Source organism: Ptychodera flava, chromosome 12 (assembly GCF_041260155.1).
Source record: "Ptychodera flava strain L36383 chromosome 12, AS_Pfla_20210202, whole genome shotgun sequence".
Lineage (NCBI taxonomy): Eukaryota > Metazoa > Hemichordata > Enteropneusta > Ptychoderidae > Ptychodera > Ptychodera flava.
The window spans coordinates 312,385-456,563 of NC_091939.1; the positions used below are offsets into that span (position 1 = coordinate 312,385).

The 144,179-nt window shown below is 37.0% G+C and overlaps 4 protein-coding genes across 4 annotated transcripts; 1 reads left to right on the forward strand and 3 right to left on the reverse strand.

Annotated features, from left to right (window-relative positions):
• Positions 1 to 6,311: 6,311 nt before the first annotated feature.
• On the reverse strand, positions 6,312 to 58,934 carry LOC139144630 (uncharacterized). Its single transcript, XM_070715325.1, has 8 exons — positions 57,230 to 58,934; positions 56,211 to 56,366; positions 53,549 to 53,803; positions 52,414 to 52,499; positions 51,511 to 51,589; positions 47,697 to 48,245; positions 24,627 to 24,938; positions 6,312 to 10,474 (listed from the first exon to the last, which is right to left on the reverse strand). Exons 1-8 carry the CDS (start codon positions 58,932 to 58,934, stop codon positions 8,781 to 8,783), a joined length of 4,836 nt encoding a protein of 1,611 aa, XP_070571426.1. The 3' UTR covers positions 6,312 to 8,780.
• Positions 34,324 to 40,257, forward strand: LOC139144638 (uncharacterized). Its single transcript, XM_070715342.1, has 5 exons — positions 34,324 to 34,480; positions 35,808 to 36,651; positions 36,888 to 37,198; positions 37,991 to 38,159; positions 38,374 to 40,257. Exons 2-5 carry the CDS (start codon positions 36,355 to 36,357, stop codon positions 38,602 to 38,604), a joined length of 1,008 nt encoding a protein of 335 aa, XP_070571443.1. The 5' UTR covers positions 34,324 to 34,480; positions 35,808 to 36,354; the 3' UTR covers positions 38,605 to 40,257.
• Positions 40,345 to 46,916, reverse strand: LOC139145968 (uncharacterized). The gene is made up of 4 exons (XM_070717416.1): positions 46,638 to 46,916; positions 46,436 to 46,602; positions 45,726 to 46,090; positions 40,345 to 40,775 (listed from the first exon to the last, which is right to left on the reverse strand). The coding sequence occupies exons 1-4, from the start codon at positions 46,914 to 46,916 to the stop codon at positions 40,534 to 40,536; spliced, it is 1,053 nt and encodes a 350-aa protein (XP_070573517.1). The 3' UTR covers positions 40,345 to 40,533.
• LOC139145969 (uncharacterized) lies at positions 51,766 to 78,227 on the reverse strand. Its single transcript, XM_070717418.1, has 6 exons — positions 78,070 to 78,227; positions 57,230 to 59,117; positions 56,211 to 56,366; positions 53,325 to 53,803; positions 52,414 to 52,499; positions 51,766 to 51,826 (listed from the first exon to the last, which is right to left on the reverse strand). Exons 2-4 carry the CDS (start codon positions 58,932 to 58,934, stop codon positions 53,391 to 53,393), a joined length of 2,274 nt encoding a protein of 757 aa, XP_070573519.1. The 5' UTR covers positions 58,935 to 59,117; positions 78,070 to 78,227; the 3' UTR covers positions 51,766 to 51,826; positions 52,414 to 52,499; positions 53,325 to 53,390.
• Between the last annotated feature and the right edge of the window lie 65,952 nt (positions 78,228 to 144,179).

Sequence of the window (144,179 nt, forward strand, 5' to 3'; positions counted from 1 at the left end):
CATTACATGTATGGAAACGGCCGTTCCGAAGAGTTTAAGTGAACCTCCTGTGCCTGCTGGTGTGGAGTCCTTACCTAGAGTAACTACACAAGAGTGGAAAAAAACTACAGCAGATAGATCCAGAAATCGGACGGTTGTATTGGTATAGACAACAAATACATCCCCCCACCAAAGAAGAAAGAAAACAGGATCCAAGTGCTGTTATTGCAGGCCTGAGAGAGTGGAATAGATTGTGCTTCAAGGAAGGTGTTTTATACAGAAAACGCATGGGGCCTGATGGCAAGACACAGCATCAACTCGTGTTGCCCTCAGCATATCGGGGAACAGCTCTTGAAGGAGTACATGATGATGTTGGCCATCTAGGACAGGAAAGAACCTTGGAACTACTTCGAGCGAGATTCTATTGCCCTTCATGAGAAACGATGTGGAACAGAAGATCAAAACATGTGAGAGATGCACTCGACGTAAACTGCAGACTACGCTGCAAGCACGTGCCCCGCTGACTAATATCAAGACTACTCAACCATTGGAATTGCTGTGCATGGATTACCTTACTATCGAGGATGGAAAAGGTGATATTAGGCATATCCTTGTGATCACTGACCATTTCACCAGATATGCAGTAGCCATACCCACTCCAAATTAGAAGGCTAAAACGACAGCGGAACAGTTGTATAAACATTTCCTGCTTCATTATGGATTCCCGGGAAAACTCCATTCAGACCAAGGACGGGAGTTTGAATCCACAGTAATTAGACAACTTTGTGATCTAGTTGGAATACAGAAGAGTAGAACTACACCCTACCATCCACAAGGAAATGGACAGTGTGAACGGTTTAATAGGACACTTCTAGATATGATAGGGACTCTCCCAAGAGATAAAAAATCTGAGTGGAAGAAACACATTACATCACTAGTTCATGCCTATAATTGCACACGTAATGACAGCACTGGCTTTTCCCCATATTACCTAATGTATGGCAGGCATCCAAAGTTACCAATCGATATCTATCTGGGACTTCCACAGGATTCAAGTGGCAATGGATATGATAGTTATGTTGAAGACATGCGTAACAGATTGACAGAGGCGTACAAATTGGCTGCTGATAAATCTCAGGAGCAAGCAGAACACAACAAGCAAAGATATGATGAAAAAGTGAAAGAAGCTACATTAGAGCCAGGTGATGTGGTGTTGGTTAAGAATGTGAATATACGGGGAAAACACAAGATAGCAGACAGATGGGAAACACAACGCTACCGGGTTCTACGAAGAATCAACCCAGATATTCCAGTATATGTGATCAAGTCAGAGGGATCGGATGGAAGAGAAAGGACGTTACACAGAAATCTATTGCTGCCGTGTAGTTCCCTGCCAATACCATATCCAGAGCGACCAGTAAAACAAGTTCAGAGGGAGAAGAGCTTTGATGTGCGCAGACGTATAACTCGCGCACAAAGGAGGGAGAAGTATCAGGATGAAATGGATGAAACTGAGGACGAGGAAGAAGAAGAATTGTGGGAATTACAAGTTCCAAGACGAAGGCAGGATGTTAACTACCCCAAGAAATCGGAGGCAGAACAGGAATGTAAAAGGTCTCTACAGTCATCGAAGAACTCTCCCACAGCCATGGAAACTTCTAAAGATAGCATCACGGTCACTACCTCTACTCCACAGAACAGTTCTGAAATGGAGGGCAGTCAGCATGACAACAGGCAAATTGAGGGTAGACCTATGACAGTAGAGCAGCCAGTCACAGAAGGTGAACAAGGGGAGTCAATTGGGGATGGCAATGAGGAAATTATTCAGGAAAAAGATCATGGCAACTTGTTGGAAGATGTTGAGGAGAATGGGGAAGAAGAGACAGTCAATAATAGACCTCTACCAAGGCGTTCACAGAGAGTGCGAAAACCTCCTGATAGGTTCACCTTGGCTCATGTAACAGAGGTTCCAATGAACACAGATGCTGATAGTAATTTACTGCCACAATTTCTTAGGATAATGGAAACTATGTTCAAGGGACAGAGAGAAGTTATTGTCAGAAAGTCATAACGGACATATCTACCTAGGAATGTTGCAAAAGAATGGATGAAGTAACTGATTTCATAACCTTGGGACAATTTGGATGAGAAATTTTTTATATCATCATGTTACAGTCAGACGAGGTAAAGCTCTCGAAAGAAATGGGACAAGGCAAAGGTCGGGACGCTCTTTTATAAACCAGGGGAGGATGTAGCAGTTTGATATTGTCACACTGTGGCTAGCGAGGGCGCCAGATATGCAGGGTCATACAGAGTGACCACTGGCGGCGCTTAAACTGCCCCTTCTGTGTGGATTGGGAAACCCGCAACATTGAGAGTATAAAAAGGAAAACGGGTGTTGCTCAGGGGAGTGTACCATGAGGTCCGCACTGGATAGGAGCTGTGGAGACTGAGTTGCTGAGATGAATTGGAATTAGTGACTTTGTACAGTTTTTGGCCGCCTCAGAAGTAAGTGTGTCATCGTATTCGGACTATGCCAATTCAGGGAACATTTTTGAAGACTTGTTGGGGATAGAATATGTACCAAATGGAGTGACTTTTATCCAGAAAATTTGTGCATGCAGTTAGCTGGTATGGCGACGCCCATGAAGCTCTACAGTTGTAGTTGATACAGAGCTGTGCATGTACAAGTTGCAGTCTTCCTGTTACCAACCCAGAGTGATGTGGCGAGTCCTGTGTAGCAAGCCAAGGTGTGAGTAACTCTGTATATCCGTATTTCACTATTAGTAGCAAGATTCAAAGTGAGCAGACAGAATTGGAGGATAATTCTTGGTGTAGCTTGAATGACCAGTTCGTGTGTTGGCCATGTTGTTAGTGTGGGGAATTTCCACGTGTACACTGTGCTAGCAAGCTTCAATTCATTACCCAGCCTTGATGTGTGAGTGAATGGTTGAAGAAGTTTCTGTGCAATATCCCAGATATACTCGCATACCCGGAAGAGTGGTTGGAGACATTTCCTGCGTGATACCCCAGGTTCTACGCGCGTATTCTGAAATATGTACTCTAGCTTTGTCGCTAAATATCTACCCCTGAAGTATGTGCTGATAGCCGAGACGGAGATATCCCTTCATTGAATTAATTAGATAGGACTTTGTTTGTTAGTTACGTAATTATTCAACTATTACTTGGCTAATTAGTACTTTAAATACTTGTATACTATGTTGCTAAGTTTTGGATAATATAGTATTGTATAGGTTTGAATATATTATTCGATACTGGTTTTTCCCAATATTTATTCAAATTCATATATGTAAATGAATTGAATTGATTAATTGTATATGATTGAATAACGTAACTGTATATTACTTGAATAGTCGATACTTAGTTTGAATGGGGTGTTAATTACTAGTTACCCTTTTGTTGTGTAATTTTTCTGAACATTTGAATAATTGATAATGAGTTGAAGATATTATTCATCATTGGGTTTTGATTATGTGAATGTTTAAAATTTGATATTCAACTCTTGTAACATTTACCATTGATACGTGGTTGATTTTGTAAGTTACGACACAAACTCTTGCAATATTTACCAGAGGTTAGAATTTAACTTTACTAGTTGATACCCCATTTCTGGGATTAGTTATTGATTTTTCGTATTGAGAGTACTGTTATGAGTAATTAGATTATATTTGGATACATTGAATTTATTCATCGATTTTTAAATTATTGGAATATTCATTGGTTGTTATTATCAAAGGTACATTGAATTTATCAGCCTGTATGAGATATTTCTCTTGGTAATTAGACTGTATTTTTGTACACTTGGCAAATTATGCGTAGTCCATTTATACACTCTATTGCGTTATCGTACCTAATCACTCTAGAATCCATCTTTGATCAGTGCCACATTTATAGTCCATACGTATATTGAATTGACATCAGTCTGAATTGTCCTAGTCACAACGTTCGACTCCAGTGCGGGGCTCAATATTTGAGTTATATGCTAGTGTGTATTGACATGTTGTTGTAGGTACTTAACAAATTTTGGTGTATATTACAGTCTGTGGCAACAAATTTAGATTTACTCTACGGATAAATCTTTTCGCTAGTTAGAGTTGCATATAACGGCTGTAGTAATGTGTAGTAACTTGTAGTTGTTGAGACCTCCCTATAGTATTTGTATATGTCTTTAGAAATTTGTACATTGATTTGTATTGCGCAATTCCTTAATAGATTACTTTCCTATAATTTATATTTCTTGGTCTGTGTCTTCTGTTCTCACCCCTGTTCAGTCTCACTCTGTGGACATATAACCGGTATATATCAACAATTGAGTCCAAGACCATTTGCCCCAGAGAACGAAAAATTACTTCTTTATGTGATTCATGCTTGTGTCGAGTTAGTCTTACAAGAAATTGGTTACACTGGGGAAAGTTTTTTCCTCAATTATCTCTAAAGATTAAATGTATGGATAGATAAAAATTGTCCCCTGTTGGAAAACCAGGCAGGTTTTCGAAAGGGTTACAGTTGTGTTGACAATATGTTTATTTTGGATACAATTATTAACAGGTACTTCTCACTGAAAAGTCGTCTTTATTGTGTGTTTGTAGACTTTGAAAAGGCCTTTGACCGTATCAATCATTATTTGTTATTTTATAAGTTGATAAAATGTGGTCTTCATGGCAAGTTTTTTTAAAACACTCAAATCGATGTATACAAATATTAAGTCACGTGTACGCACGCCACATGGTATTACCCAATTATTTGATTGCTATTGTGGAGTTCAACAGGGTTCAATTTTATCCCCAATGCTTTTCGCCTTATTTTTGAATGACCTGGGTCAACAACTTGAGAATACGTTTGCTGGTGTATATGTAGGTATTCTGCGGTTATTTACTTGTTATTTGCTGATGACCTTATTTGTTTAGCTACAATGCAATTGGTTTACAGAGACTTTTAAATGACTTGTCTGTATATTCAGATAAATGGAAACTTAAAGTGAATGTAAGTAAAACGAAAGTAGTAGTTTTCAGAAAAGCTGGTGGCCTAAGGAACTATGAGAATTGGTTCTATAAAGGCGAAAAATTATCTGTTGTACCGTACTTTAGCTACCTTGGAATCATGTTCTCGTCCAGCGGACTTTGGTATATGGCCCAGAAAACTTTAGCAGAACAAGCGTGTAAAGCAATTTTTGCTCTAAAACAGTCATTGTCAAAATTTAAATCACTTGATGTCAAGATTTCAATGAAAATCTTTGACTGTAAAATTTACCAATTCTAATGTATGGCAGTGAATTATGGGGATTTCACAAGGCCGAGAATATAGAAAAGATACATCGTAAATTTTGTAAATATGTTCTTGGTCTCTATGACAGCACTTCGAATCCAGTCATTTATGGCGAACTTGGGAGAACCCCACTTTACTGTGTAAGATATATTCGTATCATCAAATACTGGTTAAAATATTGAAGATGAGTGAACATCGTTTTGTACAGCAGTGTTATAAATATCAATATAGTGAAGCAGAAAATAATCGAAAATGCTGGGCATTCAATGTTAAACAACTACTATCTTCATATGGTTTTGGCTATGTATGGCTAAACCAAGGTGTTGGTGATGAAACAGTATTTTTTCATATTTTTAAGGAGAGAATTCATGATAACTATGCCCAGTTGTGGTCCTCTGATCTTTCTCGTTATTCTAAACTCGACACATACAGAGAATTCAAGCTAACTTTCAAATATGAATCGTATCTTGATGTCATTGAAGATAATAAGTTCAGAAGGTCACTTTGTAAATTGAGATCATCTGCACACCAGCTAAGGATTGAAACTGATCGTCCAAAGGGCATCCCTAGACACAGTAGGCTTTGTAATTTTGTGATCTTCAAGCAGTAGAAGATGAGTTCCATTTTTGTCTGGTCTGCCCGCTTTACAATGATTTACGGCGGAAATATTTACCAACCTACTTTTATAGAGATAATACATATCAGAAATTTTGAGGCTTATGCAGTTGGATTCCCAAAGTGTGATTTATTTTGCAAAGTTTGTATTTTTTGCTTTCAAACGCAGAGAAAGGCGTAACCTTGAGTTGATTAACCAGGTTGATGTTTAGTTCAAGCTCTAAAGTATACTTTATCCTTATATGGAATATTTGTTTACTGTATATATCCCTCTTTTGTCCGTGTGTATTTTTCTACATAATTAGTGTATATTTGTACCATAGGCCGGTGGCCAAAGTACTGAATAAAATGAATGAATGAATTTACTTTGATGGACCTTTGAATTTTTTTAAATGTTGACATTGGGAGAAAAAAGCTACGAAATTGAGTGATTTGCATAAATTTAAACTTTATTTCTCTTCCAACTTACAACTGCTTGTCATTCAAACAGGTAAACCCAATCAACATTTTAATCTTTGCTTTATAAAAAATTAAAATTGAATTAGTCTTTGCAAAAAAGTTATTTTAAGCAAAATACACCATGTTATGCATGTGCAACACCATCCTTAATTTGAATATTTCATATTAAATAATACAAAAGATGTAAACAGCTGTCTTTGATCTGATGATGGTCATGGAAGTAGTTCATACTGAATTAGTTATGGCTGCATCCATGACAAAGTTATTTTATATGGGTAACTTTTACAAGCAGGTATGAATTATGAATATGTAAGTGTGTGACACTTCAAGTGAATTTGTACAACCTATGAAATACAAATGAGATATAATCCTTACTTTTATAGCTGGAGAAAGCAAACGTGAAAATATTTTTGTTTGATTTGTGACTCCTTCAAATCTGGTATATATTGTCCATATTCTCAAAATAAATCATCATTGTATGCCTCATATACTGTACATCACATATTCCATAGGAATCAATGGTACGTTGATGACACTGCAGGCTACAAAGTCATCACCTCACTGAAAGTGAGCAAGAACTATTTCACACTGACAACTTCTGGGAAAAGTAATGATTGAAATTATGCATAAATATATTGATAAACCATACAACAGTGATTTAAAATCATGCAGTTTGATGATGAAAATTGTCATGTTTAATGGGTTTTTTTGTTCACCATGGAAATGGCCATGAGATTGTCATTTTCAAAGAACTCCAAAATTTAGAGTCAAAACTATGTGGGAGAGGCCTGAACTGAAAACATTATCACCAAAACATGGAACAACATAGTCTCAAGTCAGGTGATCACTTACCCTCTTTATGTCAGGCAAATGATGACAAGCCTTTGGCAAATAATTCCGTGTTTGGGCTAAAATGTACTCTTCAGCTATAAAACTACTGATCATTAAACTTTTATTTTTATCTCAAGCAAATTCTTTCCTAAGAAACAGACTAGGTGACAAGAATTCATATCAAAATTTACCAAATTAAACAATTGAAAATGTAGCAGCATGACTGTACATAGACTGACACCTTAAAAATCTGCACTAAAAATATGGCTGCATTAATAAGCTTCAATCAAGGAAGAATTACAAAGCATTCAGAAGTTTAAACTTTAAAACCATGTCAAGTTTTGTAGACTTCACTGTGACTTACTTTCAGATTGTTCACTATATGACTTCTGTATTTGCTATCATCGGTGTCCACTCCACAGTTGATAGATGATAGCTGTTGACATATCATCGCCTTTTTGAGCAAAGTAACACTTTGGAGCTCTTTAGGGACCCGTCATTATTTACGGCCGGGGGGGGGGGGGGGGGGGAGGAATGTGAGGGGGTCACTCAAAAAATTGAAAGCTACAAGGAGATTGCTCAAAATGTGGAGAGAAAGAAGGGGGTCAGTCAAAATTTCTGTTGGGGGGTTACTCTAATTCGATAGGGTTGACAGGAGGGTTACTCGAAATTTTGACCCCCTAAGCCATAAATAATGATGCCTTATCTGGTTGGTCTTATTTTTTATCAGTCAAAACATGTTGGAATTTTTAAATGAACAATTCTGAAAACTCATGTCATTGGAACAAGTGAAGAATTAAAAAAAAATTAAAGACAATGCATAAATTGAACAATTAAAAAATACAAGTCATATTTTTGAAAACTGAGCTGATTGCAAGACAAATACTTATGAATTAATTCTTTCTTACAATAATCAAGATACTTAAAGAATGAGTTTTGTCATAACAAATAATCATGTTTTATTTTAGAAATGGATACTGCTTTGATAATTTTGGTGAAATTGATGAGTTAATATGCTGATATATGATATTACAATTTTAATGTACCGTACTGTTCACATGAATTATCCAACTATTTCATGTATAACAAGAAACTTGTTTTAATGAATGAAACATTGAATTTCTGGTGAAATCTTATTCTCAGGCAATGATATTATGCAATTTATTGTACATAAATAATGAAAGATGAAAATAAACTGTCTTGTGACTTAAAAACTGCAACAATAACAATCAAGATGTATAGAAATCACAAAGTGTGAGTACTTTAGTTCCATTTGTTGTTCAATATCAGTATCAATTATTATGCCAATAAAGCCTTAATCTTAGGCAACATTTAAATTCATGGCTGATGCTTTGTCACACTCTTACCTCTGTCAGTTTACACTGATATTAATAGTTGCCTTTCACTTGGTGTTGTTTCAATTGCAGGGTCAGAAACTTGAACATATACCGTTTTCATTCTGTTATCACAGCCAATAATAATTGAAATCTATGTCATTTATCACATTTTTCAAATATTTTTGTTCGATAGAAACACAGTATTCTGTACATGTCAAAGAAACCAGAACTCTCTACAATAACCTTTCATTTGTTCATTATGTTACATCACACTTATTGTTCGACCTGAGATTCACCAGCACTTGAATGTTCAATAATCTCGCGAAGTTTCATGCCAGTTTTTGTGAATGAATAGTTGTCAACATCACTGAATTCTTCATGGAATGTACGTGAAAGATTCTTAAACGTTTTATATATGTACTCCTTTTGATACAAACCGTGGTATTTCTGAACTTTTATTACAATGGCTGCCAAATCATCACTTTGTGCAATATTGTACTGTCGATGTTGCCGAAGTCGGCGGAAAAGGGCATTCAGCAAAGCCGAGAAATTACCATAGTGCCCTCCATGACATAGTATAGCTTCTTCATACTTGGCAGCTGCATCAGAATATTCCTTGTCGTACATCAAACAATCGCCATTCGTCCCTAGGTACACAGCATAGGTGTATTTATCTATGTCTCCTGTGTTCTTAATCTTTGCCAATATTTTGAATGCCTTCTCTAAGGCATCCCTATCCTCCAATTCATACTCAAACCATCGTTTTTGATTTTGACACAGACGGATTTGTAGTCTGGCCATCTGTAACAAAATCGTCGGGCTGTAATCCATCACCTCTAAACACAATTCAAAATCTGCCTCTGCTTTCCTAAGCAGTGTCTTGTCAGGTGCTCCACCTTGCTTCATTAGGCGTTGTGACTGTTCAACATACTGCTTCACATAGATATTTGCCCTCTGTTCATAAGCGTGCCAGTTGGACTTGTCAGGGTTCTTTGCAAGTGACTTCTCGATCACTTGTATTGCATTCTCATATTGCTTATCTTCGATAAGAAATTTGGCAAACTTGACCAGTTCCTTCCAACCGCCTTCATAACATCTATCAGCAACTTCAAAGCAAAGAGTGGGTCGCTCGTAATACTTGAAAAGATCCAGTTCCCTCAGTTTTTCATGATTTTCAGGATGTGATCTTGCATCCATCAAATGTCTCCCTTTAATCAACAACATACCAATGTAACACCAGCATTGAAATTTATAAAATCCATCACCACAGTTATCCAGGATATCTTTCAGAATCTGTAGAAGAGCAATCACTTCATTGGTGGCTTCTCTGTCTTCCCTTTCACTCTTGTTCCCAAGCTGCCAGTCTTTTGATAACTTGTTGTATCGAATGACCAACATACACATCTTCCATTTAAACCTCTCACCATCTACTGCAGCTACATTTTCAGATTCTTTTAGAACAAGTTTATACATAGAAATTGCCTCACCATATTTTGGTGGCATTCTTGTCTTCTCATCGTAACAGTCGAAAGCTAGGGAAAATGCTTGTTCTGCAACGCATCTAAGAAGTGCAGCGAGTCTATCTTCTCTGAATGTCCTTCCCTTATCTTCAAGTACTTCGGTAAGTTTATCCCTGTAATCCTTGGCTTTTCGCTTTCTGTTCATGCGTTCATAGACAGTTGTCAAATTAGACAGAGCATTCAAGTTGGTAGGATCTTTCTCAAAGATTTCTTTGAATGTTTGGCATGCCTTCACCGTTTCTCCTTTTTGGAATTCCAGCAAGCCCAGCATGTTCGACAAGCCATGGCAGAAATATCCAGTTTCATTCTCAAGTTGTTTGGTAAGGCTGTCATAACGAGCATTCAGGGATCGTTTGTCAATATCTTTGCTGAGGAGCAGCAATGGAAGATGAAAATGTCCACAGTCATCTGGAGAAGATGGCAGTCGTAAGTCTGGTTGACATGATGCTACAAGTGAACAAAATAATATTATTATTTTGTTAAAAGGCCATTTAATCACAATGTCACTAAGAAACAATATCCCAAAATTCCTGAGAAGAAACCTTTTAAGACTTTTTGGCCAAACATGGCACAAAATATTACATAAATACTATAAAACAGATTGTTCTAAAATTTACAAAATAGCGTCAATGACACTTTGCTCACATTTGGTTACATGTGGTAAGCCAGAGTGAGTGTATACATGATATTTTATACACTGTAACTTCTACAGACCTTAGCTTGTAGTATTCATAGTCAAGTCCATTTGCACTAATTATGATGCAGGTTGAAGTTAATGAATAGAGGATTGGCAACTGTTTCAACCACTGATCACACACACATTTACACAATACCACATTACGGGACAGTTGCATTTACAAACAGCGCATTTTTAGCCCCCTTTCTGCACTGACAATATGCAATCTTAAGTAGTTATATTAGATATCATCAGATATTAGGGGTTATTTCATGAAGTTTGGGCGATACCGCGTCGTATTCGAGTGATGCGTTCGTATTTTGACGAGTTGCGCAGCAACGAGTCAAAATACGGACACATCACGAGAAAACGACGCGGTATCGCCCTAACTTCGTGTAATAATCCCTTTATCATACATGCATGTTTGGTTATGACTGTTTTCCCACCGACGCTCTGAAATTAGCGACGAAATCAACTTGAAATCGACCTTCCTTCCTCCGGGCTGTACTTACAAAAGTTGGTTGCTAAGGAATGATGACAACCGTATCACTTCTTGATATTATTCCGCTATTGGGCCATTCCACTTCAAAGGAGGGTTTATGGAGCACTTTTAAAGCGAACAATTTAAATATTACGATGTCGACACAGGTTTTCACAATTTGAAGAAGATTTATTTTTAATTTAAAATGACAGTGGATGTAAAACATAGGCGGGAGTTCGTAAAATGGGTGTGTTTTCGTATTTTGATACATAATCTCATCCCTGCGTGAAAGTTATGAGGCCGCCAAAATCGGGTCAAAATACTCGCGCCACGCCAGCGTTCGATTTCAAACTCGATCGATTTCAAACTCGATCGAGTATGAACAGCTGAGAGCATGGAGCAAGCAGCTCTGCGACATCTATGAATGCACAGTGGATATAATACCCGTACCAGTCAGTTTATCTCGAAGAATTATACATGTCCCCAGACGTCAAATATGCCGAATTTACCTTCTTAGTAAGCGGATTAGGGAAAACATGAAGTGAGTACACTGTAAGCTGTAGTGTCGTAACTCGTTCGTGATTTTGTTGCTGTACGAATAAAACATTTCAAAGGTATTTCCGTCGTCTGCTCGTATATTTTCGTTCCTGGCTTGCCTAAATAGAGCTAAACTTCCTTTAACAACCTAAGCGAAAGTTTGACTTTCCCTAGATCTTACATTGTATCTGAAACCGCACCGCATTGGTGCCACCAGACACGATAATGACCTGTGAATCTCACTGACAAATCGGAAATATTATGTGCACCTTAAACCTTGTCTGTCGCGAGTATTTTCAGCCCGGTTGGATTTTTGTGGCTAATTTACGGTTGTAAACGATGTAATTCACCTACCAGATACTTAAGCTCATCAACAGGAAACTTGTCGTAAAGCGGTTCTATCATGATGCACTGTCAACCGATATCTTCAGCAGCGTAGACGACGGAAAACACTGCACCGCCACGGGACCGGCCGTGAACGATGACAGGTGTCCGCAAATGATACAAATTTTCAATACGTTTGTTTGTATGTTTTTGGTACAACTGTACTTGTGCCTAGTTGCAATGCCCATGAAGTGACTGCAAACAACAGAATTTTGACCATAATCATAATGACGTTTCTGATTGTCATTTGTCTTATTCTCTCAGCTGTTTGATAGGAACATATACCAACGAAGGTCATGCATACAGTGTCACGCGTACGCGTCGCTGTAAGTAGTTCGGTTACAGTGAAAATATAATCCGTATTTTCACTAGTTAAAATACGGGTTCATATCAGTACCGTCTGAACAATAGAAAAATGGCAATACAGGCATAGCATGTATGATAATACTAATTACACAATAGGTTGGCCGGTACTACTTTTGTATGAAGTAGCCTAAACTGCTTTCTTGCTTTTAATCATTGTGCTGTGCTTTGTATATATTTTCTGATGGATTATTAGAGAAATAGTTTACGGTCCTGGTGAATTCTTTACCCAAATGTACAACCAAATCTCCTCATCAAGGAATATTTGATGAATTTTGTCATGTTATCACAGTGACCAAGGTTACTCCACTCCATGGAATGAAACATCAGAGACTGTACAGAGAAATTCAAACTGAGATGTGTCTAATCCTCATAGTAATTTCTACTGAGTCTCATAATTTGAAATTACTTGGGGACTGCACATATCTTAATGATATTCTGATACAAATAGAGTTGACAACGGAGATAGCTTTGTTAATCTGTACAATTCATCTTCAAATTCTTCCCAAAACACACACACTCATTTTGAAACACAAAAACAAATGCTTTGACTTAAACTATTTCCAGAAATTTATCGCACTACCTGGATTTTAAATCAATTTATACAGTACCTGAGATATAGCACCTCAGATAATGCCTGAATAGTAAGTGAACTTGGCAATTCAGACAATACCTAAGATATGAAATAATTAAAAAAAAAGACTCAGTCTGTATCTGACTTAAGTAGTAAGTATTAGCAATATAGACAATACCTGAGATGAGTAATAATGGACAAAACAAACATAGCATTTTACATAATGCAAGCACAACAGCTAAGATAAGTATACTCTGTTCTGAAAGATTCAGCTCCAAATGTAATCCCAATGCACTGTAGATGACACAATTAATTGGCATCAATAACTGATTTAGCTGAAGATGATCACAAACTGTTGCTGCCAGGTGATCATCAAGAAATCCACTCTCTCATATACTTCTTGCAATGCTAGTCTTTGAAATATATTTTCACTTTCCTCTCAGCACGTTCTTCTTGGGATCATCTGATTCAACTGGAGACAAAATATGTAACAAGAAAAATGTCACTAACTGAAAAGGAAACATTTAGAAGCCATGAAAATTATACCTATGAACCTTTTGCTTTTCACAATATTTACCTTAAAAAAATAATTAATATATTGAAAACTATGACAGGTTTCCTAGACAAAGTCACAATAATACTGATTATGATAATTATTCCCATTAATGGTTTTAACTAAAATTACATGAAAACCTTGAAAAATTCGAGCTAATTCATGGTATGCCACTAAGGGCAGAGGCAGTTAATTATTCAGAGAACATATAGATATGCATGTCAAACGAACGGTCAAATTATTATATTTAAAAATATTTCTCACAAATATTAAATATGTCTACTCTTTTTACTTCTATGCGCCTGTTTACTGGACAAAAACAAAACTCTGCTCCCCGCTGTGCCAGCATCGAAAGGGAAGCGTACACACTGCATATTACTTTACGGCCGCAAAGTCATGATAATACGTTTTATGACATGAACAGAAACCATGCTACTGAGTGTCGTAAACATTCAGTTAAATCACACACAATTTTACGGTACCATGTTCTCATAAAGCACATCGAGAACAAAAAGCCTAACATTCTCATGCCCTTATAAATCCAAGCTTGCACAAGAATTTACTACTGAATATGTTTAAAATTGGGCTGAATTGCCGAGTCATTCAAATGCGACCACAGCAGTGCTGAGAAAAACAAACATGCAGCACCGGATTTCACTAAACCAAACAACTTACTTTGCTGTGCTTTTTTATCATTTCGAGAACAAAACAAGAATAAAACATTGTATATATCCCTCTTGTCTTACACTTTTAAACTATTTTGTGCTGGGAAATGTACTACTAGGAGATGAAACTAGCTGCTCTGACTTAATTACAGGCACGCCAATATCTGACGTCGCCACTGATTGACCTCTTTGAATGCCAAGGGTGAATGCCCTACGTGATTTTTGGGAAAACAAACATCCACCTATGTAGTGTAAAGCTAATTCTGTGCTCAAGCCATTTATCTGTTTTTTCTCCTGACATTAGAATTTGAAGATAGGGCCATGATACAAGTGGCAATACCTACATGTAGTTTGATGTGCTGACACATTCAACAACGCACGGTCACTCCACAAATAAATAGGCATTCAACTTTACTAACTGAACATGGTTACATATACGCTCCAGTTTACTCAGCAGAGATTTATACACATTCAAATGACAGTACAGTCGATAATTCCTTCACATTTTACTCCAACAAAATTTCGAGAAAATCCTGTATAAATCTTTGGGTATAGAAGAAAGCGTACTCACCTTCGATGATTTGACATTTCTGTTGAAATGGTCAAATTGAACAGCTTTGACCATCCTGGAAATGTAACTTTGCTTGGGTACTGTCATGGAGGTACAGTACCTCAATGATACCGTGTACTCAAACCGACTCTGGCTGTCGACCAACAGCCCACTTTGTCGATTCAATGTAACTTCCTTTTGTTTAGTGTAGAACCATGGAGGTAGAGAGAAGGAGTCACAACTAGGCGGAGATCAAAGGGACCATGTGTTTTGCCGCTGTTTGCCTTACAAACTACTCCATTAGCACCAACGGGACTTGCGAATCGCGTTTTCTCAGATTTAGGAAACAAGATTAAATTCGTTCGGGTCGTTCGGGTGTTTCGGCCGTCCCTCGGCAGTTGACAGATCTTCAAACATGGCGTCACGTGTCCAAGCGTCGCGTCGGGAAGTTCGAGTCGTTCCACTGATTTTGATGTACACGATGTTAAAGAGGTCGAGGAACAGATAATTGAGGAAGGGAGCTTTTGTATCTGCAAAGGCGCGGAGACTGAGTTGATGATAGCTTGCGATCACAAAAAAAATGCCATACATCGTAGAGCAGCATTGTTAACACGCCAACTTTTTCCAAATCTAGCTCTTGTTCTTGCCGTGTTTTATCATGTTGTACTGGCATTAATGATAAGGTTAAATAAGAAAGCATAGCTTTTAACTGCTACGTCCATGACTTTAATGAATGGTCGCGACATAAAAACAATTGAAACAAAGCGTCGCCTATGGCGTCGCGTCATAAACACCCGGGAAACGCTACAAGTTTAACCCACGCTCACGGCAGTGCTGCAGTCCGCTGCACCATACTCAGTACATGATTGAAAAGTTCGTGATCAGAACTTTCATTCTAACAAGGAAAGGTTCCTGCGATCGAATGTAAAGTATATTAAAAACGACGTTAAAATTACCAAGATTTTGAGAATGAAAAACTTCAATTCCTTGTAACTTCACTTTTCGTGGACGGAACGTGTCGGTTCTTACACTATCATGACGCACTTGACCCAAGCTACGCAAATACAGTCTTTGCGCAGGCGTTATGACATTGTGGAGAAAGGAAACTGAGTCGCATTAGCAAACCCAGGTTAATTTCACTCGGTTCGGTTGCGAAGGTACCGTCGGCAACGCAGATGGCGGGAAAGGGTGTTAAACAATGGACATAAATGGATTAAACCAATGGTGCACAATAGTAATAAACGTAATTATCTCAGTTGTGACTCCTTCTCTGATTACCTCCATGGTAGAACGCACCTCGGGGACAGACATTCGGACTCTCAAACTTTTACAATTCTCTTCTGATACACCACATGTGGGGGTTCATTTTAAAGCTCTTGGTGAAAGAACACTTTTCACCGGCAAAGTACCGGTAGCTCTTAAGTAAACATGGTCAATATCAAGGGGTGGAGCATTTGATATCGACGAGGGGGTCTAGAAGATTGATGAGATATAGCATTAGTTTTTTTACGTGATCCTTACTACATTATTTTTCCCCACTTTCCCATTTCTTGCCATCAGGCCAAAGTACCGGTAGCTCTTAAGTAAACATGGTCAATATCAAGGGGTGGAGCATTTGATATCGGAGGAGGGGGGTCTAGAAGATTGATGAGATATAGCATTAGTTTTTTTACGTGATCCTTACTACATTTATTTTTCCCCACTTTCCCATTTTTGCCATTGGGCCAAGTACCGGTAGCTCTTAATAAACATGGTCAATATCAAGGGGTGGAGCATTTGATATCGGAGGAGGGGGTCTAGAAGATTGATGAGATATAGCATTAGTTTTTTTACGTGATCCTTTCTACATTATTTTTTCCCCACTTTCCCACCTTTTCTTTTTGTCAAGCCTTCTCTGGCTAATTTTTCAATTGACATGTGCTTATGTATGTAGGATATACTTGTCCAATAGCTATAGAAGTTGATATGCATGCTCCTTTTTTTGTAAACGAGGCTGTCTCTACAGGTTCTGTTCCGCATTCTCTGTATACCGGTACTTTCATTGATTGACATAAGAACAACATGTGATGTCATCGTCAGACCAATTATTGTTATGAGACGTAGTGCTTTGTTCAGCAGAAATGACAAAGAGAAATTGAATGTCGATTGTTGTTTGTTATATGTTACAAATACCTGTGGCGTGAGGCTGTTTAAGACGCCTCTGAAGCAGATCAGTCTGGCCACACAGCCAGTTGTTGATAGAGTTAATCCCTATAGTCACTTTTCAATTCAAGGTTTTCGCATTAGTGGAGTTCTCCTAGCTCCCAGTCAAACACTTGCAGTACGATGTTTGATTAAACATTAATTACACAAACTGATCTCAACCTTTTGGTGCCTTTTTTTAATCCTCCAAACTGAGTCTATTAAGCGTTTGATTGACGGTTGGTTCAAATCGCCAACAGTCACGATTCCCCACCAACAACACTCAAATTTCCTAAAGAATCGTCTTCCAGTCACGTTAGAATTTGAATATAACCACTGAGTTCAATCGGCAGCAGCTTTACGCTGACCGCTTGGCAGTCTGTCTGTGTTTTTGCGGCCAGAAAAAACTAAAAAGTGGCATTTTCTGGAGCGTGTGCTTGCGTGTTGCCTGTTCGATGTCCATTTACACAATGAACGCCGCCATAGCTTCATGTCCGCTCAGAGAAAAGAGTTGTTCACGTGATCTGTCTGATCTCTGATCTGTGTATTTTGTACAACACGCTCAGGTCATTGTCGTTGTCAAGTGTAGCTACCATCACACAAATTATGAGTTTGTCTTGTCTTTTCGTTTCATTACCGGATCAGATCCTGATTTGTCAGTGACTTGAATTGGGCACAACAACGTTTCATGATCACCGCGATGCATCAAAGCGAGTTATTAGAACACGGACGCCATTATCGAATGACCTGTTGACCTGTGATGTCATGGCCTTGGTTTGCTAGCGTGGCGAGGCCATGATAAACTGGCATATTTATGTCTTGATAAAATAATTAAACTAATAATTTTTCAAAATAAAATGAGCACAGTGCGCTCGAGTACGGTATGGTATGAACTGAGTGCGAGTGACAACTTGGTCGTAAATAATATGACCTGACTTGACCTGTGATGTCATGCATCGATTTTGCTTGTGGAACGATTGTGCGATATCGAACTGAGTAACTGGCTGGACTTGCCTGAAGTTTATTGGTTTTACTGTAAATGTTACGTCTAAGTCATCTTTCAAAAAACTTCGCTGCCGGCCGTGGCAACAGCTTTCTTCTGAGGGTAAAATCACGGTCACTCCTTGTGGAGGGACAGTGGTTAAATATACACTGCGCAACAGATTACAACAAGACATCGTGAACATGGATTTTTTTCAAAAGAGCAGATTTTCAACATATCGATCTGCGCTAGGTGTAAACTCTGTGAGTAATAAAAATTTTTTTAACAGATCGTTTCTTGTCCGGCATGGCAAAATATGCATTTCTAGGAACACATATTACTCAGCGTATTCAGTCTGAGTAGGCCATGTACTCGGAGTATACAAGTGCGAGTAAGCAGTTTTACTCGGAGTATACAAGTCTGAGTAAGCAGTTTTACTCGGAGTATACAAGTCCGAGTAAGCAGTTTTACTCAGAGTATACAAGTCCGAGTAAGCAGTTTTACTCGGAGTATACAAGTCCGAGTAAGCAGTTTTACTCAGAGTATACAAGTCCGAGTAAGCAGTTTTACTCAGAGTATACAAGTCCGAGTAAGCACTTTTACTCGGAGTATGCAAGTCAGGGTACTTGGACTTGCAAGTCCGACTTGGTTTTGGAACTCGGAGTGTATGGTTTGAGATACTCCTACCTGGCCTGTGTGTGAACGGCACAAAAGTTCACACAAGTTCTAGCCATTCCCATGTCAACAATGCTGGTAACCTCCTCAGGTAACAAAGTTGTAAGACTAATAATGTTGCAACCTTGCAGCATAATCTTGTCACAACCTGGCAGCTTTTGTACAGGTGTAGACAATATTTGGTCTCTCTACAGTCCATGGTTGCACAAATGAAGACTTAAGTATATTTGGTCTCTCTACGGTCTATGGTTGCACAATTGAAGTATATTTGGTCTCTCTACGGTCCATGGTTGCACAGTTGAAAACTAAGATAACATGAAAAATAGTGACAATATCACTGTTCACTCCCATATAGTTATCAAAACAAGCCAACAACTGTATGAAACATGGACATACATACAGACAGACTGACATACACAGACTGGCACAAAGTGATGACACTGACCCCAAGTGTGCCTTGGCCCATGGAGAGTGATAAAGATATAACAAACAGCTGAATGTAATGATAAAATAGTTAAGTATAGGCCTACAGGCACTGAGGGTGAATATGTTACAGCAATTTGATTAGTTTTTTTTCCTTTTCTACTTCTTTGATAATGTTTAAGACAATCTGCAAGGCAGTTTATGTTTACACTGCATGGTAATAATTGTGCGAAAAAATCCATCGAGGGTGGACCATTTGATAGGAGGGGGTGTATGGAAGATTCAGTGATGAGGTACATTATCTTTTTTATCCGATCCATTGTACATTCTGATTTTCCCCACTTTCCCACCTTTTCTTTTTGTCAAACCTTCTCTTGCTGCAGGGAACCCCCCCCCCCCCTTCAATTTTAAACATTGAAAACATTTTCGAATATATTTGTTGGAAACCAAACTTGCAAAAATCACCTCAGCTATGTTTTATGATTTTTTACCGCATTTCAACACAAAATGCAGTTTACCATATCAAATGCTCACTAAATCACCAGATTATATACTCTTAGTTCCAGTAGGTATAAAATTATCAAAAAAAACTTAAAAATACAAAATGAAAGATATCCCAGTAAAATTGACAGTTTTGCAAAGATGCCACAAAAATTAAAAATTCCGGATTTCGACCTTATTTCAATACATTATATTAACAAAAACCCTAAGAACCAGTTTACTAAATATCCAAGCAATCAGACTGGTAAATTTTGAGAAACAAATTTTTTGACCAAAACTGAGAAAAATTGCCCCCAAAATACAAAATTGCAGATTTCATCCAAATTTCAATATATCTTATTAACATAAACTCTAGGAACCTGTACACTACATATCAAAGCTACCAAATCAGTAGTTTTAGGAGAAACATTTTTTGACCAAAAAAGGCAAAAATTGCCAAAAAATTAAAGAAATTGCCAGTTTAAACACAATTCATTTACATCGAGATTAATCTTAGATACCTGTATACCACATATCAAAGCTATCAAATCAGTAGTTTTTTTGCTAAAAAATTTTTTATCAAAAATTTAGAAAATTACCCCAAAATTACAAATATGACAATATCAATACAATTTGCACAAGCACGACTGAGGTCATCCTGAGGAACATGAATATTAACTTTCAGAGAAATCAGACAGCGATTTCAGAGAACAAGATTTTTTTACTAAAAACAGAAAAATACACTAAAAATACAAACATGTAAATTTCACCCAAATTTTTGCACAATTAATTTTGGAAACCTAAAGGAATCTGCATATGAAGTTTCAACCAAATATGACCAATGCTTACTGAGTTTTAGCCATTTGCAGGATTTTTCCTTTTTTCCCCCCTCATTTGCATATTTTTGGCACTGACATGTTCATTTGAACAAATTCATATCTCTTCCCCTAGGTGCACCTGAACACCAAATACTAAGACAGTAGGTGCTGCGGTTTAGGAGTTTTTGACGTGGATGGACATACATACATACATACATACGATATTTTGCCACCTTATAAGAATACCTTCTATTTGCATGTATACATATGCATATACGGTATGGGAGCTAATAATTGGCATTCTTTAGCGATTGAGGGAAGCAGGTGGAGGTTCCGTCTGGAGCACATATAATGAGTGCTAAAGGCGAAGTGATTCGTGGTGACCTGTGATGGTCCATGATCTCGGCCTTGGTCTCCATGTCCCTTCCCAACATTAACCATGACTATAGCAAAGCTCCATAATCACTCAATTGCTGACAGCAGAGCTACAAAGTTACATTCATTGGTATTGTTTTGATTTTTCACTTTCATTTGAAACACAAGTACATTTTCCCTTGTGATAACAGTGTATTTTTTACAACCAGATTTCAATAATTTCAATAATTTCAACGGTAGAGTCTATTGGCTCGGCAATGGCACACTACAATGTCTGACACCTTTCAGCTGTTGACTATTTCAGTTTTGGGGTCAATCATATTTTGATATATCAACATGAATGTATTGGTAATCACTTTCTTTCTTTCTTTCTTTCTTCCACAACCCCCCATGATGAATGAACAAGTCATCGTTTATGACACAGTCCCCGCTTGTCCATTTTTTTATAATCTTTGGTGTCTAGGTAGCTGTGGTCTAGGTCGCTGTGGAATGACATTGATGCAACGGGTGCATCAGCCTGTGACTTGCATAATAAGAAATCTGAGGAACGTTCAATAAATGACTCATCTCTGCCGGTAATGACCACTGAAGGAACTTTTGATTACATCACACATAACGATGCCCTCACTGCCTCTAGTGTCATGACGGCACATACTATACACATGGTTTGGTGGAATTTTCGAAATGCTATGGGATTGGGTATGTTGTTGTAATCAGCCATCAGCCATTTCGGATCATATAATGAAACAATTTAATGTGCACAAGAATGCAGCCATAGTATTTTATCTTCGTATCACGTTTGAACAAAATCAGTCCATCGAGGGACAGTGACCTATGTTTATGTTTCAAAGACATAAAAAAATCACACCAAAATTGAAATCAAATGGCTGTCTATTGACCATATGGATCATAGCACAAAATTAGTAGACATGCATATGTATGCCATAGTACTTTATCTTTGTATCAAGTCTCAACAACATTGGTTAAGGAATATTTGCATATGATTAAGCCTCAAAGACATGAAAAAATCCAAAAAAGACCATTGGGCAGAGATATTGGAAAAAATTTACAATCTGGCAGCCATATAGGAACATGTCACGAAGTAAATTGACATGTATGCCATAGTGCTTGATCTTTGTGCCAAGTTTGGACAAAATGGGTGTAATGACCTTTGAATTATGCTTCAAAGACATGCAAAATTCCAACAAAATGGCAGTTCTGCAGCATATTGGATCCTATCGCAAGTTAATTGATACATGCATATGCATGCCATAGTACGTGCTTTGCCTTTGTGCCAAGTTTGAACAAATCGGTTCAAGGATGTTTGAGTTACGGTTCAAAGACACAAAAAATCGCAAAAAAATGGCCACCTGTCAGCCATATTGGATCATTTCACAAAATAAATTGGTGTTCATATGAAGGGCATACTGTTTTGCTTTTGTGCCAAATTTGAACAGAATCGGTTCAAGAATGTCTGAGTTATGGTCCATAGACATGAAAAATAGCAACAAAATGGCCGCCTCACGCCCATATTGGATCGTATCGCAATATAATTTGACATGCATGTGTAGGCCATAGTGTTATGCCTTTGTGCCAAGTTTGAACAGAATCAGTTCGAGGATGTTTGAGTTATGGTTCAAAGACACGAAAAATCGCAAACAAAATGGCCGCCTCGCGACCATATTGGATTGTATCGCAAACTAATTTGACATGCACATGTAGGCCATAATGTTATGCCTTTATGCCAAGTTTGAACAGAATCTGTTCAAGGATGTCTGAGTTATGGTCCAAGAACATGAAAAATCGCAACAAAATGGCCGCCTCGCGCCCATATTGGATTACATCGCTAAATTATTTGATATGGATATGAAAGCCATAGTGTTATGCCTTTGTGCCAAGTTTGAACAGAATCTGCTCAAGGATGTCTGAGTTATGGTCCAAAGACATGAAAAATCGCAACAAAATGGCCGCCTCGCGGCCAAATTCGATCGTATCACAAAATAAATCGACGTGCATCTGTAGGTCATAGTGCTATGCCTTTGTGCCAAGTTTGAACGAAATTGGTTCAGCAGTGTCTGAGAAACTGTTGATGACGGACGGACTGACGGACGGACGGACGGACGGACGCACAGACGGGACCCAATCTATAAGTCCCCGCCGGACTTCGTCCGCGGGGGACTAAAAACAAGGCTGTCATCTCTTGTTAAACAAGCTTTCCTGCATAAAAATGGCAGTAGAAGGTACCAATACATTACCATCAAACATAGGTCAGGTTATTTTAGTAACAACATGGATACCAGCACAAATAAACATACGAAGAAATTATTAAAATGCTTAATTTCTTAATCGACAACATACATGTATTTGTTAAGTTTGGTGGTATGACCTTTCAACAATCTATCGGCATACCAATGGGTACAAATTGTGTACCACTTCTTGCAGACTTATTCTGTATTCTTATGAAGCAGAGTTCCTACAGTCTCTCTACAAAGCAGGGTCTAAAAAAGTTGCAAAGTACAGATATATCGATGATCTGATTAGTCTAGACGATCCAGACATGTCAAATTACTTATTTATCCTGTTTGGTTGGAAATTAAAGAAACAACCGAGGGTAAGAACTCAGCTTCATATCTTGATCTGTTCCTACAAGTGGGTACTAATGGGCTACACACTAAGCTGTACGACCAAAGGAAGGATTTTGATTTGAAATAATTATAAATTATCCCCACTTGTCAAGTAATATTCCACTGCACCTGCTTATGGTGTGTTCGTGTCTCAACTTCCCAGATATTGTAGGGCTTGTGATTCCTACGCTGATTTTCAACTGAGACACAGCTCATTGGCATCAAAATTAGTGAGACAGGGATACACAACAAAAAGACTCATTAGGACTTTCAAAAGATTCTACGGTCGATATGACGACATTGTGGCCAAATATAACACCTTGGTCACTCCAATGATTAGCGACAACATTCCAAGCTTTGACTTATTACAGTCATTCATATCCTGTATCATTTCATACAATATTAGACAATTTTTGGACCAATCCTAACGGGTGTAGCATGCTAGCAGGGTACGCTTATCTATTCCGGACACCTGGTACCACCTCTGACTATCAGTGGTTCAGGATGGTCCTACTTAAATTTGTAAATCACAAATGTCCCATGGACCTGGTAATTGTGTATTACCTTAGAATGGAAATTATTGGACCATTTTAAAGTCATATTATTTCAAAGCTAGACAACTCTATGGGATCAGCTAAACCACTAGTGTACATAGTGTACATAGTGTACATCGTGCATATATGCATTGGAATCTTCACTGAAGAAACAGAGTAGTCCAATGTAATGCATAGTGCAGAATGTTTTTCACTGGGACATCATATGCTTTGTTTTCTTTGTAATATTATCGCTTTTTAAAAATGGCGGAAATCAATATAATGGTCAAATTTAAATTTTCTTATCCAATTGTTTCGACAAAGAATTGTTTTGTAAAGTAGTAAAGGACTTTATTCTTTTAATGGGTATAATTTAAAGAAAGTCAGAGAAAATAGGAAGTCTGTTTTAGGTCTACAAATTTCAAGAGTTACAGCTAGTGGGGCTTTAATAACAGAGCCCTCCTACTCAGCACTGTACAGTTTGACTCTGTGCATACGTCAGACAATCTTTGATTTCATTGATCCAAAATGTTAATTATATTTATAGCTAAATTATCTGAACTTAAATAACTTCTAATAAATACATTCCTTATCATCAGTTGCCAATAATGAATTTCATTTTATCGACATGTCTACCATGGCTACATGTATGTTCTTATATGATACAAAACCACATGTTGCAAACGCCATTGAAATGAGCAGAACAAAATTAAAATATTTATTACCTTTTTGATGCTTTAATTTCATGGTGACCATGGCTGTCTGCATCTCACTTCCCTCCCTGCCAGTCATCTCAGGTTGTGTCGGTGTGGCTGTCTCCATCTCACTTCCCTCCCTGCCAGTCATCTCAGGTTGTGTTGGTGTGGCTGTCTCCATCTCACTTCTATCCCTGCCAGTCATCTCAGGTTGTGTTGGTGTTACTGTCTTCGCCTCACTTTCATCCGTGACAGTCTTCTCAGGTTGTTTTGGTATGGCTCTCTCCATCCCATTGTCTACCCCGTCAGTCATCTCAGGTTGTAATTCCCATTTTTCGATGTCTGTGAATTGAGTTTCGGCATGAACATCAGATGATATCTCAGCTGGCTCTTAATGCAAATGGCAAAATTTAAAATTTCTGAATGGGTTACTTGATAAAATACCAATACTAATGAAACATATCATTACCAATATTTTCTTGAAAAGTTCTTCTTTAACACAAAATGAACAAAATCAAATATATAGTATCAATGAAAGAGTAGTGGTATCCTCTTAACCCTTTGAGCGCCAAAGTCAATTTTTGTCGCCTTTTTTAAATATACCCCAGTCAAATTTTTCAGATTTTTGTCAAAATTTTGATAAAAAACTATAGCTAATGAACAGTAATGTCCATTGGCTCCAAAATTTTCACAAAAATTACAGAAAAATTCCTTAAAATCGGTAAAATGTTGTAGTAAAAATTTTGGTGGGAAAAATTAGAGCACTCAAAGGGTTAAACCATAACAGAAGCTTTGTATAACAAACATCATCACTTTCAAGGCTTTACCTCCCTACTTTCAACAAGTCATCGTTGATGACACAGTCCCCACTTGTTAATGGGTACTTTGATTACATGTCCTCAGAGAGGATAGAGTCCTCTTCATTAATTAGGTCTGTGATAAAAATACTTTGATACAGATGGCGCTCAATGGCCAAGAATGAGTTCCATGGTGATGAAAACATAAAACCAATGTAGGCCACCATCCTAAAGTTCATAAAATGAGTCAACTAGGAATTAATCAACAGGATGTTGCAAAACATTTTTGCATACAATTCTAACACTTGACAGATTATCACTGGTACCATATTTCATAAAGTTTTGATGCAGTATTTACAACACTTTGAGATCAACATCTGTATCAAGTTTCATCACATTTGACGTTGTATTAATTTGTGGCTATATAACCCTAATTAGGAAAGTTCATTACTTATGCAATTACAAATTAATTAAAATGACACTGATAAATGTCTTTTTCAATGTTAAAGCAATGTGACCTTAACATCAGTTAACATCTGTATAAAGTTTCATGAATTTGATGCAGTACGTATTTCTTGACATATCAGCCTACTTACGAAACTTCAATAATTGACATGTTGCTGCTACATGACGTGAAACAAATTGACGAGCATATGTATGAAATAGGTCAATGTCCTTGTACCAACTTTGAATGATACTGGTGGAAATATGTCTGAGTTATGGCTCTGTACATCTGAAAATTGTAACAAAATCACCGCCATGCAGCGATATTTGATCTTACTGTTTAAAAAATCAACATGTATATGTATGACGTAGTCAATGTACATGTACCAACTTTGAATAAGATCAGTTGCGACTTGCCAGAGTTATGGCTCTCGACATGAAACAACCATAACAAATTGCTACCATGTGGACATATTGGACCAAATCGTGAAACCAATCGACATACATATGTATAAATAAGTCAATGTCCTTGTACCAACTTTGAATAAATTTGCTTGATACATGTCTGAGTTCTGGTTCCGGACATGAAAAATCGGGAAAAACTGGCCACACGGCGGCCATATTGGATTGTATCACAAACAAATCATGTGCATATGTATGCAGGGCTCCCCCTAAGTCACCAAAATGATTAGCCAACTGATTAGCCAAATCAAAAATCTTGTAGCCACTTTGAGCAACTTTTAGCCAGTTTATGATCTCAATTAAGAGTGGCAATTACAGCTTTCTCCGCATTCAGGAGTTCCTAATTTTACAAATCGATCTAATAGTTTTTACATTAAAGAAATATTTGTTCAGTTTGTATTGAATAATCTGTGTTTTTATGACATTTCCAGGATAGAAATACTTTTTCATTTCAGATGGTAAACTTTTACCACCAGAAATAAAATAAGGTATCAATTGAATTCTAAAAATCTGGTAGCAAAGTGAAGTGTATATTACAACAGGTACAGAACATTTCTACGGCATTCATTTAGTGTTCACAGTATGATAGCTTGTCATAAGCTACAAGCCTCTCATGCGGCAAATTTATGCAGTCTTCCATAACCAAAATGTTTTAGCCACAAGAATAAAAAATGGTGCAGGAGAAAGCATTTAGTAGCACACTGGCAGTGTAGATACAATTGGCCCCGGTGTTACTTGTATGTGACAGTTGTGATCAAGCAGGCTGAATAGCATTTTGAGTATGAGTATTTTTCTTGAGACCAAAGGGTTTGGCCAAACACAACTCTTGTAAAACAAGACACAATGACATTAAATTACTCACTGCTTGAGAGTATACACTGTTTTAATGATTATGATAACATTTTAACACAGATATATTATCACTTGATATTTTGATATCATCAAGAAATGTCTTGTGATGTTTACTTCTACATCATTAAACTGGTCGAATCTGCAAAAATATTAAAATAATTCAGAATCACATAATTTCTTGTATAAGTTATAGCAGTTTGAAATAGACCGAATTAACAATTTTAATGAATTGTTGCTTTAATGATTACATGCAAAATTGCAATTCACAAATGTGATGATTTGACAATGGATATGCTTACTACAATTACTGTTGACAATATCTCTTTGCAATGACTCTTAATAAATTTAATTTAAAACTGACAGTCAAGCTAAATGGAAGACACCAAAATTACCTTTTACCTATTGACCCACCCTAGGTGGCTCTTTTGAACCATAATTGTACACTTAAGGGGTCTTCATGCATGACATCACATGATGAGATGACCTAGACTTGACCTTTCATAAAACCTCAGTTTTTCCTCCTCTTCCTTTGTATTATTGCTCCGTTTGTGAAATTTCCCTTTTAAATTACGGTTTTTACTATCAAACTGAGTAGTTGCAGGCCAAATTTTGATTCTAGCAAAGTAGGTAAAACTTCTAGATAGACTGAAGGACGAACGGGACTCACGGAAGTAAAGCAAACCCTCTATGTACTGCAGACGGAACAGTAACAATGTCTGCTCCACGTACCAGGGAACTTGTAACTTTGTAGAAAGGAGAGTAAACTGTTTCAATACATTGCAACTTTGTAGGAAGGAGGGTAAACTATTTCAACATCTTACAACATTTTATTGTTAGCTGTAGTTTTTTGTTGAGGTGGCACCAGGGCAGTAAAAATTCATTAGCCACTATGTTCGCCAAACTGGGTAGCAGGAGCCCTGGTATGACATAGGTCAATGTCCTTGTACTAAGTTTGAATAAATCGGTGAATAAAATTAGTTGAGACATGCCCAAGTTATGGCTAAGGACACGAAAACATTGTGACAAAATGGCTGCCATGCAGCCATATTGGATCATATCAAGAAACAAATTGACATACATATGTATGTCATAGGTTAATGTCCTTGTACCAACTTTGAATACAATCGGTTAAGATATGCCTTAGAGTATTATGGCCCTCGACATGAAAAAATCGTAACAAAATGGCCGCAAGGCAGCCATATTGAATTGTATCACATAACAAATTGACATGCATATGTATGACATTAGTCAATCTCCTTGTACCAACTTTGAATAAAATCCGTTGAAACATGTCTGAGTTATTGCTCTGTACATGAAAACATCGTAATAAAATGGCTGCCTAGCGGCCATATTGGATCGTATCACATAACAAATCGACGTACATATGTAAGACATAGGTCAATGTCCTTGTACCAACTTTGAATAAAATCGGTTGAGATATGCCTGAGTTATGCCTCTGCATATGAAAAAATTGTAACAAAATGGCCACACAGCAGCCATATTGGATCGTATCACAAAACAAATTGACATGCATATCTATGACATTGGTCAATGTCCTTGTACCAACTTTGAACAAATCGGTTAAAACATGTCTGAGTTATGGCATTGTATATGAAAATATCGTAATAAAATGGCCGCCTGGCGGCCATATTGGATCGTATCACAAAACAATCGACATGCATATCTATGACATTGGTCAATGTCCTTGTACCAACTTTGAATAAATCGGTTAAAACATGTCTGAGATATGGCTCTGTACATGAAAAAATTGTAATAAAATGGCCGCCTGGCGGCCATATTGGATCGTATCACAAAACAAAATGACGTGCATATCTATGACATTGGTCAATGTCCTTGTACCAACTTTGAATGAAATCGGTTGAAACATGTCTGAGTTATGGCTCTGTACATGAAAAAAATCGTAATAAAATGGCCGCCTGGCGGCCATATTGGATCGTATCGCAAAACAAATCGACGTGCATCTGTATGACATATGAAGTAATCCTTGTACCAAGTTTGAATGAAATCGCTTCTTGCATCTCTGAGATATCTGCGTGAACGGACGGACGGACGCACGGACGCACACACGCACGCACGCACGGACGGACGGACGGACGCACACACGCACGGACATGACCAAACCTATAAGTCCCCCCGGACGGTGTCCGTGGGGACTAACAAGTCACTGACAATCACGTATTCCCTGCATCTAAATGGGAATTTGTCAGTGGAGGCTAAATTGAAGTCAGTATGATGCACATGAAAAAAGAAATGAGGGTACCAAAGACCCGTCTGTCAGATGCCTATATTCAATTGTATTGTGAACAATTAGACAATAGTATGAATGGCAAGGGTTATATCTTTTTAGTTGGGCAGAATTAGGTATGTCATGTACTGGCTCTTGAAATGTCAAAATTCAACAAAATCTGCAAGAAACTGGTCTGGGCATGTCTGAGTAATGGCTCTTGAAATGAAACATAGCTTCAATGACACTTGGCTCACATTTGGTTTGTTGTGGCAGGCAGGATCCGAGTGAGCGTACATACGGTACAACAGCTTCTATGGGCCTTTAGCTTGTAAAATCTTACTGTCAAGTGCATTTGAACACGTTTTGATACAAAGTCCATCAAATATCGAGGCAAAGGATGTAATGGTTGGCAACTGTTGCAAGGGACACACACATACACAATACTGCCTGGTACATCAAAATTAGTGATACGATCTACCATACCAAGGTAAAGATGTCGTCTTGTGATATTGTAGTACACAGGATTAATGTAAACAATATTTAGTCATTCATCAAGCAGTACTACTTGACGAGAACAAACATACTTTTGGCTTGGAGGTCTTTGGTTGTGTTTCTGTAAAAATATCACCAACATGTAAAAATCACAATTACTGACATTTTCACTAAGTTTATACTTTCGCTGCTCATTATTTTTTAAGCATAATTTTTGCCGATGGCAACTTATTCACACAAATTCCCTTTTACAATTTAGCATGCACCAACACACCAAATACAAAGATGTAATGTGCAGCAGTTCTCAAGTTTTTGCAATTCTACCAGAGAATTCAAGAATGACATAGTTGGCATGTTTTGGACCCAAAACAGCAAACATTGTCACAAAAATGCAATAATGTTTAGTCACAATGTGAACATACTCAGTTAGGTCCGCTTCTATTTGTTCTCTATGTTAATGATATCAGTTCTTCAGTTTCAAGTTTCATGTCATTGTATGCAGATGACTCAAAATTGTATAGGCAAATTTCTAACAACTCGGACTGCAGTTCTCTTCAACAAGACCTTAACCACATTGAGAGATGGTGCACGACATGGAAACTAAAACTGAATTTAAAAAATGTATGGTTATTTCCTTTACGAACAAGAAAACTCACATTATGCATGATTATAGTATTAATGGTGACAATTTATGCAGAGTAACATCAGTTAAAGACCTTGGTGTTCTTCTCACCCAAAATCTAAACTACTCTGCGCACATTAATACAATTACTGTTAAAGCTTTCAAGCTGCTAGGTTTTATAAAACGTAACTCACGTAATTTTAGCAATGTCAACACTCTCAAAACCCTGTATATAACTCTTGTCCGGAGCCAGCTTGAGTATGCCAGTCAAGTATGGTCTCCACACCAGCTGTATCTCATTCACCGTCTCGAAAGAGTTCAGTGTAAATTCTCAAATACATCCGCGGTAAAACTGGCATAACCTACTTATCTGGCTACTACAACCAACTCTGTACCTTTTTCAAAATCCCATCTCTACAAGAAAGTAGGAGTTTTATGGATGCCACCTTCTTTTACAAATGTATGTTCTCTTTTTATAACAGCTCCGAAATTCTAGCGCGTATCTGTCTGCATGTGCCTTCTCGCACTCTGCGCTCAAAACAACATTTTAAACCTAATGTATCAAGAGTCATTGCTCATTCTTCAGCATTTTTACAAAGAACTATGAAAAATTTGAATAGTATTTTAAACAATGAGACTTTTGATATTTTTAATTGTAACTATGGGCAATTTCGCAGATTTTTATTTAATAATGTTTATTCTTTTTAGATCTGTATTTTTTACCAATGATTTTTTTTTAACTGTGTTGTTACTGTCTTTGTTTCTTTGTTGTGCTCTTTGTTAGTTTCTTTTTCTTTTGCTGGAACTGTAATTGGGCAAAAGCCCGTTGTTCCCAGCCAGTAAATAAATAAATAAATAAATAAATAAATAAATAAAATACATAACCAAGTTAACCCCTAAGAACATGCATACCAAATTTCAAAGTAATCGGATCCATGATTTCAGAGAAATGGTTTTTGAAACAAGATGGGAAAATAATTATGCATGCAACACCCTGGGCATGCATACCGGTATACCATATACCGGTATGCCATAGTCTATTATCCTTATACAAAGTTTGAAAGGAATTGGCTCAGGCATGTCTGATATATCTGCATGGATGGACAAATGGAGCCATATCCATAAGTCCTTGCGGCACTTAAAGGGTATATCTCACCTAGAATTTTTTAACGTTTTTTTATTTTTTGTCAATAAATAATAATTCTATTTCGAAGCTAAATGGTGGTGTTTTTTTCTTTTTCCCCCATTGATAAATAATTGTGAGAATAAAATATGTTCATGGTTTGACAAAAAAATCTCTGTGAGGACTGCATTCATTCTGTGATGTCATAAGTGGCGCTCGTCAGTGTAGAATGCGTTATGGATCCTAGAAGCTATACACACAATTGCAGATTGGTATCTATCTCAAGTTCTGTCTATAATTTGATAAGTGACAATCAATACTGCAATAGAATGTTGTTTGGAATGATTGAATTAGTGGGTAGCCAATGATGAAGAGTCTAGTTTTACTGTTGATAATGATTCCATTGGAAATATTGTGAGCGTAGATTTTGTGCCTCAGTTCACTCAGTGTGAAATGTCTCCCTGGACCAGCCAGCCTCTAGTTGAGTAGGTCAACACAAACAATTTGCAGCTTCACAAGAAATCTACAAAATGTTCGATCTACTTTTCCTGTTCTTCACCAAAGTTATTAGAGTAGAATATTACTTTTATGAGGCCTTACTGACAGCAGGTTTGATCATGTGCTTTCCTTGAGTACAAAAGTAAAACACCTGAGATGCCAGGCTGACCCCAGTCGCTTGGCTTTTTTGTCTCGGCGCGCGGCACCAGTTACAGCTGGCCAAGGCCACCACGTTGACACCCCCTCCAATCAACACATGAGCCTACCAGAGTACATTGCTTCAATGTCACCTAACGGCCAACGTGACAGTCAATTGATTTTATTCAAATTCCTTCAATTTATTCTGTTTCGATATTTATATGCCCACAAACTTGGAGCTAGTCTAGTCAGAAACTGATGCATGGAAATATTCTGAGCTAATATGACCACCAACCCATGTTTTGATTTAACGCCAATAAATTGGCTAATCTCATTGTTGACATTTCTAGTGGAAGAGGACATTTTAGAGCATGATTTGAGCATAGAATGCTTTTCCTTATTTACCCAAGCATACAAACTGAAGAAGGTCCCAACCCTGAAACTGACAAGATGCAGTTCATCGGAAGGTTGATTAAAAATTGCCGGTTGTCTAGTCTGGGCCCTGCTGCATGCTGCATTGATCTGGACTTTGCCAAACGGTGAACTTGCCCTTGCTTGTTTCTGCATATTTAATTACGATTTTGTAATTAATGACACGAATAGCAGACGTAAACAGAGCCTGGAAAAAAATGCAAACTTAACACAATGCAATAAATTAACTGAGATGGCGAGCCTGATTCGACTCCTTTCAATACACATCACTCCTATGTTCTGGCTGTAGACTCATATTTTTCTCACATTACAGTGAGATTGGATACGATACTGTGATGTTATGCAAGATTGACAATATTTCACAATTCCTTTAAAAAAATATACATTGTGCACACTAATGAACTACTTTGACTCCATTTTGCACTTTTGCACATGCTCAGTAATCCCTAACCTTCTAGCTCCTTGCACACGTCATGTATGTGATAGTTACACATCAGAAATGTGTACCAGTACGTGACCTCAAATCGTGATCAATGATTGAGTCAACAAAAGAGGAAATTTCACTATATTTGTAAATTGATAATCCCATAAACATTTAAAACAAGCAGTGCAATATTTTCAGGTACTAGATAGAAGTACACTTTCCAATGTTACCAAAAATTTCTTTCTAAATTAGACTGAAAGATTCCGTCGCGTGCGGGCGCTCCGGCGCACTGCGACCTACGACCCTTTACCAAAACTGAAGGTACACTGTACTTGGCCGCGGCAAACTCAGAGAAAAAAAGTACCGCCCACAACTGACTTCACAGACTTCACAGATTTCAAATATGTAAATCATGGTAGTGTAATTTGAATATTGTTCACGTGGGCTGTTTACGTGCATAATGAGCACGCGGTAGTCAAGACAACAATGTCAATCAACTGCGTCGGCAGCGCCGACATTGCATAAGCGCTCTACTTGGCAAATGAAAACAACGACACGTGTGTGTAAAGCTAGCCGCATGTCAGAGAGATACAGTTGTCTGTATGGCTCAATTAAAATTGACGCCTATAAAAACCTCCATAGCGTCTTTCTCCCTGAGTGCAGCAGAATGTGCAGTCTGCGGGGAGACAGTAGACTCTCGGAAGAAAAGGTCGATCTTTTTGAAAACGACCGACATCGCCGAGAAACTGAAGCAACTCTTTACAGTGGAACTGACGTCTAGACATCACAGCGGGGCCTGCCTTTGTAAAAAATGCTACGACAACGTCATGAGTTTGTACGCTGGAAGAGCAAAACTTGATGCCCTGGAGTCAGACATAAAATCGCGCAACGGTATTTTGCCTAATGTGACACATCGTACGAAACGCATGCCCCGGATGACATCACCGTCTGTCATGTTTCCCGATTCAAAACGGCCAAAATCAACTGTAAAGGAAAACATGCTTTGCAGGCGAACACCCGTGAGACTGTTTGGAAATGACACGAATGAAGACAAGACCGAACCTGGTTCTGTTCAGGTGAGTTTAATTTGCAATATGTGCTCGGACGATGCTAAAACGGAGTAGGTTAACACATAGACATAATTTCTCTTGTAAGTTGTACACCCATGGCTACGTATAATTGATTTTAGGTGTATCAAAAAGAGCATCTCTTGGAGACACTGTAACAATGGCAAAGAAGCAAAACAAAGTTGCCATGGCAGGCAGCTTGCTATTGTTCAGCGATGTCCCAAAATGAATGCTGCTCAATACATGAACAGTCTCATCTTAGCTGGTTCTAATTGTGATACCATGGTAAGCAATATTCTCTCTCATATGATAATTGCAGGGCTCGAAATATGGCTGCCTCTTGTAAATGGTGATTAGATATTATCGAATTTTCTTTTACTTTTTTCTGACAGGTAAATATCCAAATAATGATTTTCAAAATTGTAAAAGGTATCCGTTAACGCAAAATCATGCGTATTTTACGCAAAATAGTTCTGAAATACGCAAAAAAAATCATGACTGCGTAAACTAATACGCATTGAGAAATGCCGCCCCATGACACGACGTACTTGGCCCGCACTACATTGCCTGAACGTGGTTTCAATGCAGGACAAAAATAGAACATATGCACCTGCTTGCAAGTGACATTTATCATGATATTGCAACATTTTAGACTTTAGCGGACCGCAACTCTTTATGAAACATTGTATTTCATCATCACAAAGCATCATGTCAATCAGTTCTGTACAGACAAAGACACTACAGATGCAAAAAATTCGAGAATCCATCGAGTCTATGTTGGTGGTAACACAATACAGTTAATCATGGTCATTACGTCGCATGTTATTTGGAAAATGTTTACGGGTTGCATTCTTGAGAGGTCCCGCTTGACTTTGATCAGTATCTGCTTTTGGTTGGCCCTTTGAAATCACTAATTTCATTGTGAGAAAGTATTTTCTTTGAACATAAACGCTCAAGGGTACGACGAGACATGCATCACGGCATTGCAAGCGTTCAGCTGCTATACCTTGAAGCCCCCCACGTTATTGTTTTTTGTTAATACAGCATGCGCATTAAAGGAAACCCCCAAGTTCGACAGAAAAGACTGCCCAACTCACTTGCAATACCGATTCCGACACGGTACGCGTTGTTGATACATTTTACGCAAATAAAAACCAAGTTGCGTAAAATCATACGCAAGTTTTGAAATTGTAACGGAAACGCTGATTATATAAAATTAAACTTGTGAATATTTGCTGTAGTCAATAGGTTGAAATACTGGTTGCAGGCTGAAAAACCTACCTGTCCACTTGGACAAGTACTTTTCAAAACTGCTTGTCCCAGGCCAATTTCACTTGTCCGGGACAGGCAGACAGGTATTATTTCGAGCCCTGAATTGATGTTTAAAATTTTCAATGTAGCAAAATTAAATTTGTCGGCGTTAAAGAAAAATATTTTTTGTAACAGCGGACAAAATGTGATTTGGGACTGAAGAATGATTTTGTGTATATTTTATGTAACTTAGCAATTACACAAAATTATCAAATATCATCAAGGCTGTCATTTCTAGAAAGGTCTTTAAAACTTATGTTCCCTTTGATACCATACATATTTTATTTTTCCTTAAATATAGGTCTACAAGCGATTCAATAGCATTGGTCTTTGCATGTCTTACCGTCGTACTCTGTGCAAGCTGGATGCGTTTTCTGCAGTGTATGACAGACCTGTACACTGTTGGAAATCTGCAGTGGAAGCCAATGAGTTGGCTGTTCAAGATCCAAACAACAATGAAGATATACCGGTAGAAGAGACCACCAGACATGTAGTTCAGACTGATGCTATTATTGAAGTTGGGCAGCTGCCATCATGCACTGATGTAAGCCAACCTACCACTGCCAGTGGAGATAAAACGGTGGAGTGCTATGAAGGGGATGCAGAGACTGACAGGGATGCAAAGGTCCAGAGCCAGGCTGTGACATCAGAGAAAAAATCAAGTAAAGCCAGCCACTGGTGAAAAGAACAACACTGGCTCACTACATCATGAAGTTAATTGTCACCCAGCCAAGCTTCAAGATATCTCTAGTAGAGCTACAGGAAGTGAAGACAAGTATGCTGGTGATCTCCAACCTGGCTATTCTGTTGTCTTTGACAACCTTGATCTACATAAGAAGACCAGACATATGACATCAGAGAAAAGAAATCAGAGCTATCATTTTCTTAACACATACGCCGTTCGAGACAGAATAAACTGTGAACATTTACCAGATGACAATCCAGTTGCTGATATTCTAACTTTAAAGAATTCTGCATTTTTGCCGACAGCTGAAGATACAACTGCCTTGAGATCAGATTTTGCCATGCTTATCTGCCGTATGCTTGTCAGTGATATGAAATTCTTTCAGACCCACTTTAAAGAAGCTATTGATGACCACATACCTCACAAGTATTCAGATGAATCAAAGGAAAAGTCTGAACTGGTAAAGTTTTGGTTTTTCAATCATACAATCAAAATAAGAGATTTGACCATGTACAGGCATTTTGTTAACATTGAGACTGTTCAAAACTGTGCAAAGCACCTATGTGCATTGTGAATTTTTAACTTTAATTTTATTAACTAATAGCCTAAAGAAAACTGAAAATCTCTTGTGTGCAAATATGTGAAATTCAGAAAAAATTAATATAATTTTCTTATCAATGTTATTTATTTCCTTAGGTTCCACTGGGCATTCTAATGAAAAATGAATGCATCACTGAGGAATGCATTGATGTTCTTCGCTTTCTCCATCAGTATGTCCCTGGCGCATCAAGTAATACCAGAGATACATACAATGATGATGCTGAGCTGGTGGATGGTGATGAAAATGTCAGAGACAGACATGATAGTGCCACTGCCACTGCCACTGCAGTTGATGATTCAGACTTGTTAGCTGTATCAACTGCTTCACAACATAACAAGAGTAACAATCCTCCAAGTGAACTAAGACAGGAGAGAAGCACATTGTCATCAAGTGTTAATGAAGTCAGGTTGGTAGTATTTTATGTATTAACCCTTTGAGTGCTGTAACTTTCCCACCAAATTTCGGTGTAACATTTTACCAATATTTATGAATTTTTCTGTCATTTTTTGATAATTTTGGACCAAATGGACATAACATTTCAATAAATACACTTTTTTGACCAAAAATTTTGGGGAAAATCTGAAAAAACTTGCTAGATCTGAAAAAAGTTGCTGGCTATGTCATTTTCTATAAAGGCAAAAAAAAGTTGACTTTGGCACTCAAAGCATTAAAGCACAGGTAATGCTGATTATAGGTTATTTTATCCATATTTTTGTTCATTGTATCAACTGCAGATTCTGGTTTTACTTCCTGTAGCATGATAGAATGCACACTATCTCAACAGAACGTGTATATGAAAAGTGGCTAATGTTATTGTTAAAAAATGAATTCAAGTCTAGAATAAAATTCAATTTAAACAATAATATTGCTGATTGTACACATAACTGCTGTGTTGAGAAGCTAAAATTTCATGGTATTTTGGGAGTTGAACATGAAACTGGAGTTCAAACAATGAAAAAAACTGATGATAAAATGGCAATACATCAGCATTGCTAGGGCTTTAAGTATTGTCTTGCCATGCTTCCTAAAAAAATCAAACAAATTCAATCACAAAGTATGTAATATTTGTGAGAAGACAATCTTTTCTCTAACATTTTCTTTCGATCAACAACTTTTAGGGTAAAGGTGGAAGTCAATGGATATTTTGGCATTGTACTTCATCAAAATAAATGTCCTTATCTGTTATTTTACAACACAGGGAAAGTGCTACTAAACTGAAGAGAATTTTCTGTACCGGTGATCAACTGAGTGTGGAGAGAGCTGTGAACGGTGTTGCAGCCTTGGCGGATGGACAGACCCCTGAGGACAGATTAGAGGGTTTGGAAATGAGAATTGCTGACTGGCATGCTGATCAGATTTTCCTACAGGTACATTCATGTAATGCTTTTAATACTTGAAATAAGAAATTATTTGTTATAAAAAGAACATTTTAAATTGACTTTCACTTGAACTCATCCTGTCAATATTATTGTTAGGAAACACCATTTATTTTGCAAGTTATACAGTGTGATCCATCTTAATATGTACTTTAATTAATTTATTTACACACTTTTGCAAAATGAAATATTTTATCTCTTACAGACAATTTGGTCAGAATTTTACAGCACCAGTTCAGCAGGAGATGAAGGCACTTTGTACCACCTTCGCAACAAACTTGACAGAAGAAATGTAATTAAAGGTGTACACAATGACATCAATTCAGTCAGAGACTTCAATGATATTGTTCTACGCGGTCATATAATAGCAGCAGCAATGCAACAGCTCCATATAGTTGATAAAGACGAGCGGCCAAGAGCATTCCACGAGGAATAGAAATTTTCACTCTGAAGGACAAGAAAGACTATCTCATGTCAATCGCACTGGCCATCTTGGATAACTATGTGTTCAGCACATTTCACCCTGAAGAACTCTGCAATGACGCAGGTACTGATACAGCTACACCAGGCTATAAATGCGGATACCCCGGCTGTGGTAAAGTTTACAAGAAAAATGGTAAACGTCTTGCAGACCATAGAGCCACATGTATGTATCGACATCTTCACAGGCCAGAGAATGACACCAGTGGCAGTACCACGCAACAAGAACAAAACCAAGTACCACCAGTGGTTGATGACACAACTTGCGACCAGACAGAACACTCCATGAACAAAAAAATCAGAAGCTGATGATTGTGTATTCAACTATCACTGCAGTTACTTGAGAATGTCACTATTGGATGCAGCCCTAAAAGACAGCACCAGAGAAAATGACGGAGAAAGGAGACTGCGATACTGAAGTTCCTTTTGCTGTACTTCAAGCTGTACAACCATACTAAGTACAGTGTTGAAGCAGTGTGACTACTGGCCCAGGTAAATGCATTGATGACACCAAGAATGGCAGCAAACCTGACCTGGAATAGAACCGTGAATCTACATGGTGGTATCGGTAACAACATACCAGATGACCTAGCCATGGAATTTCTCAACAAGGATGCCAAGGCAAGACTACAAAGACTGGGTCCAAACATGACAGAAGCATCAGTGAAGAGGATTGGTACAACTCTGAAAGCTGTGGCTGATATAGAAATTGCCTATGATGATTGTACAGATATACACAGACAGAGTGGAGAACATACAAAGCCTGGAGATGAAGCAGACCTCAGGACAGTCGTGGATGTCCTAACAAAAGCAGAGGCTTTTGAATTCAACCAGGCAGATACCATTTGCAATTTCCTGGATTCCCTCACAGGGAAGCTATCAGAATTAAATGTTGTGGATTTACACAAATGGCTTAAAAAGCACAAAGAAGATCTGTATAAAAGACAATTTCTGTAAATACAAAACCAAATCAGCATGGTACTACTGTCAAATTTATGCCAAAATGAAAACAGAAAATCACCGAACTTGAAGAATTTATATTGTAAAACATTTTCCATCACCTATTTTATGATAGCCTTTGGAAAGCGTCAAGAGCTCACTTATTCTAAGCATTCTGTGTACTCTTATTTGTAAAATGATTTGATTTTAGAGAGAAACTGCTCTTCATATCACCATCGGGATAACGTGAAAAATATACAGTTAAGCTGGACCTAACAGGTGAATGAAAGTGATACAAACTGCCAGCTAATGTCAAACAGAAAATAATAACAATGAACCATGTACTTTATTTTATACGTTTTAATGATTCTGTGCAATATATATACATTTCAAATCCAGTGAGCACAGAGCAACAGACTGTAAGCAGACATTTTCATATCACAGATAACTTAACACTCTCAATAATATTTACAATTATCTCAGCTTGTTGTATGTCAAGGAAAGGAAATTCTGTTAAAACATCATCTGTGCTGAATATATGATGAGCAGCTGCCACTATATCTTCAATTAGACTATGGCTCATGCCAGTAACCAGCTCAACATTTGAAAATAATGAATATGAACTGCCAATTTCTTCATCATATAGCATTGATTTCTCCAGCAGTTGCAAGCGATACTCATAAAGCTGTACTTTTATATTGCTAATCTGGTTTACATCCAACTGTGTATCCTGTGCAAACAATTCATCAGAAGCAGTATCTCCCTCTAGTGATTCGTCATCACTATCAATACTATAGTCTAGACATGTGACTTGTAAACAATCACAACAATTACACTTTTGTCTACAAATATCACAGCATTTACAGGGTGTGACACTCAGAGTGTCTGTATGTGTGATACCAGCACTCCCATTGAAATAATTTACAATAATGTTTCTTGCAAGAACTCAATTTACAGTATTGTTGCATATAGCTGTGTCAGTTGACTTTGTTGAGATGTTATTTCCATGGAAATAAATGATTGAATATGCTTGAATGGAAGCTTTCCTTCCTGCCCTACCACTTTCTTGGCAGAATCCATCAAAAGAGCGTGCTGCCCCCCAGTGAATCACTAGACTAACATCTGCTACATCGACACCCATACCAAAGGCCACTGCAGCGAAAACTACTCGTACAACCCTGTAGTGACCTGTACATTCTATACATATGTTAATTTGTTGCATCTAGTATTGGCACTGCACCTGTGTATTTTGCACCTGTATCTGTATTGTGTGTATTTAAAAGAGAAAATGAATAAATCGGACAGTCAGTGCTCTGTCATCGTCGTGTTAGCTCCCGTTACTGTATGTATGGGTGTATGCCTTTCAACTTGGCCATTCTGAACATTACATTGGCGACGAGGATTTTGCCGAGTCATAGCAAGACTCCAACCCTATAGTTTATCAAGTAGACACTCTCGTTAGTTCAAAATGGCAGGTGAGGCTGGTTTTCTTTTTTCACAAATGTCTCCGTTGGATATCCACACTGACTCTGCTACATTAGCACCAAGATGGAAGCGTTGGTTGGCCCGTTTTGAAAACAGCTGCACTGCATGGAAGATTACGGACCCTGACCAAAAGAAAGCATTACTTCTAGACAGAGGTGGTGAAGATTTATTCGATATTTCTGAAACCCTTGTAATGCCTACTGATGCCCAATATGATGATAACTATAAAAAGATAGTGAAGGCTTTGGATGACTACTTTCTACCTAAAAAGAATACTGAATACGAAATTTTTCAATTTCGACGCACTGTACAACATGACACATTTGTGACTCGTCTGAAGAAACTGGCTGTTAATTGTGGCTTCACTAACCAAGCTATGACGGACGCTGAAATAAAGCACCAAATTATCCAAGGGGGAAGAAACAAGAAGGTTTGCAGAAAAGCTCTACAACAAGACATGACTCTCGACCAAATTGTATCACTGGCAAGGTCATTGGAAATCTCTGAACGGGAAGCACATGGTATAGAACATTTGCAGTTGCCGGACACTGTGAACAAAACTGCCCACACTCCATCCAGCCGACAACGTCAGACACAACGTGGTGGTTATAAGAAAAATCGACAAGCTCAAGATTTGAAAAAATCTCTTCAAGTTGTTACTTTTGTGGCGGTAAATATCCACATCAAGGTGTCTGCCCAGCAAAGGGTAAGCAATGCCACTATTGTCATAAGAGTGGACATTTCAAATCTTGTTGCCGTAAACTGAAAAACATTAATGAAAAGAAAAGTAGTAAGCTTCCATACAAGCGAAATGTTGTCGATACAGTGTGTGTTAAAAATGTCAAAGATGATAGTTCAGATACCAGTAGTGATTTCCTGTTTAATATCCAAGTTTATGAAAGATATGGTGGCAAGCTTCCATTTGCAAATCTTTCCATAAATGGTAAATGTATAGATTTGATGTTAGATTCAGGTGCTACTTGTAATGTTTTGAATAAGAGTGATTTTCAAGCATTAAGTAATTCTGTAACTCTTGAACCAATCAATAAGAATTTATTCACCTATGGCAAACAACAAAAGGTTAATGTAATGGGTCTTGTAAAAGCCAAGATTGACATGGGAAATTGTTTCGAAACTTTGGATTTCATTGTTGCCGATACTAAAGACTCCTCAATTTTAGGATATCCTTCCGCAAGTCTTCTTGGCTTTATACAAATTAACTCCCATCAGTCAAATAGTGTTTCAGTATCTGAGAGGGTTCCAAACACAAGTCACACACAACCACACAAACAAACCAATTTATCAGACACAGACCAGTCAGCTGTTACGAAAGATTCAAAATCGGCTGCTCTAGAAATGCCAAATTGTCCAGAAACTGTACAAAGAATAATACGTGATCACGCCCAAGTTTTCACAGGTATGGGGAAATATAATGGCAAACAAATTAAACTTCATATTGATGAAAATGTCAAACCTATTACCCAGAATCATAGACGTGTTCCATACCATTTGCGCAAAAAAGTTGAGGCAGAGATAAAATCATTGGAAGATGCTGATATTTTGGAAAAAATTGATGGCCCAACACCCTGGGTGAGTCCAATTGTCATTGTTCCAAAATCTGGTACTGATAAAGTAAGAATATGCGGTGATTATCGAGCTCCAAATATGGCTATCCAAAGGGAACGCCATGTTACTCCAACTGTACAAGAAATTCGTACAAAACTTCATGGTTCCACTGTATTCAGTAAATTGGATGCTAATAAGCACTATTTACAATTTGTACTTGATCAAGAATCTCGATGGATATTACGACAATCAGTACTCACGTTGGGCTTCGACGATATAAACGTCTTCCTTTTGGTATCAATTCGGCAGCTGAAATTTGCCAAAACGAAATGTTGCTAATTTTACAAGATATTCCAGATGTTGAAAGTATTGCTGATGATATAATTATTCATGGTGTAGATCAGGAGGTGCATGACAAAGCACTCCATGCATGTTTGTCTCGTTTGGCTGAATATGGCTTGACTCTCGGTTTGTCAAATGCGTGTTTTCAGTTCCAGAAATAATATTCTTTGGATTCACATTCGATAGAAATGGAATGCATTGTAATGAAAACGAATCAAAACAATCCGTGAACTAAAACGCCCCGAGAATATTTCCGAAGTTCGTTCATTTCTGGGTATGTTGGGTTTGCCTTCTATGATGGTGCCCCAATTTAGCACTCTGTCAGAGCCAATTAGAAGCCTTACAAAAAAAGGTGTTCCATTCATTTGGGGTGATTCTCTAGAAACTTCATTTGAAAGTATAAAGAGTGCAATATGCTCTGACACAACCTAGGGTAATTTTGATATAAATAAACCCACAACTCTTACCGTTGATGCAAGTCCCGTCGGTATTGGTGCTATTTTGCATCAAAATGATACGCTTATCAGTTGTGCCAGTAGGTCATTATCAGAAACCGAAAAACGTTATAGCCAACTGGAACGAGAAGCCTTAGCAATTTCCTGGGGTTTAGATTATCATCGTTTATATTTGGATGGATCGCCTGAATTTGTTGTGGAAACAGATCACAAACCACTTGTTCGAATATTTAATAGTCAAGAATACAATAAAATGTCAACGCGTATTGAAAGGTGGGTAATTAAAGCCCAGAGATTTAGATTCAAAGTTCAATATATAGAGGGAACGAAAAATCCTAGTGATTATCTATCACGCCACCCTGGTGAATTTAAATCTCGTGACGCAACCTATACTGATCAGTATATTTCGTTTGTGCAACATCACTCAAAACCTCGTGCTGTAACCTTAGATGAAATACGTAACGCTACTCAGAATGATGAAATACTAATGTTTGTTGCCCAATGTTTGCAAAATAATGCTTGGCACAAAATACCTGCTAATGTAAATAAAGAATCTGTGACGATATATAAACAGATCAAAGATGAGTTATCCTTTTCCGACGGAATACTTTTGAGGGGATCTAAAATTGTTGTCCCTTTATCACTTCAATCTCAAATGGTTTCAACTGCGCATGAAGGTCATTTAGGATCATCTAAAACTACAGCACTTATGAGAGAAAAAGTTTGGTTTCCCGCAATGAATTCTCTTGTAAAATCGGTGATATCTGATTGCTATGCTTGCCAACTTAATGTTGACACAACTATACAAGAACCATTGAAACCAACAAAACTACCAAGCGAAGTTTGGTCATCTCTTGCTACAGATATGTATGGTCCTTTACCCAACGGCGAATATCTTGTTGTAGTTATAGATGAGTATTCACGTTTTCCTGAAGTTGAAGTTACTAACTCGACAAGTTCCGCGTCAGTCATACCAAAACTTGACCGTATTTTCACATCTTACGGATACCCTTCTAAACTCAAAAGTGACAATGGGCCCCCTTTCAATTCGAATGAATTTGCATTTTACTCTAGAAATTCTGGTTGCAAACATCAGAAAATTACCCCAGAATATGCAAGGGCAAATGGTCTAGCAGAAAACTTCATGAAAAATTTGGGCAAGGTAATTCGTTGTTCTCTAATTGAACGGAAAAATTGGAAGATTGAAATGCGGAAATTCCTACTGAATTACCGTTCAACCCTCCTCATCATCCGTCAACTGGCAGAAACCCTGCTGAGGTAATGTTCAACCGTAAAATTAAGAGCAAATTACCTTTTATTGATAACTCTGTACATAAACATGATGCGTTTATCCAAAAAAACATAATCGCAGCATGGGTAAAAACAAACTGTATCATGATAAACAAGGCAGAGTGAAACACAGATCGTTTTCAGAAGGGGAGAAGGTGTTAGTGAGAAACTCGAAACGTACAAAATATGCACCAAGGTACAGGAAAGATATATTTCGTGTTTCACGTTCTAAAGGTAGTATGGTGACAGCTACAAATAAACTTGGCAAAAGTGTAACCAGAGATAAATCTTTCTTCAAAGTGTACCATGGTCCAGAAATTGAAAATTCTGATATAAACGAATATGATGAAGACGAAGAATTAGAAATGCTCATGAATGAAATGAAAATGAAGCAACACACACAGACACCTTCACAAAGTGACACACCTAGTGTTGACACAGATTCTTCACAAACTGCACACAGCAAGCAACCACAGACACTGAGGAGATCAACACGTACGAGGAAACCTAATATCAGAGAAGATTTCCTCTATTATTAAAATGCCCGAATATGAACTGATATGTTGATTAGAGTATGAATTTGTGTCTGTTTATTCAAATCTTGGATTGCAATGGCATCTGCTGATTTTTTTTTGTTAGGTCATATATAATTTAAGCTGGATTGTTTGTATGTTTATTCTAAGGTAGGAAGGAATGTAGTGACCTGTACATTCTATACATATGTTACTTTGTTGCATCTAGTATTGGCACTGCACCTGTGTATTTTGCACCTGTATCTGTATTGTGTGTATTTAAAAGAGAAAATGAATAAATCGGACAGTCAGTGCTCTGTCATCGTCGTGTTAGCTCCCGTTACTGTATGTATGGGTGTATGCCTTTCAATTTGGCCATTCTGAACATTACAAACCCCGCTTGTCACGTGTAAATTCTGTTAACACGCGTTCCTTGTTCTTGTCATGAGTTGCACGGTGGTACATTGTTATCAAACGATTTTCCTAACATTTCTCATTATTGATGTACGCTCTACTTCCAAGCTCATTCAAAAAATGACGGTACAAAGTGCCGCACGATTTTATACTTCTACAATAAACGATGGATTTCTGAGTTTTTTCTGACTGCTCTCGAATATCATCGATTAACCACCGAAAACTCTGAGTAATGTCATTGCTTTCTTTGACGGCGTAAAATATATTTGGTCGGTTCAACACGGCCTCGATAACTTGAATATCTGTCATTCCAAGGTGATTGATGATAACTGACCGAAATTTCGGAGGAGCCGTAGCCGTAAGTGCCAAAATTGGTACCTTGCTTGCGATTGATCTGAGCTCTTTCAGACGGGCATACTCTCTTCTGAAGTCGTGTCCCCTGAATAAAAAAAAAAAAACAACGAATTATGTATATGAGTTAAATGTTAACATGCAGTTTGACTGTGAAAGAGAAACGAAAGAGGGGCAACTGAATGATGACCTTGTAATCGTCATGGTATGTGTTTCTCCGCGGCAAAAGTATCTCTATTTTAACAACTGAAACATCGGAACCGAAATATCGCAATGTGCATCGTCCCGTGAGTGGAGAGACGATGCACTGTGTGTCGTTCACATGGACGCACTGTCACAGAAGGTACAACATTGTCTCAGGACCGGGACGTCGCGTCGCCACAAAGGGAGACCCGGTACCTTGACAGACGAGGCGAAAATTCACGAAACTTACCATTGATAAACACAGTGTGCTTCGTCGATGGCAATTCCAACAAGATTTTCTTGATAGACATCGCTACTGAGTAATCTCCGCCACTCTCTCGTCATGATAGCCTCTGGTGAACTGAACACCACCTGGAATTTACCACGCACAATTTGTTCCTTCGTACGTACGCCGTTTCAGAGATCTGAACCGATCAAAGCCGCCTTCACACCCATTTCGCTGCACTTCTGCACTTGATCTTCATGAGTGCAATCAGGGGCGAAATCACCAGAACGATCGATCCTGAACAGTCCTTCAGTGTGTCCATAACTTTGGGTGCCAGCGTGTAGATCATAGATTTCCCATACCCTGTTGGTAAAATAGCGAACACATCTCGGCCGCCGCAAAAACTCTCGAGGGCGTCTCTTTGCTCTATTTTCAACATAATATCATATACATCAGAACATTTACTGACTGCCTCGGCAATGCGAGTAGGCGATTGTTCGGCCATAATGATCGGATTGGAATGCTAGACACGGACGTCAACGCGAGTATAGCTTCGGCTGTTCGATTTTCAATACTTTGAGTTTGAGAAAACACGTTGGGATTACCAAGTTGTGTTTGTTGACAAACGAGACGTGATATAGGCGGGACAAAAGCCGGGCGACAGTTTTGAATATGCTAATTACGATCACGCACTGAGTGAGCGATGTGGGTGGTCTTGTTACCCTACATACTGTCAATTGACTCGTTTCTGTAATACGATTGGTTCCAACAAAATTTTGTTGGAGAACAGGATTTCAACAGTGTGCCTTCAGTCGTGGTAAAGGGTCGTAGGTCGCAGTGCGCCGGAGCGCCCGCACGCGACGGAATCTTTCAGTCTATTTCTAAATTAGCAGCTTCCAATTTCTATGACTATGGGGTAATGAGAGGTGACTGTGTATACTGTACCTAAAAGTCTACTATATGGCTGTTGGCCGGCATTGAATTGACGAAGCCAAAGTTTTTCACAAAGGTTCTTTACAGTGTCTTCAAATCTACCATAATTTTCAAACATTGATGTATTTTAGACAACATACTGAAGGTTAAAAGCACATATGTGCTCTCAAATTCAGATAGACTGGTACATACAAACAGACTTTTGCCAATTAACAGTAAGCCCCACATATTTCTATGAACTCAAACTCTACAGTACCGGGGGGAGGGGGGTATAATAGCTATTTGAAGCTCAAATGTGCAGCTGCATTGTCGTTCAAATTGTACATGTACATGTACTTGTATGTTTACTCACCTTTGTATTCCGTTTCAGAGACAATAACATGTTCACCAAGTTGACTTTCTGCAACTTTCTTCTGCAGTTCAATATCAGATTGTTCATCAGATACTTGTTCTAGTTTTGTCCTCAGTTCATTTATAAGTTTGTCTTTTTTCTCCATCTCACTTTGAAAGTTTCCAGATCTTTCTCTCAGATTGTGAATTTCACTGAGCTGTGCAGTGACTTTGTTTTCAGCAATCTGATATTGCTGCTTGTACTCCTGACACTGCTTTTCTAATTGTGACTTTTCATTCAGTGCTTCAGCTAACTGGGTTTCCAGAATTATCTTTTCTGTTAAAGCTGTCTGGAATTTAGACTTTTCTTTCAAGGCAATATCTAGTTGACTTTGTAAAGACTGAACTGAGGGCTGTGCTAATGCCAAGTATCTGATGTCAGAATCTGTGAGTTGTTGTTGTTCACTGGTTTGGAGTGGGAGTAAACTTCTGGCTTGTAAACTTAGAGTTTCATTGATCACTGTGATGGGAGGAGTTAGTGTGCCATGCTTGGTGAGCTGTTCATCCAATTCTGTAATAGTATGTGCATATAAATGGCATTTTCTGTGTCAATAATGTATCATTCTGTGCCAACATAAATGTATACTTTACAGTGGTTTTGCAAAAGTTAGAGAGATAGGTAGATGATATGGGAATATACCTGTACCATTCCTGTTGTCCCCTAATGGGATTACATGATAGACAGGGGGAACTCAAGCAACATGACAGGGGAACATCAGGTAAAACTTACAGGGTACCAGCCTTAACAAAAATAGCGTCAATGACACTGTAGCTCCCATCCTGGACTATTTAGTGTTGTTCTCTGGTCAGATATTTGAACATGTGTGAAAGGGATAAAGTGCATGAAGTGAAAATACTTAAATGAAATGTACTGGAGACAGTGAAATATGTTTAATGTAATTATTCAGAATATAAAATGGAAAAAATACAGAATTAGATATATCGAATACTGTGATACAACCATTACCTCAACAAGTCATTTACAATGACATAGTCCCCACTTGTAATAGGAGTATTAGTCTTGATGGGGCAGGAAAATGTGGTCATTAAGAAGTATCACTGGAGTGTATATGTTGAGATCTATGGGCACATAGGTCTATGTCCTTGTTCCCAATTTGAAACACATGAGGCATGTCTAAGTTATGGTTCTAAATCGGGAAAAAAGATCAGCCCTCTAGCAGTATTGGCCAGCCAAGAAATACATATGCGCATTATAAATGAGGTACAAGATGTGACATCTTAAGGTCTAATATCCTATCAAAATTGGAGGGTATAGAACTTGTGGTTACTGAAATATGCATATATATGTATAATCAAGGTCAAAGGTCATCGAGGTCACATGACATTTTGAAAAATAAAATTACATCGCTAATTAATCCCTATATGCCAAAAAATCAGATCTCTAGCTCTATTCGCTTGCCCAGAATTAGATGTGTACATAATTAATGAGGTAAAGCATGTGTTGTCATAAGGTCTCCCATCCTACTAAATACAAAGGACATAGCACTTGTGGTTACTTATTTATTGACATAAACATATATTTTAGGTAAAAGGTCACCGAGGTCACGTGACATTTTGTCAAAAAAATTGTATTGCTAAGTTATCCCTATATACCAAAAATCAGACCTCTAGCTCTATTGGCTCGCTCAAAATTAGATATGCGCATAATTAATGAGGTACAATATGTGGCGTCATAAGGTGTCCATCATACCATACATGAAGGCTGTAGCACTTGTGGTTACTGAGTTATGGACAAATATGTATATTTGAGGTCAAAGGTCACCGAGGTCACGTGACATTTTGTCAAAAAAATTGTTTTGCTAAGTTATCCCTATATACCAAAAATCAGACCTCTAGCTCTATTGGCTCGCTCAAAATTAGATATGCGCATAATTAATGAGGTACAATATGTGGCGTCATAAGGTGTCCCATCATACCATACATGAAGGCTGTAGCACTTGTGGTTACCGAGTTATGGACAAATATGTATATTTGAGGTCAAAGGTCACCGAGGTCACGTGACATTTTGTCAAAAAAATTGTTTTGCTAAGTTATCCCTATATACCAAAAATCAGACCTCTAGCTCTTGGCTCGCTCAAAATTAGATATGTGCATAATTAATGAGGTACAATATGTGGCGTCATAAGCTGTCCCATCATATCATATATGAAGGGTGGTAGCACTTGTGGTTACTAAGTTATGAACAAATATGTATATTTGAGATCAAAGGTCATCAAGGTCACATGACATTTTGTCAAAATATCCGAGATATCTGCGTGAACGGATGGACTCACGGATGGACGAACAGACGGACATGACCCAATCTATAAGCCCACTGGACTTCATCCGTGGGGACTAAAAATTGTGTCACTGCATCCTTTTTGCAATATGAATACGATGAGAAACTAAATTTTTATTTTTCGTGGCCTTATACATGGGAGTCTATGGAGATCTGCCTTATACATGGGAGTCTATGGACGTGTAAACTAAAAATATGCAAATTTCACCACGATTTACCCCAAATTTGGGAAAGGTCACTCCTATGCACTTCCATACCAAGTTTCAAATCAATCGGACTTGTGGTTTCAGAGCAGGAGATTTTTTGACCAAAAATGGGAGAAAATTACAAAAAAATTCATGAAAAATAGCAAGTCCAAGATACTGACCCAAGATGTGCACAATCATTTCATGTCAGCCCAAAGTACTTACATGCTAATTTTTCATGTAATCTGCTCAGTGGTTATTGAGTTTTTTCAATTTTGACTGTTTTTACATTTTTTCACTTAATTTGCATATTTTTGGCAATGACAACTTCATTTGAACAAAATCTCATCTACAGCCCATCATCCATGTACACACCAAATATCAAGATGAAATGTACAGCGGTTTTGGAGTTTTTGATGTTGACGGACAGACATACAGACATACAGACATACAGACATTTCCCTAGCCTATAAGAATAGCTTCCATTGCTATGGGAGCTAAAAACACTAACACTCCTCTATTTCATCTTACATATAAAATTTGTTCAATATTAGTAATCCTTGCTCAGATTACAAGAATCGATTATCAGTATTCTGTGAAGCTGAGAAAAGCTTCCCTTTCTCTATCCTAAATGTCACGTAATGAATTTCACAATGCCACTAAACTTTGAATCTTTTTACAAGAATTAAATTTGTCTCATATTTTGAAGTGTCAAAATTTGGCATTTTGCAGTCTGAATTCAGCAAGAGGAAATATACGGTGTAAAAATCACAGAATGCTTGATGGTTCATGTACAATGTAAGCTACAATCAAGAGTTCTCAAGGTGATCCGTACTTGAATTGAAAGAACCAACACCTCCCATCACTAAAATGTACCAATATTGTACACAATAATGAAATACATATTATGTTCAGTACTTGTAGAATTACAAAAGTTACGTTTTATTATCCATGAAGTACTTAAGGTAGTAGCTTGCTTCAAAACTATAAGGATTATACTTATGCTCAAACTTTTAACAAAATATTCTCCCAAAAAAATCCAGCATAAATCAAGGATCAATGGGCAAATTCTAGTACGAGAAACACAAATTCACTATAATTTATCAATATTTAACATTCAAAATTAATGGCCCATGTTCCCTGTTTGAACTCCTACCAGTAATACTCCTAAACACTCAACAAGCTTCAAAATGAGTCCACAAAACCAGCAAACAATATAAATATCAAGATAAAATTTGAGAGGTTAAATGTCTGGCCCCAAGGAGCACACTACGTAACTACTGGTTACTTACCAAGGAAGGTTAAACTCTGATATGTGACATCAGTCACCAGATACCTTGTAACACTAAGTAAGGAACAGTGATAAGCTTTCTGTCATCGAGATTAATATGAGAGTTTAAAAAACAAATTTTAGATATTTCAAGTAAATACTGGGATATGCATATTTGAGAAAATGTTTTTTTTTTACTTTATCAGTGAGTATTAAATATGTAAAAGGTTTGCAATTGTACTGTGCCAAATGTCAACACGTGAAAGTGTATACTCACTTTTTAGGTCTCCTAGAGAACTGTCAGTAAATTTGCCGTCAATGAGATAAGTTTCCTCAGCCTTTAAAAGATGTTGATATAAACACATTATTTACATTTGTGAACAAAACTCTTTCACATACACTCTCACCCAATGTAACAGCTATTTAAACATCAATTTTAAGTTTAATACAGTTGTTTTCCTGACATGACAACAGCTATTCACCAAATCTATTATGCTGTACCTAAATCACGTTGAAAGGTCAAGAATTCAACTCATGGATGTATGCACGGATGAATCATGCTGTGCACTAGCTGTTAACAAGTCACACAGTCATTACTCATTTCAAAGTTCTAGCTTTAAGAACTAAACCATGAACTTTTTTTCGCCCAGTGAAATTTACAAGACCTTACTGATAGGATACATATACCTTCATTTTTACTTACTATACTGAAGGAAAACACAAACATTTATGAATTACACCTACATACAAACAGTCAGAGAGTAAATTTCGTTTTATACAGGAGAACTTACAACTCTTCAAATCTTTCTTCAGAGTATGTTAATTTAACAATGCATAATGTGCCAAATAATGTGAATTTGAAAACACTATTGATATCCCATTGGCTTAGATGTATATTTAAATGAATGCTATTATTTTCACTCACAAGGGAACTGAGCTGGGTTTCATTGACACTGTCTTCTAATTGGACATCACTGTACATTGCCATCGGTTGAATTCCGCCACCATCTCCTGAAAGTTAAATATAGCATGAAATAATAGGAGAAGCTTGAAATTAACTGTTCTAACACCAATGAAGAGGTTGGTGTGTATATAGTTCTGATTCCTAATGCATGATAGGTTGTAGAGGATGTGCCAGTACAACACTAGGTTACATGACTACAGCTGCCTCAGCAGATTAGGAGTAGAGTAATATATATATTTCAAAATGTTTTTTTGATCTTCAACATTTTAACATCTTATATCCAGCATATATCTACCTTGCTGAAAAATTCTGTGTCCACATTGATATACATGTATAAGACCTATACCCAACTGTTTCATGTCATATCAGAGGAATTTTATGGTAATTAGTAGTTCTTTTGCAGAAAGGAATACAAATAATGAATTCATTAAAACAATCCAGAAATTCATGTGGCTGGCATGTGCATTCATGATGATACTTTTAAATTAGTACTTATAAGCTACATGTAGTAAGGTCAGTTCATGATTTGTAATGACAATATATTCCAAGTTAGGTAAATTCAGTACTATAGTCAAGAAACCAACATTGTAATTGCCATCAATTATGTTATTTCACAATGTGTTCAAAGTGGTTTTGTTGCATTTTAATGCTCAGCTGTCCTCTACAGGTGTGCTATTTCCCTAGTACAAAAGGTCACAAGTTACGCAATACTTCAATAGAAAAACCATTAATTCTTATTTCCAGGCAGTAATTTTTGAACCTTAAATCTTTGTACTTTACCATTTTGTATGAAATTCTGTGTGAGCATTTTATACTGATCAAGTATTTGTGCTGTGATATGAAGCATTCTAAAGTTCTGAAGATCGACTTACGATTGATGAAAAAAAGTTCAACTTCTCTAAACTTCTTCTCATCATATGTTGCTTTCAGTCTCAATGTCATACCAACTTTGCAGCAATCTCTCTCATTTCATCTGTTATCAGTAGTGGTTCAAATGCTCTGGCTAGACTTCCAGATCTACAAGTCTGCTTTAACCTGTAGAGATTATAAAGAGTAAGAAACCTCAGCAAGATTGCTAAGGACTTTGCTGTCAAACTGGATGGATCCACATCACCCAGTTTCTGCTTGCATGCTTTCTTTATTTCCTGACAGCCATCTTGATCACCCAGTACATCTTCTACTCTACGTTTCAGTGCCTGTTTACAGTCTCTCCGTACAGCCTTTAGGTTATTCATCATTTCTTCTTTCTGTGTCTTCAGTTGTACTGGGAGTGCTTGGACCTGTTTCTCAAGTTCTTTCAGACATCGGTGGTATTCAGTGTCATCCAATCCAATGTTTGCAGCCAGAGAGTCTGTGGGAATAGTAAATAAATAACAGCATAAACATTGGCATGTACTCATTGCAAGCAGTCAACTTGAGAATGATGAGGGTCAATACAAGGAAAATCCATATGTCTGTCAACATTCTCAAATTTCCATTTTTCGCACACGTGTTTACACTTGTGAGCATATGTCGCAGCGATGTCTGTCTGTCTGTCTGTCTGTGTGTCCGTGTGTCTGTCTGTCTGTCTGTCTGTTGGTCCGATATCTCAAAAACGGCTTGTCAGATCAGAATCAAATCTGGTACATATATTCAGTTAGCAAATGGCAAGAACTGATTAGTTTTTGGTGGGTGTGGCTTGCATACTTTTTACTCATTTGCATAATTAATGATTTTAGAAAAAACGGATATACATTAAAAACGACTACACACAATTTGATGAGATTTGCTACAAATGTTGATCACACCAAGATATATCAGCAGTGGGAACCATTGAGGGGTTACATGAAAGATAGTTGCTAATTTACATATTTAATGATACTATTATTTAACATTATTGAAAGTCATTAAGCGTTTTAACTTTAGCCCATTCCTAATTTGCACATTTAATGAACTTTGCTAATTAGGGATATATATTTGAATTGACTGGACCGACGTTGATGAAACTTGCTACATGTATTTGGAGCTACTATGATACAACATTTTTGAAAGTCTTTAAGCATTTTTACTTCAGCCAATTCCGAATTTGCATATTTAATGAACTTTCCCAATTAGGGATATATATCTGAATTAACTTGATTGTAGTTGTCGAAACTTGCTATATACATCAAAGATACTATGATGTAACATTATTGAAAGTCAAAAGACATTTCTACTTCAGTCAATTTTAATTTGCATATTAAATTAATTTTCATAAGTAGGGATATTTATCTGAATTGACTTGATCAAAGTTGATGAAACTTGCTATGTACATTAAAGACACTATCATACAATATTATTGAAAGTCATTAAGTATTTTCTCTTCAGCCAATTCCTAATTTGCATATCGAATGAACTTCCTAATTAGAGATATATATCTGAATTGACTTGACCAAGTTGACAAAACTTGCTACATATATTGCAGATACCATGATACAACATTATTGACAATCATTAAGCATTTTTACTTAAGTCAATTCCTAATTTACATATTTAATGAACTTTGCTTATTAGGGATATATACCGAGATTTACTTGATCAAAGTTGGCAAAACATGCTATGTACATTGATGATTATACCTGATTAAAACAATATAGATGGTCATTTCACATTTTCATGTCAGCTAATTTATAATTTGCATATCTAATGAGCTTTCACAGCTCGGCATATATGGCTTGAAGGACTTGGCCAACGGTAATTACACTTGCTATATAAAATGGTGATACAATGACAGCAGTCAAAGAACTTTAATATTTTTATTTCAGCTAATTACATATTTATATACTTCATGACCTTTTAGAATTAATCGGCAGTGATTATTGTTCATTATATTGATCATAATACTTTCAATGAAGTTGCAAACATGTGGCAAATTTTCAAATTTATACATAACTGCAATATATAATGAAACACGTGAGCATTTTCAGTTCATGTCCATTTTCACAGATGGAATTAAAATACCGTTCATCATTACAAATTCTTTACAAATTTTTTTATTACTTTGAGTGAAAGAAATTTTTCATAATGGAATGTATCTATAATGTTTCTACTGTTAAATCTTTACTCAAACATCTGTAGTGGAATTTACTTAGTACAGTGAAAATGGACATGGTATTGCAGAGCTGCTGATTGGTAGTGATAAACTCTCTCATATTGGAGCGACGAAAGTTAAGAGCAGCGCCCTCTCTGGCAGACAGTAGGATCTGTGATTTCAATGAGACGTGTTTTCGGGAGATTTAGGGAACTTTTGCCATGTTTTCTGGAATTTTCTGTGTTGTTGTAGTTAATTATCGAATTTATTGGTATGTTATCGAGTAGACGTTATTACCATGTTATTGTCAGTGTTTCCAAAGACATTTAGAGCACTCTCAATGAGGCAAACATCCAAGTTTTAGAAGACGGACTTTCATGCAGGATGTACGGTAAACTGTGTCATTTTTTGCATTGATCACATGTACCCAAGCAGTTGTATTTGACGTCACCGAAATTTGTGTTAGTAGTCCTTTGAAAATTTGTCTACTATCCTAACACATAATGATATATTTTAATGCTCAGTAAACATTAATGATCAATTTTAGCTGTCATACAGTATTTTGATACACGTCTTAATTCCTTTTTTATATAGTGAAATTCTGAGTGATATGCTTCCACTGTTTTGGCAAAAAATGAAAAGAATTTTGTCCGGTCTTTTCAAGGCTGCTTCAGTAGTTTGTTGAAATTGAACAAATGGGGAAACATACCTTGTAATGTGATATCATCATTTTCGTTACCCATTATCTCCTCAGGTTGTGTTTCGGTCTTCTCATTTGCATTTCCCTTGTTTCTGGGCACAGTTTGCTGCCTAATTGTTGATGACTCATCGGGCTGCTGTGATGTGTCATGACTTTTTGATTCACCTGACATAGAGCATGATAATGTAAACTATGACAACATTTGTAATGTTTGTAATAGTAAAAGTAAAATATCATGTAAATTTTATTGGAAGTTGGAGTTCCCTGTTAATTTCTTTTTTTTGGGGGGGGGGGTCAAGATTACATTAAACTTGCCATTAAATGCATGAATGTATCACGTTTCATGTTTCTTGCATATATCATTTAGCACCTGTGTGCGTTAATAGAATGATGATCTTGTCTGTGCATCTTGCTTAATCGTGCTTGAGCTCATTAAAGCCCCAATAGCTGCAAATTTTATGCATTATTTCAATGATTTTATTCTCAAATCAAAGTTGGTTTGCGTAAATGTGCTAACTGAAGGACATGTATAGAAATATCACTGCTCACTGATTTTGACCATGCCTAGGCATTTCAACAGGCTGAATAATAAATGGGTACCGCACTTATAAAATGGCACCCCTCTGAAAAGTAAAAAAATAGAGTATTTCTTGCACATGCACATCATGATCATAAAAGAAACAGGCATGATGCCATTTACATGAATGCACAACACATGATTGCCAACATTTTGTTGTTGCAATCTTTATTTTTGTTGTCACATGATTAGTTATTGAAAATAGTGGAAAATCTAAAGTGATGTTGAAACATTTCATTTTACATGCCACGTTCAATACTTATGACATAGTTATACACTTTTCAGTCTTTAATTAATGGGTCTTATTCAAAGAAAACTCTTAGAAAACTGGGGATATTTTGAGATCAGTTTATACACATTCGCAGCTATGGGGCTTTATAATTATTGTATATTTGTCTGTCTTGTAAAGAGTATTCAAAATAACCTAAGTTACAGTGAAAGAAGAAGATACCTTTTTCATCTCTCCTGCCAACTTGATCTGTACTGTCAACACTAGTTTGTTGTTTGACAGTTGTGGTTAAAAGGGATGCAAACCTAGCACTGCTTTCTGAGATGATATCACTATTTACCAAGTCTGTTTTCAGCGCCTTTGCCTTTTTGAAAGCCAAGGGTGTGTTTTGTAGGTGTTTTAATATCTTCTCAGACTCCGCCTCCATTGGCTCCACAACAACCCGGTCAGCATGTTCTTCCAGGTATTTCTCAATGAAACGAGCCAGATGAGTATGCTTATAGGCAGCTGTTGGTAAACCAGATACCATTGCTTCAAAGCCGTAGAAACTGTAATCCATGTACCATGGTGCAGGCAGGCAGAGGTGAGACTGTTGTAGAGATATGTGTAGAGACATTGCTGAATGCCCTGGATGAAGTGTTGGCTTTATATGAGGACACTGCATCATATCAGAGAGGAACTTCACCACAGTGTTGTCTGCTTGCTGAGATACTCCCTGGATCTTCCATGAGGGAGGATTGATGTTTGACTGACTTTCTGAGAGACGATTAGCTGCAGTACCAATTGAAACTGCCATTGTTCCACATTGTTCTATGGCTTTCTGTGTGTCCACCTGACCACATGTCAGTATACCATGTGTGGTGGTCTCTCTCAGTACTGGATCTTTCCCTCTGAAACATGCCAGTGGTATTGGAAGGATCTCCTCATGTGGAATTTCTGACAAGTCCTTTCCATGAAACTCAGCCCTGTATGCATTCTGGAAATACTCATAGATGACAGGGCCAATAGAGAACAGTAGGTCTGCTTCACTGGCCATTTGCAGCATCTTCTCTTCAAAGTTTGAAATACCACATTCTTCGGCTTCCAAGCAGGCTGATTCTGGACTGGCATGGTTGATGAGAACCAGTTTTGCCTTTGGGAACAGATTTGCTCGGATATTAGCTGCTGCATGTCCTGTCTTTGGAGAATAACCAACCACATATTCGACGTTCTCTATCTTTCCCAGGTCTGGAAAGTAACTTTCATGGTTCAACAGCCACTCTGTTCTTGGTGGATCAGCTTTTGCTTCTATGCCCATCTTCCTCTGTGCTGGAATCAAGGTAACACCACAGCTCTCAGCATCTGTCTTCTGGTCATCAGTGATTTTGACATCAAGTACAGTAGAGTAGGCTTTGAGAACTTCTCCAGCCTTGGCCTTCCTTTCACAGAAATGTTGGACAAGTGATCTATTGAATCCTGTCAGACCCAACTTATCATTACTCCAGGCATCGGAAACAAATAATGCTGCAGGCCTGGAAGGCATCTGATGAAGTTTTGCATGTGGAAAAAGATTTCCATGTATTACGGGTGCTACATTCTTTGTCTTTGCTGACAATCCAACCACATGACCTACATTTTTCAATTTCCCCAGTTCTGGGTAGTAGGTATTGTGATTGATAAGCCAGTGTAATCCAGGTGGGTCTTCATCAGGATCTAACCACTTGCTTCTTGTTGCTAGAATCAGTGTGACACCATGTCTTGCTGCATCTTCCTTTTGTTCTTCACTCACTTCAACATCAAGGACAGTGCAGTAAATTGCTGAAAGTTCATCAGGCTTCTTCTTCAGTGTCTCTTCACAGAAATCACTGATCAGCTGCCAGGTTGCTGGACCATATGAGTTTTTCTTCCATGATGTTGATAAAAACAAGGCTGCTGAAAAGTCTGCCATCGTGTGTTTCAGTAAACCTTTAAATGTACCGAACAGACAGTAAAATGAAGTCTTTCAATTTGTAAGTCACCTGATTTTTCATGCCATGAAACCACAACTGATGATGGCTGTACATCTTCAAGTCACATACATGCTGGAGCATCACAATGTCAGTCTTACAGTCTGTACCAGTAGACCAAATAACTGCAATATGTAAGTGACAAGAAACATTGTCATGATGTTATAGTGTTTACAATAAAATATTTGTATAAATATTTAAACACTAAACATCAAATATGCAAGCTAAGCATCAACAATTTTGGTATTGTTGTGAAAAAAGCTTGTAATATGAAAAGTAAAGAAATAAAATAGTCGCGTCTCATTTTCTACAATCTCTGTAAAATATTTGCAGGCTTCAAGAAATAGTGATCAATATACGGTACTCAGTGACTTAATATGATAATAGTATATTGAATCTTGAATTACTTTTTTATGATGCACCCCTTGGGACAAACAATGCCAGTGACCTCAATTTTTCTCTGCAGTAACCCTTCAGCACCTTCCCCTGTATACGGGCATGTAAAAAGTTATCAGAGTCTAACGCATATAGGTATGGCTAAATATACCCTGAAATTGGGCGGTTTCTGCCAAAATGCCTGGCAAGATAACATGCGGGAAAGCTAATCTTTTGCAGGCATATATTATGGGGCTGATTTCTACTGACTTGGCAAAAAGGCGTGCAACAAGCTCGGCAGGAAAAGGGTTAATACAAGATCCAACAAAAATAAAAATAGCGTCAATGACACTGTAGCTCCCATCCTGGACTATTTAGTGTTTGTTCTCTGGTCAGATATTTGAACATGTGTGAAAGGGATAAAGTGCATGAAGTGAAAATACTTAAATGAAATGTACTGGAGACAGTGAAATATGTTTAATGTAATTATTCAGAATATAAAATGGAAAAAATACAGAATTAGATATATCGAATACTGTGATACAACCATTAACTCAACAAGTCATTTACAATGACATAGTCCCCACTTGTAATAGGAGTATTAGTCTTGATGGGCAGGAAAATGTGGTCATTAAGAAGTATCACTGGAGTGTATATGTTGAGATCTATGGGCACATAGGTCTATGTCGTTGTTCTCAATTTGAAACACATGAGGCATGTCTAAGTTATGGTTCTAAATCGGGAAAAAATATCAGCCCTCTAGCAGTATTGGCCAGCCAAGAAATACATATGTGCATTATAAATGAGGTACAAGATGTGACATCTTAAGGTCTAATATCCTATCAAAATTGGAGGGTATAGAACTTGTGGTTACTGAAATATGCATATATATGTATAATCAAGGTCAAAGGTCATCGAGGTCACATGACATTTTGAAATAAAAAATATATTGCTAATTAATCCCTATATGCCAAAAAATCAGATCTCTAGCTCTATTCGCTTGCCCAGAATTAGATGTGTACATAATTAATGAGGTAAAGCATGTGTTGTCATAAGGTCTCCCATCCTACTAAATACAAAGGACATAGCACTTGTGGTTACTTATTTATTGACATAAACATATATTTTAGGTAAAAGGTCATCGAGGTCACATGACATTTGGTCAAAAAATTTCTCTCCTATAGTTATCCCTATATACCAAAAATCAGACATTCAGCTCTATTGGCTCGCTCAGAATTAGATATGTGCATAATTAATGAGGTACAATATGTGGCGTCATAAGCTGTCCCATCATACCATACATGAAGGCTGTAGCACTTGTGGTTACTGAGTTATGGACAAATATGTATATTTGAGGTCAAAGGTCACAGAGGTCACATGACATTTTGTCAAAAAAATTGTATTGCTAAGTTATCCCTATATACCAAAAATCAGACCTCTAGCTCTATTGGCTCGCTCAAAATTAGATATGTGCATAATTAATGAGGTTCAATATGTGGCGTCATAAGCTGTCCCATCATACCATACATGAAGGCTGTAGCACTTGTGGTTACTGAGTTATGGACAAATATGTATATTTGAGGTCAAAGGTCACTGAGGTCACGTGACATTTTGTCAAAAAAATTGTATTGCTAAGTTATCCCTATATACCAAAAATCAGACCTCTAGCTCTATTGGCTTGCTCATATTAAGATATGTGCATAATTAATGAGGTACAATATGTGGCGTCATAAAGTGTCCCATCATACCATACATGAAGGATGTAGCACTTGTGTTTACTGAGTTATGGACAAATATGCATATTTGAGGTCAAAGGTCACCGAGGTCACGTGACATTTTGTCAAAAAAATTGTTTTGCTAAGTTATCCTATATACCAAAAATCAGACCTCTAGCTCTATTGGCTCGCTCAAAATTAGATATGTGCATAATTAATGAGGTACAATAGTGGCATCATAAGCTGTCCCATCATACCATATATGAAGGGTGATAGCACTTGTGGTTACTGAGTTATGGACAAATATGTATATTTGAGATCAAAGGTCATCAAGGTCACATGACATTTTGTCAAAATATCCGAGATATCTGCGTGAACGGATGGACTCACGGATGGACGAACAGACGGACATGACCCAATCTATAAGCTCAATGGACTTCATCCGTGGGAATAAAAATTGTGTCACTGCATCCTTTATGCAATATGAATAGGATGAGAAACTAAATTTTTTTTTCGTGGCCTTATACATGGGAGTCTATGGAGATCTGCCTTATGCATGGGAGTCTATGGACGTTTAAACTAAAAATATGCAAATTTCACCACGATTTGCCCAAATTTGGGAAAGGTCACTCCTATGCACTTCCATACCAAGTTTCAAATCAATCGGACTTGTGGTTTCGGAGCAGGAGATTTTTTGACCAAAAATGGGAGAAAATTCGGATAGTTTTCAATCGATTCAAACCCACAACATACGGCATCAGTCGCCTAGCTAAGAGGCCAAAGACAGAACAGTCGGCTAAATCCTCCACTCCCAAAAAAGAGTGGTTCAATAGCCGGCTAAGTTGTTACATTTTTCTGACTGAGACCGCTCAACACGTTGTAGAGTTCGTGAAGCACTCACGCACGCATGCTCACTATCATACATCGCACATACACACTTTATCGAAGCGAAGAAACCAATTTCATCGCTTTAACTGGGCGAACGATAACCTCGGGGACAATTCTGTCCACCAGCAGTGTTACCTACCCAGGGTAGAAAATTCGGATAGTTTTCAATCGGATTCGAACCCACAACATACGGCATCAGTCGCCTAGCTAAGAGGCCACAGACAGAACCAGTCGGCTAAATCTCCACTCCCAAAAAAGAGTGGTTCAATAGCCGGCTAAGTTGTTACATTTTTCTGACTGAGACCGCTCAACACGTTGTAGAGTTCGTGAAGCACTCACGCACGCATGCTCACTATCATACATCGCACATACACACTTTATCGAAGCGAAGAAACCAATTTCATCGCTTTAACTGGGCGAACGATAACCTCGGGGACAATTCTGTCCACCAGCAGTGTTACCTACCCAGGGTAGAAAATCGGATAGTTTTCAATCGGATTCGAACCCACAACATACGGCATCAGTCGCCTAGCTAAGAGGCCACAGACAGAACCAGTCGGCTAAATCTCCACTCCCAAAAAAGAGTGGTTCAATAGCCGGCTAAGAAAATTACAAAAAATTCATGAAAAATAGCAAGTCCAAGATACTGACCCAAGATGTGCACAATCATTTCATGTCAGCCCAAAGTATTTACATGCTAATTTTTCATGTAATCTGCTCAGTGGTTATTGAGTTTTTTCAATTTTGACTGTTTTTACATTTTTTCACTTAATTTGCATATTTTTGGCAATGACAACTTCATTTGAACAAAATCTCATCTACAGCCCATCATCCATGTACACACCAAATATCAAGATGAAATGTACAGCGGTTTTGGAGTTTTTGATGTTGACGGACAGACATACAGACATACAGACATACAGACATACAGACATTTCCCTAGCCTATAAGAATAGCTTCCATTGCCATATATACATATGGCTATGGGAGCTAAAAAATCGCTCCAATGGCACAGCTATTATAGCAGTGTTTCATCAAGGATGCTATACTGGGGGGGACTTGTCCCCTCTACAGGAATTTTTGAGGGGGATTTACAATTTGGGGGGGATTAAACTGAAACATATAATCACGTCTTTACATGTAAGTTTTAATGTTGCAGTGATGTTACTAGTGATATACATACTACAAGCCATAAATCACTTGCTATACACAATCCAAGCTGCTGACTACAAACACCATCCTCTAAGATCTTTTTCAACAAGTCAACAAATTTGTGTATCACTGTCGTAAATGTACAAGGCTTCTAAGAGTGGCAGATGGCTCATTAATAATAAGTATTAATATTCATAAAAAAATTCTAGCATATTCTGTATGTTTGCTTTTCTTACAGCTTAATATACAAAAATAATAACAACAGCTAGCCATTTCCACTGTACCTTCAAGATTTTTTTTCATTTTTAACTGAACTGTATGCACTTACACAAGGCAGAGAAAAATCTTTAAGTAATTATAAAGGAACATTTTGTAGCTTCTAAAAAAAACAAGTCATCGTTGATGACACAGTCCCCACTTGTTAATGGGTACTTTGATTACAGGTCCTCAGAGAGGATAGAGTCATCTTCATTAGGTCTGTGATAAAAATACTTTTGAATAAATTCGCTTGATACATGTCTGAGCTGTAGTTCAGGACGTGAAAAATCGTAATAAATGGCCACATGGCGGCCTTATTGGATCGTATCACAGAACAAATCTATGTGCATATGTATGACAGACATCCAGCTCTATGGGTTTGCTCAGAATTAGATATACACATAATCAATGAGGTAAAGTATGAAGCATCATAAGGTCTCCCATCATACCATATATGAAGGGTGTACCACTTGTGGTTACTGAGTTATGGACAAATATGTATATTTGAGGTCAAAGGTCATTGAGGTCATGTGACATTTTGTCAAAATAATTGTATTGCTAAGTTATCGCTTTATACCAAAAATCAGTCCTCTAGCTCTATTGACTCGCTCAAAATTAGATATGCACATAATTAATGAGGTACAATATGTGGCGTCATAAGGTGTCCCATCATACCATGTATGAAGGGTGTAGCACTTGTGGTTACTGAGTTATGGACAAATATGTATATTTGAGGTCAAAGGTCACCGAGGTCACATCACATTTTGTCAAAAAAATTGTAGTGCTAAGTTATCCCTATATACCAAAAATCAGACCTCTAGCTCTATTGGCTCGCTCAAAATTAGATATGCACATAATTAATGAGGTACAATATGTGGCGTCATAAGGTGTCCCATCATACCATACATGAAGGATGTAGCACTTGTGGTTACTGAGTTATGGACAAATATTTATATTTGAGGTCAAAGGTCACCGAGGTCACATGACATTTTGTCAAAAAAATTGTATTGCTAAGTTATCCCTATATACCAAAAATCAGACCTCTAGCTCTATTGGCTTGCTCAAAATTAGATATGTGCATAATTAATGAGGTACAATATGTGGCGTCATAAAGTGTCCCATCATACCATACATGAAGGATGTAGCACTTGTGGTTACTGAGTTATGGACAAATATGTATATTTGAGGTCAAAGGTCACCGAGGTCACATGACATTTTGTCAAAAAAATTGTATTGCTAAGTTATCCCTATATACCAAAAATCAGACCTCTAGCTCTATTGGCTCGCTCAAAATTAGATATGCACATAATTAATGAGGTACAATATGTGGCGTCATAAAGTTTCCCATCATACCATACATGAAGGATGTAGCACTTGTGTTTACTGAGTTTTATTTTCTTTATTTTATTAATCTCAAACCAACAGGTTGCCCCAATAACAGGTTTGTTTGAAAATAAAAATATAATACAAAAAGGAAAAATATGTAACAGTTACAACGAAAACAAATATACAGGAGAATTCACATAAGAAAAAACCTAAAAACAGCAATAAAGCAAAGATACACAGAAATACATCCAGAAAGAAGTAACTATTCAGAAAAAAGGATCTTACATAATCCATGACGAAAATTACTGAAGTTATTAAAAATATCTAAATTTTGCTTGTTACAGATAGAATTAAAATATGTCTGAGATCGTGATAAAAATGAGTGTTTCAAGATATTCGTACGTGCTGACACTGGTCTAAAAAGAACAGCACGACGCAATGTAAAAGCAGGAACGTTAAAATGAATCTGTGCAAGAACATCTGGTACACTATAAACTGAGTGAAGGATTTTATAAAGAAAAAGAGTGTCTAAAAATTTCGCCTGTTCTCCAAAGTGGGAAGGTGAAATTCATAACATAGGTTACTATACAGAGCCCTTGAGTAAGCCATCGATAAACGGAAACAAAGATACTTGATAAATTTTATTTGGACTCTTTCTAATTTCTTTATCAAATATAATTGATGAGGGGACCAGATGGGTGAGCAGTATTCAACGTGGCTTCTGACGTAGGAGACATACAATGTTTTTAAAACTTTGATGCTATTAAAATATTTACAAGAACGCTTGATAAATCCAAGCATTTTAAAAGCCTTTGAAACAACATGGTTAATGTGCATACTCCAGTTAAGTTTACTTGTTAAAAATACACCAAGGTCTTTTACAAAGTTGGTGCGAGTCAAGATAGTTTGCTTAGCACATCTGTAAGAAAATATTTTGACGTTTTTTTTTCAAAGTGAATGAAATACAGGAACATTTTTTAACATTTAATGACAACTTCCATTTCCTCGTCCACTTCACAACCTGGTTGATATCTTGTTGTAGTTTGATGCAATCGGAAATATCAGTAATGGCCATAAATAACTTGGAATCGTCAGCATACAAAGATAAATTTGCATGGTTCATGCATTCAGACATGTCATTGATATAACGAGTTATGGACAAATATGTATATTTGAGGTCAAAGGTCACCGAGGTCACATGACATTTTGTCAAAAAAATTGTAGTGCTAAGTTATCCCTATATACCAAAAATCAGACCTCTAGCTCTATTGGCTTGCTCAAAATTAGATATGCGCATAATTAATGAGGTACAATATGTGGCATCATAAGCTGTGCCATCATACCATACATGAAGGGTGTAGCACTTGTGGTTACTGAGTTATGGACAAATATGTATATTTGAGGTCAAAGGTCACCGAGGTCACGTGACATTTTGAAAAAAAAATAGTATTGCTAAGTTATCCCTATTTACCAAAAATCAGACCTCTAGCTCTATTGGCTCGCTCAAAATTAGATATGTACATAATTAATGAGGTACAATATGTGGCGTCATAAGCTGTCCCATCATACCATATATGAAGGGTGTAGCACTTGTGGTTACAGAGTTATGGACATATATATATATTTGAGGTCAAAGGTCACCAAGGTCACGTGACATTTTGTCAAAATATCTGAGATATCTGCGTGAACGGATGGACTCACGGATGGACTCATGGACGGACATGACCCAATCTATAAGCCCCCTGGACTTCATCCGTGGGGACTAAAAACTGTGTCACTGCATCCTTTTTGCAATATGAATACGATGAGAAACGAAATTTTTATTTTTCTTGGCCTTATACATGGGAGTCTATGGAGACTGCCTTATACATGGGAGTCTATGGAGGTGAAAACTAAAAAGTCCTCTAACACGGCCAAATTTGATCGCATTGTGAAACAAATCGACGTGCATCTGTATGGGGTAGGGTACTATCCTTGTGCAAAGTTTGAAAGAAATTGACCTGGGCATGTCTGAGATATCTGCGTGAACGGACGGACGGACGCACGGACGGACGCACGGACGGACATGACCAAACCTATAAGTCCCCCCCCCCTGGACGGGGTCCGTGGGGACTAATACTGTACTCGTTTGTCACATTTTTACTGTGCTTATACATTGTATCATCCCTAAACACTGTAAAGTTTGGATCATCATTGCTCTATACAAACCAGTTGGCTGTATTTTTCTAGTGACCTTGCTGGTCTTGTGGTCTTGCGCGCAGACTCAGTAGAGTTAAAACGAACAACTTAGGGAGTCAGGGTAGTCTGTCATGTGTTTTGAAAGCAGAGTCTCTCGATGTCAGATCATAGACCTTTAAGGTCTATGGTCAGATTTGCTCCAATTGCTTTTTGTCAGTCATTTTAGAACGTGAAAATAACAAACAGACAGGCTTGTTGCTACCGACAGTCTACTTTAGGTCTTACATGTATTTTCCTGAAAAATACGTCAGTGTCTGTTCATTGAATTCAAAGACTGGACCCATTGACACCACAACTTGCTCACGACTTTCATGGCGTGCACTCTCGTTCCCAATGCCATGATTGACTGAACTGAACACGTTTCTGTGAAAGTCCCATTTTTTGTGCTAATTTTCGCTACCAGAATTATTTTCATAATGTTATGAACGTTCGTACAAAGCACAAAATCTTCTGTTTGTCACCTTTCTCAATCGTACATGCCTAATGTGACACAGAAACCTGATCTAGCAAGGGCAATGAACTTTTGTGAACGTACCGTGTATGTACCCTCAACTCGCTGACAAGCTTTCATATGCAAAATCAGCGTAAAGTAATTAATGCATGGTAATGTTTCAACAGCATTTTATTGAAGCAATTCACAAAAGTATCAAAATTGAACTAAAATTAGTCCCTTTCGAATAGATGTTCTTGCTACATCAAACCGGTACAATGCCTGTTAATTGCCACACTAACAGATAACGATAATGGGTCAAATGCATTGAAGTGAAACATCCATGATTTTGATATGCCAGTCAGTTCAGTGCAGTGCGTAATGATTCACCCCTTCTACTAGGATTGGTGGTGCGAAGCACACCACAGAAGGCAAATAGTGAAATCACACAGCCTAGATGGAACACTTCTACAGACTTAAAGGGATATAGTCGTCGGAACTGCGCTCAAAGGTCGTATGGGACCCATATGACCCATGGCAACAATGTATCCAAAGCACAATGGTGATGATGACATTAAAACATGTCTGTCATAATCTATTATCGTATAAGTTAAATATTGCAGCTATGATGATGAGGTGCATCTTGATATCGTGCACGAAATACATTGTTTGTAAACAAGAAACTTGCACAGGCGCAGTTCCGACGACTATATCCCTTTAATGGAAGACATACAAAGTATAATACAAGTTGGCAAGAGTAAAGGTCCTTTGACAATATACTGTACTTACAGTATGCCTAATGAATTGTATATGCTGCACACTTGCAACTTCCCCTTCACACAGATGTGCAACCATTGATGCAGATAAACTTGCTTGTCTGTGGATAGAGGAAAACATGATAGGTAGATAAGCACATGACAAAAACTGTGCCAAATTTCAGTTTTTTGCTACTGGGGTTCCCCAGTCGTTTTACCAGGGTTCCCCTGGGTATATTAATGCAATTGAGTGAGAGGACAGCATAAATGTTACTGGGCCAGGGGTTCCCAAATCACCAATATTCTCCAGCCTCAGCAAAAACACTGTAGTTTATTTGAAACAGAAGAATTTGCGTAATATCAGGTGCAGTAAACGTTCGTGGCATAATTTCATGGAAACAAAGTTGCTATTTCAAAAAGAAATTGCGTATGTATATACATACATACATACATACATACATACATACATACATACATACATACATACATACATACATACATGTACACACATACATACATACATACATACATACACACATACATACACACATACATACATACATACATACATACATACATACATACATACATACATACATACATACATAGACATACAGACATGCATATACATACCGTACATACATACATACTGTACATACATACATACATATAAACATGTACATACATTACATGTATATTTGTATATACGGTATACATACGCACATGTCATGTACTTATGCACATACTAATAGCGAGCGCAGCGAGAGTGGCCGAACTAATGCATGTACAAGAAATTTAGAATGGAATCTCTATATACCTACGAGTTTGAAAAGAGAGCACAGTTCCATGGAGCCGGCCATTTTGAATACTTTTACACGGATTGCGTGAAATTAAAGATATCATCTACCACAAAAACTACTCGACAATGTGTATTGCCGACAAAGAATCTCTCTGTTCCAAAGAAAGTGTGAAATTTGTTTCAAAATGACTATTTTCGATCACTTTTGAAGGCCCGGATCGGTCACCACTAGGCGCCGCCATTTTGAAACAAGCCTACTCTCGCGAGAACGAACGGTCAACTCACGCGAGAATTAAAAATAGTGTGCTGAGAGCTAGCTACCGACGGGAATATCAAGTACGTGTTTTACATTAGACTGCCTCTGTTCCCGCCCCTGTTTAATATAATAAACTGATTGGAATCATATAATTTACCAGTTTTAAATAATTTTCGTTAGTGAACTTGGCATTTCCGAGTTAAATTGCTATAAATGTTATTCTAGAAAACAATTGACAACAATTCAACCTCAACGAGTCAATGGCTAAGTTATGAATCATGCATCAAACACAGATGCCTGAACATCAATGACGATATACCCTACGCTGCGCTCGCTCTCAGGTCAGACCTGTTACATATTATACATACATACATACCATAATACGTACACACTGGCACACATGCACACACACACATACATACATTTTTTCCAACCTATGAGTACAACTCCCCATTGTCATACATGTATGTGGCAAATTGAGTTAAAAGTAGCGTCGATGAAATGGGCTTCCATCATCACTATAATGCTGATTAGTATTTTTAACAGAACCTTGGTTGTATGTAAGGGATTAGTTTTGAAAATATTTTAGGGCAGGGCCAGGTACATGTGTCAGTAGTTTTGTAATAATGCAGAAAAGCACACATAAAAAAACATATCCTGAAACATCAAATTTAAAGCCGTAAGTGGTTTTATTTGTTTGGAGAAACTTTTTCGATCAAGATTCATAAAAATATTCTCAGAAAATATAATGTTGCTAATTCCGGTTCATCTATGCAAAAGTGATTTCCCAGTGTCTCACTAGTAAATTTAACTGCCGCAACAAAACAATGATATTTGAAATAGAATTCAAGCAGTGATTATTGGAATGTAGGGTCCATTCACAGATTGTTCATTCATTTTAACCAGACACCATAAACCTTACAAGCTACATGTACTCACAGTTCTAAAACCAGCAATTCACTGTTCTCAAAATATCGCCCATTTTATTTAAAAATTCAATAGATTTAATATCTAACAACATCCATGAAATTGACATTTAATTCAGTGTTCAGTTTATGAGAAGGAATTTTTTACCTAAAAAGCAAGAGTGATAAAATTCACTGATCAAAGTAAGACTTTCATGGCCCTGGTGTTACATGGTTGTATGGTGGAAAAAAAATATACAGTGTAATCAACAAGATTTTTGAACTTAACCAGTCCATAACACTTACATGTAAAATCTGGACGTTTATCACTAAAATATAACAAGGTATTGTGCACACTTTACTGTCATTTTCACAAAACAGAAAGTAGTCAGGCTACTTACTTGTTGATACTACTTTTTCCCCAAAAGTCATGGGGTGTTTTTGGTCACGTTATCTTGTGGTTTTCTGAACTGTGTCATATCATTTTTTCCCTCATTATATAGTTTTGATCTGTACTTGATTTGAAATATAGTTTGCAATTATTGCAACAGCTTTTTTTTCTGTCCATATCTATAGATGTACACCTTTTGTAATACTAGGGGCCACAACGCGAGTAGATCAGAAGAACTATATTGTGGTCCCCACCAGGAATACTTGCTAAATTATATAACATTAATTTCACAATTGTACCAATTTCTTCTATTTTCATTTTTCTGGGTTTTTTTTTAGTGAGAATATTTTTACATTTCTTGTGAAATAAACTGATGATGATGAGGAGGAACCTGTAAACTAAATTTGGCATTTTACAAAAAAAATTTGTTTTGACTAGAAAAAAGACAAAACTGTCCTGAAAATTTACATAATATGCAAATTTCATAGGAATTTTACAATCAATATTAAATCAACCTTACAAACCTATTCAATAACCTTTGAAAACCATTACACCTGGTAGTTTTGGAAAATAGGATATTTTGACAAAATATGGCAAATGGGGTGAAATATTGACTTATCAAACTTTGATCATCAGATGGACATTTGATAATCAGGTCATCCTAAAAAAATAACAATCCAAAGTTGAGACTTATCTGACAAGTAATGTCTAAATATAAGACTTTTGAGACAAAATGGGGAAAAATCTACAAAGACACAAACTTGATACTAATTGTCCCTACCAACATGTGTATCAAATATCCAAGTAATAACTTTTTCCTTACTGGAAAATTTTACATTTTCAAAAATTGTTACAATGTAAATTTTTCTTAATCCTCATGGAAACACATACAAGATTCCACTCAGTAGAACCTGATAAACCGCAGAGAGTAATAACTGTAAAGCACTTTGAATAAGGAGCATGCTTTTTGTATTCTGATGTTAATTGTAATCAGTAGGTAAAAGACATCCTAACCATTATATGGCTCCTTTACAGATTTCAAGTGTGCTAACTATTCACTAAAAATGTATGCTAGCTAAAGTGATATGATGTACAGAAGTCAAGTACACAGGAGCTCAGGATGATTATGTTACATCAATTTGATGAGATTCTTGTATGTTCTGATTAATTTTTACATTGCAAACAGACAGACATATGGGTATATACATGTTACAGATGACAGAATTTTTTCTAGCCTACACGGATACCTTCTGCAGCTATGATATATACATACCAGTATGGCAAAATGGAAGCTAAAAACCCAACTAAGGTCATCCATAGAAACCTTAATATCAAATTTAAAACATCAGAAGAGTGGGTTTCAAGGAAAAAGATTTTCGACCAAAAAAAAAGGAAAAATTGTCTGAAAATACAAATATGCAAATTTGCCTACAAATAAACCTGACTTAGTTCACGCCTAGGGACCTCCGTACCAAGTTTCAAATCAATCAGACAAGTGGCTTCAGAGATATTTTTAACCAAAAACTGAAGAATATTACCCTAAACATACAAATATGCAAATTTCACCTAAGGAAACCTACAGGGAATTGCACACTTTATTTGCAAGTCAATCTGGCCTGGGGGCACAGAAGTACAGAAATTTACAGGCCTTTCCCTTTTGTATCTCATTTGAATATTTTTGACACTAAAACATGTTCATTTGAACAAATTCACATCTCCACCCCTAGGTACACCCCTACACCAAATACTTAATTTTTGATGAGGACGGACATACATTCACACATACCAACATACATGTACATACATACATACAGTACATACATACATACATACATACCAACATACATGTACATACATACATACAGTACATACATACATACATACATACGTACATACATTTCAACATGCTCTCAGAATAAAACTGATATGCACAGCAAATCACTGAAATCCAACAATTCAGTATTGTCCTTCAATATCCTCCTGGTGGGACAGGCATCGGAGTTTTTTCAATTTACTTTGGCCCCATGTCTTGGTCTATATTACCGCTGTCTCGACACATTTTAAACAATGGTCTAACAATTAACACTCAGTATTGTGTCATCGTTCAGAGGGTTCTCTTGTCCTCCACAATAGAAACAGCAAGCTTCAAATGATACTGTTGTTGCATGAATTTGCCGAAATAAAAAATTCAAATCGGGCAAAGTAGAAGTGACGATTCTGATGAACAATTTATTTTTTCTTTCTGGCCCAAGTGATTAATAATTAATACTTTAAAGTACTTGATCACTTATCAATTAATGGCGCATACAGTAAGCAGAAAAGGACTTCTGTTGTTGGAGGTTTCATTTATACACATTGTTGCTAAACAGTTATTCGGAAGATAACAGACTTTCCATCTCCAGTCGGCAAGCTGACAAATAAGTCTTATCTTTGTAACAAGGTGGCAATGGCTTCAATCCACTCATCTCTATGCATTGTACTAGGGAATTGCTTTGAGACACTTTATTGATAAGTTTCTTTTTGCAAAAATCCACTTTTTCAGTTAATTCTGTTATCAGCTCCAATTTTTTCAGATAAGCTGGCTGCTACAAGTGTTAGCAGTTGGGAATCCTTCAAGGTGCAGAGTGTGATGGACACATCATTTGGTGTAGTGTAAAAGTTCTGATGAGGTTATTGACACTGTTATTATTATTATTATTTATTTCTTAAAAAGCGCACTACACTTCGTCTCAGTGCTCTGTGCACAAACAATGAGATAAGATGACAAATAAAAGAAAATCAAAACATATCATTAAACACAGTAACATTCCTTAAAAAGATAAGTTTTCAACTGGCGCTTAAAGGATTGAACCGAACAATTTACAATAGCATTAGTAAACGCTAGTTCATTCCATAATATTGGGGCAGCAACTGAAAAAGCACGAAAACCATAGTTTACAGTAGTGTTCCTCGTATCACACCAAATTAACATTAGTTTATCGGAGGAACGGAGAACACGTCGTTGAACCTGAATATCTATCAGTGACTTCAAATACTCTGGACATTTACCGAGAAGAATTTTAAACTTGAATCTTTCTTTTACAGGTAACCAATGCAAATCCATTAAAACAGGCGTGATGTGTTCACATTTCCGTGTACGACTAATTAAGCGTGCAGCAGCATTTTGAACAGACTGCAATTTTTCAAGTTGGTATTTTTGAATCCCATACAAGAGACTATTACAATAGTCAAGTCGCGATGTCACAAAAGCATGTATAAGTTTTTCTGTGGATTTCTTGTCGATCAAACAACGAAATTTTCTAATTCTGTACAAAGCGAAGAAAGCAGATTTACAAATACTATTTACTTGATTTGTCACGAAACCATCAGACTCTAAATGTACTCCAAGATTTTGACCTATGCAGACAGACTGATGTCAAATGTGCGAATTCTTAAGGAATTCAACTTCATCGCACCTCTTGTGAAACGCGATGAAAACTGAATTACTTCAGTCTTGCCATCATTAAGAATCAGCATATTTGACATCATCTATTGATGAATATTTTGAACACATAATTCAAGATCTGATCTAACATCTACGGGGCTATTGCAAACAACATAAATCTGAGAGTCATCTGCGTACAACATGTATTCCAAACCATGAGCAGAAATTATATCATCAAGAGGTGCAGTGTACAGTGTAAAAAGGATGGGTCCAAGTACCGAACCTTGTGGAACACCATAGTGTAAAAAGGCATCTTTTGAAGTTGTTGTATCGATACATGTTGTACACGATTTGATAGATATGAACGTAGCCACTTCAGAACTACACCTGTTACTCCGAAACGAGATCACAATCTGTGAATCAAAATGTCATGGTCGAGAATATCGAACGCAGCTGACAAATCTAGCATAACCATAACTACATCTTTTCAGGAGTCTAACGCAATCATTATATCATTATGCACTCGTAGAAGGGCTGTTTCAGTACTGTGGTGCGGGCAATAGGCGGATTGACACTTTGCATATAAACAGTTGTCTGCCAAATAGTTTTTCAACTGTTCGACGACAATGCGCTCCAAACACTTTGACAGAAAACACAGATTCGACAGGGGTCTGTAGTTCTTAAGTAACAATGATCTAGACCTGGGTTCTTTATCAAAGGTCGGATAATTGCAGTTTTAAAAACCTCTGGATTAATGCCCGTTGAGAGTGAAGAATTAAAAGGTGTGTAATAAAAGGTACAAGATCATGAATACAAGATTTAAAAATTTCAGTGGGTAAAATTTCTAAAATACACGATTTAGAAGAGGATTTCATTACTAAGTTTAAAACATCATTTTTGTTTACAGGATTAAAAGATGGCAATGAACATATCAAAGGTCTCGTTAAAATCGAGTGGAGTCGAACCTTTCCTGAGCATTTCAATTTTTGTTGAAACAAGCAACCTAGCGGCCGATATAGCTCCCCTGTGTTTATGTAGAGAGTAACTATTTTTGACACATGTTGATGAAGAAGGTGGAAATCTTAGATCGCTCAATGCAATGGCCAGAAAAAAGTGGCTAAAATAAGCTGCAAAAATACACAATTTCATCATACTTGAATATATCACATCGGATCATCCCTAAGAACATGTCAACCAAGCTATCCAATGAGTAGTTTTTTGAGAATGAAATTTTCTGACCAAAAATGGCAACATTGCCCAAAACTTCAAAATTACAGATTTCATCAGAAATTCATATATTACTTAGTTCATCTGTAGAAACCTGTATACCAAATTTCAAAGCTATCAGAACAGTACTTTTTGAGAAACACACTTTTTGACCAAAAATGGCAAAAATTGCCCCAAAATTACAAAATTACAGATTTCATCATAATTTCAATAAATATCATTAAGGTGATCTGTAGGAACCTGTATACCAAATTGCAAAGCTATCAGATGAGTAGTTTTGGAAATACACATTTTTTGACCAAAAATGGAAAAAATTAACCCAAAATTACAAAATTGCAGATTTCATCATAATTTCAATAAATATCATTAAGTTTATCTGTAGGAACCTGTATACCAAATTTCAAAGCTATCAGATAAGCAGTTTTGGAAATACACATTTTTTGACCAAAAATGGCAAAAATTACCCCAAAAATACAAAATCACAGATTTCATCAGAAATTCAATATATATTACTAAGTTCATCTATAGAAACCTGTATACCAAATTTCAAAACTATCAGACCAGTACTTTTTGAAAAAAAAATTTTTGACCAAAAATGGCAAAAATTGTCTTAAAAATGCAAATTTGCATATTTCTGCACAATTTGAACAAATCTGAAATAGATCATCCCTAGGGACATATGTACCAAATATCAAAGCTATTTGACTTGTAGTTTTGAAGAAGAAGATTTTTAAAGATTTTTTTACCAAAAATGACAAAAATTGCCTTAAAAATACAAATATGCAAATTTCACCACGATTTGAACAAATCTGACTGAAGTCACCCTAAGTAAACTGCATATCAAATTTAAAAGCAATCGGACAAGCGGTTTCAGAGAAGAAGATTTTTTTACCAAAAACACCAAAAAATGCCCCAAAAATACAAATATGCAAATATCACCACAATTTGAACAAACTTAAGTGAGGTCACCCCAAGTGAACTGCATATAAAATTTCAAAGCAATTGGACTTGCGGTTTCAGAGCAGAAGGCAATTGTTGACGGACGACGACGGACGACGACGGACGACGACGGAAAATCAACCTATTTGATAAGCTCCGCATCACTGACAGCGGAGCTAAAAAGTCCATAAATGCACTACTTAGTTCGTTCAAAGGAATGTTCGTTGGCCAAATTTTTGCACTTGCTTTCTTTGTTCTGGTTAATTCATCGACTATGGCAAAGAGTTCTCTGGTATCGGCAGCATCAATGCGTGATCGGTGTGGAGCAAATCGATAAATTTAGCCGTGTCGCGTGACTCCGAACTGTTCATATGGAAATTAAAGTCTCCCGCAATCAATAAACATCCAGGTGATGGAATGACGATTTCTAGTAAATTTGAAAAGTCAGATAGGAAATCATTCGTTGAATTCGTATTTTTCGTTGATCTTGGAGGTCGATAAAGAACGATACGACGCAAAATTTCACTGCGAGATCTTATGCAGACATCAAGCGACTCGAATGATTTAAAATCATGTGCGGACTTGCCAATAACATCCAAATTAGAAAGTAGTAAAACAGTTACTCCTCCACCTCTACGATTAACCTGTTGTCGTTGATGGATTGTGAAACCAGATAAAGCTGAAATAATGTCGCCTACGACAGGATCATCTTTGCTCTTTAACCATGTTTCACTTATGATGAGTAAATCCAGTTTCTCTTCTACTATTGTTGTAGCAATTTCTGCTGTTCCTTGTCAATCACAATGAAAGTTATCTTTACAAGGTCCTCCTATTGAATATGCATTTTAAATACATCCTAGTCTATTGACTCAAATGGTGACTGGAGCTATTTGTTGCTGGGTATTATCTTAGAATGCACACATTGATATTCTCCAGATCCCATCACTTTACTCCTCTCACTCATCATGTCACACCTAACTTGTTGGTAAAGTCTGGAAAACGCACTATATACAATGATTGTTTTGCATGAGCCATGACAGGTCTGGAAAGTGTGACTAGTGAAAGGGACATCTCTTCATTTTCCAAACATGCATCACAACAGATGGAATAGTGACTGAAACCCTGGTAGCTCAACATGATTGACATGAATGTGAATCTGAAGGGCACGAGCAAAGGTGCCGGTTATAATTCTTGAGCTCTGATTTTGGAATGAGTTCCCTATTAAAGGTCCCACAGCCCCACCCTAAAACATTTTTCTCAGGTAGGATACAACACCATCCCTAAAACTAAGCCTAACCCTGAATCTTAACCCCTCCAAAAGTTGTATTTGATAACTACTTCAAAGGAAAGTCCGAGATTAAAGTGATTTCCAGAGGCGGGGGCCTATTAAAAAAAAAAAAAACTGCCCTGATTTTTTTTGGATTGTCAAAATCACGTCTACTATCAGGCTTGCTGCAATTCAATTGATTTCATCAGCATTTGTGTGGAAGTGAAGCTGACTACTAACTCCCCACTGGGCACGTCTTGCGCTCCTGTTCTCATAAGAGTATACAGACAGCCTAAGCTGGGCACAAGTAAGACTTGCTGCGGATCTGTAGCCCTGCCACTCCCTTTGCTGGTTGTGTTGCTCCCCCAACACAACCAGCAAAGGGAGTGGTAGGGCTACGGATCCGCAGCAAAAGTAAGACGTGTACCGTGTAATTTTTCTATGTCTGGAACCACGGAGCTAGCTGAAACATTAACCCCACCCCGCCCCCCATTTCCCCCATTTCGGAAAGTGTGGAAGCGTTTACCGCAAGCAAGTATTGTCATGGTTCGACAGTCATGTGTATTACTGTTTTATCCTCGAAAATTCGGTCAACAAGCACATAGGGTGGTTTTAGAAGTGGATGACCCCGGAGATGACCCTAAATACACGATGCAACCACCCAAACCAGCTTCACCAAAACAGACAAAACTCAACATGTTGTGCCGGTACAGTTGGGTTATCAAATTTTACCTGGTGTCGTTTGCCGATAACGGTCGCCTACTTGCCAGCTTACTGGCGCCCTGTTACATCTGGTCTAGTCGTATTACAGCCTTACGAAGCGTTGTTGAATTTCTGGCAAACATCAAAGTATTTCCTTGTGATGGTGGGTGGATACCTACCTGACCTGACAGATGAAGGACGCCGCTAGTGTCAGGTTTTTGTAATATCAAAATAATAGAGGGCGCCCATTCGTACATACGTATGTTTACATTTATCAGGAAGTGAGGGGGACACGCTTACGCCATAAATCGAACCTTGAATCAGCCGTGTACTACAGCCACAGTCGCTTGTGAATCGGTACACGACGGCCGCTATGTGGTATGCATTAATTTCAAACTTTACTTTAAGGAGAAGAATTCGCACTCTATATTTTTTTATATTTTCTTACTCTTCTTTCTAAGTCAAATGACTTTTTTTTTTCAGACAAGCTGCTTTGTAATTTTGATCGTTCCCTCGACACATCCACAGATATGTAGATATGTTTTATTTGACTCTTTGTTGGAAAATATTTTTTTCAAAATATAGACCGTTGTTAACAAAGTGGATGATTTTATGAAAAAATGTAAAGCCTTGTTATAGTTGACGGTAAATGATGTCTTGAACGCATTATTATAATAATATTATTTGAATCATATTTGTATTTTGATATTCTTTTCTTTGACCTTTGCATGTACTTATAAGTTTCGATCGTCCATTTATCTACTGTCCCCGTCTGTTTTCTTAACTATTTATAACCAATGAGCAGAGTATGAGATGTGCGATACTTCAGAGAGCAAATCAACTACACATTGCAAACAGCTGCTACTGGATTGCTGATTGCTATTGAATCAAAGTTTTGTTCCTTGAAACGCAAATGTAAAGCGTCCAATTTACAACTATGAATGAGTGTGTAGAAGCAAGTGCCTCGATATATATCGTATCATAGAAAACGAATGTAGACATGTAAACATCGGAATTTAATTTAGCAGACTGGGAGACTATTGTACTTTACAGACGGGCAGACAGTAAGAGTAGATTAGACTCAAGCCTGATCAGTATTTGAACACAAAAATAAATCGTAATGTGTTTTGTGATGTTTCATCGCAGTTAGTGAGACTCATTTTCAATTCAAAAAACAAGTACTCTACTAAAAGTCGAAAAACAATGACGAGCTTCTTCCTTGTTCATGTTATGCCGTTAAAAACTGAACGGCTGGTTAAGAGTACAATTCATACAAACACATGAATGATATTGTACGATTTGCTGTATTTCGGAAATACCATCCAGCGACAATTGAGTTTTGGTCATCAGCTGACCATAACATTGCCAAGCCTGGACGAAAATATCCTACAATGGTTATAAACTTTGTGGAATTATAGAATAATCATTGACTCTCGATTTCCGGTAATGATACTCTTTACGAAATGTTCAAACAAATGAATTTTGTTTGTTGTATGTATCATCAAACAACCAATAGAGAATTTCCATCACAACATAAGTAGGTATATTTGGTACACAAAATAAAATAATCACCCAGCAACCTAGCTGAAAAGTTTGCTATATGGCCTGGCGTTCACCTTAAAAAGAGTCTGTTTTATTGTGTGAAGACTGACAAAAATCCACTAAACTCAACAACAATTTTTTGTAGCTATAATTTAAATACCAAAAATAGACGGGGCACAAAATGGCTACAAAGGATCATATTTTATCACATGGGGCTCAGGCTCCTTGTGTGTTTGTTTGTTTATGAGTGTTTGTTTATGCGTGTTTGTTTATTTGTTACGCATGATTATTGTCATATACAATAAAGAACCAAAATAAATAAACAAACAAGGAGCCTGAGCCCCCTGTGGTTTCACACTCTACAATATTACACTCACCCCATTTCAAAACTTTCCCATGAAAGGGTGCTAGTCGAAAATGGTTTGTCCGAATGTAGGCATATCTGTGCACTCTGGCGGAGCTGCTTGCTCAGTTTGATGGAGTCTTCAGACAAAATAAAACAGACCCTTGTTTTGGTAAATGCTAGGTCATATAGGAAACTACTCAGCTAAGTTGCTGGATAATTACCTAATGTGATGAACCAAATACATTCGCCTCAGCTGTAAAAGATGTGATTCATTAGAATACCGACACTAAAAGGAAATCCGTCAATACGAGCTATAATGGTACAATACGTCTTGCTATATGGGGAACTTTGCCATAGTCGTCACATTGAACCGTAGCTTTAATATGGGTAAAAAATTTTAAACTCCGTCTGGTAACCAACTCAGATCCGCTCAAAGTTTCTTTTAGCTTATATTTCTTAAACCGCCGCTGATTGAATAATTAATTCATAAATTCTTGTCTTTTTTCCGAATAATTGAAAGTATCAGGCTTGTAAATCATCTCACTTGATAACGTGTTATAATTTTTTTGAAAGGAAATTGTTCATGCAATTTATGAGATAGGTCAAATTTCAATCCCATTTAAACAACAGAACGTTACATTTACTCATTATTAAGATAATTCAACCATGTACGATCTCTTTTGTTATCTTTGTCTGCAATAAAATCCAATGCAAAGTTTTTCATGAAAATTCTCCAATATTAATATTGCATTAAAATAGAATTGCTCAAATTACGAAAATGACATTACGTCACCTACGACCGTGCATCATTTTTTTCGAGAAACTGTTTTCCATGTCTCGATATTACGACATCTATCGTTCAGCTCCTACACGTTGTCGTCACGTCAATTGGTTGGACACGCATTCTCTGATCTGCCATCATAAACTGACTAATTCTGCGATAACCACGTATAACATTTACAGTCACGACATACGCAAAGTTGTTCCCACTTTCAAGACAAAACCCGTGAACGACACATCGATACATGAATACCTTGTTGTATTTCCTCAAGTAAAATAGACACGGTTTTTGACGTAATGAGGTAAAATTGACTTTATGCCGTCTGGACGTTCAAACCTCTTGGAAAGCGTGAAATTAATCTTCATTTTTTAGAACATCTTACTCTAACGACACCAGTCCGTTGTTACAGATTGAATTCCCCTTTACCTTGAATATTATTCTGTCATTCCTTGTTCTGCATAAAGGCCAATAAACAGGCAAAATTGTGAACGATTTTTTAGTGATACGAACTGCGAGAAATCAAACAATTCAGTGATTATTCTTATTCAAGGTGTTGGTCATCGATGGGAATCTTGGCCATAAACACTTCAAATCAGATAGTTAAATGATTCAATATCAATTGTTTTGGTGTTTATGATTTTGCCGTTGATGTGAACCTTGGCCAGTACAGTTCGTTACCAGAGACACTGATTAGGGACCATTCAGTTTTTACAGCCGGGGGGGGGGCGGCAAAATCCAAGGGGGGGTCATCCTAATTTTGGAATCCGCGAAGGGGGGGGGTCATCGCTTTTTCACTGGTAGGAAAGGTGGGGTCACCACATTTTCAAAAACATAATACCTACAATAATATTCACTTTATGCCATGCCCATGATCGACCCTCTTTACCGGCGGGCCGCCTTCGGTGGCCCACTACAATAATTTGACTTTATGTATTACCCATGACCCTCTTAACGGGCAGACGCCTTTGGTGGCCCACTCCAATTAGGTTTACTTCATGCAATGGCCATGATCGACCCTCTTTACCGGCGGTAAATAAATTGACTTTATGTAATAGCCCATGACCATCTTAACGGCCGGACGCCTTCAGCGGCCCTGTCCAGTACAGTTTACTTTATGCAATGGCCATGATCGACCCTCTTTACCACCTTTGGTGGCCCACTAGAATAAAGTTGACTTTACGTAATGGCCCATGACCCTCTTAACCGGAGGGCTGCCTTTGGCGAACCACTCCAATAAAGTTGACTTTATACAATGTCCATGGACATAAGTTGTCTATGGAAATGAAGTTAAAAATTGCCTTACAGTCGTCCTAATTAACAGACCTTTGCATGGATGTGGTTGAGAAGTTTGTGCACTGGCATCTCTGCTACACAAATAAAGTGCACCGCGTACCGGAGTTCAAATCCAAACCGTGCGGGTAAATTTGACATATGGGTTTTTGTTATTTTTCAGCGGGTGGGGGGGGGGCATCAAATTTTTCGTCTGACAAAGGGGGGGTCATCTTTTTTCACGAAAAATGCAGGGGGTCTATATTTTTTTGAACACCGGCGACAAGATTTTGGCCCCCCCCCCGGACCGTACAAAATGAACGGTCCCTTATGAGATCGAGCCGTTTTGCGTTGTTAACACTTCATTTCCAGGGGTGCGGACCATGAGATTATACTGTTTTAAACAACTAAATGCCAATACCATGAGATGATTGAACATGAAAACATGCATGTTAGTCCGTAATTCAAAGATTTCGTGATAGGTGCAGATTACATAAAAATAATGTAATATGTGTAATGTTCAATGAGAGAAGAATATGTAATGTATTTTCTGATGAAGAGTATTTGAATTATTTTTAACCAAGCAATGATTATCAGTTCATTAGTGATTGGAAGGTTTTCCAAATAAATCAAGATTCAAAGAAACAATTCCTCGAGTTTTCCAAAGAGAGGAACACTGACCATCCTCATCTAGGCGTCTCTGCTGTGTGACCTTTACACTTCAGTAATCAATCCAGGTCGATTTACAGATTTATATTCACATACTTTGAGAGTATCTACTCTGTTCAAGATTCCGACAAACCTCTCGGCAGTGAGTGAACTTCCTCAGACCGAAACTTCATGTATTAAGTGTCGATATGGCGGATTTCACGACCAAGAGTCACACTTTGAAAACACCAATCTGAAATTTGTTTGTGCTTCGTAACTTTAGCAGTGAATATTTTTGCAGCAACAGTACACAGGGGCGTCAACCAAAGTTGTTCACAAACATAGATGTAAGGCTGCGTTCACAAATAACGATTAGGGGGTGGAGGAATCGCGATTAAAATCTTTTTTTTCAGATCCCCCCTCAATACCCTTAAAAAATTTCAAATGCCCCCCCCCCTTATATATGATCAAAATTGTTTAAGTCCCCCCAACTATCACAAGCCCACATATTTGTAAAGGATGTGTATGCAGAAAAAATCACGTATTGCGGCGTTACATTCCCCTCACAGATGTTCAACACTACCTGCTATTAGCAGTTTGTAAAGTCATATTCCTAAGACAAGTTCTTAAATTGATTCATTTAAAGGCATCAGTGAACTTTTTGGATTTATCAGTCTAAGCCAACTTGAGTTAATCCAACTCTGGCTAGGTTAATTGTTGCTGCCGAAGAGCACACAAAATGACGATCATGAGAGAGTACTGTTGTGAATTCTGGCTAATTGCCATTGTACAAAAATGAGCACAGTGACCTACCAAAAATTTGTTTTAAAAGTACAAGACATATATGAATTAGATGCTACTCAAAATTGACAATACTGGAAGGCTAAAATATTCCATCAAATAAATGTTTTAATCTCTGAAATTTTGGGTGTAATAATGGCAAATTTGGTTAAAAAAGAAATAACTCCATTTAGTCACATATTTTTTTCATTTAGTCTTTACTGTTCAAAGTTTTACTTTTGTATTATTTTATGACAAGAATGTGAAAATATAGAAAATCAAGCATGGTGACCCCATCTTTTTTCTTTAATATTTGATTATTCTCATATGCTCGAATTCAAAAATTCGCGATAACTTTTTAAGTCTCCTGGTCTTCCATATGTTGTTCTCTGGCTTGTATGTTTCACTGTCATGATCGTCATTTGACCCAAACTCTTCTTCAACTACCATGTACATCAGAGTCAGAGCTATCTCTGTCACTGCTCAGGTATGCAGTAACAGTGACACTACAGTAGCAGGGCAGTATCTGATAGTGACATTGCCTGTAGGAGGTAGCTGTATTAACTTCGATAATTTTGACAATATTTTTGTTTAGTTTATACAACTGAGTTCTTGTTCTACTCCCTACAGCATGTTGAACTGTCCAGTATTCAGCTTGCTATCACAGCCTGTGTACGTGTACCATGCATTTGTATCACTGACAACTGACTGTCAGTCTGGACTCTAATTAGATTGTCACCTAATACATATTTATATATACAGGCTTTGTCGACAAACTGAATATTTTGTGTTTGAGCATGCTGGTAGGGAGACAGCAAGAAACTGTAGTTGTTATATTGCATAGAAATATTGCAAAACTCATCAACAGTTGCAGCTTATGCCCTGTTACTAGGCTCGTTTGGTTTTTTACGACAAATCACACATGTTTTAGATTTTTTCGAGATAGAAGTCATGAAACGTTAGAGCAAAATTTTCAAGTCCTCCCTCTACTACCCCAAAAATTTTCGAATCCCCCCTGAATTCCTCCAGCCCCTCCCCCCAACCGTTTTTTGTGAACGCAGCCTAAGCAGATTTTTTTTCCGGGAGCGGTAATTTTATTCTCGTATCAGCAGACAGTGAAACAACGGTATTAGTCATCATATTGCAGGCAGATTTGGAGCTCATATAAACTAGAAAAAGGCCCGGTAGATTGGTTGGCAGGGACTTTATTGAATTCCGCTGTTTTCTGGTGTTTACTGTGGGAATAGCAAAATCACGAGGTTCAGAGAGGGCAATGGCGCACTTCTCTAGTTAGGAGCAGGCAGTTGTACGTTGCCACTGTGGGGAGACTGGAATGTTTGATATAAGTGAGCGGGATGGAATATTGTTCAATATTAATGGAAGAAAAGTTACTGACACCTTTCGCCACACTGTTTTTTTCGATATACCTCAAGACAATATTCTAGAGTGTAAAACACCTCCATTTACCATTTCTGCAAAGCACCTGGGGTGAACCCCTAAAGTCTTGTATGGAAAAAAATCGCCGACATGTGGAAAAGTGCGTCCCCACGAGTTGAATTAAATGTTTGCTATCGTCTTTCCGATTTGTTCTCTTTCAATTCATATCTGTTAACAAGTCAAATATTGCTGACCCTTAGTTCTGTATATACCCTAGTAACTATAAAAGCGTAGAAGTAGTGTAGTTGTGTTAGTTTCCATAGAGTTTTTAGACGTATGAGTGCCAATAATACTGGTCATACAATAAACAATTGAACCATGATCTTTGAACAGATCAAAGCACACAGAAAATAAGCCATATCATTTCTAGATGCTACCAATGAATTTATTTCGTCATCCTCAAAATATGACGCATCACAGATGTGATGAGTCTAGACTCTTTATTAAAGTAACAAAAAAAACTTACATTTGAAAAATAAACATTCAAAGTGCTTTAAAAGTAATAAGCTTATGTATTTAACGAGAAAAATGTAAATAAAGAAATAATTGAATATTTACTTTAGTTTTCTGTAAAATTTTTCTTGCTAAAAATCTTTGGCTAATTTTGATTGCTATAATACTGCATTAGTTATTGTGACACTGATTGAACATCAGCTAATGAGTGATTGAGAATTGAGTTCCAATTCTGTGCGGGAAATCCCTGATGCTGCCAATGTATCGATATGATTAAAGATGGCCGACACTAATAGAAAATATTACAGCGAGTCTATCGACGGCAAAATTTCAATGCAATATTTAAACGGTGTCAACTTGTGATATTTCTGATTTCAAACGGAAAGTTCCTCAAAGCGTATGTGTTTCTTTGTAATGCAGGAAAGTTAACGTTGACCAAAGCGTTCCGTTAGAAGAAGTATACTGGCCTTTTGTGGTCAATCCTGGCACTGAGACAAGGATGGATGGTAAATGATACACAATTTGACTTGACATGATACTCATTGGCACCTGAAGAGACTGAACAATATTAAATTGGTCCAGGACAAGTTTTCAGGACCTCATATATTGGTATTTGCGAAGTAAAGTATATAATATCCTACACCCGGAGGCAGTAAGAGATATCTGAAAAGACGAAACAGTTGTACAACAGCTAAAGGAACACTAGGAGCAAAGTGTCTCATTTTTGTGTACCTTCATAAAATTATGTGTCCATGTTAACTGATGATCAGTTTCCATTAAAATTGTAAAACATGCCCATGTGTTACGTCATCTTGTAAATTAATTCCCATCACACATTATATAACCGACCTTGCTAAAACATTTTACCACACAGAATGATTTCAATTATTGATATTTGATTTACTCACATGAATGTTTTGAGAAGTCAAAAACCTGGAATTTATCCCACGTACTTGCTTCGATTGAAACAAACGTTCAATATAAGTTACATTTTGGTAACTTGTGAAATATCTGTACCAAGAACACGGCAACGTACATCGTGAAATATCTGTACCAAGAATATGGCAACGTACATCGTGGAACCAATTCGTTGTGCTATGAAATGCTCGAAGATGTTGATTGTTAGAATTGGAATTGGATGATTGGAGCAAGATATTGGAATAAAAATATGGTTAAAGTGACACAGGAAGTTCATATTCTATGGTTTCTGTGCAGCACACAGGTTGCCTGTTCAATGATTGCAGATTTCGCAGATGATTGAAGTCAGATTTTCCACCATTTTATTCGATTGAGGAATTCTAAATAATTAAACACTGCATCTTGTCTTCGTGGACGCTGTTCTCTTCTATAAAGGTCAACAACCTACAACACTTGTTTCACGTTTGTGCGCCCGCACTGTTCTCGGCGAAGGAGAGTAGCCGATTATTACTGACAAGCCGGAAAGTTAAGAGAATAAAATGCATGTCGATATCCGAAAAATTAACTTATCTCTCTATATCTTCGTCATTTTATCAATGAATGCTAGACTACAGAAAAGAGAGAATCAAAATGCGATCGATATCTTAAGAGACGTTTTCATCCTAAAATTGAAATCTTGTAATCGCGTCTTTTTCTCATGAGTATGCTCAGGTTCTCGACGAGGTTTCTCATAGATCAGACTTGTAAAATGTTTCTTTTGCATTGTATATCGGCAATTATATTACCATGCACTGCCTATCGCATTTTGATTGGTCGAGCTGAACCACGTGACTGACCACAAATACACAGTAATGGTCTGTTTATATGCCCGTGAATATGAATAATAAGATTAACAACTCAAAGTATCGTAACTTTACACCTCAAACGTATATCATAATCAATCACAAAATAAAATGGAGCACTTGTAGGTCAAGTTGAGATATTTTTTTCTGAAAACATCTCCGGATTTGCCAATTTTTTACAGCGCGCGTGACAGTGCGTCGCGTAATGCTCAGTTTCTAGGGCCCAGTTGTCGTTCGCTCCTGAAATTTTCGGATATTTTGACGGTTTTCTTGGGTTCGCTGATAATATAATGGAAATAACAGACTCCGCGCTGACCATTAACGTTTATTTGTGGGCGCGGGCTCGAGGAAAGCCAAATTAACGGGCTCGGCAAGCCTCGCCCGTTAATTTTTGGCTTTCCTCTCGCCCTTGCCCACAAATAAACGTTAATGGTCAGCGCGTCGTCCGTTATTTCTATAATATGAAGAGCATTGAAGCAAATCCTGGCCATGGTAGATTCATTCGCTGTTAGGGGGTTCCTTTAATGGTGCGGTGGATAAGTACAAACATACCCCTTAGCTAAGGCTGAAAAATACCGCAGCTTGTGAGCATTTTAACCTAATTGAAAGTAAGTTTATATTCAACCAGTTTTTAATAATAAATTACGATGAAACAAATTCGTTAAAATGTGTTAAAAATTTACCATAAATAAAAATCCAAAGCTGGGTGTTATTTATCAATCTGGTTGAATCGCAAACCACTGTCAATATTGTTATTTATTTATCAATCTGGTTGATTGACAAACCCCTTTCAATATTGTTTTTTTATTTTTTAATCTGTTGATTCTCAAGTCACTGCCAATATTGTTGTTTACCACTGTCAATATCGCTGTTATTTATATCATTCTGATTAGTTCGTAAACCAATGCCAATATTATTGTTTATTCATCAATACTGCTGATTCGCAGGCCACCGTCAATATTGTTGCTTCCTATACGTCGAAGATTGTTCTATCGTTGTTATATTTTTACACACGTCACGTTTTCCTAAAATTGTCGTTCGCTTGATTTCTATTTTCTCCTTTGTACATTTTAGCCGTCGCTTTTAGTCCATCAACAACTGTCACGTGCATTCACCATGCATGTGTCGGTAAAATTGTCAAAACAAAAAACACAGCTCCCTAGGGAGTCTCCTTCAAGCCATGGAAGGCCATTCAATTGAAATGATTGGATCCACATCTGTCAATGATGCACGGTCTGAAGTGAGAGATAATCCCTCTGAGAATATAAATCTATCTATGCGACGTGTGACGCGTTTAGAGATTAAACGCCAGCGTTTGAAAATTAAACACCTGTGTTTATTAAAGTGTCGATGTGTTTAGAAACTAAATGCCTGTGTTTATTAGCATATTCCAACTGTGAGTTCCATGATCACGGGGAACTCTGACATGTTTCCTATTTAAAGTTTACTCGACGAACTTGTGCGTATTATAACATTTTATCATTTAACATACTTATTGTAAATTAAATGTTAAAATATTAACTTTCAAAATATTACATCATTGCCGTTCGTGTAATTTTATTTAATATCGATTCGATTATATAACATTCTCATTAATTGATTATTTCACATGGAAAAATACACTATATAATATTTTTGAGCTATATTTTTTATGCTAAACATATTTTTCTTAACGTAATGTACATGGAGCTAATGAATATAAACGCCGGTGTTTAATACGTCCTCTGTTGTAAACACAACCGTAAACACCTTATGTGTTACTCTCCCATGTTGCACTGCGGCTTTGCAGGGGGTAGCGCATGCGCGTAAGTCATAAACAGTGGCGCGTCCCACGAAGATGTCTGCTGCGTTCGGACTCGCCGTTTTGACGTCCGTTTTCGACAGGAAAAGCATAATTCAGGTAATTATATTAATGTTTATCTGTAAACACCCAAGCTTATAAAGCGTTTGAATGATTATCGTTTATTTTTGAAGATCTCTTTATGATAATGTTCACGCGCAGTTCTACAGTACAGTGTCAATACGATAGCAATGCAAATTGCCTATGTATACATCATAATATTGCCGTCACATTGAAGGTGTACGATATAGATTCGGACATATTTGGGACATATGATGCATCTTCTTGACTGAAAACTATATTGTAATTCTTACCGACAATAAAAACAATGGGGTTCTGTCATAATATTGGATAATACTGCGCGTGACAAACTGGTATTTTTATCAGTCTATATGCAAATAAGGTAATCGATATGCAAATTTAATAAACAAGGTCTTTGAGGGGTACTACTTGTAAATATCTCTTCGAGTATAAGACGCTGCAGACCGTTTATATTCATTTTATTCCGACGATTCGGACTTAACTGATTGCTGTTTTCAACATTTTGCCGATTCTAATGTTGGGTACTATTTTTAACCAATTAAAAACCACATTTCGCTGCAGTTTGTTTGAAATTTACCTATGGTATTTAACAACTTATTTTATTCTGCAATAACAGTCAAAATAAGTGATAATATGCAAACTCTAATGAATGTGTGGTTGACCTCATTTAGATTTTTTTAAGTGGTGGTGAAATATGTATATTTGTATTTTTAAGGTGATGTTTGTTGTTTTTTGGTTAAAAATATCTCAATATCATCTTAAAATCTACTTGCCAGAGAGCTTTGATATTTGAGATTAGGTGTATTGGGTTTACCTATTTCAGATTTATCAAATTGTGCAGAAATATGCAATTTTGTACTTTTATGCCGAAGGCAAATTTTGTAATTTTTGGTCAATGTTTTTTTTATAAAACCGCTTGTTTGATAGCTTTGATATTTTGTAAACAGGTTCAGAGTGATGATCGAAATACAATATATTAAAATTATGATGAAATCTACTACTTTGTATTTTGGGGCAATTTTTCCCATTTTTGGACAAATAAATTGTTTCTCAAGATGTAATCATCTGATAGCTTTGATAATTTGGTATGCAGGTTCTTAGGGATTAACGTTAATGTGATATATTAGAATTACAATGAAATTTGCAATTTTGTATTTTCGGAGGAATTTTTGCCAGATTTTTGTAAAACAATTGTTTCTCAAAAACTACTCATCTGATAGCTTTGGTATTTGGTATGCAGGTTCCAAGGGATTAACAGTATGTGATGTATTGATACTGTAATGAAATTTGCAAATTACTTTTTATTGGAGAAATTTTGCCATTTTTGGTCAAAATATTTTTTTTTAAAAACTACTTGTCTGACAGCTTGGATATTTGGTATGTAGGTTTCTAGGGATAAACTATGTCTGATATATTGGAATTACGATGAAGTCTGTGATTTTGTATTATGGGGAACTTTTTGCCATTTTTTGTAAAAAAATTCTTTCTCTGAAAGTGCACATCTGATAACTGGGACATTTGCTATGCAGGTTCCTCTAGGGATTACTTCAATGTGATATATTGACATTACAATGAAATCTGGAGTTTTGTATTTTTGGGGCAATTTTTGCCTTTTTTCTTTAAAAGCGTTTCTCAAAAGCAACTTGTCTGATTGCTTTAATATTGGGATGTCGGTTGCTCATGTGATAGTTTAATATTAGGTTTACAGGTTCCTAACGATTAACTAAATGTGATCTATTAAAACTATAATAAAATCTGCAAATTTGTTTTTTGGTGCAATTTTTGCCATTTTTGGTCAAAAAAGTACTTGTCTGATAGCTTTCAAATTTGGTATGCAGGTTCATAGGGATTATCTAATGTGATAAATTTAAATTACAATGAAATCTTCATTGCGTATTTTGCAGATATTTTTGCTACTTTTCGTCATTCCACCCTGAAATGAGCTATCAAACATTGCCACCTTCATCAACACATGTGTCACAAATAGTTATTCTCTATGTAACACAACATAGATCTTACGACCGTTAGGTCGCTTGTTTCACTAAATTCAAAAGGATGAATCAAGCTGCCTAACACTTTTAGTGTTGAGGTATGGACTTGGAGACTATTTTTAAAGACGTAAAATCTATTGCGGTAATCTGATGCAACCATTGCGGAAGAATGAATAAGAGCCCATCATGTCTTCAAATTAAATCTTATGAGATACTGACTTTTTAGCTCTGCTATAAGTGACAAATCATTTAGAAATGTGTGTATTTGTATTCGGGGCAATATTTTGTGTTTATGATAAAAAAATCATCATCACTAAAACCGTTTGTCCAAAATTTGTTATACAGTTTGCTCGAGGTGATCTTAGTCAGTTTGGTTCAAAATTGTAGTAAAATTTGAAAATGTACATTATTGGGGCAATTTTTACTGATTTTGGTCAAAAAATCTTCTCTAACATCACTTGTTTGATTGCTTTGATACTTAGTGTTAAGGTTCCTTAGATTGTCCTCAGTAAATTTTGTTCAAATCATGCTGCAATTTGCCTATTCTTATTTTTTGACATTTTTTTCCGTTTTTCTGTAAAAAAATCTTAAGGTTCCAAGACAAGAAATTTACTTTTTTAATCTAACAATTCTCTGGTGGTTAATAAGCTCAGAACCCCCATAAATTATAATTTTCTAACGGCGTTGATATAGGGAAATGTTTTGGTAACCACTGTATCACCATTGTTACTTTGCTATCACGTGACAGGTAATGGTTCTACTCCGGAATAAAAAGGACGCGATGCGTTCTACAGACCCAGTACGCCCAAATAATCACGTGATGCCGGTACAAACAAACCCACATGTGTACGAACGCGAACGCGTATGGAAATACACGTACGTCTGAATGCGCGTTTGCGCACATGGCTTTGTTTGTACCGCGGTCGATTCGAATTCCGGGTTTGGACTATTAGGATAACCTTTAAAAATTGGGTTTCCCAATGTTTTGTCCCAATAGCCTACTTCAAAATATCTGACTCAAACTTTACGCTCTTCTATCGTCCTTAGTTTTTTTTGGAGTACAATTTTAAAGAAATCAACTTGGGTTAAACTCACCACTCTAGAAGTATTTCTGGCATAAAAATTATTTTAGGAGGTTTAAAAATTCTGAGACACACTTTAGAAGATCCTTAAGACAGCTTGAGCTCACACATATTTCAGCCACATATCTCAAAGCATTGAAACAAAACACTGGGGAAACCGATTTTTGAAAGCTTATGAAAATTACCTGTCACGTGATAGTTATGTAAACAATGGTAACTATGGTAACCAAAATGTTCTCATATATCTAGGCTTTCTGAAAATATAATTTACAGGGGGTGTGAGCTTATTAAATACTAGAGAATTGTTATCTTAAAAAGGTAAATTTCTTGTTTTGGAATCTTAAATTGCTCATCAGACTACTTTGAAATTTGATGTGAAGGTTGGTGTGGATGATCAATATCAGTTTTTGTACAAATTGTGAAAAAATCTGCAAAACTGTATTTATCATGTAATTTTTGCTGTTTTTGTTTTAAAAAATCCAAAAATCATCTAAGTTCTTAGAATCCCATTGTCCGATTGCTTTTGTGTACAGGTTTGTAGGGGTGACCTGATTCAGATTTGTTGAAATTATTTCAAATCTTGACACATATTTTTGAGTATTTTTGCTGGTTTTGGTCATTCAAATGATATGTTTGTCTGGGCAGTTGGCTATACATGCTACATTATTCTTGCACAGATTAATGATCAATAGTACCACTATGCAATATTACATCCCATAATGTACAGGATAAACTGAATGCAACACATATCACAAGATGTATAAATTATGGCTCAATATCTGGTTTCATGTGCATAGAGTTCATCTGATTTATTACATGTTTTTGTCTTATCACAGCAGACAATTTATCCTGTACATTATGGGATGTAATATTGCATAGTGGTACTATTGATCATTAATCTGTGCAAGAATAATGTAGCATGTAACAATAGCTTGCTTTAGTCATACTTCTAATCACAAGTATATTAATCAATGCATTACACATTCTCTATTTCCAATAGGAGGTTCCAGATGCTGACATTGAAGTTTATTTCAAGAACAGGGAACTTGAATCGCCGAATCTTGTCGTCTTTGTTGAAGATATGAAACTAAAACGCATTTTGTAAAGGCTGACAGTAAGGTTATTGACTGTTAATGTGAGAGTGTTGAATATGGTAGTTCACAGTGCCAGGTTTTATGAACAATGGGACCTTTGATTATGTTTGCTTCTATACAACATGTTTCCTGTGCATTCCATTTTGCGCACTGTATCCAGTCTCTTATTTTGGAAACTACGTCCTATGACATGATTTTAAAGGTAATTGTTAGTGTGATAAACATTTTGATAAACATGTTTATATGTTTTTTGAATAAACATGTTTAGGTCATAAACACTTGTATGTGTTTAAAAAGTGTAACAACCCAATAAACATGTAAGTCTGTTTAGTTGTTAAACGCGTTGACACGTTTATTAATAAAAACACCAGTGTTTAAATCCTAAATATGTGTGTTTATTTATTAAACATTTCAAGTGTTTACTATATCCTAAACACCTTAACGTGTTTAAAAAGTGTAACAGATAAGTGTTTATTTATGTGTTTAGAAGTTAAACACTTGGATTTACAGTGTATACAAACGTTTGCATTCAGAAACAACCAAGACTTTTTTCAAAACATCGATTTGCAGGTGTTTTTAACCTTTATCAAATTCCTGACAATTTCTGACACGAATTTGCTCGTACATTTACCTTTTAATCATGGACGCAAGACAGATATATTGTTTCCTTGGTAACAACGAACCCATGTCTGTCGATTCATAGCCAAGTAAGCTGTTACAAAGTCCCGAAGGAATTAGGCAATTTTTACTTTTGTTCACTTTTTCTTTCAGGATTATTTTCCTTAAATTTCCTGAGTTCCTTGCGGCTCGACGTTTGTATTGATTTTCTCAACGTATATTGCACATGGTTGCCGACGGCAGTTAGATATGTGAGATTGTCAAGATGGTCTGGACAGAACAAGACGAGTTGAGGAGTTCAAAGGCTTTGACTTGAGTGTCATATGTCTTCATAATTTTATAATCTTCAAATCACTTCACTTTAAATTTGTGTTTTGTATTTGTTACTATAGCAAAACCATATCTATCAGAGATTTGGAAGAGAAGGTACGAGTGTGTTTTCTCTGCTTTGAGGTTGGCGTTCAAGTAAAATCATTGTGACTGGAAGACACTTTCACCCTTTGCTGCATTCACACAGAGAAATCATGTCATCTACAAGCTATGAGTTTACAACTGCAGTGTTCCATTATAAAATACACGAAATGTGCATTGCCTCACAAGTGGATAGCACACTCTTCAACTCTTCGGAACACATCAAATAAGTTGAAATGTCCAATCTTTGTATAAAGGTGACAGCAGTGTGAAAGCTACTACCAGTACTGATTATTACCTTAATCAATTCTCGTATGATTGCTATGGACTGCCGCCTTTGTCATACAGCAACTCGTCGGCTTCTTTACTGTTCGCTTCGATTTGCCGACATGAATCTCAGTCATTGAAAAATCTAAGCAGACTTGTATCGCTGACGTATATCTTTCTTTATTTTGGGAAGTCGTTTGTTAGCAATCGGTCTACGTTCCAAACTTTGTTGTACGACTACAATAGGGTTATGATGTCTATTTGTCTCTTGAACCTCATGGTCAATTTAGATCATCTTTAATATTAGTCAGTGGAGATAATTTCTTATGCATCTGTTGAAATCATCTGTTGTAATAATTTGTCTAACCTCGTTTTCATTCTCTGTTTGGCTTTTCAATTTTATGCCGATAAAGTGCGTACAGCGATGCTTAGTGTGATTTGTACAAACTATAAACTTAAACTTGTTTCAGTGTCTTCAGTCAAACTTCCTCCCTGATCCTGTTACCTGGTTATTAATCGCATAATTCATAACTATTTGGGTGCACAGTATGTTCCGACAATTTTACAAGGTATCGCCGAGATCACAGTCCCCTTTCAGTCCTAGTTACACGGCGTCAAAACCTTTAATTGTCCTGTTCCGACCCTTTCACAGGGTGTCATCCATGTCACGGTCCCTTTCAGTCCCTGGGAAAAGACGTCACACCTTTGACTGTCTTGTTTCTCCCCCATTAGAAGGTGTCAACTCTTGTTTCAGGTCAAATTTCAGATCTATGGCAGGGTGACTCACCACCCAATGCAGTATTTGTCAAACGAAACGTCAACAGAAATATATTGAAATAGGTAAGCATGAGGTCTTACGGCCTTAAAAAAGTGTACAACACTGTCGTAAGTGTCGAAAGTGGCATGTAAATTAAAACGTTTAAACATCATTTTAGATGTCCCGCCATTTTCAAAAACTAATCTAAAAACTAAGAAAATAAAGATTACAACAACAAAATGTTGGCCATCCTGTGTTGTGCATTCAAGTACATGGCACCATGCTTGTTTCTTGTATGATCACGATGTGTATGTGCAGGAAATACTGCATTGCTGTTCATACTTTTTGGTGGGGCGCCATTTATGAGTGCGGCACCCGTCTATTATTTAACCTGTTAAAACGTGTAGGCATGATCCAAATCAGCGAGCAGTGATACTTACACACTTCCTTCAGTTAGCACATTTACACGAACCAACTTTGGTTTGAAAATAAAATCATGAAAATAATGCATAAAATTCGCAGCTATTGTGGCTTTAATATGAGTGTGCAGTCATTTGTGTCATAACTGCTCATATGACTTTACTAATACAAGGATAGGAGCGTACTTGCAGTATAAGATCATTGCCCACTAGAAGGTTTGTAAATTGCAACATTTCAGATATTTTTTTGCTCGACATTAATGAAATTTGCATACATGCAAAGCCTTGTCGCAGTCCTGTATATGTGATCTGCAGATTCAGGAATTGCATCAGGTAAAAAGTTTTCGTCCTCGTCACAGACTTGTGCATCCAATCTTACAGAATATATTCACAATAGTGTATGTAGAAGTGTTTGGACACTCTGCTACAGCGAGTCCGCCATCGTTTACACACGCTTTAGGTCCGGGATGAGCTATTTTGACTTTTTTTAAAAGCTGAGATAGACACTCTGTGTTGGTCAGTAGGGAAGGCATGTGGATGACCTGAGGTCATTTCTCTTCTTTCACCAATAATAATTCCATGTGTCAAAACTGTATGAGCGATATAGCACAGTTGGCCACGACTCGAACAAAATATGAGGAAAATTGCCAATCAAATAGACAATGAACTTGGAGCTATCTGAGAAACGTATTGCCACTTATAAATATGAAGTTTTTGTGATTCTGACAGCTCTGAATTCAACACTGTACCGCGATCACCGATGATTCTGCAAGACGTTACGACGTCTTCAAGTAATAAAGTATAAAGGAAGAATCAGACAAAAATGCATTGTTTGCAGAGCACTTCATGAAATTACCTCATTTAAATTCTGCAGAATAAAAACAAACCTTTGCCACGCTGATATTATCTTATATATTTATCTTGTCTGCTTCAGATGTAAAGTATTTTAATAACTAATGGCCCGAGCTCTGTAGCCATAATTCAATACTGTAATGCATTATGATATGTGGTAAATTACAAAATTTGTACATTGCTTCCACGGTATCAGCATTTTCATAGCATTATAACATCACACCATTCTCCCCAAGATTGTTAGACTCGTTTCTCAAAAAGCATCACTCCTCCTTACCCGGATGTCATGAAAAGAAGGAAATAGAGAAAACACATCAAATTTGGATCTAAGAAAAAATCTTCGAAACAAGTCCAATGGCTGTATCAGCATTTTACGAGAATGTCGTCGGAGCTTGATTTTTTTGAGTAGATGTCTTTGGATGAAATTTTCAAAAACCAACAGATGTGAGCCAACATAATTATAATAAGTTCATGGCACTGAGCGAAATGTGACAATCATTACAGTAATCGATAGAAGTATAAACAGAATCGTCGTTATTGAACTCAGTGACTCTCCGGCTTAAAACAAATTCAGAAGAATTGTTTCTCACCGAAAAATATTTTCAGACAAGTAAAAAATCTTATTTCCTGATTGAACTTTATGACCAAATGCATCTTCTTGATTATGTAAATACGAAATAAGGTTTGAAGACGTTTCTGTTCCAAGTGTTGAGAATGGATATTAGACATTTCTCTTCCCGGTTTTCAACATGGAAATTGTTCGTCAAGTTTAAGCTTCAAGACGCCGTCTTAACACTTATTCAATAAATCTTTAAGGGCTTTGTTCACACACTTAGCCCTCTCGAGAAACCTGCAATTTGTAGAGTATCGTAAATCACTTCATTCGGTCGATAGAATGACAGTTACTGCAAATAAGCTGATAATTGTAGTTCAGTGAAATCGATGAAATTGACTCGATTTACGTTGAAAAATAGCACTATAACTGTACTGAACACCAATCTGGTACTTTGTGATAGACCTCAACGTCTTGGGAGAGGGATGGAACATAAGATTTTAGCAGAGGGGTTGTCAGACTGCCAATGTGCAATTATTTTCCGTGTACCAAAATTTGGCATTTTCTTGACATTGACATTGCACGGTATGTATACTTACCTCCTAACTTCAAAAACTCTTTCTGTCGACTCGTATGTCAATATTTGTTTCGAAAATATTTAGCAATATCTAGTCGTTGGATTTGATTATCATGACAGCCCCTCCCGAGATCCAATGGTTGAGCCTTTAAAGGAAATTTCAATTAGGCATTGAGGCAAGGAGGAATATGCAGTATGTAACCCTTTTCCTGCCAGACAGTATTAAGACTATTACTTCCCCATCAGCCAAGTCAGTAAAAAGCGGTATTGAGCCAAAACATGACGTATTTTCACCCGCTTGGCTTGGTATGTTATGGCATCTTTAGTCCAAAAAAATCAAGTTTACAGTATTTATGTTTTCAACAGCCTTCAAATGTACAGTATTATGTTAAAATACACCATATGGAATATGTTGTGTTTCATTAATTTTAACCATCTTGACCTGATGGTGAAATATGGACTTGGCAGGAAAAGGGATAATGATTTGTACTGTAAACATTAGGCCGAATAAAAAAAAAAGTTGTGCTGTTCCGATAACCCGACCTACCCTATTTTTTACCTGCCGACCCTTAAATTTTTCAGAGCTACGTAAACAGGGAAGTAGAAAAAAAAAGAAAGAAAAAACCGTAAAATCACGCGTTCGTTACCTCGCGTTTGATTTTCCTTGAACGAGGATGTATTTTATGTTTTTATTCCTTTTATATGCATCATAAGTTTTTCTGGAAATGTTGTGGCCAGTGTTTGAACCCCTGAAAAATGCATATATAAAAATAAAAATATTTTGGGAAAAAAATCCCTGCCTATCTACCTTCCCTATTTTTGAAAACCATGTTATCGGAACACCACAATTTTTTTACCTAATATTTGGAATAAGTTTGCGATGATAAGTACTGACCCTTGATTGTTTTAGCAATCTCCGTTACTATCCATGGCAAGCTACAAATTCCAGCGTGAGCAATGGCACTACCGGTATATGCATGCTCTGTGCTGCATTCAGTTCATAACGCTTCAATTGTCTCACACGACACTGTAACAAACTATCTGCAAAAAACAGGATGGCTTAACAGTCTTATAGTACATTACGTTTACTTTTTGTACGTGGCACACAAGTTTTGTAGATAACATTGTAGATAAAAAGAACAGAGTCATTTGAGTGTCTGGATAGAACACACAAGGAATTGCTAAATTAGTTATCGAGTTGATAGTAGAGACCAAAGTTAATTAGGACAGCACTCTGGCTAAACAAACCATAATACAATGTATACGTACTGATGCCAATCTGTCTAGACACACACGGATAAACAGTGGAGTGGAGAGTAACATGATAGTATTTCACTCAAATGAGTCGGTTCTTTTTATCTACAATGTATCTACAAACTTGTGTGAGACGTACAAAAAGTAAACGTAATGTATATGAGACTGTCCAACCATCCTGTTTTTTGCTGTATCTGCATTGATAACAGACTATTATACCACTCCAGGTCATGTGACCTATTGTTCTTGCAGTGCATTTATTCTTGTAAACTCACGTTTTCTATTGTATTTATGCAGATTATATTATCAGCCACACTTTTTCATTTATTGATAAGATATCACCACACTTTTATGAATAGACATAATTAACATATCAAAAAAGAGTGGTGATAACTTATCAACATATGAAAGAAAGGGTGGCTGATAACAAAATCTGCATACAAGTAGAAACCACCTGAAAATTCAGAATTCCAACCATTCATACGCATATACAATGAACACAAAAACCACAATTTTTGAAAGGCATATAATTGACAGACACTGTCTAAAAATGGATATTCATCTTTTTCGAGCAATATACAATGAACACAAAAAGCCATGTAATTTTTGAAAGGCATGTAACTGACAAACACTGTCTAAAAATGGATATGCATCTTTTTTTTGGACCATGTTCAATGCGAATCAGAATACAACCTGCAGATTCCTTTAGACACGTAGAAATACACAGCGCAACTTGGCAGAATTGACTGAGAAAACTTTCTCCCACAACTTACATTCTCCATCTCATGTGTACGGCGGTGCTTGTTTTTGTCGACCCCGATACCACATCTATCAATGTTTTTCAGCATTCCGTCAATTATATGGTGGAAATCCTGAAAAATGTGCGTATTGGTGTTCATAAAATTCAGGTCTCGCCGACGACATTCTACACTCAAATACCGCAGAATGCTACGACACAAAGCTCTCAAACTTTGCGATGGATATTCTGTCCATCCGCTCGACGAACTTCAACCACGAAACGACAAAGCCAGAATTGAGTTCCCTCGCTTCGATATCATACGATAATGCAGGCACAAATGTAAACACTTCACTACTTCCACAGCCTGATTTACTGATACGTTCATTCCTCATCCGCAGGTATCGCAGACTGTAACTAACACCCAATTAATCGTTCTCCTCGTGTTCTGTGGCACACATAAACATTGAATTTTAGCGACATTTTCCGCGCCGACTAAAACTGCAAAACGTGATTGCTCTTGTGTTTTGGTCAGGGTGAATGCTTCCTCCTCCACTATTCCCTCGTTGGTATCTGCTTTATCATATTGTGACACAAAACGTTCAATATCGCTGTCATAGTCGAAAATATCAGAATATTGAGCAGCGTCCATGTCTGCTCTCCAGGAGCCAAACAGAAACTGAGAACTTCAGCGAGGGCAATGCACATGGTGAGAACGTCATGAACAATTAATTGATTTCAGCCAATCACATTAATCTCGAAGCGTATGAAACTAAAATAAGCCAATCAGAAAATAGCAGCCCATCCAGCACCACCTGCGCTTGCAAGCGACGATTAGAAAAAAAGGGAGCCTGTATAAATTAGCCAATCAGAAACAGTTTCCTTCCTCACAGATGCTCTTTTTAGTACTTGGTTCTAATTCACATGTAAATGAACGGTCGTCATTCAAGTGACATTCGAAATGATGGCAAAGGCAACCATCGCAATTCTGGCCAAATTTGTGTGTTTGTCGTGGTATAAGTCGGTTATCACAACTCGTAACGGTGCGTTTACGGTTGTTATCACAACACTTTTGGTCATCAGTTTGTAAAAGTCACGAGGCCTGCGCCTCGTGACTTTTACAAACTGATGACCAAAAGTGTTGTGCGACAACCTGTACTTAAAGACTTGCCTCTGTACTTTTGTTGAGTTGTATAATTGGTGTGAGATCTGCTTGATCCTTCACTTTGAGAATGCCACTACCGTGACGTAACAGCAATGAAGTACAGGAGTCTCCTTCGTTCTGACTTGAGGTTACGTTACTCTACTCTGGTAATAAACATCTTCATCTCTGCTATTGACGTTACTCATAGTACAGTGTAATTAGAACCAGAATCAAGAAAAAAAAGGTTAAACAATGATTCAAAACTAAGTAAGCATGATGGAAAGGTTCTAGTCTTTGGCAGTGTAACAAATATCGCTGCGCAAAAGCCGATGAGATATTATTATACACGACGTCGTAATTTCTGTAAATGCGAGATTCACTGCTACGTCTCTCAGTTTGTCCTTCCAGGTAGTTCTACACTCTTACTCAATCCTTGATGTTTTGTGATACTCAGCATTACTACCAGCCAACGACAACATTTGAAAGATATCGCTCTTTAATGAAATCATTGCGTCATCAGGTACTATTCCTGCCCCCTCTATTGAAAGACTGTCTTTCTACTCATCCTTCGATACAGTGGATGAGTTACAAAGACGACATCAGAACTTTGAGAGATTATTTCTTTGATGAAAGTACAATGTATTACAGACTTCAATCAAGAAATTTCATTTCTCACAGCTGAACGAAGCTATTAAGTATAATATTCATCCCTTTCCAATATATCTTATATCAGAATTCCTAATAAATCTAGGGGGATGATTAGGTTCCAAACTACGTCATTAAACCTTTATTATGAAAATAGAAGATGGCCTGCCACTACAGGTATGTATATTTTACCTAGGTTTAGTCGATACATCACTTTAGACCGCCCTGCTCTATTGAGAGTACTGTAATCAATGAATGATTTTTACACAAACGAGTAATAGACAAAATTCTTCATACAATACAACAGGTTAACAACCGATCAAAATCTCTCTCTCTCTCTCTCTCTCTCTCTCTCTCTCTCTCTCTCTCTCTCTCTCTCTCTCTCTCTCTCTCTCTCTCTCTCTCTCTCTCTCTCTCTCTCAAACTATCATACAGACAGGCGGCCCTATCCGTTTATATATATATATATATATATATATATATATATATATATATATATATATATATATATATTATATATATATATTAGAAATAAATATAGCTTTGTTATCACATCCTCAGTTTTACGATAATAATGATTTCCAGAAAATTCCGGTTCAAGAAAATGTTACCAATGCTAAATATTGATTTTCTATGTCCATAAGACTATGTATGTTGACAATTCATTTGGCCAGATAGTCTATCTGGCCAAATGAATTGTCAACATACAACAAGCATTCACTGTGTGTTTCCTAAATCTGAATTGGCAAATACGTCATACTTTAGGTTTGAATTAGATGTCTTAATTACTATCGCTTGAAGCTTATTAATCAAGGTTCCATGTGCAATTCAAGGCGTTAAGTGAATTTGCAAGCACCAAGAAATCTTTAGCGCCACTAGAAAAGTATTGATTGCAGTCACCTTTGCAGGTATTAAATACAAGGGGTTCAATACACATTTGACAGGGGCAATTGAAATCTATTCCATCGAGGATTCTTGGAGCATATAAAATTAACACTTCTCTAAAGCCCTAAGCAACTGTTTTGAGCTAATAAGAGGAATTCCCAAGTCACACTGGACTAATTGTATCGTGCCGTTGGGGTTCAGTCACGTGACGTGTGTTGATTGCAAAGAAATCTGAAATGCAAACGTTAGACAAGTAACAATATCCTAAGGAAAGGCAAAACAGTGTCAAAAGTCATAGTGACCTAGAATATTAAGACCATATGAGTTATTGAATTCTTTCTAGAGATAGCTTTACTGTTCTTTGTTTACTTCACGATGAAAATAAATTCATAAAAGGAAAAGAGCATCCTATTTCTAGACTTGTGGTAAAGTGCTATGTTAAGTGTGACTGAAGAAACATTCGCAAATCTGCATTTAGTGATGCAAGACATGAATATATGCATTTTAATGTAATTCAAATGATTTATATGAAATACTAGACTTGTGTTCAATAATTGATATGTTTCCAATAATGTTCCGACGGGAATGGAAGGTAGTTTCAAATAGAAATATTTCATTAGATGGTACAACATTTACTGGAAATATTTAAAAAGACACAACTTTGTCGTAAGGCCAATGAAAACCTGACACGTCGCCAAAGCACAGCATCTCTCTGTTAAATTACATCGTATAGAAAGTGCATTTGACCATCATCTTTTGTAAGTATAACTGTGAAAATTTCCGTCCTCGAGCAAAATCGTGCCGGCCCTAATAATTATGGCTCTCTTTCCACATATCCGGTGTACCTCGGTCCTGATCTAAACAAGCGAAAACAGAAATTGATCTTCATCTATCCACTTTGCATATGACTGTATAATTTCACCCAGTTGGCCAAAGACTTGACCGCTGCGGGTGTTTCCTACTCTGATTTTTGAAATGGTCGTTCCACAGGAAACCGCTGATTGCACTATTATAGTACTAGTCTAATTTGACATAGGTTTGGAACACGACGCGGCCGTACAAATATGGAATAGCGAACAGCCCTACAATACACAACAAATTGCTTTCATGGACGTGTGTAAGTTTACCTATAAATCTATTTGTCTGTGATGGAACTACACAGACACAGTTACACAAACCAAATAGCGAGGTGCCCTATCAGATTTGTTGGCCAGACGTGTTTGCAGACGCATGGCCTTTGAATGAAACATTCATAACATAAATATCAAACTATAGGTTTACGTTTCAATCGACTAAGTATTTGATTATCAGTCCACTTGTTTAATTTTCAGCTAGAGAATTGTACAGTATAAGAGATTTAACAAAACTCATGATTTGTACCATCCTGGATTCCTCCGTGAAATCTACCATGTCTCCCATGTGTAGACAAATTCATAGACTAGTTCTGAAACTTCTGAAAACGTACTTTTAAAGACACCATTCTTCTTAATTTTTATTTTAAATGATTTAGAAAAGTATGCTTAATTGAGGAGGAGACAGCATTTTTGTAAAATTTTCCACTGATTGTGTCTTCAGCCATACAGAACAATGTGATGGAAAGTAGGGAGACTAGTTGCACCTGTTTTATGAAACAAAAGGATATTGATTTTTTCCAAATAGAAAAGACAAAAGAAATTTATATACTGACTTTTCTCGGAGAATGACCCCCTTCAGTTTGTCATAACTGGCATCCCAAAAGTATGGCATTTGTAGTACCTGAAGAATGTGACTTTTATGGTTATTTAACAGTTTCTTTGAAATGTATACTGAAATGTCAACATACTATTAATAAATATGATTTATCAATTGTCTTGAGACCTCACATTATTGCTTTTATGCAGAATTGAAAAAGTTATAAGGAAACTAACGTAGTTGGTACAAATCAAACAGGATTGTTGGTAATTTATTGTATTGTGAATTGTATCAACGGCGATTTTGAGATTAATACTGACAGAACTGATGTACTCCTGTCTTATTCTGAAAGGTCAATGGCTTTACGGAGTAAATCCAAATGATTGGAAATTGTCGACACTTTACTAGATAGTGTCGATGGTTACAGAATGCTATAACAAAGTATCGTATACTTTCCTCGAGTTTTACATTGATAATCACAACGTGCAATCGTGAAGATTAAAATTGAAAGTTATCGCTGCGTTAATGACCAAACACATCTACAGTGAGCATCGCTCTTTCGCGATCATAGAGACTTTGTCTTTCATTTGGCGCCTTCAGGAATGGAGAGAAAGAAATGAGAAATAAACAATAATTGTGGATAACATAAAGTACATGTATACATTCAGTTTCATGTACTGTAGTTTCACACACTGAAAATGATTACAAGCCGGGTATTCCCAGATGTCCTTTCCTCTTGGCCAATCGATGTGCTTCATTACCTACAATGAGTCGTAAAATGCAAATTAGCCTTTCTCTAACGTAAAACATTTCATCACACAGAATACCATGTTTTACATGCAAATTACGGAGACAATTTCAACTCTTCCAAACTTCGAATTTTCAAATGATTATTTTTTTTGCGTCCTTGTCACAGGTAAAGTCATTTTATTTCCAAACAAGACTGCATCATTCAAGGCTTCGTTCTCTTCAGAAATGAATTATTTCATATTTCAAAATATTGATTGTCATTACACGAGATAAATCAGCCGCGACGAAACGTCCACTCAGTCATATCGGTAATCTCTCCTTCACATTGTCTTTGACAGAATTCTTTGTATCAATAATTAATCTGAAAAGAGGAAATATTGACAGCAAATCAACAGAATAATAATTGGCATCCCGATTCCAAGAATTCCAATTACAAGACTTTGTTTGCAGCACGACTCGTAAATATTTAGCGAAAATCAATATTATATTTCAATTTTTATAGAGTGCCGGTAGATATTATTGATTATCAAGAATGCTTATTGCGAAAACCCCGAAATGTATTCCTTTGATAGCGGCTGGTTATGGCTTAGTAGAAGAAATAAACAATCGGAATTTGCAACGAATCACAAAAGACGGTCTTGTTAAATGAAATTAATAAAATACTCTCCGATTGGTAACGTCATACAACAGTTGAAAGCCGTGAACTTTACAGTATCGAGACATCGATGGGTTAACAAATACATTTGATTAACTTGACCTTGAGAAAGAGAACGACCGTGTGGAAAAATTGACAACATGTGAGTAGCGAATGTTGAGTAAAATTTACACAGAGAGATATCGACTGGATCATATCAGCAAGCAAACACTATTGTGCTAATGCACACGTAAACTGTCAAGCACATCATCGTCTGTTAAGATGTACTGTATGTAAACAGAAATGAAGCTCCGCGTGAAAATGAGTAGCTTAGTAATCAACTAATCATCTTCACATGACAAAATGCAAAAGTTGATCAATAGTATTTCCCCTGAAAACAATACATTATTTAGACGAGTACTCAATCCCATAGATAATCAATACCATTTCATTGTATGAAATGAAGTATTCACTTCAGTTTCCTTATGCCAGGGTCAATCGGAAATCGTTCAATGAAAACAAATAATTTAAGTATAAATGTCCAAATTTCTAATCTCCTAATGTCTTGCAGAGTTTATTTTCATTGATCAGGATTTCCTGAACTGTCAAATGATGAAATAACAAATGTCAGGGTCAAATCGTGACTGTGAATACGCCATCTACGGCAAGAGGCGTGGGTGGATATGACATGGCTCTCAGCTGTTGCTATTTGATGAGCTTTGAACAAAAATTGCATTGGTGAATGATAACATGTGAGAAGGTTAAGGGAGGAAACCTGAATATTGTATCGAAGTAGAAGATTTAATCAGATTTCGCTTCGACGGCATCCTCGCATTAAATGTTCCAAAAAAAAACAAAACAAAACAAACGAAATGATAAAATATCTTGACAGAAAAACAAGTTCAGAGAAGTATCAATTATGATCAATGCCAAACTCGAGGAAATAGTGGATAGTTGTATCTTTTGATGTATTTTTCATTACCTGGTTAGTTTATAAATATTTTCATAACATGTCAACATATACTGCATGTAGTAATTAGGTATATGTTGTATGTTTTATTGACAGCAGAGTTTTAGCACACGCTACACTATATTAGCGTTGCTAATATTCGTTTTTATTCAATTAAATCGGGAAGAAGAACAACGACATTTTTATTTTTAAGAACAGAAATAGTGAAAATATCGTCGAAGATACAGCTAACGTCTTCTTAATCTTGTGAAAAGTTTGAAGATACTGCATTGCTTCAAAACGCATAGTCTTCCACATTTTCACCATTAACGACTATACTCGATAGAGATCTCTAAATGACCTGACTACTTGATTCTGGTTTCAAGTACTTCCGTCTGCTACCATTTTATTTTTGTGCGTCCTTCGAGTACTTCTCAATTTTATGCACGACAGCTCGACAGCTTCCTTATAATCTATCATTTACATGACAGCAACGAACGATGTTTGTGAACTTGGTAACCCTGAGCAGGAAATGGTGAAACTCTTTTATATGCAAAAGAAAACAGCTCTATCGTCTGAACAGCGTTTCGGGAATAGTTAACATAAAGTGCCGATAACTTTCTCCGCTTTGCATACATATGGCATTTTATATTTCTTCTTTATAATTGTACACTAACATTTTGATTGTCTGTCAGTCTCAGAACACAGTAACTATAGATATTCTCAAACCAACGTTTGACTGTATCGTTCGTCTTTATAGCTTATAATATACAAACCAAAGTTGAGCCTACATCGTGTAGTGAAACTTGATGGATAATTCGGCGAGTTACCTCATATTAACTCTAACCTAGCAGTCTCCGTGAAAACTGCTATTTCTTCTAAAGTCATGTGACAAGATGGTTATTGTATGTAGTTGAGACCTCTGTTTTTATCTATACCTTATCTATACCTTATCTATACCTTATCTATACCTTATCTATATGTAAGAGAGAAATATACTTAATGAACCCCAAACACACTATCCCTTTGCAGTCAATGGATTTTAAAAATTCTAGCACTTCTGGAAAAACTGAATTTGTGTTCCAACTGTTCTACCTTGCTTCCCTCAAAGCTCCATATAACTTATAAGACAGGAACAGCGATGATATATTAAATTCCGTCACGTGTAGCCCCTATCACTCTATGTAAGTAAACATAGCACGACGCGTTAAAGGTCTTGTACTGCATACAGAGTTGTAAGGAGGCATTCACAAATACCAGGTGTGGGGTGCTGGTGAAGGAATTCAAATAGAATTGAAAGTTCTTGGTGTAGTAGAGCGGATTTTGACGGTTTGTACTGGGTGTAGGGCTGGATATATATTTTTGTTCCCTATTTTTTGTGTATTTTCAGATTCCACAGTTTGGTCGGTAATTAATCAAATAATAGAAATAACGGGCGACGCGCTGACCATTAACGTTTATTTGTGGGCAGGGCGAGAGGAAAGCCAAAATTAACGAGCGAGGCTTGCCGAGCCCGTTAATTTGGCTTTCCTCGAGCCCGCGCCCATAAATAAACGTTAATGGTCAGTGCGGAGTCTGTTATTTCCATTATATTATCAACGAACCGGAGAAAACCGTCAAAATTTGCGAAAAATTTCGGAGCGAACGACAAGTGGGCCCCAGAACTGAGCAATACGCGACGCACTGTCACGCGCGCTGTAAAATATTGGCAAATCTGGAAATATTTTCAGAAAAAAGTATCTCAACTTGGCCCACAAGTGCTCCATTTTATTTTGTGATTGATTATGATTAACGTTTGAGCTGTAAAGTTACGATACTTTGAGTTGTTAATCTTATTATTCATATTCATTGGCATGTAAACAAACCATTACTGCGTATTTGTGGTCAGTCACGTGGTTCAGCTCGACCGATCAAAATGCGACGGGCAGAGCATGGTAATATAATAATCAAATAATAAAATGAATGAGTGCCACTGTTATATCTATCAATGACTCTAATGTTAATAAAAATCAAACATATTCTGGAATCATTTTATAGCATTTCATGGCTTTTATTTTGAAAAAAAATCTAAAAAGTCTGAATGCCTTTAGATTTTCATAAGAAAAGACAACAAGTAGAGCCAATGTACCGAGAAATAGAAACTGCTGATAATGTATTTTCAATATTTCTGCTCATCGTGTCAACCACACTTCCTTGCTATCTCCCTACACCATGCTAAGGGTCTGAGGTCCATACGCTGTGGGATGGGCTACTGCACATATACTGTGGGAGGGTATATTAGACATACCCTATTAATTGGAGGATCTATTGCACATACCCTATAGGAGGGTCTAGTGCACATAACCTATGGGATGGGCTATTGCACATACCCTATGGGAGGGTCTAGTGCACATACCCTATTGGAGGATCTATTGCACATACCCTATGGGATGGGCTACTGCACATATCCTATGGGAGGGTCTATTGGACATACCCTATTGGAGGATCTATTGCACATACCCTATGGGATGGGCTATTGCACATACCCTATGGGAGGGTCTAGTGCACATACCCTATGGGATGGGCTATTGCACATACCCTATGGGAGGGTCTAGTGCACATACCCTATGGGATGGGCTACTGCACATACCCTATTGGAAGATCTATTGCACATACCCTATGGGATGGGCTATTGCACATACCCTATGGGAGGGTCTAGTGCACATACCCTATGGGATGGGCTATTGCACATACCCTATGGGAGGGTCTATTGCACATACCCTATGGGATGGGCTATTGCACATACCCTATGGGAGGGTCTAGTGCACATACCCTATGGGATGGGCTATTGCACATACCCTATGGGAGGGTCTAGTGCACATACCCTATGGGATGGGCTATTGCACATACCCTATGGGATTGGCTATTGCACATACCCTATGGGAGGGTCTAGTGCACATACCCTATGGGATGGGCTACTGCACATACCCTATGGGATGGGCTACTGCACATACCCTATGGGATGGGCTACTGCACATATCCTGTGGGAGGGTCTAGTGCACATATCCTGTACCAGGAATTGATCATAGCATGGTACAACCTGATGGTACAGGCAATCCTGTATGAAATCTGCCTCTGGGTATCTTTGCTGTGTGCACTGGTTTGAAATGAATAAGAAATTTGCCTTAGCAATGCATCCTAACGTAATTTTCGGATTGTCAATTGATTGATAGAATTTTGTATCTTAGGGACACATTTTCCCGCTCAGCGAGTGTGGAAAATTTACTTTACTGAACACTTCACGGTATAAAATTTCTGTCTTAACGCCGCTTAATAATTTTGTCGGTAAGTTGGTAATATCCTGTACTGTGGATTGACTGAACTGATCGGAAGATATTTACGCAAACATGTAGTTAATTTTAGATTGCACACTTGCATGTCACGCAATGCTCCGTCCATATTCATTCATACAGATTAATTCCCTTTCGTTTAAATTCCTGACACGGCTTAAAACGGAAACGTAAGAAAAATAATCAAATTATAAAGTGTTTTCATAGCGTGCCTAAACCTGGACTGTCTCATTTTATAGGATGAGACTGTTGAAGATAATGTTTGAGACAAACACATCAAATAGTGTGGCTAACAGAAACGTGAATGCATTTCGCCATAACATCACGCCATCAGATATTCTGTATTCTCTTTCTCGCCCCGAGATATTTCATGACATTAGGTCTATTTCGGTTTCGTTCCTTGTTTTTTGCATTCCATAGTTGGTTCAATTTTCGTCCATTTTCTCTGCATGGATAGTAATTGATAGAGGGTAAAGTGTTTTCATCAGACGACAACAGAGGATTATATCTTACATTTGAACGACTCCCTGTGAATTCTGACGCCACAAAGTCCCAATATTAAACAAAACTGTCATTGAAAATTGTTCATAAATACATAAAATGTAAAAGTACCCAACGAAATTTAGTGAAAATTGCGTATTCAAAGTATGTCATATCCATAAAGGTTGTACGCAACCATGTGTAACCATGGTGATATTCTTGACTTATATGAATCTAATCTTTGTAATCTGTCATAAAAACGTGATTACGAAAATGTACAGAATGCCTGGAAAAGAACAAAACGCCAGCCAACATTTGACAAAACCACAGTCGCTGGGTGTGGAGAGGCTGTGACAAACTAATGGCGGTACGACAATCCCTCTCCATCCATGTAGTGTGACGTCACTAGTATTTGTAAAATTTTACTGTCGTTCATCCTTGCTGATAAATCCCAAAAATGTTGTATCAGACAGAAGAATCCTGAACACATACTAATACTACTGCTGCTACTACTACTACTACTACTACTACTACTACTACTACTACTACTACTACTACTACTACTACTACTACTACTACTACTACTACTACTACTACTACTATAAGACTCTCTCTAATACTACTGCTGCTGATACTACTTCTACTATAAGACTCTCTCTCTACTATTTCTACTAGACTCTCTCTCTCTCTCCCTCTCTCTCTCTCTCTCTCTCTCTCTCTCTCTCTCTCTCTCTCTCGATATGTATTGAAGGCAAAGCATAGAACGAGATAGCAATAATGATGTTGAACTTGATAGAGTATACAAGCGGCCCTGAGTATGAATTCTCAATCATAACCCGCAGTATGTTTGTTCAACCCTTCAGTACTTGCTACTCGTTGAACGCACAGTTGGATGGAAATGTTCAAAATGTCTTAAAGCTGTGTCACATTAAGCGATACCGAATCGTGGCTTCATTATCCTATTTTGGTCAACTGAAAGACTTGTTCAAAATTTTACAAAATGCGATTCTTCCAACACGTCATTACAGATCTATCTATTTATAGATTGAACGAAGAAGATTCAATTGTCAAGATGAAAATTTCAAAAGCTGTAGAACTGTGATGACTCTACCAAATTACATCGAAGGTAATTTTTGATGACGTCATAACACTTACAAAGAGACTAATCACTAGAGTTACATTTTCTGTAAAATTCCCAAACATGAATTTTAATCACAAAACAATAAATTAATAGTTGCCGATGTAGTCACAAACAAATTGCACTTTATTGAGCGAAATTATGAGCAATTTCATGAGCTAGCATGACAACGATCAATTTACAAACTTTAATTATGAATTTGAAGTCACGCGGACGTTTTTTGTGTCAGACAGCAAGCGCTATGAGATCAAAGATTCTGTGTCTCGTTTACCCTTCGAGCAATTGCTTGAACAAGCGTGAAATCCTCAATTGCACCTTGGATAACGCAATGTTGAATCACAATATTATGAAATGACTTTATTTCAGTGAAGAGAAATAACGAAAGAAAACGTTACTAGCGTATGCAAACCCTTATAACAGTATCTCAGTGAAACAGTCTAGCATACTTCGGCCTGTGAATTTCAAAGTAGTGCCCATAATCTCACAATTCAATTCACATTCTCATGATGCAACATGTTTCTAAAATAAGCATTACTGACCAGCAACCTTTGTGACGAACCTAACTGTTCACCAAACTTACGTCATTAACCATGCCCGTTAGCTGTCATCGAAATTGAAACTAAGAATTTTAAAATGTTAAACTGCAGAGTGTTAACCAATATAAATTTTGATTTTGTTTATGCTTAAAGGGTCTGTGAACTCCCGCCAGGTCTAAATTATCCTATTTACTGACTGACTAGACTTGGCTTCAGACTATCGTATTTCAGTCAGGTCAACGCGACAAGACCTGGAAATCAAATAGGTCACAATTTACGTCAAAGCCTGAGGCAAGTCTAGCGGACTGAAAATTAGAAGTTCGTGCTGGCAACAATTTAACATCATTGGATTTTACGACAGCTGTAAGTTTTCGTCTGGATTGAGAAAATCACTTTAATCTAGGAACGCCAACTTTATTACACATATTGCCATGGCAGCAGAAAGTGGTTGCAAGGACTCTGCATAAATTGAATTGGTCTTTTTATTTTTTATTTATTTTTTTGTATTTTAATTCTAGTCTGGAAAATAAGATGATAATCCGCATGTAATTGTTCAATGCCAGACATTTTCAACGCTACAAGACACAGACATACCGTGTAAAGCCTCAATATGAATACTTTGCAGTATCTTTCCCGCCAAAAAATTCGTGCATCAAAATACGAAGAATATAGTTTGATTCGTACTTATCTGTGTGATGATCTTCCTTAACATATCCGGTCGATGAATGAAACATTTTGTTGCCAAATAAATAATGGCTTAGCAAATTCGTAACACTTTCGAAGGAGCCTCAGCCGAGACCCTGTGTTCCTCACATAGAATGCATTCGAAGATGTTGACTAATCATGTCAATGGTAGATGCTGAAAATTCCATAAATGTGTTCTCAACAGTTTTGAAATAACAGCAAAGCTGCTTGTAAGTTTAAAACACTCTATAACATTCTAGCGATTGTGTAACCTGTGCAATCTATAAAATCAGCATGATAAATATGCATTTAAATTTTTTCTCTGAGGATTATGTACATATGTATGTATGTATGTATGTATGTATGTATGTATGTATGTATGTATGTATGTATGTATGTATGTATGTATGTATGCATGCATGCATGCATGCATGCATGCATGTATGTATGTATGTATGTATGTATGTATGTATGTATGTATGTATGTATGTATGTATGTATGTATGTATGTATGTATGTATGTATGTATGTATGTATGTATGCATGTGTGTGTATCTATATATTTATCTATGTATTATGCATCTCAGTATGTACCTATGCATGCAGGAGTCTCTCTACCAATATGTCCATCCATCTGTTCATGGTGTACACACACGTGCAGTATGCTCTCATTCAGTTCTTGGGACAAGATACTGTACCCTGAACACAAACTCAGCAAGCTAAATCTGCAGAGACGGGCAATAGGAAATTGCAGGGTCATAGGTAAATAATGGTTTGTCAATCTGACGTCATAGTGATAAGACGATGAATGATAGCAGTTTGTAAATTTGATACGCTATGTTGATGCAAGCGCTGTTCAAACCGGATGAAGTAACTGCAAAAGTATTTATCAAGTCTGACGTCTGTTTTGCTCAGCATGTTTATTGTAATAGGAAGTCTTATAAATTAGTGTGAAAGTCTTACAAGGATGCGGCCATTACCTCTCCTTGATCTTCAAGACTTCTCAATGATTGAAAACTGTGATAATTCTAATTTGATCGTTGAATTTAGCGGAAATAAAGCCATGTAGTGACTAATTGCATTTTAGCTCTGAAATACGGTTTCATTGCCGTTATTGGCAGATTTAAACACACGCATGTCATTTTCTAAAATTTCAGGGCTCCTTATCTGCCCGGATATTGTTAATCAACTAATACGCTTCTGGGCCGGTAATCGATCATTCATCATGTTTTAAATCAGACTACCGGTTTTCCCCTCAATCTGTTCGAACAGATGTGACCTTGGTCTACCCACTTTGTTCAGTTGTTCCGAATCCTCAATGATCTGAATTTCATGTCGAATTGAACTAACTAATTTAGGAACGAGTGAACATGAAATCGATCGTAATTCATGATAATGACACAAAAAGATAAGTCTTCGTGTCTTCAGGTCTGTCTGTTTTCACCATTACTGGCAGTAGTCATTTCCTGCGATGATTACCAACTCACTGTAAAGTCTCTCTTCTTACAATTACATTTATTTCCGGTATTTTTCCGAATATTACATATAGGCCTCCACTCCTTTACGAATAGCGTCCTTCGTAAATTATTCATATCTGGGTTTTTTCTTATCATCTGAACAACTGCCGATTTGCTTAGTTCTCTGTCCACCCATATTCCATTTATCCATTCATTTCATTCCATTCTATCAATTTTCACTTCTATGCAGTTTATTGCTCATGCCATTTATCACAGTCCGACTATGCAATTACCGATCCATGCTCGATTCATTTGCTAAACCTTTTAATATTTTCCATCCATCCTTCCACCCACCCACCCGTCCGTCCGTTCTGCCATCCATCCATCCATCCATCCATCAATCCATCCATCCATCCACACACACACACACAAATCCATCCACACACACACGCACACACACACACACACACACACACACACACACACGCACACACACACACACACACACACATACATACATACATACATACATACATACATACATACATACATACATACATACATACATACATACATACATACATACATACATACATACATACATACATACATACATACATACATACATACATACATACATACACTTTGATATTCATTGACAAATTTTGCATTTGCGTTTTGACTTATCAACCGACCGACCAACCACATCATTGACATCCAACCGTTATAACGAAGTAATCGTTAAGTCTTCTTACTTTTTCATACGTGCACTCCTTGTTAGACATTCTATGTATTTCAAGCATTGACGTCTTGATAGGTTCCTGGTATTACACTCATCGATGGAATACCTTGATATGTTCTTGTTGATGCGAGGTTGTAAATACAATAGATATCGACATGGATGCGATAACATCGCGATAATACGATTTGCACACGGTTCCATGGAGATTCAATTAACAAAATGGTACATATTTAGTCAATATTGCCTGGGAGGGTTGGACAAGATAGAAACGTTGGTGTAGCAGGAATTACAATCTGAAAAAAATTTGTGGATGTTACAGCTGCTGCCGTCAACACAGGTGACTGACCATCGTTCAATGACCCATGGTTATACACATTGAAATCGTGATCTACGAATAAGATGCTGTCACAGCAATCCTTCGCGACAATTTTTCAATCTTCCTCAGCCTTGGATTAGATTTGCCAAATGAGATCGTGTGAGTCGCTCAGCTGGGTGTTTTTATTACACGGAAGCTGCGTTTGTTTATGAAAATAGACTTTGCTGAAATACGTTACAAAAACATAATATTCTTTAAAGGATGTAAAACAAATCCCGATGACTGCAGTCATAAGATAAAATCATAAAATCGGTGGACTTTCTGCCACTGCCCAGAATATGTCATTGTTGGACTATCGGTAACCATAGCTACAGTCGAATGTTACGCTGCAAAGTAAAACAAATGACCTGAATCTGACCTTTATTCATGCTTAATTTCTTCATGCTACAACAGCATATAGCTTCAACGCCGTGATTTACGCCGGTAGTATTGCTAAACTAACGCTCGTGAAAATTTTTAAAGGTTAAAAGATTCTCTTATAAACGTTGCTTTTAAAGAGACTTTAATAAGGACGACAAATTTCCTTCCACTATTAAAATGTCAAAAGTAAATGAAGACAGTACGGAAAAAATCTTCCGTTCACTCCCCCATCTAACATGAATTAATTCATCGCAAAGAAAAATTTGCAACGTAAGTGACAGTGAGTTTGTATCGGAAGACCAGCATTACGTAACGTAATTTTGTGATTCAGAATGCAGAGGTCAACATTTCTGTAATTTACCACTTGCTGGCAAAGGACTCCATAGCTTATCAATCACGATACGGACAAATGCATTTGAAAGCAGGCGTTTTCCTTCCATTACAAAAATAAAATTATTATCAAACGAAAATCGATGTAGTTTCCCTTCCCAGCAATTAAATGTACATGTGTTGCATATATACTGGACTCTGCTTACGCAATCTCTGTTACAAAGAACGCACCGACAAAGACATGATTGAGAACAGTACGTTAAAATGTAAGGATATAATTTCGCTTTGTCTATCCTTGCTATCTTGCAATGCTGTTTAAGTTAATTATAACCATCAAAGTAGCGGAAATCCAAGAATTGAAGAGGAGACTTGCTACCACAGTTCCCAGTTCCTAGTTCTTGCATTAGGCTCTACAACATTAACTTAATAGTATTTTATTTTCTCTTTTTAGATCAACGATAAACAGCGCGGCTTGATCATGTCACAGAGGCATCTTCATCTACCCCTCTGGTGTGTGAATGAACATTGATTCTGTGTCTGTGAATAAACCAAGTTGATCATAGTCTACAAAATGTTGATTCGACAGAGCGTCAGAAAATCAAAGTGCGTATTCTGTACACAGCATTCGTGCAACAAGAATTGCACTGTGCAGTAAAATGACGGACACTTGGTACGCGTCACTTAAATCTTCACAAAATGTCAATACACAGTCACCCATGTGTTCAGCTACTTGACGCATATCGTACTATGAGGCCTATACACATAAAGGTGTCGTTGACCTGATCAGTGTACTTTGACATGGCCTTAAGGAAACATTACCTTTTTTCAGGGCAATACTTCAGCTGTTCGACGACTCTGAAATAAACTGAGTTGTTTTATTAAATGATAGACAGTTGCATTCAGAGTATATCATAGAGCACGTTATTACATCATCACATGCATAACAACTTGTCAGTATATGCAAACTGTGTTCTTTGTTGTCTGTCTGTCTGTCTGTCTCTCTCTCTCTCTCTCTCTCTCTCTCTCTCTCTCTCTCTCTCTCTCTCTCTCTCTCTCCGAACACGAGGACACGCATGCATGATTAATCTACAATGATGCTCGTTATTGTCGGAGAAGTGCATATGTGAAATTGATGAAATAATGCTGTCAGTAAGGTCGAAGAATGCTGATTTCTTTCTTTGACAGTCCAAGGTCGGCGCATCAGCCCAGAAGAGAACCACGTTCGCATTAGCTGCATAATCTTTGAGTCGCCAACCCTTGCCTCTTATTAAATCAGCTGAAAAGACATGGATATCTGGTTTATCTCCTTACTTGTACTTTTCTATGGAATCCCCGAAGTACTATTTCACTTCTGTTTATCTTTCTTCCTTTTTAGAACCATGTTCAATAAAGTACGGAAGAAATCCCTAGCACCTGACATTAATATGACTCTTAGTTTGGTCAATATTATAAGCGATGATTATTTTATACTCAACATTGACAAGAACAGCACAGGGTAGCCATGGTCAGTAGACACACAGGGATTGCAAACGCCAATAAATTTACTTATTCCCAAATATCTACCACAAATAATGAGGGTTAAGAGAAATTACCTTGCCTATTTACAGCGTAAATGAGACGATATGTTTGAAGGCTAATGGTTTTAATTTCAACATCGCAACGATACGATGTGTATGTCCGCTAGTTCCATTTGTGTAGGTTTTTAGTGCAGTACAGGTGCGCATTCGTAAACAGTGAATCAGGCGTTTGCCTTTGTGCAGGTGTTGAGCTGAATATTCAAATTATCCCTCCATTCTTTTGCTGAGTTCGAATTCAGGAAGTTCAGTGCTGCTCGATACGATTGCGTGTACAGACTTTTGTTCACTATTTACGGTATTCAGATTTGTGGAGGGACCGTGTTCTTACACAACTGGCTATCCTCCCCTGAAAGTGTCACAATCCGAGGTAAGGGAGCGTTCAGTTATTATGGCCGGGGGTAGGACGGCAAAATCCAGGGGGGAGGTCACCTCAAATTTGAAAACTGCAAAGGGGGGGAGGGGGGTCGTGTATTTTTCAAACAGCTCAGAGAGGTCACTTAATTTTCATAAGTACTCGTCCCGTTAAAAAGCAGTTTCAATGTTCAGAAATATTCTGGAAGATAAAAATGATTCGTTGCATGATTTCATTCTGTTAAGTCATTTAACTGTAAATCTGAACAAAAGTATAATTATCTGTCACATGAACATCTTGACTTGGAAACTCAGAGGCTTGTCTTATTGTAAATCGAGCTCACTGAGGGCAATTAACAATTCCTATTACTTACATATTAGAGATATAGCAAGTTCTGTCAGGGAAATTATTTAACAGTCACATGTAGAGTACTAGTACCATGAAAAGTTAAATGATACTTTTAGGTGAAATTCCAACATCATAATTGTTATCAACATCTGAACTTTCAAACACCCTATTTGAATCAAGTACATTTGTATCAATTATCAAACACCTATAAAAGCACAAATTAATTTAGTTTAGCATTGTAAATAAATTATTCATAGTTTATCTCATAGATTCCAATGTATAATGAATCAACATTTCGGTGAAATTCCAAAATCAAATTTCTTGCACACGTATCAACCTTTAACCATCCTAGTCTAAGTAAGTACTTTAAAATGAATTATCAAACGTCTATAAATATACGGATTTAGGTAGTTATATATTGGGAAAAAAAGTATTCATAGTTTCTTCATAGACTCCCATGTACAGTGAATCAACATTTCAGTGAAATTCCAAATCAGATTTCTGGTACACATTATATGCACCTGTAACCATCATATTCGAATCAAGTACAATTGGGTTAATTATTCAACATCTGTATATGCGCAAGTATAGCAAGTATTTAATTGGGAAAAAAATTGTTAACAAATTTTATCATAGACTCCCATGTATAGTGGATGAACATTTTTGGTGAAATTCTAAAGTCAAATTTTTGTCCACATACCAGTTGTAACAACCCTATTCCAATTAGGTACATTTATATTAATTATCAAATATCCATAAATGCATAGTTATAGTTTTGTATTGAAAAAGTATTACATAGTTTTCTCATACACTACCATGTATAGGAATCAACATTATCAACAGCTGATTATCAATTAAATCTAAATATCAAACTTTTGTACACATGCTTGCGCAAAAATATTGCGATCCACCTGTAATTTCTGTCCAATCCCTTTGAGGGGTAATTTCAAAATTATAGTAAGTCAGAAAATTTGAACATTAACACCTTGTGAGTTTGTAAGGAGGATCATTTGAAAAAATCCAAGAAATTTTTTTGGATTCTATCGCCCCATACCCCCCCCCCGAGGTGTTTGTGTGTGCAGCTTTACTCAAGCAATGTGGGGGGGGTCATGAAATTTTTGTCATCTTGAAAGGGGGGTCATAAATTTTTTGGTACAATGGGTAGGGGGGTTCACTCATTTTGACTGATGCGCAGGAATAATTTGCCGGCCCACCCCCGGCCATAATAACTGAACGCTCCCTAAGCGTCCTTTTTCTGTGTGTCAAAACTTTTCTTCGTCAAGTGTGCAGGTCAAGGACATTGCTGCTTGTTCTGTGCGATGACATGGCATATGGCTGTCGGAAAACTACAATATTATTTATAATAAATTTCAAATCAAGAAGATAATTTTCACGGTACAACAAATGATTTTTCATTGAAATGTATGAAATTCTTTACGCGTAGAATATTCTTTGTAACTTTTCTACATTGAGTTGTTTATTACAATTTACTTGTCATGTAATATCCTTCATTTAACCAAGAATTTATCTGCAATATAATGTTATTTTCTTTATTCAAAACCGTGTCCTTATTCATAACTTGACAATGTGTACCTGAAGTTGGCTGTTCATCTGGCACACACATTTCCAGGAAGTTTCGATAACGCGTTAACAAGAGGAAGGCTATCTATCCATTGGCATACTCCACATAACTCGTGTCAGTGACCACCATGGCTTCCGACACAAATATTTGTATTCGATACTCCCATTACACTACGGCAGTAATTTAAACGGTCGATAATAGCTTACACGATCTAAACCAAATATTCTTCCCAACGTAAACTTAATTTAAACACTAATGGGAAAATAAGATGTATTGCTGTACACCCTAAGTTCTATCGACTCTTGAAAAGCTCTGGTACAAAGGTTTTCGTATATTGGGTTTTCGAAATCAAAATTGCAAGCGTCTTTTTTGTTTCTAGTAACCAGGCAGAAAAACAGTACAACTTCTGCAGGAAGGAAATTTTCCCTGTTTGTTTAAGTTGATTTCGTTCGGCGTGTACGTACGAACTGAGATGGGGAATTTTGAACACGGAGGAAAACCAAGATGCATGCACAAAGAAACAGTGTAATATTCGTTTGATGACGAGACATTATCCGTCTACGGTGTGTAAAAAACCCGGATCTATCAACAATTGCACACGTACACAACAATCTTACATAAGCTTACCCTTTGTTTTGAAAAAGTCCGACTTTAGTTTTGTATCATTATAAGATCATCTGTAGAATCAAAGATTCCTGATACATATTGCTTCAAAATATGCAATTGTTTTTCTGTATTTGTGACGTTTGTATCTGCCGGCCATGTTGTGAGTCACTATTCATTTTGTCATGTGCCGTAGACTCTGGTGTGTCATAAGCTTATTGTTGAATATGTTGCTGTTTCTGCGTTAGTCCTACCCTATTCGCTCATTTTGACTTCACAGTATAGTACATAAACATCCGCCAATGTTATAGAGGGCAGACCATCCGTGGTCATATGACGGTGTGACATTTTACCTATATCTTTCTGTGTCTTGTGTAGCGTAATTAAATTAAGACCTGCGCATTATAATTACTCTATACTAAATCCTATATATGCATCCCCATTCAAACTCTGTTACATTTTTCCTCAAGCTGCAAATATAAACAGGGTTAAACTATTCAGAACATATCACGTGACCTCTCTCAAGCTCCTTACAACTTTAAATTCTTTCAAGCTGTTTACCAAATCGACCAAAATGAGACTAAACACATAAGCTCCCGACAGTAGGACACAGTTGCCGAGAGACATACAACATTCTGCAAACAGACCATTAATCGACAAATATGTAAAATGGTGGCACGGATGAAAGATTTGCAAAAGGCATTTCTCTTGAAGCGCCAAAATAACATTAAGTTTAAACGCCCAATGTTTCTCCTATTCGTGAGCTTAAATTAAACTAGGTATGTAGACTTGGACGAATTTACAGCATCGATTGCCATTTTTGAATTTGTATGGAAAGCAGAGGTCACTTACTTGACTGCGTCACCTAATGGTGAAAGCATGCATTTCAAATTTCCTTAAAAGCGACAAGAAAATTAATACCTCTGGTATCGACATCGATAATAGTGTCTTGATAAACATCTCACTAAAGTGGAAAATCTGTGTTAGGAAAGTGAAAGGAACTCGGGGAATGATGTCTGACGGATACTGATTTACAATTTTAAGGTTTAGTCACACGTTTGGTATTCCACGCATCCTTATATTCATGAAGCCGTTTCTATTTACTGTTACAGTGTGTCTGAGTCGGTCTATATACCACTTGTCGTCTGTCCATATGCCACTTGTCGTCTTTATTGGCTTTTAGTATTAACTTCCGGCTGTGCGATGCTCTAACTCTCATATTGAACATTTTGCTCATGTCATCGGATTATATGACGACTGTTGGAATATACGACAAGCTACTGAAGATAGGTTGCATTTAGTTTTTAATTGTCAAAGAAATTATCTCGCATTTGATTTTTGGTGACACTCTGGCTATTTTTGTTATGGTTAAGGTTATTTCAATGAATAATAGACATCTTGTCTTATAATATAATCTTACCAACACGCGTTCCAAACATAACCTCGCAACAAAGTTGTTTTCACAACACATTTAAAAACAGTTGTCTCTTAAAGAATATGTTGTTATTTGCCATAAAATTCTTTGCCGAACCAAAAAAATGTGCTGTTCCGATAACCCGACCTGCCCAATTTTACCTGCCGACCTTAAACATTTTTAGAGCTACGTAAACACGGAAGTAAAAAAAGAAAGAAAAAAAACTAAAATCATGCGTTCGTTACTTGGCATTTGATTTTTGCTTGAACGAGGATGTCTTTTATGTTTTTTCCTCTTTATATTATCATTTTTTCTAGTTTTGATCTCACTTACTATTCCAACAATAGGAAACATATCTCGCAAAAAACGCGTGGCAGACTGTTCTGTTATCAGGTTTGAATTATAACCTTGAAAGACACTTACAACTTGCTTGACATTCTCACAGATCGAACCGTTAACAACCAAGGAGTTGTTGTTTTACATTGTTGAACTAAAGGCTTGTCAGTGACCCCACAAAGAGTATGAGTTACCAAGGCAACATTGGTTGTTTGTTTTCGCTGTTGACTTTTATTGACATATTTTATTCACACACCAGTCCGTTGCACCCTCTTGACAGACGGTTACTACGAGACTGTCAATGGTGAGTAACGGTGTGATTAAAACAACTTTACAGCCCCCGATTAGAGTATTAGGGTAAAGACAGCAATCAGAGGTGCTATGTTATCAACAAAAATAGATCACGTTTGCCGGGTCATGGTACAGCGGTCTGGGTGCGGCTGACTCGCAGCGTGTTTGCAAGGTATATCTGATTGGTCGATTGTCACTATTCACAGCAACTTAGGGAGTTTATTTGTATTGTTTTAATTATATTGGTAAGATTCAGCCAACCAATAGGATAACAGCTTCGAAATCGCTCCGAGTCGCCCCTCTGGGTGTAGTTTTTACTTCACAGTAAAAGCCTACATCCATGTGTTATTTACGAAATGCTTATTGTGGGCAATCAAAGGTACTTGCAATAATTTCATTGTAAAATTTCCTCATGCAAGCCAAGTTTATCAACAGATATTTTCGCCGTAAATGTTTCTATATTCTGGAATCGCTGGTCAGGGTGACCTTTCAATTATTTATTAACCGAAATATTATTATTCAACAATAACAATGCAGTTTATACGTGTATAGGCCGAGTTGACAAGCTGAACAATGTGTATATCAAATGCTTTGAGGAGTAGAACAGGGAATTATGGTTCACATTCAAAACAACAGTTGTGAAAAAAATTATCAAAAATTAGTATTACTGGCCCTTTAGTGGCGTCGAGTCGCCCCACTTTGTACGTTACTTATATGCATTTGTCACATCAGCGTGCATCAGACAGGTATTTCTGAGAGAAACGTAATTATATCTACGACCTAGCTAGTCGGAGGAAAGGTAACTCAAAAATGATGGCAAGTAAGGGAGGTACTAAAATATGATAAACTAACAGGAATAGGCAAACATTTTCGCATGTGACAATCGTTCTAAGTATCACCGTCAAATTTTCAAAATTTTCTGCATCAGGAGGGGGATCTCCTTCACCTAACCTCTCCCCGTATATTCACTATCTGCCAGGTCTTCAAACACACATATCGGTATCCGATAATACAGTGACTATAAACGTTGCATCTGCTTCCAATATGTTCCTACATTTTCTTGCAGTGATATTCCTGCCTTTCTATATTTTTAAAAGTTCAGCATCAGAAGGGATAATTACCCTCCTGGCCTCTCCCAGTTTAATTATTGCTTCAAAGCTGCTTGCCTTTCAAACATGGACTAGATATATTTAACTGTTTGAAAACGTTAGATATTTCTCAAACCTGGCCACTGTATTCTGTGTCAGTGACTTATCATATGAAAGGTGATTGTCTTGCAGTCATGGAGTTTAGGAAATGACAAATGTATTGTCATATCATCTTGCTAATTACCATAAAGGCTATGTGTAACATTGTCATATAATATTAATAACGGTTGATGATATTACAGATTAGTTCAAGAGTTTTAAAATTGATTTCAAATGAACTTCGTTACTCATTTTTGTAGACTTTCTAGAAAATACCGAAATTTACAGTTTTTGTACTGATTTCCCGCTGTAATATTTGTCGATATTTTTGAAAAAACGTTCTCCTGCACCACTTAAGACAAACTCTATTTTCCATGGGTTTCAACGCTCTCCTCTGAGTAATTCTTCTATAGTGAGTAATTCAAGCTCTAATTGCGAATAAGTGTTTACTCTTCAAACTGAGTTGACGACATTTGCAGTAATTAGCTCTGAAAATATTTGAAAAATGAAGAAAGAGTAAATTTATACAAGCCAGACAACCTCCATTTGGGAAAATGCACTTCAAGTTTACTTTCTAAATGATGAATTATTACAGTAGTTGAGTGTAATTTGAAACATGTTATTATCATGTATGGTGCAAGTTATGTGGTTTTGAGATGGCGGTGCACATAACACGGCGTATTTTGCTCAAAATAACTTTTTTGCAAAGATTCAATCAATTTTTATTAATTTGTTAACCACAAGATTAAAACATTGATTGGGTTCACCTTTGAGCATAACAAGCAGTCGTACGTTGGGTGAGAAAGAAGTGTAAATTTATGCAAATTTATGTAAACAACCCCTTTCTGGCTGTTTTTTTTCTCACGTTTGCCGAATTTCGATAAAATTTAAGCACACCCTGGCAGTGTCAAATTTCGTGAAATTTTCACATTATTTACTATTATAATAAAACGACAAGTTAGTTTGGCAATAAAGTTCTTGGTAAACATTCTGAAGAAGAGTCATTTCAATTTGACTTATGATTTTAATCGCTTTGAAAATGTCCATCTTTCAATCCCTCCCGTTTAAGAATGAGAATAGAGAATACAAAACGAAATTGTCGTTTTTTCTACATATACTAAAGTTTCAAATGAGATAAAGTAAAGTAGTATCAATATTTTTACTAAAATTAATATTTATCATCAGTATCAAAATTGAGATTTTTTATCCCAGGTACCCCTATTTGTTCATCTAATAACTATTGAGATTTTCTACCCTAGATGTACCCTTATTTATCCATGGAGGAAACTACTGCTACCATACTAGATTTCAGATTCTCTCCTTTTGAAAATATATCATTACATATTGCTTTGAAGAAAGTGTTGGTCAAGTGCAGTGTCTCCTTAAATTACCTTGTATAGTCTATGCTGTGTGATGTCACATCTGTGCTGTGTGATGTCACATCTGTGCTGTGTGATGTCACGTCTGTGCTGTGTGATGTCACGTCTGTGCTGTGTGATGTCACGTCTGTGCTGTGTGATGTCACGTCTGTGCTGTGTGATGTCACGTCTGTGCTGTGTGATGACACGTCTATGGTGTTTGATGTCAAGTCTATACCATGTGATGACACGATAACGAAATTATATTCTGATTATGCAAATGTAGAATTAAGTAGCCGTTGACCTACAGATGATGTATGCCGCGTGAATCCGATACTAACGTTGTGATAAAATCAACCAATCACAAAACAGAGAAATTCTGAATATAACCGTACTCCTTATGGAACTGTTTATTCAATTGTGACTGCACTTCATGTTTGACTTGAGATCAAAATTGCGACCTTCCATCAATTCCAACGTAAATCAACGACATCTTCATACCGACTGAAAAATTAATTCAATTCATCAGACTGTTTCATGTGTGCTCTGCGATATTAATTCTTCAAATACATTAATATTGCAGCTTTTTTCACGCGGAGTTTTATTTCCGAGATTTAACCAGCACCAACACTTCCCGAAATTCTGTAATTTTCTGACAAATTTTGAAAGTTTTAAGGCGACTAACAATAACAGAGATTTGATTATGCTGATAATGGGAAAATATAGGGTATTAAGCTTTTGTTGGTTAATCGATTCCCATGACCAATTCTTCTGTAATATTTTTACCATTAACGTTACACCAGGAGGTTCTCAGATAACACTCAAGATGTCACCAAACTTTAGTTCTTGGAAAAACTAGCTATGTTTGTCCCTGGTAATCCCTTAATACGATTTACAGAACGCTGTTAAACCATGTTCATCGTGGCGAGAGTAAAGCAATTCCGAAGGACGCGGACGTCATTGAATGCAAAGACTGCCCAGGGGTGCAATGGATGCAAAGACTGCCCAGGGGTGCAATGGAGAAATTCAATTGGAGCTATGCCTTTTAGTGGAAAGAGCGTCGCTATATAAACAGATAGGGAATAAATCCAATTGGCAAAGAAGATTTGTCTGGTCTACGTGTTCAACGGGATTGAACTGAAAGATGTGGGACAGGCAAACTGGTTTCCATGGGTACGGTTACATTGTGGTATTGTTTGAAGGGACACACGCTCAAAAGTCCAAATGAGACACTACTTGAATACAAACCGTCGGCAAGAATGCTGAACGCCGGGAAAACAGTCATATTCGTGTCTACAATTTACTTGTAACTTATGCAGACGGCGATAGTCGTACAGGGGCCATGCCGTTAGATGACAGGCGCATATTAGTAATGGACGTAAATTAAGTCGGCATTTCAGAGTAAAATTTCGGACTATCGCCAAACCTAATAAAGTTGGACAAGAATTGTAACAAACTGACTAAGAGCACTGTAAAACAGACTAAAGATACACAGACCGATAGCTAGACAGAAGGAGGTAGTTTTAAGATAGACATGTCTATCCAGTAGTATATGCTAACTAATATAAACTCTAGGACTGGTCGAATGACTGACTTACATACTTGATGTCTGACAATGCAGGCAGAAAACCGCGACTCTAGGGTTAAACGTAGCTCAGCTATAAAAATAGAAGCAGCATTAAACTATAATTTCACCTTTTAGCACATAATAAGTCTGCTAAATTGAACGCCGGTCTAGAAAATTGAGTCTTCAAAATAGTTTAATGTTTTCTGTCCAGCATCGACTCGCTCCGAGAGAACATCACAAACAAACATCAGAATAACCCTGACAATTTTAGTGTAATCGTATTACTTATCTCCATGGCAATCTAGATTGTGGCTTGCTATAAATGGAAGATTCCAATCTACCTCATATAACTCGGTATATGTACAATTGTAAGCCTGGACGACGAGTTGGTTTTAGGCGAACGCCAATTATAAACTAATATACAGTTGTCTTTCATATCCTTGCCTCCGAAAATGGAAAATAAAAAAAACCTACAGTCACATTAGTTTTTAAAATATGCTTCGGGAGTGTTATTCTTCATTTCTACGAATCTGAATCTAATTTGGAAGTTTCTTATCAAGTTTACATATTTGATACCATATCTTAAATTCAATTCTCGGATTGCGCATGAATGTTCCTAAGGAAGATTGCAAGGTAGAATGTCTGAAGGGGCAGGTGCAGAAAAATGAGTTGGTTAATCGATGACGACGGAGGCTGCAAAGTGACAATGTCACGTGACCCTGAAATTCAATATCCTTCTGCCGAGCAAACACCGCCAACTTGTAATTAGGCATAGATTCTTCTGAAATCAGGGTTTACTAATTTTCCACAGAGTCTAGATCTTGAAGTCTCAACATAGTCTGGTCAAGCAGCCATGATGACATGCACTGTACAGATTTAACCAGACAAGTTTCTGTTTCAAATAACACATTATCTGCAACTATCTTGTCATGCTTGTGTTTCGCTTTCTTTCGTTTTCATTGTTTGGGGTCGTTTACGAAAATGCGTATTAATAACTAGGTTTTTTATTTATTTCTCAAAATGGTTCTCCTTTACTGATCCTCCTGATGAATGATGACGTACAATTAAATTTACATAACGTAGGACACGTTGGCTAAAATTACCAGTCTGGTTGCAGAGTACAAACGGAGTCCATCCTGTCTTAAAAGATTGAACGAAGAAATAATTAACAACCTATAATTTGTTTGGCTGTCGGCGACTTCGATCCGCCATCAATCAGCATTGTCCACGTTCTTGTTCTCTCATAATGCAGGGTGCTATTATGTATGACGCAGAAAAATCACAACTGTGATAAATGATAGATTTTAATAGCAGTAAGGCAATTCATCTAGGAGAAATTCATCGAGGTGATAGTAAGCTTGTGTAGTATGTACTAAGACTTCATAATCGTATCATTACATCGATTTCAGGAAGCCTAGTTCACATCAGAGTTACACATGGTTCGGTCAACCATCATCAAGGCACTCTCTGTCGGCCTTTGTGTATAGTTATGGCGTGTCAAATTCTATCCCAACAATTTGCCTGCCTGTCGGTGTACGTTTAAATGGATAAGAATGTACCATGCCTGTATGTCAGCATGCACACTTACGTATTGTCTCTGCCAGTGTGTAAATTACTGATTGTATGTGTCTCCAATTATATCAATCTATCACTCACCTTACGCGTCTCACTCAGTCTTTGTCTATCCACCGGTCACGGTGTCTGTCTCAGCGTCTGCCAATCCATTTCTCTTAGTGTCCGTCACGTTTCTTTGCATCGAACATTTATTATGTCCGACTCGATCTCCTTGCTGGTACGCCGATCATCCAAACAACAATATTCTCTCTCTCTCTCTCTCTCTCTCTCTCTCTCTCTCTCTCTCTCTCTCTCTCTCTCTCTCTCTCTCTCTCTCCTCTCTCTCTCTCTCTCTCTCTCTCTCTCTCTCTCTCTCTCTCTCTCTCTCTCTCTCATATCACTTTAAAATAAGAATTAAATGAAATGAGATGAAAGGGAGTGTAGTCGTTTCATTTCCCTGCATTATAAATTGGCGAATTGCACTTCCTTATTTCCAAATAAACAAGTAAAGTAGCAAAACCACTGCCAAGTCGGTGCATACTAGCAATCAAGTCTCTGTACTTAATTCATCACTAATACCTCTAATTGCTAGCTCATAGAAAACACGTCTCTTCAATGAAAATCATGGGAGAACAATGTTTCAAGTTTCAAGTTCTCTCTTTCTACACGGGATAAAGTAAAATGATGTATTTGGAGCAAATCACGCTTTTGTAACAATGATTATGAAAAGATGTGTGAGATAATTGTTTGAGTGAAAGAATGATCAATCTGCAAGCGGCTGTACGACAATGTTGTCCATAAATATAACGACTAAATGTTTAACCAACCGTAACCGTTCAGCCATTGGTGTGATTATTTTAGTCTTTGTGGATTATCTACGACTTGACATTTCGACTGAGAGGTCGGTTGATCCTCTTACGATGTTATGAAATTCATCTCAACTCACTACCAAATCCATTACCACTCTGATCTGATTTTTCTGTTATACAGTCATCTCTTATGTTTATTTTTCAAGCCTGATCGCATTGAGGCACAACTTTGATCGCTATTGCTCTGGGTGCAGTCCTGCCTCATTCACTGCTCACGGGAGAGAGGCCACAAAAATAACTTTTATCGAAATGTAACTACCATGCTTTCTACGTCAGTACGCTCTCATTAAAATCATGTGTTGGCACCAGATTGTTTCATCAGAAAATTTACCCACCTGATTACAATTTCAATGGAAAATAAAAGGCTATCATACCTGCGTAATCCTCTTACAGACTAGAACAAAGGCGATCCAAGGGATCGCGAGCAATGTCTTTAAAATATCTTGTTTTTGTTACAGTTTTTAGTGTTTCTTCAGTTTTAAGCTGTCTGTATCTGTCCCCTTACCAGGATCATGTTAAACATGTCGCTGGACTCCTCTGAATCCCACAAGTCATCGACCCTCTACCATCCCTAAAGTACGGCATGCTCTCTCCGCTATGTACCAAACAAATACAATACCTTTTGCTTTTTGCCATCTAAACAGAGAATATTTAGTTCGTTGGCAAAGCCTAATGAGCAAAAACTACTGTGAAATCAACTGACAGATAAGAAACCACACCTGAAGTTCCCACACGCCTTATCAAGCCAAGTTCATGTTTCACCAGCGGGTCAACAAATTGTTTTAAATGCTAGCGAAGCACAACATGTCCCATACAGTGCATTGTAACGAAAAATGAACATTATAACAATTTCTACTGACTCGGCGGATTGGGAAGTGACACTGTCTGGAGTAATCCTGGGCACTCATTAATGGGTTCCTGCTGTAAACTTCAAAAGTTGCAATCTCCCGTTAATGACATTTGTGAATTGTCTGCACTCTCAAAGACAGAAATTAACAGGTATATACAGAAACAGATTTGCTGGCTGCACCAGACTGAACTCGTTGTACATGTGCAACCATGCATCCCGACACGTAATTGGGAGATGTATGATCAATTCAATGTATGTTTGTGGGTTTCTGCGCGAACATCGTAGCTCACATTATGTAAATATTGGGTACAGGGGCTCGTTTAAAAAGCATGCTAGCTCCTGGACCACGTAACAGATGTTAAAAGCCGCCCTTTTAGTGGATGGATTCACAAACCGTTTCCATGACAGCTCATATATTAATCATACACGAGGGAAACGCGATCAGACGTATAGGACTCATATTTCTTACTAAATGAATCTGATTTGAGATCTAAATGAAGGACAGTATTTCATGCATAAAACATTAATATGAATATCTTGACCTGCTTTGACTTTTGATCTACACCTTGAGGAGACATGTAAATCATTTTGACGACGTGTCTTGTTATTGCGCTCTATTTCCGTGACACCAAGGTTATCTATGGACAGCGATAATTGCACCACTGACAGTATAGATTTATGCATCACCATACCAAATTACGATAGAGGTCTTATCATTTGAGAAATTTGCAATCTGCAATCGGAGACGACTGACGACAAAATCAAGACGAGTTCTTAGAATGATAATGTTCAAGGTCTTTGATCTTTACATCACATGCATCACAGATAATCTTAATGTACAGACCTTTGTCCATACCTCAATCTGTCATCACTACCAAATATAGATATATCTTTAATGTCATCCGATTTTCACTGAGTGTGCCTTCGTCTTTGTGTCTATCTGTCTGTCTATCTGCCTGCCTGTATGTCTGCCTGTCTATCTGTCTTTCTCTGTGTCTATCTGTCTATCACCCTCATTGTCTGTCTATCTGTCTGGCAGTCGGCTCTGCATATCTGTATAATCTGCTATCAGCTACACTTTTCTTTCAGCTTGTTTCCATAGAGATAGTTCACAAGATTAATGGGTCTATCACCCTATCTCGAATATTTCAATTTTTATTCAATTACCATAATTTACTTAATTTTGGTCCATCTTTGATTTGTAGAAAATATTTCATTATCTTTTAATCTAAAATGAAAAAAAAACGCTGCGACTTTGTGGCTTTAGATTTTTCCAGCATGTTCGCTTCTCTTTATAACAATCATACCAACCAAACAAATACAACTACTAGGAAAAACGTTTTTGAAAATTTTCATCTCGATTTTGTAATAATTTGAACTGAAGTTACATGCGGACAAATGAAAGGATTTACAAACCGATTTTGTAGTATTCTATCAATTGATCTTATCGGCTTTTGGAGTGTTGATTGTTCTATGGCTGCGCACACACGGAAGGAAGGCACTGGAGTTCAACAATTACAATACACATGCATTGACTTTAATTCCAACATTGTATTTTGCATTACACATAGTGTCCTGATGATAAAAAAGATTTTGAACAAAGTCTCCCTTGAAAGTGCAATGATAGGCCAATAAATTGCACTGTCAGCGGCAATTTCCCTGTTACGCCAATTGGTTTATTATTGTTTTACGACTAGCAATTGAGCGCTCAGAATAACGATGCCAACATCTGAAGATTCTTGTCAAACGACATCTTGTCGTCTTCTTACTTAAAATTCAAACGTTGTGTTGTGAGTGATTTTGACACCTATACTACTGTGATGTGAATTGATTGCGTCGGCAATCCTCATGGATTGTTTGTCACTACACAGTTACGGCTCGTTTTATCTTTATGCAAATTTTTGAACTTCAGGTTGCCATCTCACACCAATTGACGTAATACCGTTGCCATGGGAATACCTCAGACATGCTGAAAACGCACAGAAAAGTGCAATAGCGGAGACAGACACTACGGTAATTTTTCAATCTTTTCTGAGTGAGAGAGATACTCTGTTTGTGAATCAGCCGTACTTCTTATGGTCAATTTTAAGATTGATCACGCTTAACTTCTTCCAAAGTGCGTACTTTATTATTTATTTTTATTTATTTATTTATTTAGCCTTCAAAAAGAAGAGAAAAATACATAATATACCAAAAATAACAAGATACAATACAACAAAACAACGCAGAACAGAGCTAAAACGGCATCAGCAACATGTTAAGAATGTGCCTATTATGTACACCTCTTGTCAATAAAAGATGACGTATACTGTCCGTTAATCCATCCGGTGTAGGAAAAGTCTTCATACTTTTTAATACAGAATTTGAATAATGTTTATCGAAGATGTAACGAAAGAAAGAAACATTATGTTTTGCACAAATCTTATTAACACGTGAGAGTAAATCCGTGTGACCGTTCAGATTACCACGAAAATTCATGTTCAAAAGATGCAAATAAAAACAACGAGCACGTGAATTGTCAGCGAAGATTGATTTCAGTAGTTCAAGAGAACTTATCTCTAATGATTTTTCAATAGTCATGACATTGAGCGCTTTTAGGAACTGAGTGCTTCTACAAATTTGTGAATACCAAAGCCAGCTTTGAGCAACTTAGCTTGAGTCTTTTCAACCTCACTCAGAGAAGATTTGGAAACATGTACACAGTTAATACCGTACGTCAGAACTGGCCTAATGGCAGCATTCCATACATAGGCAAGCATATCATATTTACTATTACCATTATGGAAGCCGGCACCTTGAAAACCATAAAATGCCTTTCTGCATGCATTAATTCTATTCAAAATATGTACATTGGTATTAAGAGATGACAATGTAACACCTAGATAATTCACACTTTCACATTCAGCAAGTCTTACTCCATCCAGAGACCAAAATGGACGAGGAGTAAGATTACACCCCCCAAAAATAACGCAATCTGTTTTCTTTGGATTAAAGCGTAAACCATGTTCTGTAATATATCTCTGAGCAGTATTAATCATATTTTGAAGACCTGTGCTGGTTAGACTAGCTAACATTATGTCATCAGCGTAACAAAAGACATTAAAAGAAACATTACTGATATTGATGCCACCAACACACGCCGTGAGTTCATCAACAAGACCTTGATAGAACAAGTTAAAAAGAAAGGGTGACGATAACCCCCCTTGTCGAGTGCCTACAGATACCGTAATTGATTCGCTCAATCTAGAACCCCATTTAATTTGTACATTAAGATGCCTGTACCAGTACACCAACATCAACCAACAGTGATCAGGAATCACATCTATCGCTTTACAAAACAAAATGTCATGAGGTACGGCATCAAATGCACCTTCAGCATCAAGCGAACAGGTATAAACAGGTGAACCTCGTTTAGTACAGTATGAAATGACATCATTTGCGAGTGCAGCAGCAGTAGTGGTTCCTCTGCCGGGTATAAACCCAAATTGTAGATCACTAAATTTGTGATTCCCAGATACATCAAGAATATACAGTTCAAGAATCTTAGAAAAGGTATTTGACAATGTTAACGGCCTATAATGGTTTGGTACAGCAGATCTAGTGTAGGTTTCTTCAATAATGGAATAAGTAAGCCTTTCAAAAAAGACGTAGGAACAATACCAAACCTAAAGCATATTGAAAACATCGCACTTAGATGATAAATAATCTTTGAGTTAATTGCATGTTTTAAGTGTTCAGACATTACACCATCAGCACCTGGTGCACAACCACTCCTGAGTTTCTGAATATATCTCACCAGCATAGTCTCAGACATAACAAAATCGGGAAAAGTAACATTCGAAAGATCATTACATTTTCAGAAACCTTTTCCGTAGCAGAAGAAATTACATCACTGATATATTAGACCTGCTAAATTTGCAGGTAAAGTGATCATAAAATTTCATTATATCAATACACTTATCAACATCATTTAAAGAACCATCATGTTTCAGCTTACGGATACAATTCCAAAATTTACGAAGGGAACGACAAGAATAAAGTGAATTAAGCATACCAGGTGTACGGTTCAACGTACTGTTCATAGCTGTAGTGCAAGCGTTACGATATGCCTTTTTGGCTGCTTTATAGCACATGTAAATGTGGCCTGTACGAGGTCTATCGCAGGATTTCCAGATATTAAACCAAAAACGTTGCCTATTACGTGAAATAAGACAATCATTATTCCACCAATTATTTTTCTTGTAATGCCCTTTGTAACGCTGGTTATTATCAACAACGACCCTCTCACATGAATTATGTATGATATCAACAATCTCTTTGCACATAGAATCAACAATATCATGGGCATTATCCCTGTTGGTAACATCATCAAGGTTGACAGTTTTTAGTGTCGTTGCTGCATCAGTTACATAATTACTGTAAGCAGAGCGGAGTCTCTCATCTGACCAATTGATAACTGAAAATTTTGGTGCATATACACAATTTGTATCTGTACTACCAACATGAGGTGAACCAAAGGAAAAATTAAGAGTTGTACACAAAGGGAAATGATCACTTACATTTAAAGGAAAGTCGGACATAACTTTACAGTCAGAAATGATATTCAAAGCTGAACTAGAGCAAAAAACATGGTCAATATATGACCTCGCATTGTCATTAAAAAACGTATACATAGCAGTTTGTGGATAATTGAAATTAGCAACTTGAAATTCATTGCTGGATTTATCTATGGTTCATCGAGCCAAGGCAGCAGTCCAATCACTGTTCCATCACATCAAATGATCTGAATTTGTTTCCCTTGCTTCAAGTGAGCCTTCCCTAAAGTCAGAGTAGACTTTGCCGATTCACGTCTACACGTGTTAAGACCTAAACAAATAAGCGCTGGAATGATAGGGAGATATTTTTCGAAAATATGATAAGTCATTTTGACGTACAACAAGCAAAGGTATTGACGCTATATAATGTCAAATGATTGTAAACTGATTGTAGCTGAGTGATTGTATAAACTTGTGTGGTGGGTTATAGATAGGATTTGAAATTAATGTACTCTCCCAGATATTTGGATAGTGTCCGATACTGACCATGTCCACAAAGACAAAATATACACTTGTTAGATTTTACCCAACTTCTACGTCATTTATCACCAATATATAACGTATAACAATCTGTTTCAAAATTAAATGGTATATCGTCCCTACTTACAGCCAAAAGGAATATTTTAGAAGAATTTTTGCAGGTTTTCAAGTGCGATAATTCCGAAGATAGTTCCGCGACACAATTCTACTTCGTTTTGGGCGACAACAATAATCTGACAGACAAGTATTATAATACTACACAAAAGATAGAAAACTAATTTTATACAAAATATATATTTCAACAAAATATATATTGTTAATCGCAAACAAAAGGGAAGAATCATACTATGGGTACTTTTTTGAAAAGGACGGTTAATGTTGTTTTCAATTGAAAATTCTTTACATTCCGCCATCTTGCTGCCTTCTCAACACAATGCAGTGGAGAGTACTCTATCTTTACATGAAACCATTATGTCATTGTTTGACCGGTACTTTTAACATGCTGATGAATTATGAATATCTGTGTACAATTATGCCATTTTCATAGAAGCACACCACGTCTCGGTACAGATAATTATGATGGTCGTCGCCACACGTCATAGGATAGATATTCAGCATACACCTTCACACATACAGGCTTTGAACCAGACATCTTGTTTAGTTTTTTTCTCAAACTTTGGCACTTCCCTCTCGTCTCTGGCATGGAACAAAGCATGTCACACTCTCACTTCAACGCACTGACAGACGGACCTGAGAATACCACTGTACCTATTATGACTATAGAGTGACGACTTGTGGCAAAGTGGTACAAGGTGACAATGTGCTGATGTGATAGCTTGTGGCCTACCACAACCCATAGTAGTCACGTGATGACTGGTTGCAAAGCGGTCCCCACAGTGGTCACGTGATGACTGGTTGCAAAGCGGTACCCACAGTGGTCACGTGATGACTGGTTGCAAAGTGGTAAGCACCAGTAGCAATGTGATGAATTGCAAAAATGTGGATAACGGCTTATTTCAAAACGTAGTCATGGCAACAACCTTAAGTGATGTAAAGGTTTTAATGATGAAAGATTGGGTCCATGAGGTCAATTTACCTCATCTTGTGAGCAATGAAGCTATTTTGAGAATCTACATTCTATACAGCTAATGAACAATAATATATGTTGGTTTCAGCTTTCACATAATCACCGATCTCAAATTTCACAGACTGCAGATTACTTCCCGGAAACAGCCTCTTACTAGTCACCCTTAATTAATGTAATATGATAATTAATGTAATATGATAATTAATGTAATATGACCCTTAATTAATGTAATATGATATCCAATCAAAACGTAACTCTCGTCATTCACATTATGTATCTTAGAAATCTTTCAATATTTTCGACATTGCCGTCATTTAAGTACATCGAACGAGAATCCGCCGAATTAATTCATGATCATGTAATGTTTACTAGTAAACTATTTATATACAATTGCAATTTATCTGATACCAAACATTAGAAATCGATCCATTATAACATTGATTTTTTCATATTATTCATCCACCCATTCATCCATCAATCAATCCTTCCATCCGTCCAACCATTCACATATTCAATCATTCATTCATTCAATCATTCATTCATTCATTCATTCATTCATTCATTCATTCATTCATTGATTCATTGAATGGCAATATAACAAGTGACTTATAACACAATACTGACTACCTGATTCATTGTGTAGCTATTAAATGTAGCTTGTTCATGTTGCACACATCCTCCGGAGACAAACGTACATTTCAGTAAGAAGTCTTTGTATGATTTCGTTTGGACAATCTATTGTAAATCGGGAATTAAATCACTTTTTAGAAAATATGACGCCATGTTGGGAATGCGTATGGTAATACAGTTAGCCTGTTTGCAAGTTCAATTGCAAGTGCAATTTCGACAACACGATTAAATTGCCACTTATCAGGTTTGGGACATGACAACACACTCACGTACCCTATAAAACCATTATAATTAATTCATTCTTTGCTTTTCTGAGTGACCGAGTTATTTTGGAGGGTAATTTCCATCCGTAATCAAATGCATAGTTATATTCTGCATAGAATGTGCTTTGAACAAAGGAGTTCTACTTCGCAAAGTTAACATGACAGACAGGTACTGCGCAGCGTTTCAAGTCACAAATTGAAAGCCATAATTACAATTGATATTCAATAAAGAGAATAAGTTTTCTGAAGAGAAATCATAGGGTAGCTCAGTGAGTAGACGCAAAGCTTTCTTCTGAAGAATGAAAAGCTTATAAAGATGTTTTGCAGTGGTGTATTTCTAACCTAAACAACGCAACAATAATCTAATTTACTTTTGAACGAGTCCATTATATAAAATAATACTTCAATTATAGAGTTAAGAGGAACGTTTTCTAATAAGAGACGACTTTGTTGCTTACTGTTGTATTATACAATACATATGGTTATTGCAATACATAAATTCATCAAGAGTTACACCAAGAACTTTTGACGTTCCGTTAATATTAACAAATGATGAAATTCACGCTCATTTAAACGATTCAACTTGGAAGCTTTAATCAGAAGACAATTCATTTTATGAGAGTGATATAGGCGATACATCGTTTTACGGCAAAAATACCGCCATTTATGGCTCCATTGACATCATTACTTGTTTTACCACGTCCAAGCGAAGTCTGATCATCCGCATACGTATGTAAATGAGAAGAACTACAGAAAAAGGCAAATCATTTTAAAAAGCGTAAAAAAAAGCGGAACTGAAATAGAACCTTGTAGAACCCCCGCATTAACAAAAGGTCTCTTTGACATACTACTAATTTGCTGGGGATCAGAAATGTAAAATTTATACCAGCTAATAAACGGGGCAGATATCTGGTACATTGACATTTGTGTAAAATGTCACATGTTTACGACATCAAAAGTCTACAAAAGGTCAAGTAAGACAGCACCGTTTAAGGAGGTACCGTGGACCAGTGGTTAGGGTAACGGTCTCACTATCGGAGGATGGTGAGTTAGAGACCCGGTTCAAGTCCCGGTAGATCCAGAGTAGCGGATTCACTGTCGGAGGACAGTAAATTCGAGACTCTGGCTCGGTGTTGTGCCCTTGAGCAAGGCACTTTACTCCTCTGTGCTCCATTGGGGTAGTGGGTTATGGATACCTCATCCTGTAAATGGGCTGGCACCCACCGTTGGATGATGGACTATTAAAATAAAATAAAAAAAATCCTCATCAACACGTGTAAGATAATTTGTGAGCTTAATTAAAGCTGTTTATCAAAGACGTTTTCCTACAAACAGATAGGTTATATATAATATTTATAAGTGATATTTATTCAGTACTACAGGCCATTGGCCTTCATGTACAATGTATCTTCACAGTTTATAAAAGAACATGCAGTCACTTGAGATGATATCTCACATAAACAAAAATCATCAAAAACATTAACTATGTTCATCAAGAAGATTCTGGCGCTTTTTGAAAGAATGAAATACATACTTTCCTAGGTTTTCCAAGGTATTTGGATTTTCTGACTGTAATAGTAAGAGGAATTTCCATTCACTTGCAGGTAAGTAGAAAAATTGACAAATAAATCTAGATCTAATGTTCTCATATTTTGGACATACAAGAATAAAATGATATTCATCCTCGATACAATTGCAACCAAATGGACATAATCTCTGTTCACGTGGAATGCCAAGTTCTCTACCCTTCTCAATAAGGAGGCAATGTGATGATAATCTAAGACGCGATAATGCATTTCGGTATATAATATTTGGGATACATTTAAGATACTTTTCACATGTCAAGTGAAGTTTAAATTTAGAGTAGGTACATAACTTTGAACTTTGACATATCTCAGAATACCACTTTTGCATCGCAATATCGCAACATCGCTGTTTAAATTGTAGAAGAAAGACTCCATTATTTGTCACATGTTGGTTCAACCATACCTCACCAAAACCAAAGTTACAAAGCAAGTTTTTGACATATAATGCCCAGCAGTTAAAACCTTTCTGTGCTCTATCATATTGATATTCATAACAATCTTTCACTATTTCAGGGCAGTCAACCTGTATACACTTGAGCCAGAAACGTAAAATTTGCATATCTATATGAACTCTGATAGGATATCTTCCGAGTTCCCCCCTTACAGCAGAATTTGTAGTATTCATATTAACCCCCAAAATAAACTTACAGAACTTATGATGTATTTTCTCAATTTCTACACAATCGTGGGTTCCATACATAGCACTGCCATATAGGAGAACAGGAAGGATCTTACAATCAAAAATATGAAATGCTAAATCAGGTTGAACTCCATTATATTTATAAAGTGTTTTTTCTAAACTAAACAAAGCTTTCCTAGCTTGAACAGCAATATATTTTTGTGCTTGATACCAAGCACCAGAACTAGAAAATATAACACCCAAGTAATTATATTTTGGAACAACTTCGATTCTTTGGCCTTGCCAGAACCATTTCTCGGTTTTCTTCAGCCCCCCTGCTTTGCGGAACACAATAATTTTAGTTTTGGCAAGATTTACATTAAGTCTCCATTCTTTACAATAACCAGCTAATCGGTTGAGGAGACGTTGCAAACCAATGGGGGTACTACTAATTAAAACCAAATCATCAGCATATAAAAGATACAATAGTTTTAACATACTAGAATACACCACTGTTTCAGTACCTTGTTTCAGTGCCTCCTCTAAGTCATTTATGTAAAAACAGAACAAAAGTGGGGAGATTACAGAACCTTGTTGAACACCAATATTAATGTCAAAATAATCTGTGATGCCTTGGGGTGTTTTAACCGCAGCTTTCACATGAGAATACATGGAAAAAAGAGAAGATAAAAATTTCCCTCTTATACCAGTTTTAGCAATTTTATAGAATAATGAATAATGGTGAATCCTGTCAAACGCTTTTTCAAAGTCTATAAAGGCGCAATACAGTCGACTCTTTAAATGAAATACATACTTTTCTATAAGGGTGCGCAAAATAAAAACATTATCAAGAGTACTTCTTTTTTTCCTGAATCCACATTGTGCTTCAACTATCTCGTTATGCTCATCAAACCACTTACCAAGCCTGTCAGATATAATATTTGTGTAAATTTTACTTATAACATTAAGTAGCATGATACTACGATAGTTACCCGGAAGGTCTTTACTTCCCTTCTTGTATACTGGATTTATCAAACCCAATGCCCATTGTTCAGGAAAACTACCACTATTAAATATTTCATTAAATAAAATATGTAACATGTCATAAATTTCTGTGGGTGCATACTTCCAAAATTCTGCTGGAATCCCATCTTCTCCAGAAGCCTTGTTATTTTTCAATCTATGAATACTATTTTTTATTTCTACCATGGAAATGGGACAATTCAGACTTGAACAGTCAATATCAGAACTGTCCAAATCTTCCCAGTCCAATTCATCAACAAAGTTCTGAATTGAAGAGTAAAAATCTTCCATGTCCTCTGCTTCCGTTAAATCTGGGTTAAACAAATCATTGAAATAATTAAACCATTCCTGCTGGGAAATTTGACTTGAAATACCAGTGGATTTCTGTCTCAGTCTTTGCCAGAATAACTTTGAATTTGGATTGGTTGCTAACCGTTCAAGCTCTTCCCGTTTCTGTTTCTGATACAACAACTTTTTTCTCCTTATTAAATTTCTATAACTATTTTTAATCTGAATGTAATAATCTAGATTCTTTTGATTACGAAAATTTCTGAAATGATTTAATGATCTATAAACTTCTTTCCTTGTCATAAGACATTCATTATCAAACCACGGATTCTGTCTATTACTTCTATTATATTGTAACTCCATCTTCATTTCACTACAACATGAATGAACAATATTTACCAGACACTTTGCTGCATCTTCAAGCTTACTGTGGGCAATATTCTCATAAAAGATAAAACGCAAATTATCAGTAGCTTCAGAGTTGAAATTCTGGTGGTATTGCTCCTTTTTCTCAGGATTCCATTTCAACCTAAAACAATTTGAGTTCTGAGCTTGTATACTTGGACAAAAGTTATCTCTGCCGCCTTGAACCATTAAAGTAAACTCTAAAGGCATATGATCCGATTCAATGCGGCTATTTACTCCAAAGTCAACAAATTTAGAAAAGACATCTGCAGTGGTTAAGACATAATCATTAACACACGTTCCAGTACTTGCAATATAAGTAAAGTTACCAACCTCCTTATCACGGTACAGTCTTCCATTTACAATGTGGTAATTTACACATGAACAAAACTCAAGTAATTGTAAACCATAACTATTAACACCATTATCCTGTGACTTCCTTTGAGGAATGTTATAAGATTCTGTAGAGTTCATTGACTCATCGATAGGTAAGTGTTCACAATGCAAGTCGATGTAATCACTAGAATTACCTGTTCGACCATTAAAGTCTCCAGCTATGATTACATCACAATCATACTGTGATTTTTGTTTAATAAGGTCACTTTCAAGAATATCAAAAAAGTCTTTATCTGCAAATTTTGATCCTTCTGGTGGTCTATACACACCTGCGATCAACAAGATTGGACGCCCTTTACTTGTTAATAAAGACCAAGTGATGTTTTGTGAGCAACTTGGAAGGGATTTTAATCCTACATCACATGTATTTTCTCTAAAGAAAATTGAGATCCCTCCAGATGCTCTACCAAATTTTGTTTTCCGTACTCCTGAAACATGTACACTTTTAAAACCATCTATAGAGATGTCACTTGGTTATAAAGCCACGTTTCAGTCAGACATACAAAGTCAAAAGAACGTAAATATTTGCAAAAGTCATCATTTCCAAGCTTATCTAATAAACCGTTGATATTCCATACCAAAAATTTCAGGTTGAAATTTACAGCCTCAGTATCATCGCTGCAGTTTACATTTTCACAATGTTTGTTCTCACAAAGTTCCGACCTTGGCCAATGTCCTAGTCTTCTCTGACCCTTTCATCTGTCTGACGGGTACGCAGTGGTCGCAAGTTCTTATCATGGTCATCATACACGTACACTACATCATCGACTTTATTTTGTCATATACAAGTTTCACTGTTTTCCCTGCTGACCTTGCTTCATCCGCATACTTTCCTAGTTTCCTCCTAATTTCCCTCACCTTAGGCGTGTAGTCTTCACCGATGCGATATTGTGTTCCCTTCAGTTTAACTGCAGATCTGAGGACTTTTTCTCGTTGTTTGTACCGGAGAAATCTCATTATGATCGGCTGTGGATGGCTATGGGCATAGATAAGACGGTGTACCCGCTCGAACTCCATTTCCTCCTCTATTTGTAACTTATCACGAATGAATGTCTTTACCAATTCTTCCGTATCACTCCAAGATTCTCCTCTAGTCTGCTCTATTCCATATATAATAAGGTTATTCCGTTTCATCTGAGCCTGTGTTTTGTCTAGCTCTGTCTCCAGCTTTCCAACTCGTCTACGGAGCACGTTATTCTCTTCCACGAGATTTGTGGTTACCTCTCGGTTTTCACGTACACCACTCTGCAACTCTTTTACTTCCTCTGTTAACTTCTTCACTCTGTCATCTACTGCTTGAAGTTGACCGGTAATTTCCTGTTTTAAACTTCGTATTTCAGCCACAACGTCATTCAACGTAAAGCCAACGTCATCGTCATCCGATCTATCTGAACAAATATGGCCGCCATGTGCTGTGTCATGCAATGGTTCACTTTCAGCAGACGGGGTCGACGATGAACTTCTAAGATTCATAGCATCAGTTATTTTCCTCACCTGGCCATTCTTCATTCTGCCTCCATTTTTCTTTTGAGGTCCTGGGTTTATTTCGACATCACCTGACATGAGGAGCAGCAAATATATCAATACACCAGAGAGTCGAAAACTTTCTAGCCATACTGCCATTCCATTCAACAGGTGCCAGAACCAGCCATCTTGGAACTCGTTGCACAGTTGCGTGGCGGTTACCATTTTGAATGATAATTCCATTTCAAACAAAGTTCCGTCAAAATAATTACTTGGTATAGGTAACTAGATACTTTGTCAGTCCTATGGATGCAAAATTTCCGAGGAATTTTGTCCTGGTACCGCAAAACTCAGAAATTACGACAGAGCCCAAACATCACGAGGCTTACTCTGAAAACGCCCTCAAGCGACCCCGATAGGTTATATATAAGTATTCATAAGGAGCACTGTGAACATGTTTTCATGTAATTTTGAAAGAGCTGGTAAAATGGTAAAGTGGAGATAGGACGACAACCAGTACATTTCCTCTCCAAGAGCGATAAAAGAGACGAAGTCCACCCTGATAGGAAGAATATTTACAGTTTGTACATTCCTGAGTAAATCACCGACAAAAACTTCTCCAAATCAACAATAGCAGAGGCTATATAAAATCATAGCATGACGTCCGTATGTACGCCTCGATATTGCCCTGTGTATCAACGTTTTATGGGTTTCGAACGTTCTCCTAGTTTGCTTGAACACGTGTAGCAGAGTGACGCGGATATTTGCGATGAGATGTCGCTGACGGCCCGAACGAATGATTGTGGAATCCAAATGAGCTCTACAATTTTGAAAGAAGTTTCTAAATTCAGTCAGGTGATTATCAAAGGTTGTTTCGATGAATTCAGGAAATACATATCACAGATACGGGAGATAAAGTCTCATCTGGGGCAGAGTTTACCAGGCTATCCTAATTACATGTAAATAAGGTAAAATAGAATAATAAAAATATAAATAAATATTTAGAACTTTGCTTGCACTTTCCATTTTTAAAAGTTTTCAAAGTCTGTGTATAATTTGATTAAACTAACATAAAGATAATTATTGAGATGTGTAGGCTAGAGTTTGGTCCAATAGTTCCGACCTATTTTTTATCTGAGAAGTTATACTTCCTCCTCTAATCGACGTAAAGATTATCATTTACTTGGTTTGCTTTGGGACAAAACAGTGACAAATATAAACGGTTACAGCAATCGATCACATCTTTGAGCAGTGTGACAAGATTTCCTCCGCCGAACTTCCCTAAACATCACTTTATTGTCAGACCATTTGACTGGTCAAATTATACACAGTATTTCAGAATTATTTCATCGTTCGTCTTCCTACCCAGTCAGACGTATTTACGCGCGACCTTGACTTGGTCAAACGATATGCTGACGTATTTCAGCGTGACGTTCAAGTTGGCGTTGTCAAACGATATTCTGAAATTATTCTTTCCTTATAAAATGAGTGACATCGTATCAAAGTTAATTGTCATAGATGTAGGATGGGTGACATCGCATCAAAGGTAGTGTCATCGATGTAGGATGGGTGACATCGTATCAAAAGTAGTGGCATTAATGTAGGATAAAAAATCTTAGTTTTTGTTCCAAACCCATGAAACATAATATTTAACATAATATTTAATGTTTGTCAGGGTAAGAATGTTTAAGTCTCTGATATCAAATTCGTCTGTGTTTGATTCGAGCCATTTGGACCAAACCAACGCCATACAGTATACACTCAATAACACAGTTCTTCATCCGTTGTCAGCCTTAT

Coding starts and splice junctions, on each gene's coding strand:
- LOC139144630 (XM_070715325.1), bottom strand. CDS start 58,934: ATGGCAGACTTTTCAGCAGCCTTGTTTTTATCAACATCATGGAAGAAA. Junction 56,367..57,229: donor TGGCAGGAGAGATGAAAAAG/GTATCTTCTTCT, acceptor GCTCTATGTCAG/GTGAATCAAAAAGTCATGAC. Junction 24,939..47,696: donor CTCTGAAACGGAATACAAAG/GTGAGTAAACAT, acceptor CTCAATTCACAG/ACATCGAAAAATGGGAATTA.
- LOC139145968 (XM_070717416.1), bottom strand. CDS start 46,916: ATGGCCGAACAATCGCCTACTCGCATTGCCGAGGCAGTCAGTAAATGT. Junction 46,603..46,637: donor GCAGAAGTGCAGCGAAATGG/GTGTGAAGGCGG, acceptor TCAGATCTCTGA/AACGGCGTACGTACGAAGGA. Junction 40,776..45,725: donor GTACATCAATAATGAGAAAT/GTTAGGAAAATC, acceptor TAGAATGTACAG/GTCACTACAGGGTTGTACGA.
- LOC139145969 (XM_070717418.1), bottom strand. CDS start 58,934: ATGGCAGACTTTTCAGCAGCCTTGTTTTTATCAACATCATGGAAGAAA. Junction 56,367..57,229: donor TGGCAGGAGAGATGAAAAAG/GTATCTTCTTCT, acceptor GCTCTATGTCAG/GTGAATCAAAAAGTCATGAC. Junction 53,804..56,210: donor TGATGATATCACATTACAAG/GTATGTTTCCCC, acceptor CTATTCCCACAG/ACTCTCTGGCTGCAAACATT.
- LOC139144638 (XM_070715342.1), top strand. CDS start 36,355: ATGACATCAGAGAAAAGAAATCAGAGCTATCATTTTCTTAACACATAC. Junction 37,199..37,990: donor TCAAGTGTTAATGAAGTCAG/GTTGGTAGTATT, acceptor TTTACAACACAG/GGAAAGTGCTACTAAACTGA. Junction 38,160..38,373: donor CTGATCAGATTTTCCTACAG/GTACATTCATGT, acceptor TATCTCTTACAG/ACAATTTGGTCAGAATTTTA.